Below are 121,896 nucleotides of genomic sequence, written 5' to 3' on the forward strand. Positions count from 1 at the left end.
CAGAAGACTGAATGAAACATCTAGAACAACTGGTGTATGTTAATTTTTCCAGTGTTTTATTTCTCTCTCTCAAAGTGGAGTTTAAGCAACTCGAAGGCAGAGATTGTGTTATCCATCTTATCGGCATCTTCCTTTTTAAGGAGACTTTCCCATGATGCTTCTACTTACATCTTAGTGGATAGAACATATTTACATTTCTGGGAAGCCAAGAAATTAAGTCTTTTAGCTGAATGGTATTGCTTTGCAAAAAATTGAAGTTCTTTTACTCATGAAAAAGGGATAAAGATATTTGAAAGTGGTTAGCAGTGTCTTCTACATGACCCTGAAGAGAAAATTAAGGGCACTACAGTTGGCAGTCACTGAATTCCATGCTATAGTAAATAACATGTATTATGGAATGTCAGAGCTAGAAGTGGTCATAAAGGCTTCCAGTCCGGCTCACTCATTTTTAAAGTAGGGCATTTGAGTCCAGAGTAGCAAAGGGACTTATTCAGGGTCACAGGTTCAAGTCTTTCTAATTTGCTCTTAAAAAAAAAAATATATATATATATATATATATATATATATAAAATTGATTTTTTACGGAGAAGAAGGGAGAGGGATAGAGAGTTAGAAACATCGATGAGAGAAAAACATCAATCAGCTGCCTCCTGCACACTCCCTACTGGGTATGTGCCCATAACCAAGGTACATGCCCTTGACCAGAATCGAACCTGGGACCCTTGAGTCCACAGGCTGATGCTCTATCCACTGAGCCAAACTGGTTAGGGCCTAATTCGCTCTTGAACCCATTGTCTCCACCAACTCATATTAATGTCCATATCCCAGCCTTCAACCCTCATTGATTCTTCCCTGCCAATGCGATGCACCCAGGCTTTCTCCCCTTACCTCCACCCTCTGAAACTGGCACCATTTCTCCCCTTTCCCAATCAAGTCTTCCACTAATGTCTTTCTTAGTCCCTCCAGCCCAAAGATGGCTCATAATTTTCATCTTAGAGAGCAACTGGTAGTGTTTGGTAGAGGTGTCTAGAGATGATCACCCATGGATAATTTTGAGGGCTCAGTGGGAAAGATTATTGGGATCAATTAATGATATCACTGTGGTTGTTGCTCAAGAAATGGAGACTCTTGGGGCAAGAATTTGTTGTCTGAGCCCTGGTTTCCTTTCTTTCAGAGGTGAGGAAAAAGCCTTCTTGGGTCTTTTAAAAAATATTTGTTTTATTGATTTCAGAGAAGAAGGGAGAGGGAGAGAGAGAGAGAAACATCAGTGATGAGAGAGTCATTGATCAGCTGCCTCCTGCACAACACACGATGGGGATGAGCCCACAACTCGGGCATGTGCCCTGACCAAGAATCCAACAGTGACCTCCTGGTTCATAGGTCAATGCTCAACCACTGAGCCACGCCCACTGAGCTTTGGACTTTTTCATAATGCATCTGACACTCACATGTGACAACCCTGTTCCCACATGCTGGGTGAACCTCCTACCACACTGCAGCCACCTGGGAGTGGAGTGGGCAGTGGTGTGACTTCTCACATATCAGAAACTCAAGGCCATCCATCACCCCATGCTCAAAATGCAACCAGGGCTGGCTGATCTGATAGTCTTGCATAAGAAAGATAACTCTTATCATCACTTCCCAAACCGAGCTTGCAAATATAGACAGGATTAGGTTGGGATCAGTGCCCTGGAGTTGCCAAGGCAGTGAGATTCTAGTGACAGCCCTGTCACAGGCCAGGCGCTAAATATATCTTCATCACAGTGACAAGGACAGTGTCAGGGAGCACATTGGCCACATGATTCTTCTCAGGCACAAGGGGAGAAACCCCAACCACTCTGCTCTTAGAGTGTATTCCTGAACCAGGCTCAGGCCCAGACCGAAAATAGATTCCCTGTGTCCTGGCCACCAGCACTATTTGTGATCTCCAGACAGGACTCCATGCATCATGTACTAACAAGCACGAAGGACTCCTGGGCATATCTTGAGAAAATTCTTTGTGTCAGGGAGGGTGTACCTTCTACCAGCCTCCGGGGCTGTGGGAAAAGGAGGAAGCTCTGGGCTGGAGGTGCTGGAGGTGCTGGAGGGCAAGGGCTGAGAATGCTCCCTCTACATCTGCAAATCCACAGAAGGTGCCAATCTGATTCACTCCTAAGCAAGTCCATGGCTGAAGACTTGTACTTGGTCAGATGTGCTTATTCCTTCCCTAATACTTCATTTCTTCAAACACCATACACCTGTCAGCCAGCTCAGTCAAAAATTTAATTACACAAGTATTACATTAATACATTTTTTATTGTAAAAACCTTCGAACAATACAGAAGTAGGTTGAGAAAAAAAATGAAAATTCCCTTTTTCCCTGTTTCTCTCCAATTTAACCTTTGTCCCCAGAAGTAACTGTGGCCAACAGTTTGATATGTATCTTTCATACTTTTTCTGTGCACATACCACACAGAACAGCACAATACTATACCTGCAACACACGTATAGTATAGTATAGTATAGTATAGTATAGTATAGTATAGTATAATAGTACACTTAGCAGGTCCTCAAATAATGTCATTTCATTATAACATTGATGAGAAAAATAATTGACTCCTGCCAGGTCTGCGAGGAGTTTGTACATTCTCCCCATCTCTGCATGGGTTTTCTTGGAGGATCCTGGTTTCCTCCCACATTCCAGGGATGTGCCTTGAGGGGAATCAGCGTATCTACATCATCCCAGTCTGAGTGAGTGTGGTGTGTGTGAGTGGCCCTGTGATGGAAGGGTATCCTGTTCCAGTTGGGTCCCACCTGGAGCCTTGAGCTGCCTGGATAGGCTCCTCCCACTGGGACCCTGGACTGGAATAAACAGATTGGAAAATAATGATCTCGTTTTTATTAATGTCTCTTAAATGCATGCATAGCTCACATTCATTTCAATTTTTAACATTAGAAATGTTTTGGGTCTTTATTTAGAAGTTTAGTGATGTGTTTTGTGAAACAGAAATATGCCATAGGAACTTAAGTCTTGTTTATAAAATTAGCCTATGATAAAATTGGTTTCATTGTATATCATTTCTCTTAAAGTCACAGTTTCCAAGAACCTACCAACAACATTGTGAGGACTTACATAGTATATTATAAGAGTATTGTATAGTGTAAGAGGTTATAAGTAGTCACTCTAAGTTGCCTGGGTTCAAATAGCTTTACCTCTTTGGGAAAATTACTTTGTTTCTCAGTGCCTTGCTTTCTGAGTGCCTGTCAAATAAGGATAATATTGGTCTCTAGTTTACAGGGTTATTGTGAGGATTCAATGTTGGCATTTTTAAAACAGTAACTAACACAGAATAATAGCTTGAGCCTTATTATTACCTATGCAAATAAGAGGTCATATTAGTTATGCATTATTCCATCACAAATTATACCAAAACTTAGTGGCTTACAATAGCCAACACTTATTATCTCATAGCTCCTGTAAATCAAGAGTGCAGGAGCACCTAGTTGGGTGGTTATAACTCAGGGTCTCTTGTATGTGTGGATGTTGGCAGGGGCTACAATCATCTGAAGGCTTGACAGGATGTGTGGAACCTTCTTCCCAGATGGCTCACCCATATGGCTGTTGACAGGAGGCTTCAGTTTCTTATCACATGGATATCTCCATAGGCTGCTTAAGTGTCCTTGTGACATGGGAGCTAACTTCCCCCAGAGTGAGTAATCTAAGAGAGAGTGAGTGAGGAGGAAGCCACAGTACCTTTTATGACTTGGTCTCTGAAGTCGAAACCACAACTTCTGCTTCATTCTGTTCATTAGAAGTGAGTCACTGAATCTAGCCCACACTCCAGGGCAGAGGGGTGAAGGGATTGCGTCACAGAGTTGACATGTCTTACAAGCACCACAGAGTTTATCCTACACATGGTATTATGCTCTGTGTGTTGTCTTGCAATCTGCTTTTTTTCATTTAACAAACACCTTGGAGATCTCTCCATATCAGCACATATAGAATTGCATCACTCTCTCTACCTGTCAAATGGCAGTTTATTGTAAAGATACACCATCATTCCTTTAACCATTATGACTATATTTTTCTTTCTTTGCAGAGAGCACAGGCCTAAGGAAGGAAAAGGTCATTTCTTAGAAATCCACAGTCCAAAGAAAAGCTTCTAAGTACTAAAGAACAAGGAATTGGGAATGGTGACAGGGAGCAAAGAGACCTCTAGATTCCTGGTGACCAGACAGGTTATAAGCCCAGGACACATGGGGGCAGCTGTTTACATAAGAATACTCACATACAACATTGCCAACTACTGATTCTAGAGCAGCTCTTGCTGCCTCTGGTCCTGGGCCTGTGTTCCCCCTGAGAGAGGTGTACCTGGGATCCCAAGGTACATCTTCAGCCTCATGCATGGCTGGGTGTTTACAGCGTTAGACATTTAACTCCTCACGCTGGTTTGAATCTTACTCATCGTGACAGTTTGTGTCAGCTACCTGCTTTCCTTCCTCTCTCCCCACAAAGCGTGATTTGTTTAGCTCTTCTGATTCCCTGGTTTTGTTTAGAATGGCAATGGAGCTGCTTCCAAAAGATAAGGCTTCTAATTAATCTATACAGCTTACTTATCAAGACTAATAATATAATTTGTTCATTAATACTGGCTTCAAGGCCCTCGCTTAGCTACACCCACCAATCCAAAGCTATTATGTCATAAACTCTGCCCAGTCCTCACCAGTTTCCCACCTTAACATCACCTAGCCCAGTGGTTGGCAAACTCATTAATCAACAGAGCCAAATATCAACAGTACAACGATTGAAATTTCTTTTGAGAGCCAAATTTTTTAAACTTAAACTATATAGGTAGGTACATTGTTATTAACTTAATTAGGGTACTCCTAAGGCTTAGGAAGAGCCACACTCAAGGGGCCCAAGAGCTGCATGTGGCTCGTGAGCCGTAGTTTGCCGACCACTGGCCTAGCCTCAGAGGTTGAATCATGATTAGTCAGTCATTCACTGTAATTCCATTCACCAGATACTTACTTTTCCAGTGTCCCTTACAGCAAGGGCTGGTTCATATAGCCATTCTGGCCAATGCAATCTAACCAGAAGCCAACTGAGGGACTTTTTGGAAAGCCTTTATATTCTGAATAAAATATTCAGACATTGCTGGCACCACTCTCCCCTCTCTTTTTATCTTAAACATAGATATAATGTTAGAGCTGTGGCCACCATTGCCATCTTGAGACATGTGGTAGATTTGGATTGGAAAGAGGGAAACACACAAGGACCATGCTGAAGATTTGGATTGGAAAGAGGGAAACACACAAGGACTTTGATGACACAACCGAGCTGTTACACCAGCTATAGGCCGTTTACCCACAGACTAGTTATTACGGAGAAAAATGACTCTGCTTTTTAAAAAGTAAGGGCAGAGGGTGGGGTGGGAACTAGGTGGAGGGGAGCTATGGGGGGAAAAAAGGGGAACAACTGTAATAATCTGAACAATAAAGATTTATTAAAAAAAAGAAAAGAAAAGAAAAAATAAATAGAAAGTTCCTGCTCGCTGGGTTTTCTGTTACTTGCAGCTGAGAGCATTCCTGGTGCATTTCCCACCCCTCCCTAAGCTCGTTTGGTGCAGGGCTCTGTCCAATATGCTTCCTATTGAGTCAGTAGTGTCAAGAACCGTGCCTGGAACATGGAAGACACTTGATGAATGAATAACCTGAATTCATAAGTATCTTTTTAGATACTTAGAGCTTCTCTATAAGAGCTTTATTTAGCCTTTGGGGGATACCTCTCACTTGATCCTTAGACAATCCCCACATTTCTGGCTCAGCAGAGATGGAGTTCTCTGGACAGATAAATGCAGAAATATCTCTGCTATATAATGGCCTTCAACTCACAGTTTCATCACTGGAAAAAAGAAGATATCAAATTCTTAGGTCCATGCTGAAAGGAGCCAGGCCAAGAGACGTTGTGAGAGTTTGAGACATTTTATTACATTCTCTCACAGCGGGCTGAGACCTGTGTGTTGGTGTCTGCCCCGAGGGAGTGGTTGGGTTCTCTTACCAGTATATATGGTAGAAGTATACAATATAGGGTCAGGATGTGGGTGCACAAGTTGGTCAAGGGAGGTAAGGGAGGAGAGGGCACAGGTCAGTCAGGCAAAGAGGAATTCTTCTTATCTTGCTTCTGCAGGTGCTTGCCATCTGCCCCAAGCTATGGGAAAGGCTTATAAAAATACATGTTTCAGAAAACATGTCCAAGCAGGAGAGATTAGAGGTCATTCATCCTAACATTCTTCCCTCTTCATTTTAACAATATTAATCCTAATAACAGACTCATAACTGGGGAGCATGGGCAAAGGCCCATCTTCTATAGTGACTTCCGTGCTATTAAGGGGCATCGACCCTGACTGAGAGTCCAAGAGTCCGAATGAGAGTCACCCAGGGGGCAGGGTTTGTAGTGGACAGTCCTGAAGGCTAGCGCTGTGGCAGGAGGGTAGCTATGCTGTAAGGAGTGGAGGACAATGACATCAATGTTTAGTTATCACATAATTTATCTATAATAATTCTTGTTTCTTGATCTTGAGGTGCTCAATGGGCTCACCAGAGTAGGTCTCAGGTTGAGGTTCCCGTGGGGACTTATAAGAAATAGGTTTAATTCAAGGTAAACAAGTAATCAGGTATTTAATAAGGTCATACAGTATTTAATAAGGTCATCCCTATAAAATAGAAAGAACAACACAAAAGTTAAACCAATATAGCAAATTATAAACCAGTTAAGAAGATTTCTAAATGCAAAGATTTTGCTGAAAGCAAGCAAGCAATGACAATTTGATACATTGTCTGTAGTTTAGAACATCTCTGGTAATGTTATCAGGTGTTGAGGTCCATAGTATATATAACAAAACTCTCAAGGCAGTTAATTGTACTAGAGTTTAATACCTATAACTGGGCATTGGGATTTTTATTGGAACAGAATTTCTCTCCCTAAAATCATCCTCATTTTCATCAAAGAGACTACATTAGGTTTTCACTCGACCTGATTGTTTGTATAAACACAATAAGAATAGCAATTGGTTATATAGGCTCTTTTAGATTTACTTTGCTGGAATTTAACTTATAAGGAATATTCAGATTGAACTTCAGTCAGCCCTTCAGGGCACAGGAGCCAAGCCACACAGTTGCCATCTGGCTTTGTCTGTAACAGTCTGGGTGGATTCCTCAGGTTCTTGAGGTCCCCAAGATGTCTTGTGGTTCTTTCTGCTGTCTCTCAGGACATCAACCTTTGTTTCTCACCTGGAAAGGTTGCTGTGAACCAAGTGAACAAGTAAGGTACTAGCCATTTCTCCAAGGTAGTCTTGCTGGCTTTAAAGTTAATCTTTTATTCCTTAAGGCTTTCAGTGACATCCAGAATCCTGGCATGTCTCTCAGATATGACATTCCAGTCAAAGTCTTGGTTAATAAAACCATAATGGGAACCTGGTTTTATAAAGATAATAGATTCTTATTGGATTTATGCAAATAAACACATTGCCATGGGAACTATAATACTCACTCATTGAGAGCTGTCAACTTCTGGAGGGATATGGTAGGGAGAAACATATAAATGTTTTCATATTTCTTTTTTTTTAATATATTTTTATTGATTAAGATATTACATATGTGTCCTTGTCCCCACGTTACCCTCTACCCCCCACGCCCCCCACCCCCGCTCATGCCCTCACCCCCCCGTTGTCCATGTCCATTGGTTAGGCCTATATGCTTGCATATAAGTCCTTTGGTTGATCTTTCCCCCTTACCCCCACCCTCCCCTACCTTCCCTCCAAGTCCCGACAGTCCAATCAATGCCTCTCCGTCTCTGGATCAGTCCTTGTTCATCAGCTTATGTTGTTCATTATATTCCACAAATGAGTGAGATCCTGTGGTATTTATCCGCTCTCAAGTTCCATCCATGCTGTGGCAAATGGTAAGAGTTCCTTTTTCTTCTTCCTCTTCTTAAAGAATACCTTTCAGCATTTCATATAATGCTGGTTTGGTGGTGATGAACTCCTTTAGCTTTTTCTTATCCGTGAAGCTCTTTATCTGACCTTCTATTCTGAATGATAGCTTTGCTGGATAAAGTAATCTTGGTTGCAGGTTCTTGCTATTCATCACTTTGAATATTTCTTGCCACTCTCTTCTGGCCTGCATGGTTTCTGTTGAGAAATCAGCTGACAGTCGTATGGGTACTCCCTTGTAGGTAACTGACTGTCTTTCTCTTGCTGCTTTTAAGATTCTCTCTTTCTCTTTTGCTCTTGGCATTTTAATTATGATGTGTCTTGGTGTGGTCCTCCTTGGATTCCTTTTGTTTGGGGTTCTCTGCGCTTCCTGGACTTGTAAGTCCATTTCTTTCACCAGGTAGGGGAAGTTTTCTGTCATTATTTCTTCAAAAAGGTTTTCAATATCTTGCCCTCTCTCTCCTTCTGGTACCCCTATAATTCTGATGTTGGTACACTTGAAGTTGTCCCAGAGGTTCCTTACACTATCTTCATATTTTTGGAATCTCTTTTCTTTTTTCTTTTTCGGTTGGGTATTTTTTGTTTCTTTGTATTTCAAATCTTTGACTTGATTCTTGGGATCCTCTTTTCTGCTGCTGGATCTCTGTAAATTATTCTTTATTTCAGTCAGTGTATGCTTAATTTCTAGTTGGTCCTTTTTCATGTCCTCCATGGTCTCCCTATACTTATTGAGGGATTCATTAAATTTATCGGCGGTTTCCATAAAATTCTTGAAAAACCTTATAACCGTGGCCTTAAACTCTATATCCAATCGTTTGCTTTCCTCCATTTCTGCCATTTGTGACCTGTTTCTTTGTCTCCGCATTTTGGTTGCTTCCCTGTGTTGATAGAGTGGCTTTGTGTGCTAGGTGTCCTGAAGGGCCCAGTAGCTCAGCCTCCCCAGTTACCTGAGGTGGACACTTGGTGCACCCCCTCGTGGGCTTTGTGCACAGTCTTGTTGTAGCTATGCCTTGGTTGTTGTAGGATCACTGGGAGGAATTGACCTCCAGGGCAATTGGCAGCGAGAATCAGCTGCCCTGATGATGCTCAGCTGTGTAGCAATGCAAGCCGCTGTGGGGCCTGGGCCTTGTCTTGAAAGCTCTGAGTCTATCTGGCCCGGCTGCGGTTAGGTAATTACAGGTTGCAAATGGCCGGGGCATTCATATGCAAAAGCCTCTGCCGCAGCCTGGGTGGGGCGGGATCTCAAGGAATCAAAGGGCTGAGAAAGCAGCTATGGCGGAGCCTCAGCCCTGCCCTAAGGAGTCGCGAGTCCCAGTGTACCGGCAACGGCTGCAAGCACCTCTGAGGGAAAGCTGCTCTCAAGCTCGCCCGCTGCCAGACAGTCCAGTATTTCCCCGTATGAGCCCTGGGTCCCCAGAGACTTCCCGGAACCGGATTTCAGAGCCGTCGGGAGCTTGTGTCTCCCTCCGGATTCAAAAAGACAGCCGTGTCCTCAGGTGCCAGACCCTTTCCGCGCGCGCGCGAGCCCCCGTACCTCTGCACGCCACCTCCGCAGCTCCTCCCGCTCGCAGTGTGCTTTTCTCTCCTTCTAGTTGTAGAATTTACACTCAGCCAGCCCTCCTGTAGCTCTGGATGATGTCCACCTTGTGTTTTTGATGCATTTATCGATTGTTGTGGGAAGCAGAAATTTCCCGGTGTTTATCTATGCCGCCATCTTAGTTTCTCCCCTTCATATTTCTTATGAAGATATATTTACCAAATTGTTCTAGGGAAATAAATAAGCTTCCTTATATCTAGAATAAATGACAATCTTAAAATGGCATGTTTAAAGACTTGACCATAAAACAGCTGACAAAGAACCTTGCTTTTCTGTAAGATATAACATTCCAAGATAACAATTTATTGGCAAATAATAATTATGAAATGACATAAAGTTTATATTCTTAGATTCACTGTCGAGTTTTAATATATAAAGAACAAACAATATGCAAGATTTTAAAATGTTGCACATAGCTTGTTGGAAGTATGCATGGAGCACTGGAAATAATTCATAAATGCCCCAATGTGTGGATCACAAACATCTGGAGTCCTACTGCCAGATGCCTCCCATAGGGAACTATTATTCTAGGCTTGTCCATTGTCACTGACAGGATACCTGTCACTCCTGAGAATTTCCTGTTTAAACTTGGCTCTGAATTTTTGTAAGCTCCTTCCTAGAGCAGACTGAAATTTCCAGAACATTTATTTTAATATTAATATCTATAATAATAAAAGCATAATATGCTAATTAGACTGGACAGCCAAACAACCTTCCGGACGTCATTCCGGATGAAGCCCCAGTGGCGGGGGCTGAGGCAGAGGCGGTTAGGGGCAATCAGGCAGGCAGGCAGAGTGGTTAGGGGCGATGAGGCAGGCAGGCAGGTGAGCAGTTAGGAGCCAGCGGTCCCAGATTGCGAGAAGGATGTCTGACTGGCAGTTTGACATCCCCCCGAGGGGTCCCGGATTGTGAGAGGGTGCAGGCTGGGCTGAGGGCCTCCCCCCAAGCACGAATTTCATGCACCAGGCCTCTAGTACTGTTATAAGCCTTTTCCCATAGTTTCGGGCAGACGGCTGGTGCCTGCAGAAGCAAGATAAGAACTCCTCTCTGCTTGACTGACCTGTACACTCTCCTCCCTTGACTGACTTGTGCCCTCCTCTCTGCTTGACCGACTCATGCACCCACATCCTGACCCTATATTGCATACTTCTACCATATGTAAGAGAACCTAACTACCCCCTCAGGGCTAACACCGACACACTGGTCTCAGCCCGCTGTGAGAAAATGTAATAAAGTTTCTTAAACTCTCACAATGTCTCTTGGCCTGGTTCCTTTTGGGGAAGACTTAACAGATCATTCTATAAAAGCTGAAAAAATAAAATTTCTTTTCATTCTTTTGAACCAAACAGTCTTAGCTAGCGTCAGAGTGGACTAGTCTTATATCAAATTCTTCTCATCAGCAAATAGTGTGCTAGCAGGGGAGAGAAAAGGAAAAGCCTCCCACTTGGTGATAGCCAAATCAGGGAATGTTGCCTGATACATTATCCAGGCAGAAGAATAATATCTCCTGGAAAGTGAAGTGGTTCTTCAGTGGAGACAAAATATTTTGAGAGTCTCATTAACTATTGACGTAGAAAGCCATTGAATATTTTAGAAAGCATTCTGTGTTTGTTGAGTGTAATTGGACTGTTGTAGATCATTCAGGCCATGTATGGGTGCAAATACAGGACTGAATTAGCCCATAATCATCAGGTTTTTGATAAATATAGCTGGGACTAGCAGCATCTTAATTTTCTAGTGTAGTATAGTAGAAGGAAGGGTTTTTGGAGTTCACAAACTTAGTTGGGATTTAGCTTTTAGCCCTTACTAACTATGTGACTCTGGGCCAGGACTCTATGTTTCTCTGAGTCCTGTGTTCCTCTTTCATAACACTGCCCATCTCATAGGGTTGCTATGAAGATTTAAAATAAAGCCATGCAGGTAAAATACCTGGCACATGTTATTATTACCACTATTACCTCTACTACTACTACTGCTGCCATCACTGCTATTACCACCATCACTACTACCTCTATTATCACCTCCACCACCATTAACAACCACCACTACCACCACCACAACCATTAACCACCATCACCACTAAGCACCACCACCAACACCATCCTATATAATCCTATATAATAAAAGCCTAATATACTAAGTGTCTGACCATTCGACCAGTCGCTGTGATGTGCACTGACCACCAGGGGGCAGACGCTCTGACCGGTAGGTTAGCTTGCTGCTGGGGTCCTGCCAATTGGGACTGGGCGAGATGGGCCACTCACAACCTGGAGCCCTCCCGCGGTCCCTCCCTGGCCCTGATCATGCACCGGTGGGGTCCCTCGGCCTGGCCTGCACCCTCTCGCAATCCGGGACCCCTTGGGGGATGTTGGAGAGCTGGTTTTGGCCCAATCCCCGCAGGCCAGGCTGAGGGACCCCACTGGTGCATGAATCCGTGCACTGGGCCTCTAGTTATTTATAATAAAAAGAACAAAGCAGGCTTCCCTTTACTGTTATTTCTCTTCTATTCCAGATGGAGGTATTTAAAATGAAGAAAACACATCTACCTGCCATTGAACTGGGAGGGAAGACTCATAGAATCAAATTTCTTTTCACTCTTGAAAACAAATAACCTTCCTTTGGGTTTTAGAAGGACCATCTGGCAGGTCAATTGGTCTCGCTGCTCTTGGCCCAAGGAGATAGGAGAAATGCTGTCTGCAGGCTGTCCCCCTACCTCCCACACCCTGGCTTCAGAGTAATGCTTTGGATGTGATGGCCTTGTAGGAGGCATGCCCCCTCCTCCTGCTGCCTTTCAGTTTGCAGGGCTGTGCGAGTCTGTTTCTGTTCTTCAGTAAGAATTTATGATTTCCTTCCTAGTTTCCCCTCTCCTCTGAGTCCCTGAATGCAAGAGAGAGCTCTCCTCTCCCCCTGCATATGCTGCATATTGTCTAACGTCTGTTCATATGGTGGGTGTGAGGGCAGCAATGTGGCCAATGTGGGACCCTGCTCTTTGGGTCCCCTCTCCCCAGTCAGAGGGGGCTTTCTCCACTAATGAGTTCAATGATGGTAAAAACAGTACTTCGAATTTGTAAGGAATGCTGTGCCTTTCTTTCTTAAAAATACTTTTTCCTTATTAAAATTGCAATGTACCTGCACTATAGAAAATAGAGAGAAGCAAACTGAGGAATATAATGAGGAACATAAAACTACCCATAATCAGAGTGCACCAGTATTCACATGAGACCAACTCAACAGGCCAAGGGAAGGCCTGTGCTGTGATATCCATCTTTTTCCAATGCATATTTATACACTTTATTTTTAAACAGAACATAATCATACTTTGTACTATAGTCTTCAGTATATTTTCATTCGTCAGTGAAAAATCAGCAACAGCTATCCACTTCTTTCAATACTTAACACCTTCAGCATTGTTTGTTTCCATGGCTCATGGAATTCTGTTACGGGATGCCACCATTAACTGTTTATTATTACTGGTGTATTATTTAGTCAGTTCCCTGTGGTTGAACATCTAGGTTGTTTACAATTTTTCACTATTACTAACAGTGCTATGGTGACAAATAGCCTCCTACTCATCCATGATTTTCCCCCAGGGTCTACGCCGAGTGGATGATGTGATGGGAGGGTAAGCATATCTTAAAGGTTTTAAACTTTCATATTGCCAAATGGCCTTCCCCAGGAGGCTCTGCCAATTTGCTGTGTGTGTGTGTGTGTGTGTGTGTGTGTGTGTCAGCACGTCAGACTTTTCAAGGTGCTTTCTCAGCAGATCCTCATGATGGCCCTGTATGCAGGCAGGGCTGATATGATCATTCATATTTTGGAAGCTGAGAGAGCTCAACTGCAGAGAGGTACCCAAGGTACCCTCAGGCAACCTAGTAAAGTGAGTTGCCATAGAGAGACTGGCATTGATAAAACAAATACTGAGGGACAGTTAACAAAACAAAATGACTATGATAGCAGTTCGGGAGCTCCTGTTTATGTCTTAATTAGATCTTGGGGACAATTTCCTGTGAAATGTTTGGCAATAAAACCATGTCTTCAGCATCTGGGAGAGAGCTCACTTTCCTGTTTCCTGTCCTCAGAGCAGGCACTTGGGGAGTTGGGAGTTCAGATCATCAAAGATTCCAGACTGGTTAAGTGACTTGGCCAAGGTCACCAGGTGAATTAGTGGCCAAATCAGAACAGGAAGCCGGTCTCCCGACTCCTGGACCAGTGCCCTCTGTCTGACATGCTTTTCTGAAACAGCTGAGTTCTCACCACTGACCAAGTCACTTAAACTTTCACAGTTTTCTAGAGTAATGACCCAGGGATCTAGTTAAAATGTAGGTTCTGATCCAGTAGGTCTGGGGAGGGGCCTGGAGTTGTGCATTTCTAGCAAGTTCCCATGTGATGTCTATGGATCCAGACCACTCTTTGAGTAAATAACAAGCAGCTAAAGAATGGCTCAGATAAAGACAAAGCAAATGGTCTAGAAAGACGGGGCTTATGGGCAAATGGTACAACATTTTAAATGCCAGTGACTGGAAAGGGTGTTTCTGATTGTTATGAAAGTCTTAAAATAAAGGTCTTGTCCCTCTTCCACCAGAAACACCCTGACATGAGACCAACTCAACAGGCCAAGGAAAGGCCTGGGCTGTGTTGGCAAGTGATGTTCCAGACACACCCATCAACAGCACAATCAGCCCCTTTATGGAGCGGAAGCAGCACAGCGAGGCAGCCAGAATAAAAGCCATTTTGTTTAACATTCCAGAGGCATCCCCAGTGTCTCCCAGAGTTCTCATTAATTACCTGGAGAATTACCAAGGGGTTTTCAGAGGGGACAGGAGCCTCCCTGCACGTCAATTCGCAACCCTCGTGATGCTGGGGTGATGAAAAGCTGTGCTTGATGAGAACAGACGTGGAAAAGGAACCCAGGCATAGAAACAAAAGGCCTTTGGCTTGTGAGATTTCTAAATCACAGGCAGGGCTTGACCTCTCACACCTAGAGGCAAAAATGTCAGCATTGCTGGCAGCTTTGGGGACAGAGCTTTAGGATTGCAATGCGGTTTTCAGGACATGAGAAGCAGGTGAGAAAGGCTGTTTGATGTAGGAGGAGTGAAGGGGCGAGGGCCAGGCTGGGCCAAGCATAGTCCGGGGTAGAGGGATTGTATGCTGGCTGCTGCTTTAGATTTGGGACCAGGAAGTGCTGGCATGGAAGCTAGGATAACAACCACAGGAAAGGATCTTTGAGGTTGCATAATCCTGGCATTTTCAAGTCATGTTCCCTAGAGCTCTGAAGATTCTATGTGAAGGTTTTTTGGGGGATTGTTGTTTGCTGTATGGTATAAGGGGATGTACCATCACTTTGTATAGTTTTTACACATTGGGACTCTGAATATGAAATATTTCCACAAAGAGTTGTACGCTTAAAAATTGTTCTTTTCCAACTTCATCATTTCACAGCTCAGAAAAGAAAGGTGACTTTTTTGAGACTTACAGCCTAGTCATGACATAACACTGTGGTGTTCACTGACCCTCACTCCCTAAGTTGTGGTGGCACTGTGGTACTTAGTGTAGGTCAACAGGACTCGAAACACCAAGCTGGAGTCTTTTCCCCTCAGAGTGGCTTATTTATTTTGCTCCATTTCTTTAGTTCTAACCTCACCAAAACCCAAACTAGAGCCAGATTTACAATATTCCATTTACACCATGGGCTGGAAAGTGGACTGGCCTGAGGCATGGTAGACAAGGTTGTCTGTGTGATGTGGTACATGTGAGCTTCAGCCAGCCCCCAATAACTTCCCATCTAACTGGAATTCCCACCATGGATTAAGGTCAGCAGTTTTCAAATGAACTCAGGTGCCAGTGCACCTGTGGAACACCATGAATTATTGACTTACTTAATTCCATCATACAAATAAGAAGCAAATTTGCCAGCAGAAAAGCTAGCTGTATTACAGGCACACAGTATAACATTGTGATCACACACACTGCATTCTTTGTTAAGACTAGTCACACATATTCTGGTTCTTCCAGGCACACAATGAACGTGCTTCTCCATTGCCTATGATAGGCGTGGCCGTATAACATGCGTTAGCCAAAGAAATGGTAGTAGAAACTTTTAAAGTCAGCGTATGATTCTCCTCCTCACCTTCCCTGTGCTGCAGTCTTTGTGGAAGTCCACCTTGAGATGGAGCCTCTGTTTGCCAGAGTCCTAGGGTTGCTATTGAGACAGGATAGTAAGAAGCTAGGGAGATTCCTTGGTAAGTGGAATAAGAGAAACTGAGACAAAATAATTAAACAAAGCCAAATAATTTGAGCAATTTACAGCCAGCTAATGAGTCACAAGATATTTATCTTCCCTAACCAAGGACACAAGCAAATGATTTACACATTTGAGACTGTCCTGGGATAGAATGGCCTTGGTTCCGGTGCCTCTTTGATGACATTCCTTGAAAATAAAACTAAGGGAGAGGATTACGTGGTACATAGAGCTTCCTTTTCTCCTGACCTCTCTGTACACACATTTTGATGAGTCAACAGACTGAAGGACACACCTGGAAAGCCAATGAATATTCTGTTAAGACCCTCCCCTGAGATCTCCCCTAGGGTTCCCACCAGCCAAAGAAAGATAAAAAGCCTCAAGACAAAGGACCCACTGTGAGCTGTCACTAGAGCATACCCATGCCTTGTATCTCCACTCTTTTTCTCCTAAACTAAGGATTCCCACGAGACTTGCAACCAGGGGAGCAGCGGGCAGCATCAGCACATCCTGAGCTTAACCCGGAACCTGTCTTTAAGGACCCCTTTACTTTGACTTTCCAGTGAGCTAACAGCAGCCCCATGTTGGCTCAGTTCTTATACTGTGACTTCTATTTCTCGATGAGCCAAAGCAGTCCTGCCTAGGCTCTCTCCTGTTGCCTCTTAAGCCCTTCCTTTGTTTCATTGTCCCCAGCGTTAATAAACATAATCTCAAAATCACCTAGACTCGTATTGTGAAATCTTTTGTGCACGGAGTCAAGAACCCACATGCTACCGACAGGTCCAAGGCAAATTTGCTCATGGCATAGACCCCATCTGGTGATACTATGGTAAGTAGAGCTCTTCTCCTATCTACAGCAAATGTAGTGTGAACCAAAAAATACATGTTTGTTTAAGCCATTAATATTTTGGAGTTTTGTTATAGCAAAACCTAGCCTATCCTGACGGATACCAACATTTATCAAATGTAAACCAATAACCTGTTAAACAGACCATTGCTGATTCTGTCATAACCTTTCTGTTAATTCAATACCTGCAACTTTGGAGGTCTAGTACCAAATAGCCGCCCGATTGGATAATTTATATTTGAAGGATTTAGAACTATACAGGAAAAAATGATACTAAATGGACAATGATTGTAGATGAACTGACAAAAACTTACGAATTATCTTACATTCATTAAAATATACCATAAAGACAACACAAATGACAAAATAGTGATATACTTAATGATCAAATACGATAATCAATGGTATTTAATATGTGTTAAATTACTATTAGTGATGTCTGAACCATTAATTTCCATTTATCATCCTTACTTAAGAGGATCTCTCCAGGATCATTCTTAACATCCTAAGGGTTTCCCCCCCCCGAGTCTGGTCCTCTCTTTCAGACTCCATGCCTTTTTGATTTAATGACACAAAGTGGCTGACATCCATCTCCCTCAATTCTGCCATGATAACAGAAAACTAAAATAATTTGGATTTTTCAGATTGAAATTATTTTGTACAATCGACATTTAGTTTTCTTCTTAGATTCTCTTGTAGGTATACTCCTAAGTTCTGCTCATACTATTGTCATACCAGCTTTTATGTGTCTTTCAGGTAACTTGATGCCAATTTTGGTTCCAATTTTACATAGCGGTGTGGCTCCAAATACTGCTATGTAAATCTTAATTCCTAATTTGTGAAAGAGAGAGGTTCTGATTAACCCCAACTTGAATCAAGTGTTTACTCTTGATCCAATCAGTTGTAGTTGGGAGAGGATCATGTGGTACATAGGGCTTCCTTTTCCTAGCCCTATGAGTGAGGAGGATGGAATCCCTAAGAGCAGCAGTTCTCAACCTGTGGGTCGCGACCCCTTTGGCAGTCGAACGACCCTTTCACAGGGTCACCTAAGACCATCCTGCATATCAGATATTTACATTATGATTCATAACAGTAGCAACATTACAGTTATGAAGTAGCAATGAAAATAATTTTATGGTTGGGTCACAACATTAGGAACTGTATTTAAAGGGCCAGAAGGTTGAGAACCACTGCCTAAGAGGAAGATGAAGGATGCTAAGGGCCTCTTGAGCACAGAGAAACTTGTACACTTAGCAGAAAATCCTTGTGGTTACCAAAAAAACTTACAGAAGAAAATTGCATATTCTACATTTCTGTGGAAGAGGTTATTGTTTCATTTCCTATCTGTTTCTTTGGCTGATTGCTAGCATTCACTAGTGGAAAGCAGCAGTGGAGGCCAAAAAATATAAGAAAAATTTCCTGGAGAACTTAAAATTAAGCAAAATTTTATCCACCAATTACTTTTTGTATATATTAGAAAAAGTTTTTCTGAAAAATTTTATTTTAGTGGCCTAACACTTTGGGTTTGGCTTATAGAATACTAGAGGCCCAGTGCATGAAATTCATGCACTGGGGGGCGGGGGGATCCCTCAGCCTGGCCTGCGCCCTCTCACAGTCCTGGACCCCTCAGGGGATGTCTGCCTGCCGGGTTGGGCCCACTCCCCTTGGGGATCAGGACTAAGCTGGAAGTCAGACATCCTTCTTGCAGTCTGGGACCCCTTGCTCCTTACTGGCTGCCTGCTCACTGCTTCTTACTGCTCGGTTCACTGCTCCTTCATGCTGCTCTGGAGGCAGGAGAGGCTTCCACCACTGCTGCTGTGCTCTCCAGCTGTGAGCCCGGCTTCTGGCTGAGCAGCGCTCCCCCTGTGGGAGTGCACTGACCACCAGGGGCAGCTCCTGCGTTGAGCATCTGCCTCCTGGTGGTCAGTGCGCATCATAGAAACTGGTCATTCTGCCCTAATGGTTACTTAGACTTTTATTATATAGATTATAGAGGCTCTGAGTTATAAAAGAAAGAGCATTATTTTCATAAATTACAAGTGGTCATGAGTGTAGGGATAAAGCAAAGGTTCTGATCTTTGTGGCCCATTAGAATCATTAGGGGAACTTAAAACAATGTAATATCCTCACACACTCACCAGATTGATGACACAATGAAATTGGTAATACCAAGTGTAGGTGAAGATTTGGAAATATCTGAAACTCTTAAAATTCTGATTGGGGGTAAAAATTGATATGATCACTTTAGATAATTGTTTCACAGTAGCTATTAAAACTGAACATAGGCCTACCCAATGACACAGCAGTTCCATTCCTAAGCACACACTTAAAAAATGAATACATGGTGGGGGGGGGGGGGAGGAGACATATGTAATACTTTAAGCAATAAAACAAAATTTAAAAAAAATAAAATAAAAATAAAAGCAAAAAAAGAAAGAAAAAAAAGAAATAAAAACAACAACAACAACAAAATGAATACATATATTCATCAAAAGATATGTTATAGAATGTACACTACAAAATCCCCAACTGGAAACTACCCAAATGTAATGTGTTGATGTAATGATCATAAATTGTAGTATACTCACACCATAAAATACTGTACTGCAATGAGAATGAACAGTATGGATGAATCTTATAAGCATAATTCTGAGCAAAAGGAATCAGGTGTACAAGAGGACATTCTGTATATTTCATTTACATAAAGTCATCTATGTATTGGAAATCATAATAGCAATTATCTTTGGTGGGAGTTTTGGGTGCTAGGGATCTTCTGTTTGTTGGTCTAGGTCCGTCGTTGGCAAACATTTGCTCATGAGCCACATGCGGCTCTTTGGCCCCTTGTGTGTGGCTCTTCCACAAAATACCACGTGCGGGCGCGCATGTACAGTGCGATTGAAACTTCGTGGCCCATGCGCAGAAGTCGGTTTTCGGCCTGGGCGAGTCTATTTTGAAGAAGTACTGTTGATATTTGGCTCTGTTGACTAATGAGTTTGCCGACCACTGGTCTAAGTTCATGGGTGTTTGTGAAAATTTATTAACATGTGCATTTTTGATTTATTGACTTTTCTGTGTATATGTTATACTTTGATAAAAATATTTTAAAAAGTTAGTGATGCCTGCACCTAAATCCAGACAAATGAAATCTGACTCTGGGGATGGAGCCCGAGTACAGTACTTTACAAAGCCCTCCCAGAGACCTTCACTTACAGACCAGGGTATGAACTCCTGGTCAGTGGAATGAACCATAGTCTGAGAATTGGGACACCTGGATTTAGAGTCTGGCCTTGGACAAATCACTGTCCTGCTCTGGGCCTGTTACCAGCCCTATGATCCTAAGGCATTAGCATGGCTTGGCTAATCCAACAGATAAGCTGACGTAATAGGCTCTGAGGGGGATATGAGGAAAAACACATTTGATGTGGAGGCAGGCATGTGCCAGGATTGAGATCCAGCTGATTAATGGCCCAACACACTAGTGTGTCCAAGGATGGGTGGTGTCAGAATGAGGGGTCTGCAGAGGACATGGGAACCTACCTTAGTCTTCTTGGTCTCTGTCATAATTTTACCTGGAGGTGGAACTAAGGGGCAATTAATTTCACTTTTTCAGTTTGACCTTATCATCCCTTTGGAATAGGCTAAGAATAGATCAGGAAATAAAGTTTCAAAAAATATTATGCAAAATCCAAATTTGTACCCTAATAACAAAATGAATGGTGTCCTAGGAATATAAAATATTTATTTTTTAGTGAACAATATTTCATTTCTTGAGGAACTCTCAGTACCATAGAACAACTTATATAACCTCACTATCTAATTTTTTAAATGGCAAATTGAAGCCCAAAGAGGAGAAGTGGTTTGTCCTAAGTCACACATTAATTAATGACAGGGAGGGCCAGACAAAATCCTAGACTTGGTGATTCTTTTATTCATTCAACAAACATCTGCTGAGCATCTACATGTGCCAAGTACTGTGCCAGGCTTGGGAGACCCAATGGTGAACAAGCCACAGTGAGTGTGGGGTTATTGGACATTCATTTGGGCTTTGTCACTGGAGTCTAAGCTGGTGTCCTGCTGTCTGTCATTTTCATCTCTGATTATTCCATGGGCAGAGTCTGACTCTCCATAGTCATTTTTGGGATGGCATCTATGGCGCTTGGCCCAGCGGGACTCTGAAGAGGGTCTCCCCTCTGAAGATGTTTTGGGAGTAGTTCAAGAACAGCTTGGCTGCAGGAGGTGTTAATGTGTGGGAGTAGCACCACTTCAGTTTGCCTATCACTAAAGGGTGTTACGAAAGCTGGGAGGGAACCAATGCCAAGAAAAGTCTGAGTCTTGGAGCACTGGGCATTAGCTAACCTTCATGGGAGTGCTCATATGGACATGAGCAAGTGGCGTGAGCGGGGCCCACAGGAGACTTGTGACCCATTACTCTAGTTGGGTCGGTGATAGTGGCTGAGGACAGGAACCCTCTCTGTTGCCTTATATATAGAAATTAAATCCCTGCGTGGCAGTTTAAGTCTATCCTAAATATCTCTATAGTTTTTGAAGTGGAAGATGAGGACTAGCTGATGGCCAAGGTAGGCCTTTCGCATAGAGGAAGTGTCTCTTCCTTGGCATCAGCCTACTTTCATGGTCTTTCCTGCTATCCTCATACTGCTACTCATTCCAGGGTCTCACCTCTCTGAGGCACCCTTTGCGACAAGGCCCCTTTTCCTCAGGCTCCTCCCTCTTCCTACCAGATTGTAACTCACCAGTCACCTGCTTTATTGCTGTAGGACATTGTTGGGCATATCTTTCTCATTTCTGGAAAACCTTAACCACATTGTTAGGTTGAAGTACAAATATGGTCACATCTCAATTTCTTTTTTTTTTCCAGTTAGTTGCTCTAGCTCCTCTGCTCTCAGCAGCAGAAAGTTGGATAGCCTGCGTTTGAAGCTTCTCTTCTTCACAATTAGCCAAAAATCACAAGTGGCTATCAATCCCATTTCCAAATCTAGGCAGACGGAGAACTGGAATGCTCTATTACTCTAATGGAGTCAATGTTTTGGTTATAGCATTTTATCCCTCACTGACCATGGACATTGGTCCAACAGTGCAGAGAGCTCTTAGTGATCACAGCTGGGCAGCACTCTTGGACCCAGGTTCATAGTTCTCAGTTCTCTTATATGCTCAATGGATGATCAGGGTGGCTGGAGACCCAAGGGACCCTGTGTCCAATGTCCTCACCCTGTGACACACCAACTGCCTTAACTTTGTATGAAACTCAGGACACCAGTCCAGGGCCCCCTTTACCTTGTGTCAAGTTCATCCAGGGCTTTTGGTGTTCTTTCCCCCTAGAAGGGTGGTAGTCAGGGCTACTCAATTCTAACCTTCCTCTCTGGGAAGAGGGGTGTGGTCCTGGTTCCTTCCCTTCCAGAAGGGCTTCTTTGGAAATTGCTTGTCATCCTTTCCTGGCCCCACTGCCTCAGGACTCTGCATACAAAGGGCAGCCTTGGCTAGTCTCCAGGAAAAATTGCCTGTTCTTTTTCTCTGGATTAAAGGTCACGCAAGTATATTCTCATTAATAGAAAAATCTGCTCTCAGGTAAATTGCTGTCTCCCCCTCTGGACACAGAAGAGGCTGGTATCACATAATTCTACCTCCAAGCATCCCTTTATAAATATGCATGAACTCCAGCAGTGACTAGGGCCAGCCGTGAGTCACAGTGTCATACTCTGGGCCATTTCCCTCCTAGTCAGACAACCTGCTGTTTCTTTCTTTTTTAAATTTGTAGTGAGACAGGAAGGGAGAGGGAGGGAGGGAAGAAGAGAGAGAGAGAGAGAGAGAGAGAGAGAGAGAGAGAGAGAGAGAGAGAGAGAAGCATTGAATTGTTGTTTCACTTATTTACATTGTTTTATTCTTGTATGTGCCCCGACTGGTGATCGAACCTGCAACCTTGACATAGCGGGACAACATTCTACCAACTGAGCTTTCCTTCTAGGGCAACTTGCCTCTCTCTCTTTCTTTCTTTCTTTCTTTCTTTCTTTCTTTCTTTCTTTCTTTCTTTCTTTCTTTCTTTCTTTCTTTCTCTCTCTCTCTCTCTCTCTCTCTCTCTCTCTCTCTCTTCTTCTTCTTCTTCTCCTCTCTCTCTCTCTCTCTCTCTCTCTCTCTCTCTCTCTTTCAATTTCTTTCTTTCTTTCTTTGTAAAATATATTTTTTAAGTGGTATCCACCACTTAGAGGAGAGCCAGGCTGCAGCCAGGACCCTGCCAAAGTGTACAGCATGATTACTTTCTCCCTGCCAACTGGCCCCTATGGGAGAACTCGTGGTTCCTCCTCCCGCAGACAAACAATTCTTATCTTAGCTCTTGGTCAGTTCCTGGATGGTAAGGTTACCTGGGATACCCTCAAATGGGAGGCTCCCACTTTCACTGTTGGTCACTTCCAGCCCCAAAGGAACTGAGACCGTTTCCTTCTCTTGCCTGTGAGCTAAGACCAAGGATGTGACTTCTTGTTCCTCTTTCTCTCTTAAACTTGCTTTGTGGTGAGTCATCTCTGAAGCATATGACCTTTCCAGAGCTGAATTTGACTCCCCTGTGAGGAATTTCGGGGCCTATGTGATGTGTGAGCAGGTAATTTACAGGTGCGCTCCAATGTCTCCGAGTCCAGCTCGGCCCACCTGTATGCATTCTGTTTATCACCCAGCCTGGCCAGCTCATCTGCTCAGTGTCAGCTCTTGGAGAAACTGGTCCTTTCTGGCTGGACATCGAGTACAAGTCTTTCACAGCCAAAACGTGCTATTGGTGCCTTCGCCTGGATTCTACACTCACTCAGAAACCTGTACTGTTTCCTCCGCCTGGCTCCCCGAGCCTGGGGAGAGTTTTCTCAATGTCCAGCATCTCACTCAACTACAACCCCCTGTCTTTTTTTTAGGCAGCTACCAACATACTCCCAGGCATTTCTTTTTCTTTTACTTCCCCTTCACTCGAAGAGAAATTTATATTTACAAAACAACTCCATGTATAATAGGTTTGTTGTTAGCTGCAACTAACAATAAAAGAGGGAAAGTCCGACATGATTGAAACTGTCTACTACTCATCAAGCCATATGGCAGTTGCTATATACTAAACATTTGTGAAACTGAATTCGTTGTTTGATGAATGCACCAGGTTACATCCTTTTCAGAAATCCAACCCAATCCTGAGTGTGTATGCCTCAGCTAAGATGCTTTTAGCCTTATCACTTACAAATATTTCTATAGGATAGTAGGAGATCCTTTTTCACAGTCCTTCAAATGGAGTAGGTATTGATAGGCTGGGAGGCAGAAAGAGGTACTGTACTATTAATGACCACGGCAGGCAGAAGCTGGGCTGCAATTTGATCGTAGCTGCAACCTGATCTATCACCCACCAGATTGACCGCAATAGAGTGAGTGGCCTTCTGGCATTACAGCTGTGGTCACAGGGCTTTGGTAACTGTTACACTGACCAACATAGGCCAATATAAGATCCAATTGATAGGAAGTTTCTGGGTGCAGAAGCTGAGGCCCATTTAATTTTGCATCCCCAGTGCCTGGACCTGGTACTGGTATTGTTGGTGCACAATAGATATGTGTTCAATAAGCAAATGAATCAAGAGATGGACTATATATAAGCACAATAGGAGTTTTAGAAGAGAGACTTTATTTTAGATTTTTCAGGGCCTTTGAAGGATAAGACAGGATGTGGCTATGTAATATGCTACCAGGTAGGGAACAAGCTAAAAACCAACTTAGAGTGGGAAGCAGCCAGCACGCCTCTGAGAAGATGAACACAGCTGCTCACCTTGGTTCAGGAAGAGTCACCCAAATGGTGTCTCTTAATAAGTACATACAGCAGACACCTATTGGCTTGGGAGAAAGGTGTAATAGGGACTTGTTTTCTTTTGTGGCTTAATGGCAACTGCTTCTCCTCTTGGTTTGCAGCACTCTGAAGAAGGTTGAGTCAATTTGCATACAAGGCCCAGGATTCTTCTGGGTGGGAAAGGACAGGAGCACCACCTCCTTTTGCAGAGCTTGGAACTGAAGGGAATCTGCTGGGGGTGCCCTGGGGTGGCCAGGACCTTCAACTCACTGGCAGAGAATCACTCTTATGTCTCTAGAGAAGGGCTTACCATAGGGAAAGGGGAGTCTGGCTTTGTGACTTGGGCTCAATACAGTCATAGTAATGGGTTTAGAAACCATTAGAACCAAGTTCTGAGGACAGGGACAGGGACAGGGCTTGGCAGGTAGGTGTGATTACAGGAGCTATGACCTGGACCTAGGACAGAGATGTATCCCTAGGGCAGATAAGTACTCTGAATGGTTTAGACTGATCCTTCAACTGCAGGAAACAAGAAGCAAAGGCACTTTGTCAGGTGGGAGGTACCAAAGGAATAAAGGTATAGGGATGGAAATAAGTCTGCCATGTGGTTTGTTGGGTGGTAGGAAGTCTTGTCCTCACAAATGAGAAGGTTGAATTTGCCAGCCGTCAGGTACCAACCTGTGTGGGTAAATAAAATTAAATTGTGAATGGGTTGCCACAGTATCAGGCAGGAGTGTGTATATTATTCCTAGGAGGTTGTGCTTTTAGAGACTGTAGGACCAAGAAGTCATTCTGATGGTGCCCTAAGGGGCAGAAACCTGGATGTAGGAAGCCCGGCCTGGAGGCTTTGGTTCAGGGAAAGGTTATGTGATGCCTTGAGGGAAGGGATTGTGTCTTCTTCATCACAGATGCCCAACAGAGTGTTTGGCACATAGGTTTTCAAAAAAAAGTTTGTTGGAATGCTGTCACGTGGTGGGAAACAATCTGTAGGTGTCTGCAGAGCTCCTGATTTCAGAAGTCGGGAGACCCAGATTCCAAATTCTGGCACTTTCTGTCTATATGATGTTGTGAAACTCACTCCACCTTTTTGGAATTTCAATTTCCTGAAGTGTGAAGATCATTCAGCCACTCATTCACAAAGCAGTTGTTGAACACTAGTCAAGTACCATATATTGTGCTAAGTCTCAATTAGGAATTTCAGAGACCTCCTGTCTTTGAAGAAATCATGATTTCTTTGGGGAGACAAATGTATAAGGAAGTAACTCATTACTGTGTGGAGTGCACTTTCATTGAGGGATACACAAACATGTGGTGGGTTTCCAGAGTAATCGCTAAGTGTTCATTGAGCAATTATAGTGCACCAGGCATTGTTCAAAGCCTGTGCAAGTACTGGCTTATTCAATCCTCATAAAAACCCTCTGAGGATATACAATCCCCATTTTCCAGAAAGAAAAAGAGGTTAAATCATGTGCCCAAGTTTCCACAGCTAGTAAGTGGCAGAGCCAGGCCCCAGTGTGATTGCTCTTAACCAGACTGAGGGTGGATTGTGGAGAAGGAAGTTGATGTTCATTGAAGGATTCATAGGGATGTGATGCTTGAACCACACTTGAAAAGTAAGTAGGTATTTGATAGGTGAGAAAGGGCAACCAGCTGAGGGAATAGCACATGCAAAAGAACAAGAGTCTGAAAGAGCAGTTTATTTGCTAGAAGAGGAGAAAAATACATGAGGCTAGAAAATAGTATGGAACCAACCATAATGGACTTTGAGTGCTACTAGTATATGAGAGAACCTGAACTCTATCTGGGAAAGCTTTTCAACGTTTTACAAAGTGAATGGAGGAGCCAAAGTTCTGAGGGACATTAATAGGTGTGTATTAGGTAGGATTCTCCAGAGAAACAGTACCAATAGAGAATAATTGCATCTATCAATTATCTATCTATCTATCTATCTATCTATCTATCTATCTATCTATCTAAGAATTTATCATAAGGAACTGGAGGCTGAGAGACCCAGCATCTATAGTCAGCAAACTGGAGACCCAGGAGAGCTGATGGGGGTCTGCTGCTGCTCTAAGAGAGATCCCCTACTCGACTGGTCCATTTCCTCTCTTTCCTCCCATCACTATAGCAGCCTCCAAATATGTTTGCCTGGCCTGTGCATGGTCCATGTTCCCAGGCTAAAGATTTTACCCCTGGATGTCTGAGTAGGAGCTGGGAAGATTCAAGAGCAGTCCAACTCCAAAGGCCTAAAAACCAGGAGAGATAATGATGTACTATCCAGTCTGGAAGCCAACAGGCATGAGACCCCAAAAGAGTTCAAGTTTCAGTTCAAGTCCAAAGGCCAGAAAAAAGCAATGGTCCAGCTCATGCAGAAGTTCACTCTTACTCAGCCTTTTTGTTCTATTCAGGTCTTCAGTGGATTGGATGAATTCACCATATTGGAAAGGGTGATCTCCTTTACTCAGTCTACCAATTCAAATATTAATCTCACCCAGAAACATTCTCACAGACACACCCAGAATAAAGTTTGACCAAATGTCAGGGCACCCATGGGCCAGTCAAGCTGGCACATGATATTAGCCATCGCAAGGTGTTAGGTATAAAAGGAGGTCTGTGGTTGTAGTGGACACTGTTGGCTGCCTACCCTTCCTCTTCTGCTTTCCTAAGAGAGATCCCGTTTTGTTCAGAAATGTACTCCTGCTCCATGCAGCCACCTGCTTCAGGGGAGCTTGAGGAGGATTGATCAGAGGGAAATGCCATTCTTTTTGCCAATGGTTGATTCAGGAGTGGACATGTGACCCGGATCTGGGCATTGAGGCCTGAATAAATACCAGAATCCTTGTGGGAAATTTCTCCTTATTTCTCCTCTGCCAGGTATCAGGCCTGAATGTGGGCTTGGCACTACCAGCTCATGATCTACCTAAAGAGGAGCTGACACTGAGGTTGCCAGAGTAGGAGAGCCTGAGGAAAAGTCTTCAAAGCCTGCCCTACTTACTGAACATCTGTTTTGTGTACTATCACCATCCTTATTGTTTATCCCAGTTTTGAGCCAGAGTTCCTGTTGCTTGAAGCTATATTCTACCTGATATAATCATAAATATGATTGAGGGCTTGGCATGAATAAAATTAATGAAATTTTGAAAGAGAGAGAGAGAAAGGGAGGGAGGGGAGAGGGAGAGAGAGAGAGAGAGAGAGAAACATTGATTTGTTGTTCCACTTATACATTCATTGGTTGATTCTTGTATGCTCCCTGGCCCGGGATTGGAACCCCAACCTTGGAGTATCAGGATGATGCTCTAACCGACTGAGCTACCCAGCCAGGGCCAATGAAATTTTCTTTATTCTCGGACTTCTCTGTGCAACAGCATTTATTCTGTGGGTGTGCATTGCAAATATCCAAGAGTAGGATATGACATGTAGCATTTCCCAAACATACGTCACCATGTGAACCTTCGTAGAGAAGAACCCCAAGGGACTGATGTTCCACAGAAATGCTACTGCAGGCAGTGGGGAGACTGTGAGACTTTAAAGCAGGGAAACGGTAGCATTATGTGCTCAGTAAACGCCACCCTTTGCTTCCCCAGCCACACCAAGAATTATGTCTCCTGTGATTATAAAATTTAAGGAAACTCAGAAATTGCTCTCCAGAAAAAGGTTACAAGTCCTGACCTACTCTACTGATTTCTTAGTCTCCTTTCAGTTCTCAAATTCTGTGGGGCTTGTATGATTTGGTACATTCATCTCTGAGCACTGAACAACATTTCCCTTCCTTTTTTAGTCACTCTTCAACATCTGTGAATGAAGTTGAAGTTGGGGATATATATACCTCACATGTGCTCAAACAGTCTTATTCTAGAGGGAATTATTTAAAATAACCAACTGAGTGGATCCCTGCTCAGAGGGTTTCTGATGAACTTTTCAGTTTTACTCAGGCTCTGACCAAATTTTTCATTTCTCTCCTCCTCCTCCTCCTCCTCCTCCTCCTCCTCCTCCTCCTCCTCCTCCTCTTCCTCTTCCTCTTCCTCTTCCTCCTCTTGGGAAATGGCTTCAGGCCACAAAGGACAGTGATAGAATGTTTTCTCCACAGTTAATGACAGGGTAGACAAATGGCATCAAATAGAAGAATCTATTCCTTCCCAGATGGGAAAAATCGCTTCTGTGGTTTTTCTTGATCTGTGAAAGTCATCACGGTTTTCAAACTGAAATCACTTTGCCTCTAAAAAGCAAAGGGGAAAAGCAAGAGCATGTGGCAGATCTTTGCATTAAGTGACTGCGCCCCCTGAAGAGACGAAGAACTGTGCAACCTCGGGCAGGCCAGCTATCCTGTTTCCTCCTCCACACCTGTGGGTGCTGACCATGACCTTGCAGGAATGGCAGGAGGTCGATGTGAACTAAGGGACACACTGAACAGCAGAGCTCCTGGGAGATGGGGTGACGCATTCTTTGTTGCTGTTTTCTGCCCTCACATCGCATTGTGGGTGAGAACAACCTGGGCTCCAGGACACGAGGGTGTCTGTGGTAAGTGGTGACATCATTAATTGGGGGCTATGGAGACAAACATTTCTTTGTCACATCTCTCCTTTGTTAGAAGAAAGGCCCCATCCCTACCCTAAGTCCAAAGCTCAAAGACCTCCCCTGGGAATTCCTCTTTAATCCTCAGAGGATCCTGCTGTTCAGCTTGGTTCTATGTTGCTCCGGTTTGCCCAACTCAGAGGAAATCCCTTGATTCTCTAACTGTTGACCGAGGCCAAATCAATATGGAAGCTGCTTTAAAAAGTCCAGTTTGGGCCAGGAAGGCCAGACAAGTGGACTTTCATTGCAGGGCAATGATTGCCTGTTGCTTCTGACCGGGTAATTATAGGTCACAGGACAAAGAGAAATACTGACCATCAATCAACAAAGAGAAATTAAAAATTAACATGCTCCTGTTTGCTCAACTGTAATCTTTGAATCAATCAATACCCGGAGGCTGTGCCAGTAACCTGATTTGCAGGCGGCCATAGGTTCTGCTCCCAGCCCAGCCCAAATAAACAGTTAAGGCTGAGACTGGTTGGGCAAGACTGGGATTAAATACTTCAAGGAGATGGATACTCACAAAGCACTTAGATGTGTCTAGTAGGGGTCTGGCATTGGTGGTGCTGGGTGTGGTGGGTTTATAGAGGACCCAGAGCCCCCGTCTTTCTGGGTCGCATTTATTTCAGTTGTCCATTCCAAGGAAAGCCAAGGGTACCCAGCAATACCCTTTCCTTTTTCTTTCTCTTTTTTGCCCCTTTCTCTCTTCCTAACCCACTATGGCCGCCAGTCAGAGGGAGGAGTGTGGGCAGGAGGCAGAAAGGGAGTAGGTCAGCGTGGGTGGAAATTCAGGTGCACCTGTCTGAATCTGGGCATGATCGTTCCCATGTTCTCTTCATTTTGGGTGTTGAAAATACCTGTGATGGGGGCAAGGGTAGAAAATTTATAGTTTAGTATTTTAAATATATCTATGAGCACAGTTCCTAGTACATAGTGCACAATTAATAACTACTTGGTGAATGAAGGAAAGAATGAATGGACGATGGCCACTGAAAACTGGGAATCAGAAACAGGAATATTAATTTATAAGGGAGAGAGAGAGAGAGAGAGAGAGAGAGAGAGAGAGAGAGAGAGAGAGAGAGTTGGAAACTTTCCACATACTAAGTATAATCATTCATGTATGGAATTTTTTTAAACAACAAGAATGCATCACATTTGCAATTAGAATAAATTAGTAAGACAAGGAATATTTACTGTGCACTCAGCATATCTCAGGACTGATCTGGACCCTGGGGATATGGAGATGAGTAATAGTAGAAACTGCACTTAAGGGCCAAGTTCAATAAGGGGAGAACAGACAAGCACTCACTCAGCAAGGTAGAAAGTGCTCAGAGTCTGCTGAAAATTACCTTTTTTAAAAAAGGTAAGATGAAAAAGCACATAGCGTCACCAGGTGTAATTACTGTACAGCGTGGTTCCCAAGCACAGTGAGAGCACTTCCTGCCTGTGAGGGAAGGGGAGGAGGTGGCAAGGCTTTGCCCTGGCCTAGGAAACCCTTGTCTGGTTCTGGCCTTCAAGACGGCTCTCTGTCAGCCTATCTGGCTAGACCCAGCCATTCCCCTGGCTTCACCAGCTCCCTCCCAGTGACCCTCAAACTTGAGGGGCCAAAGAACCAGGAGAGGATAGATGTGAGAGGGAGCTCCCAGCACAGAGGGAGACGCAAGACTCAGTGTTTGTGCTGGAAGGGCGGTAAAGACATCAGTCAGTGCTCTCCCCTGGTTTTATGGAAGATGAAACCGACGCCCAGAGAGGGCAAAGGCTTGCTGGAGGTCACACAGTGAATCGGTGTCCCGGCTAGGGCTTGAATCCAGGTTTTTCATCCTTACGCTTGGGGGCCTGCTGCTGCGCTAAGAGAGATCCCCTACTGGACTGGTCCATTTCCTCTCTTTCCTCCCATCACTACAGCAGCCTCCAAATATGTTTGCCTGGCCCTGTGTGTGGTCCATGTTCCCAGGCTAAAGATTTTACCCCTGGATGTCTGAGTAGGAGCTGGGAAGATTCAAGAGCAGCCTGTTCAGATGCTCAGCCTTCAACCACCTCTGACAGTTAAGCCAGTGAGGTCTGGAAGGTGGTTGTGAGGGGGAAGTCACACAGCAGTAACCTCATGTTTGGCAGGCTGGGGCCAGTGCCAGCATGAATCACCTTGGGGCGGGGTGTGTGTGTGTGTGTGTGTGTGTGTGTGTGTGTGCGCAGCCATTGAAAAGAGTTAGATATGCACTGAGATGAAGGAATGTCCAAAATATGGTGTTAAATAAGATGTAAATTGCTGAAAACACAAGTTTAGTAATGATCCTATTTTTAGATTTAAAATTCCTTGATGAATGTTTATGTTTGAGAAAGATACAGAGAAAGATAGAAAAGAATATGCCCTATCTACTAACTTCTGACACTGAGGGATCGAGATTATTACGTTAAATCATTAGCACCGTAATAGTTGCCTACGTCAGAAAGCCCGTTACCTAATTACAAAAAACGTGCACAAAGCAGAAAAGAAGAAAGTGCGTGTCAGCATGTGTGACTAGGTTAATGTGTGTACACAGGTACATATGTGTCTGCGTGTTTATGTGGTGGTGTGCATGTGTATGTATTGCAGAGGAAGTCTCAAGGGAGAACAGTACTTAGGGTGTGAATTCCAGACACTGGTCACATCCTCCATCCCTTGCCCTTGGGGAAGAGCCCTCAAGGATGTGCACCTTGATCCAAAGTTTTGACATAAGCATCACTTGTTTATGGGTGATGGGACTGTTTCAGGGCTCTGAGCTTAACCAAATGGCTTTGGATAAATTACAAATGGGAGAGGCTGGCGTAGAAGCTGCCACCTTGCAGCCAAGACCACTGGTGTTTAGAGGCTTCTCTGGGAAATTCCACATCCGCTTGCACAGCATTTGTGGGCACCTCCAGTGTGCAGAGCGCTGTGTGCAGTGGTTTTTTTCTGGGAGGACAGCTGCACAAAGGAGAGGGCTTAGAAATCTCAGCCTATGTAGGTCAAATGCCTTCCACGGCAGAACGTTTCCCTCTCTCTTCCCTCTCCCTTTTCCCCCCCTCCCTGCTTCCCTCCCTCCTTCCTCTGTTGCTCTCACTCTTTTTGAGATCCAGGATTTCACAGGCACCAGATGTATTAATGGAGTTGACTGTGGCTCAATGAAGTGGTTACCGCTGGTTTCCCTGTTGACCCGGAGTTTTAAATTCCCATCTAGAATTGCAAGTGCCCATTCCTACCAACTGGGAACAATGTTTTCTAATGTTGGGTGAGTCACTGTGTGTGTATGCCATGTGTGCGTGCCCACTTGCAGGCACACATGCAAGGAGAGGCGGCCCTGCCCCCTTGAGGAGACACACCAAGGCTGACAGAGGGCTGTGCTGGCTGTATGGCCACAGAGCTCAGAGCCATGGGATCAACGGCTCAGTATCTGCCTTGGCAACCAGCACAGGCCTTCCAGACAGCGGGCCCTCCATAAATACTCACTGGATGACCAAGAAACAAAAAATATTTATGAGATCAAAACCACTTGGTCCTTTTGAATAGAAGCCAGCTGTCCTAGTGAGCTGATGTCCTGCCTGTCCTAAATGCCACTGTGTTCCCTCTCCTCCCAAGCTGTTGGCAGCAGCTTGGGGAGTTTTGAGAGGAACAGGGGCTCCCTGTGTCACTGGACCCTCTCCTTTGGAAAGGTTTCTATGGATGTGGCCATGGGAGCCAGGCTGGTGGGAGCAGGGGGCAGAGGGGTTCAGGCATCTTCCTGATACCTCCTGGGCTCCGAGAGAGGGTGGGTCTGTCCTCCAGGAATTGGGGGCACAGTGGGAGGGGACTGTGGCTGCTTTTCCCCTAAAAGCTAGAAAGTTAGAAGAGGAGGAGGGCAAGAGGAGAGGGTGGGGAAAGAGGAGGGAGAGAGCAGGGGGATGCTTGGGAAGGAGGAGAGGGGGAAGGGGAAGCAGACATTTCCTCAGAGAGATTTCCAAAAAGGAGAGAAGGACCTTGCCAAGCCGTTTCCTAACCACCCCGGGTTGTAAATGTGAATGTTCATGCAGATGGGGAGCAGCTGTGTGTGTCCTCAGCCTGCACAAGGGGAAATTCTGGTGTCCTGACTGGGAAGCCCTAGAGCCAGGTCTCTTGGTCTGTGTCTCCTCTCTGTGCCTAAACCTGCAGCTCTGCCCTTTCTGCCTTTATTTGAGCTTCTCCAGTCTGCCCATCTTGTTCTGGGCTCAGGGGGTGTCCTGGTGATGCTTCTTCGTTCTGGCCGACTCTCTCCCCAACAGGCTCCAAAACCCAGGCCTCTGTTCTGGGCTCAGGGGGTGTCCCGGTGATGCTCCTTGTCCCCAGTTCTCCCTGTGGACCTCAGCCACACCACTGCCCACGAGCCTGCATCAGCGACCTGTGTGCTGGCAGGGCCCATCAGATCAAACTGCTCCCTCCACTCTCCATCTGTTTTTAATAGCCTCCCTCTCGACCTCATCCTACTTATCGGCCAGGTTTCCTGCTCCTCTCCAGTTGGCCTCCCTGGCGGGCCCTGAATGTACTGACTTCATCTCTGCCTCTGTGCCTTGCTTGGATGCACATTTCCCGTCCCTTCTGTATGAGTCTAAAGCCAACTAATCGCCCAGCTGGAGTGGCTCAGTGGTTGAGTGTGGACCTATGAACCAGGAGGTCATGGTTCAATTCCCGGTCAGGGCGCACGCTCGGGTTGCAGACTCAATCCCCAGTGTGGGGCGTGCAGGAGGCAGCCAATCAATGATTCTCTCTCATCATTGATGCTTCTATCTCTCTCTCCCTATCCCTTCCTCTCTGAAATCAATAAAAATATATTAAAAATAAATAAATAAAGCCAATTCATCTCTCAAGACCTAGTTCAAGTCCTTTCCCAGGAAGTCTCCTCGGTCATTTCAGCCACTCTGGCCACCCCATTCCCCGATTCCCCTGCATACACTATTCAGAGAACCCACGGTTTTGCTTCCAATTGTTTTTGTCCCCAGCTATATGCAGGCTCTGTGAGGGCATGGACCATGCCTTTTACTCTCTTCTATCTCTGTCCCAAACCGAGACTAGGATTATTAATGGATTGAAATGGGGGGGAACTATAGCTAAAGAGATTTGGAAGAGGCAGAAGTTCTTGAATAGTCCAGAATTTTCCTCCAAAGTCTTAATGAGGCAAATGTCATTCTCCGTGGCTCTGTGCACCTTTGGTCATGCTGGGTTTTGCCAACACTGTGGCAAACACTTGGATGTTCAGTTCTATGGAGTCATTTTTCATTTTCTCCTTCTCACAAGGACATAGCCCCTGTGGTTATTTAGAGTTAAAAATCATCAGAGGGAAAACTGATTGGGAGTCATGTCTCCTGATTATTCTGTAATGTGAGGAATTCATTACTGAACTGCCAGCCAACTTCAGGGACCAGAAGCTCTAGGCCTCTTAAGACCATCCATTGAAACTCCAATACTTGTAAGTGTGGGACCATTCACCGTTATTCAGAATGCAAACCTGCCTACGATGGGTAATATGCTGGTCATCATGTCACTGGCATTTAGAATTTTCTCCTATACTTCCTTTCGATGATGTTGTGGGCTTTCTTTCCATAGAATAAAAGTTCCAGGAAGGTGGATTTGAATGAGATTATCAGTAAGGCTCCTTACAATTTAGATTTCTGTTCCAATTGTGACATACATTTTTATTACCTTTGTAATGAGTCAGGAATCGCTGGTTGCAAGTGACAAAATGTTGCAAGTGCTGGTTGCAGGATGTCTTTCGGTGTCCATTTGATTTCAGAAAGTATATCAAACACAGCAATAGTTCAAACAATAGCAACAACAATACTAGAATATCACAGAATAGAATAGAATATCCAGAGAGAAAGAGAATGATGAAGCAATTTTGGCAAAATGTTAGTTTAGGTGAAGGGCATACTAAGTTCATCATGCTATTCTTATTACTTTTTCATATGTTTGAATTGTTTTGAAAACTTAAATTAAAAATTAACCAAAAAAAAGGTGCTAACTGCAGACCTTTCTCTCTCAATGTCCATATAGCAATCTCATGAAAGATTGGTTAGCCTGGGTCACATACTCATTTCATTGAGATGAAGTCAGACACTGTGACTGACAGCCTCAACAGGGGAGGAATTTATGACACAGGGAGGAATTTATGACACGGGGAGGAATTTCCCAAGAATCCAAAGGGAAGAGCATGTGAGAGTATGCTGGACATGCAAAAATGAAAACCAGCACGTCCATCACAACCCTCCCTTAGTCTTCTCTCTTCTTATAACTCCCAGTCTCCCAGATCCTCCTTCTGTTGGTCTCAATGTCCACATGCTGCCTGGCCCCATCTTCACAGGCCATGCTTCCTTCCAAAATAGCTCTAGACAGAGGCATATTCTTCCCAACACACAGCTCCACACTTGAGACTTTTTGGGGTTCCTCTCTTCTCTCATTATACCCATCTGGGTGCCATTCCTCTTGGTCCTACTCTCTCTTAGTTTGTTGATGAAGAAATCTGTGTCTATGTGCAAGTGTTGCTAAGTGTTATCTGTATGCTCTTACCCTCAGCTTAGAGTCACTGTTTTGTTTTTTTTTATTAACTGGGCCTTCATCCAGGCAAGAGTAGCTAATGGCAGGAGTTTCGAGCACAGAAGAAGTCCAGGGAGGTTTTGGGTGGGTAGGCCTCTGGCTTCTTTTGCGTCCCACTGTGTCGGTGGCTTTTTCCTTTATCTCAGGCCAGGGTTTCTGTCAGGGGTTGACTACTGTCCTTCTCAGTTGGAGGAAGCCAAGATAGCCAAAAGGAACAAGGCCAACATCACTTCATTTCCCAACAGGGAATCTTGATAATTGGTTTGTTCCCAAGCAATAAAGCAGAGTTAGCAAAGAGGTTGCTGGAACTTAATCACTGCAGTCTTGGCATGGATACCTCTTCATTCAGCCTTCTTGAGAATAAGGCAGGATTTAGGGAACCCATCTGCTGAGACTGAACTAGTAAGAAGCAAAGAAAAGAATTCACTCATTCATTGTTCATGTAATTATTCACTCACTCATTTATTTGTGAAAGGCTGAAGAGCATAGTGGTTAACGTAGGCCCACATGAACATTCTTGAAGGTTGTGCTGTGTTCTGCACAACTCCAGGGGGTGCTATTCACAAGGACCATATGTGGAAGCCCTAGGTTACGGGCACTTGTGCTGGGATTGCATTGCCTGGTTTCAAATCTGTTTCCCTGATCCAGCTATGTGACCTTGAACTAGATTCTTCATTTTCTTTGATTTAGGGACTTCATAAGTAAAATAAGGATACTTGCTACCTGCCTCATAGGGTTGTTGTGACGATTAAATGACTGAATCCATCTCCAGTACTCTGAACAATTCAAATAGCATCACAGTGATCTGTTCCTAAAGGGTTGGTAGAATACTATTGGGAAGCCATCTGGATCTGGGGCTTTTCTGTGTATGTTCTTTCCCCTAGACATTTTATAGTTTATTTTTTAAAAAATGTTGAGAGAGAGAGAGAGAGAGAGAGAGAGAGAGAGAGAGAGAGAAGAGGAGAGGAGAGGAGAGGAGAGGAGAGGAGAGGAGAGGAGAGGAGAGGAGAGGAGAGGAGAGGAGAGGAGAGGAGAGGAGAGGAGAGGAGAGGAGAGGGAGAAAGAAACATTAATCAGCTGCCTCCTGCACACCCCCCACTAGGGATCGAGCCTTCAATCTGGGCATGTGCCCTGACCAGGAATCGAACTGGTGACCTTTTGATGAATGCTCAACCAGCTGAGCCACACCAGCCAGGCTTCCCCTGGACATTTTACTACACTTGATCTTAGCCAAAAGGCCGAGAAGTGATCCCCTGGACATTTTAAAGGCAAATCCCAGGTGTAACATTATTTCACACATAAATACCTCAGTATATCACTGTAACAGAAAAGATTTAAAACCAAAAAACAAAATCAGTGCACCCATATACAATGCCATTATCACATAAATATAATTAATTCCTACACTTAATTATACAATCTCCAAAATGTGTGTTTCAGGATGGTTTTCCATTCACCCTGATGCGGGGTGTTTTTAGTGCTGCTTCCATCTGAGGGCATCCTGGTGTAAGCCTTGCTTTTGCTCCTGTACTTGGCAGAGACAGTGGAGCAGCGAACACACCAGACCCCAGTTTGCACATGGCTACAGGCATGGTGATTCGATAGCATCCGGGCATTTCACACCCATGACATAGGAACTGGCGCTCTGTACAAGGCACTTCTTCCTGTCTCCTCCTCTTCTCTTCTCTTCTCTTCTCTTCTCTTCTCTTCTCTTCTCTTCTCTTCTCTTCTCTTCTCTTCTCTTCTCTTCTCTTCTCTTCTCTTCTCTCAGGAGGGACAAGGGATGAAGGAGGTCCTTTATGAGAGGCACGTTCTCATAGGGAGCTCACCACTGCTGGAAAGCTCAATTACTTTTCATAGTTGGTTTTCAAATCAGAATCCCAAGGCTGCAAGTAGAGTTCTTACTTAACATTCTACCTGACTTGTGCTATCTGACTACGAATGCCTCAAACCCCCTTTCCATAGCCTGCAGAAAATCCCGGGGTTCTGTGCCTTTCTCATGGTCACCTCTCGTTCCAGTTTTTGCTTTTGTAAAGTCTCACCATCCTCTTCTTAAGGCCACTTGCTTTTCTCCTTCGAGTGCCCACCCACACATGGATCACGGCTCATCTCCCTTCTTTTCCTCCAAATGCTGCTTGCACATAGCTCTCAGGGGATTCAGAGGGAATTGGAAGCTGGGGTGGTGTGGGTGGAGAACTCATTAAACTGTAGCAACACAGTACAGAACCCAGATCCTTAAATGCCCTTCTACCATCCCTGTCACCTGAGACTTCTCACTGGTCTTTGCTTCTCCCCAGAATCCTAGCCCTTTGCCATCTTGCTGGGCTCCCCTCTACTCCCAATGCATCAATGTCTGCCCATTCCTGTGCGTCCTCACCCCTTCCTTTGAGGTTGCTCATGAAGACCTCAACTTCTTGCACTGTTAGGCCAGGAACCTGGTGCCCTTGGTCTAACTCCTCCACCTCTGGACCACTTCTTACTACAATGAAAAGGGCCATCAAAAAAGTCAGAGTTTCTGGCTTCCCAACTCCTATTTCTACATCCTCTGTAGCCTCTGGCACTGCACTAGTCCAGGCCAGCAAAATTGTTCACCTGGTCTATGACAGTTGCCTTTTACCTGGCCTGACATCACTCTTGGCCCACACCAACTCATACTTTATACTAAAGCCAGCGTGATCTTTCCAAGACACTAGGGTGTGCTCACACCACTGCCCATTGTGCTTCAGACGACATCCCAATACTCAACATGCTCACAGGCTCGGCCTGAATCCAGCCTTATCCACCCCACCCTTATCTCATGCTGCTCCCCGTTTGCTTTCTCCATCCAGGGGTTTTCCTTAAGTGCCTTCAATTCTCTAGTGGCCAGACCTTGGTCATGCTTTTTCCTCCACCAGCTCTGTCTGCCTACCTCCTACTCCTTCTTCTAGTGTCTGCTTAGACAGAACTTCCCTGGCCCCTGCTTGCACCCTGCACCTTCCTCTCTCTTTGTAATACCTGTTATTCTTAACAATTATTTGTCTGCTGTCCCTGCTAGAGTGCAGGCTAGGTAAAGGCAGACACGATGACTGCCTTGTTACTCCATCTCAACTCCCGATGCAGTGTCTCACACAGATACTCAGTGAATAATTATAAGTTCAATTGAACCTTTCAGAGGATGCTGGTGGTGCCATGGACACTGGTGATAATGAAAAAATCCCAGTAACTCAGAAGTGAAATTATCACTCATTTAAGAAAATCAACAATGTTGCACTCCGCTCACCTGCAGGTGCCAGAAGTCTGACATTTCAAAGAGGAAAAAAAGGAGAAAAAAATGCATCCAAAGCTGCCCAGTTGGTGCTTACAGAAACACTGCTCTGTGATGTTTCTTTCGAGAGAGAGTATTTTTAAGCTACATTTCCAGAATTATACAGTTGCGTGCGTAATGCCTCATCCTGCTGATGAAGTGATTTCTACAGAGAACTGGCTGCCTTCCAAGAGGAAGGAAGGGCTCCTGAGATGCCTCTGAAAAAGATGAAAGAATTTCTAAAATAGCAGCTTAATGTTGTACCACATATGGGATTTTCGAATTCGCAGCTGGTTGGATAACCATTTCCGGCTTTAAGCCTTTTGACTTACTGTCTCCATGGCTTCGAGCATCTAGAGTTTTATTTATCTCCTAGTTACCAAGGGGTTTCTCTGCTTTTACCTGCCCCCAGTCTCTCCCTCCTGTTGAGTACTAGTATTTCCAGTTGTGTGATACTAGTATTTGACTAAGTGTCCACATGGAATAGAAACCCCGTGGAGGTAGTACCATATCTGTGCTTTGTCCCTTTGATCTTGCAAATAACTGGATCTTAATCCATATCATTGAAGAAATGAGTCCCCAATCAAAAAGTTGAAGCCAATCAAAAAAGTATACAGGAGGGAGTCATGTATTGATATTAAATATAATATTGGTTCCAACCTAACCCCTCAATTTAAATATGCTCATTCATGCTCATATCACACACCCTCCCTATTCCAGTTACTATTGCTGCATAACAAACTACCCCAAAACTTAGTGTCTCAAAACAATAAGCATTTTTATTATGCTCACAGCTTCTTTGGGTCAGGATTTTAGACAGTGCACAAAGAAATGGCTTGTCTCTGCTCCATGACATCTGGGACCTCAGCTGTGAAGATTCAAAGACTGAGGTAACTAGACAGGTAGGGGCTATAATAATCTGCAGGTGCCTTTACTTGCCTTTACTCACATGACTGGACCTTGGCTGCTATGACTTAAAGACCAGGAATGCTGACCAGAGTGCTTACATGGTCTCTCCGTGTAGCTTGGGCTTCCCCACAGCATGGCAGCCTCAGGATAGTTGGACTCTTTACATGGCCTTGAGTATGCCAGTAAGCAAGGCAGAGATGACATTACTCTTTATGACTCAGCTCCAGGAGTTAACTCAGTGTTACTTCTTGCCATACTCTATGGGTCGAAGCGGTCACAGGCCACTGCGATTCAAGGGGAAGAGGAATTGACTCTGCTTTCTGATGGAAATGTGGCAAGTTTGCTTTGTAAGAGAGAGAATGTGTAGGGATGAGATATTTTTGCAGCCATCTTTAAAGAATACAATCTGGCCGAAACCGGTTTGGCTCAGTGGATAGAGCGTCGGCCTGCAGACTGAGAGGTCCCAGGTTCGATTCCGGTCAAGGGCATGTACCTGGGTTGCAGGCATATCCCCAGTGGGAGATGTGCAGGAGGCAGCTGATCGATGATTCTCTCTCATCGATGTTTCTAACTCTCTATCTCTCTCCCTTCCTCTCTGTAAAAAATCAATAAAATATATTTAAAAAAAAAAAAAAGAATACAATCTGGCTCACTCCCTCAAGCTTTACCTGCTATTAGGTGGGTAACTAAGTTCCAGGCATCGGGTAATGGAGGTAGGACCTGCAGGCAATGTAATCTCATACTAGTACTCATATGAAACTTTCTTGAGTTTTTTTTTTTATTTTTATTTTGCTTGTTTTCAAGAAGTCCCTGTTTGTATCTTAATCAAGATTGATATTTGGAGTAAGAAATGATTTCTTTTTTAGATGCAAGTAGATAGGCAAGATGGCACCAACACCACCTGTGTTATTTATCAAGATATTAATACATTTTTTTTTTTGAGGGGGGAAGGATTTAAGTTTTAGAAAAACTTAAAAAAATAATCTTCTTAGAAATTAATGTACATTGTTATAATCAAGACTGACAAGTTCTGCAATAAAGAAACCTTTCCAATTTTATTTAATCTGGGCACCTATTAGGTGGTCAGCAAAATGTTAGAATGCTGTTTCCAGCTCTCCATGGACCATCTTATGACCCTGGGTAAGTTGTTTCCTTTCTTCAGGCCTCATCTTCTCCCATTTGTAAAATGAGAAAGTTGAATTAGATGATATAGAAGGTCTGGTGTTTCCCAGGGGTGGCTATTAGTTTCCCCAAGCCACCCCCCACATTAACCCACAGCAGGGTGTTTCTATGAATGCCAGTTTTCAAGAGACTCCCCTCTCCATGTTGCTGACCCCTAAAACAATGACAATTTAGAAACACTAGAGCAGCTGCTGAAGGTCTATTTACTCTCCACCAGCTGGGACATCCTTGCCCCATCGGTCTCATGGGATTGTTGTGGGGATCCAGTGTGGCAGTGTGTGGCATACGCTGGACAGACATTATTTACTACTGTGTTATCATAACAGCTCAGAGGCAAGATCAAAGTCCAACCTGACTGGTGTTTAGAGTGACTAAATTGAAGAGTGGGCTGACTATATTGATGATACTACTGATTACTTGAAGTTGAACTTGTAAACATCTATCAGGAAGAAAGTTTCAGACAAACAGGTTGGAATCATGGGATAGAGGAGCCAACAGGCAGGTTGTTGACATTAGTTGAGCTTGTGCAACATTGGCAGAATGGTCTCTTTATAAAAGGACTCATCAGAGCCCATGGGTGTGTCTGTTCTCTCTGTGGCCTCCAAGAGACCCTCACTTCATGTCCACCCAGGAGGCCATTTGGGATTTGGGCCAGTGAGTAACATGTACCAGTTGGGCAAGGCTGCACGAACCCGTAAGCTGTGACAATAGCTGACATTTATTAAGTGCTTATTAAATACCAGGTCCTGAACTAAGCTAGTTCCATTTAGTCCTCCCAACAGGCCTCTGAGTTGGGTCTTATTATCATTCCTATTTTATTATTTTTATAATACATTTTTATTGATTTCAGAGAGGAAGAGAGAGGGAGAGATAGAAATGATCAGTTATGAGAGAGTATCATTGATTGGCTACCTCCTGCATGCTGGGATCGAACCCAAAACCCGGGCATGTGCCCTTGACCGGAATCGAACCCAGGACCCTTCAGTCCGCAGGCCGACACTCTATCCACTGAACCAAACCGGCTAGGGCTATCATTCCCATTTTATACATGAGGAAACTGAAGTTAGGAAGGCCACCTACTTTGTCAGGATTCAAACTCAGTTCTTCTGATTCCATAGAGCCCATGTCCTAAACTCTACTGTAGGCCTTGGCCTCAGAGAGTTTACACTGTTTCCTCCTCTGTGGAAATAATGCCTAGTGTGCATCCGCAAGGAAGCAAGTTCCAAGTACACAATCTTCAGTAAGTCTTCAATAACCCTGTGAGGTGGGTATTATCCCTACATGACTGGAGAGACTGGGCTCAGGGTGTTAACAGGTACTGTGTTAAAGTCACACAGTAGGAAGTGGAAGATTTACCTAGTCTGCCTGACCCAAGAGTCCTTGCTCATCATCTTTTTACCCTCTGACCCTTCCTTCGCTGTCCCAGGTCTACTCATTTTGGAATGATGGCTCCCTTCTCGGGATTCCACGGCTCTTTGATGCTTCTCTCCTACAGCACCCTGTGCCATACACTCTATGGGACTAGTGCATATAGATTCCATCTCTCTCCCAGGTGGAGAGCTTTGTTAGGGTGGGGCTGGATCTTTGTTCATCTCTGTGATTTCCAAGTTGGCAGAGAAGGCAGCCCAGATCTGGACTATAGACAAACTTGCGTGTACAGTCCTTGGGCAGAGTTTTGGGGGCTGAAGTTAGCAGGAAGGATCCTGAGATCTTTCAGGCAGAGGGTGGTGAACTGGGACAGAGATCCCATGAGGAGACGGCAGAGGAGTGGAGATCCTCGTGCTTTGGGTGTTAACTGCCTGGGCAAGGGCTTAGGGAGGAGTGGGGAGGTCAGCGAGGGGGGTAAAGAGAAATAAGAAGCTCTGATAGCTGATGCCAACCAATGATCAAGTCTCAAATGCTTAATAGCAGCGGTTCTCAACCTGTGGGTCGCGACCCCTTTGGGGGGTCTAACGACCCTTTCACAGGGGTTGCCTAAGACCAAAGGAAAACACATATATAATCACATATTGTTTTTGTGATTAATCACTATGCTTTAATTATGTTCAGTTTGTAACAATGAACTTGGGGGTCACCACAACATGAGGGACTGTATTAAAGGGTCGCGGCATTAGGAAGGTTGAGAACCACTGCTTTATAGGCATCACTCCCAAGTTCTTGTTTGTACTGCCTTTTCAGAGACACCAGAAAGACCATCGTGCTGCCATCGTCGTCCCCCCCGCCCCCACACACACACCTCCACCTCTCCAGCCTCACCCCTCTGAGCTCAGAGGGTTTCCTCGGTGCCGTGCAGTAGCTTGGTTAGAGGCATCAGGCACAGTGAGCAGAGGCGGAAGGAGGACCTCCATCCCTATCACGTGCCTCAGCGCTGGGCCACCCGGCTCTGAGGAGCCCGGAGTGTCTCACCCCTTCCCAAACTGTCTAGGCCCCGTCATGACGCAACCCCAGGCCTTCCTGCAAGTTGACATGACTGTCGGGGCTCCAAGAAACTTTGAAAAGAGGAGTGGCTTGGTAAAGGCCGAGCTGCCCAGGGAGCCCGTGCCGGGCCCTGCCTGGGTGTGCCAGCGTGGAGCACGTCCCCCTTCCCCCGGCTACTCTTGCAGCTGCTCCCTGAGGGGTTGGTTGGATGGGTGACTGTTTTTCTTTAGGGTTTTGGAGGCCCTGAGGTTCTCTGACGGGACAGGGGGGCAATGCCAAACAAGGCAGCCTCTCTCAGCTGGTTTCTGTACGTGGCTGCAAGGCTCTTCCGCTCCGCGCCCGTGCAGTTCCGGTCTCCAAAATGAGAGAGGAAACCTCCCAATCTTCGTTCCCTCTGCTGACGAGCCCATGTGCGCGCGCACGCATGCACGCACGCTTACGCGCACGAGACGCACACGCTTACGCACGTGCGCACGCAAACGAGACCACGTAGAGTGTCCACGCAGTTTAGTGCACCTGCACCGCGACGTATTCAAAGTTCAGACGGTGGTAGGGGATGAAGAGGTGAGCGCACGACCTCCCCTGCTTTCCTCTCCTGGTCCTCTTGTCCCGTCTTCGTCCTTCTCACGTCCGCGCCCTCTCCTGCCCTTGCCTCGGACCCTGGCGCCTGGCTTATTTTAGCTCCTTCTAGAGCTCCGGCCCCTACACGGGCGGGCGGAATCTTCCAGCCCTGGGAGGGGGCGGGAGGTCCAGGGGTGGAGGAGGGAGGGAACACTGCCGACGTGGTTGGGGCCCCGGGACCGCCTGCCTTTTCTTGCTTTCTGGCACACCCTGGGTAGGGAAACTGAAAATCGGAGGCGCAAAAGCGGCTCCTCTTCCGAAAGGACTCCCAGAGCGCTTGGAGGCCCTAAGACCATTCATCTCCTTTGCGATCTTGCGTACAAAGCCCGGATGGTGTGACTCTGATCCCTCCTAGGTGGTCTCTGAGGTCTGACCCAGCTTGGAAGGTTTCAGGTTCTGTGGGCTCGGGCCTCCCTTGCAGCCAGGCTCTGATAATTGGCCACAGTAAGGGAGGGAAGAGAGAAGCAAGCCTTTGAACAAATCAAGCGTTAGTGGTGCAGAAATCACCTCACTGTAGTGCCCAGGCCTTTGAACAGAGGAATTCAGAAAGAACGAAATGCCTGCATTTGGAAGATAGGGCTTCCTGTTGTCTCACATCCACCCTACACTCCAAACAGGATTCTCGGTGGTGGACCACTTATCACACACAGGCTTATACCCAGTGGTGTGTGTGTGTGTGCGTGTTTGCCATGAAGGCTGCCTTTCTGCCTGGACTCCTGCTCCTTGGTGAGCCCTGGGGCACATGCTGCTGTATCCTGTGACCTCCTTTCCTGACCCTCTGCGTGGACCTCAGGCTTTTCTGCATTGAGACTCTTCCAGCTCTCCCGAAGCTCGGTGGGTGATGTAAACACTCCCAATAATTTTTGGAAGCTGTTCCCATTTGTCTGCACAGACCCCAGAATGGTTGTGCATTGGCCAGAACCATTTTGGGGTCTGTGAGTCATACCACATTTAGTTCATTCTGGAGCAGTGGTTCTCAACCTTGGCTGCACATTAGAATCACCTGGGGATCTTTTTAAAATCCTGATTTCTGGGCCTCATCCTTCGGAAATTCTGTTTCTTTGTTATGGGGGCGGGGCCACAACATTAGTAACAAAGAAACAGAATTTCCGGAGGATGAGGCCCAGAAATCAGGATTTTAAAAAGATCCCCAGGTGATTCTAATGTGCAGCCAAGGTTGAGAACCACTGCTCTAGAGAATGGCCTGGTTGTAAAACCACACATAAAGAGCCAAAGGCTATTTAAGAAATTGTCAAGGCTGCAGTGTTAATGCAGGTGGTGCTGCTTTGCAGCAGCTGCCCAGACCTCACCCCTAAAACCTTTGATCTGTTTGTGACATGCCTATCTCAGGGCTAATTGTTTGGGTGACATGCTCGCAGTCACTCCCCATGGTCACTACTGTCCCAGGTCAAGGCCAAGTGGGGCATGAGTGGAGCCATTACTGCATACCTGGGCCCTGCCAGCTCTCTGGAGCCCAGTTTGGAGCCCCAGGAAAGATCATGTTCAGTAGTTGGCCAGGGGCAATCAAGGGGCAAGAACATGGCTCAGGAGTCCAACAGACCTGGCTTGAATCCCAGTGCTTCTGCTTACGAGCTGGTGACCTAGTTCTGGGCACAACGAGGGGCTTGCTTTCAGTGACCTCAGGGTCCCTCCCCTGGACAAAGCTCTAGGATTCTGCCCTGGAAAGTGGGAACTGGCCTATTTTGCTTGAGTGTACTATTTTTCCAAAGAAAATAAACCCTGGTTACTTATTACCTGACCTACATTTCCTGTGATTGCAATGGTAGGGGGCAGATCTAAGTTTTCTAAGGAGGAATTTGAAAGGAGGGAATAGATAGCACTCAGAGGTAAGGCCTAAGACTCACATTGATTGGGCAGAATCCTGAGGTTTTGGTTGATGCTATTCTCCAGAAAAAGCTGTATTTTAGAAGAGCCTTTTAGTCTTTAACATAAATAAGCAGTCCTATTTTTTCATTGTTATAAATATGTTTATATATTATGTTATATAATATTTTGCATAAAATGTTTAATATATAAAAGCAAAATATGATATACATAAAATAATTGTATAATATAATGTGTAACATATAATAAAAGTATAACTAAACATTACAGAAATTATTATTTAGAAACTGAAAATCTCTAGATTTCTATTGCTGCCTCCTGCCTGCTGCCCACAGCCCCCAGGATAACAATGTTATTAGTTTGGTTTATATTCTTGTGGATATTTCCTATGTGGCAACAAACATCTATTATTTTATGGAAATGGGATCACATTAAACATGCTGCTCTGAAGGTTGCTTTTCATGTACAAGTCCATCTATTTCATTCCTTTCAACAAGAAGAGATCTTATTGCTTTGGGGGGACTAGAAAAGGGAAGAAACCATGAAGTCTATAAAGCTTGTTTTCTTTTATTTTCAATATTATTTCTGCTCTATTCAGGAAGACAATATCTGAAATTATTTTTCAAATACTTCAGATATAGCTAAATTAAAGAACCACAGGAATGATAGTTGGATTGTTATAGGAAATTAGTGAATAAATGGAAAAGGCTCACTTTGCCATCTTGACCATTCCTTATTATTACGGCCATGTTGTCTGCCATTGGACTGTTTGAACTAATGGAAAACTGTCTGTGGTAGACAGAATAGTGGCCTCCAGAGATGTCCATGTCTTATCCCAAGAACCTGTGAATATGCAACCTTACGCGGTGAGTGGGATGTTGCAGGTGTGATTAAGCTAAGGACTTGGAATGGCAGATTCTCCTGGATTATCTGATCTCCAGAACTGTATGATAATAACTTTGTGTTGTTTAAGCCTCTAAATTTGTGGTGATTTGTTACAGCAGTAATAACTACACCACCTTCATTCATGTGTCTTTGCATGCTGAAATGTTTTGGTCTCCTTTGGATCCAAACACAATTACTGTCTAAGATCATGAAACATCTGTGGTTCCAGATGTCCAGGAACTAACCCAGTACTCAGTACAACATGACCCTTGGGTAAGCTAGAGTCAGCTTGCAGAAGTCATTATAGGTTATAAAAATAAAAAATAAAAATAACAGAGGGAGCCCATTGGTCTCCAGGAGGAAGTGCATGGATCCTGGAGGTCCACAGACCCAAGGTTTAAAAGGCCAACAGAGAGATAGGTGGACTTGCTGTCGCCCCATTGAATGGTTGCATCCTGGAGGCTCTGTGAGGTCATTTGATTAGGCTAGGGCATTATCAGGCCTGAGATGGTTCTGTGATGGATCCTCTGTTCCCTAAAGGGAATACCAAGCTTTGGGCATCACTGAGAAGTGATAGGATGAGGAGGTGGCCCAGACTTCCCCATCCAGCCAAGTTTGCACCCTTCCTGACCTTCACCCATCTTTGCAGGCAGTCTGCCAGGTTCCCTGTTCAGGGAGGTGGGATGGTACCCAGTCCTGGTTCTCTGTGGTTCCAAATGCTCAGGAGCTACCTGGCTGATCAGGACTTGTGTTTGGTTTGAAATTTCCCAATGCTTTCATGTGCGGGGTAAAAGAGGAGGGCCTGGTGGCTGTGTCCTTTGCTGTGGCAGGCACAGAGAGCTTCCCAACTTTTTTTTTTGACCACTGGAACCTCAGAAGTGCCAGTCAAAAGAGAAAAGCAGGTCACTTGGTACAAGGTGGGGGATTCTTTTCTACGTCTCCAGGTTTCTGTCTTGGACCCAGAAAGTGACTGTAGGTCCTCAGCACCTCAGAGGTCAAGGCTGATGGGCCCAGGCATAAACAAGGGCAGTTGCTAAGTGGGGACACAGGAAGTACCTTTGTTTTAAGGCCATTTCATCTCCCCCTTTTCCTCGGGGCACTGATGAGCTGGACTGTTCACGCTCTCAAAGAAGTCCAATTCAGAAATGAAAGCTGCTGATGGGAGCCACATTGACCACGCACCTCCAATCCAGGCACTTGATGGACATTATTGCCGGGGATAGGTTCCTGTGTCTGTCAGGCCACCCCCCTCAGGTTCTAGCAGATGGAGTAAACACACGTGGCTAAACGGAGGTCACACTATCTGCTATGTCCTTTAACGCCCATGTGCAGGCTCCTTTGTAAAATCAGTTTGTCAAACATGTTGACAACATGCCTGACTGCTAGCTGTCACCACACTGCTTCCCTCTCTTCTTAGGCCCAGAGATGGACTTTATTTTTCAAATTCTCTTGCAGTTAGGTGTGGTCAGGTATGGTAGACATGCAGGTGTGCCTCCAGACCCTCATTCAAGGAAGGTCTTGCTGCCCAGGTGCAGGAAGTACAGTCAGTAGACCGTCTCTGGCAGTCAGCTCCTTCAGGGTAGTCCTCAGCTGCAGAAAGCCACCTCGCCCAATGTCACACCCTCCCAAGGTATGACTGCCTTCCGCCTGACTGCCTGAAGCAGGACAGGGACGCCTGGCCATTTTGGTCCAGTAGAGGAAGACTCTGACAGGCACCATTTGCTCCAGAGCTCCCCAACTGGGTTGGCCATTGCTTTGTCAGGACTGAGTTACAGCTTGAGTTCTCCCTTTGCCCAACTCTGTTTCCTCCCCCTTCCTTATACAGATAATGATTCCTAATAAATTTCCTGCACCTCCCAAACTTCATGTCTACACCTGCTTCCTGAGAATCCAATCTGTGACCTTCTGGGTTCTCTGCAGTGCAGTGTGAGCAGGAGCAGTGTGTGCTGTTTTCAGCCCTGGTCCTTGAAAACCTGGGTAATTCATCATGCTTTCTCCTTCAGCCTGCTGGATACAGACATCAGTGAAGCCCCAGAGGATGGTGGAACCACAGATGGAAGGAGCCTGTGCATCATGACGCCAAGAGCTGCCCTGCTGACCTGAACATGTGCCTGGAACTGTTAAGTGAGTTAGAAATGAACTATTACATAAAGCCACTGAGTTTGGGGAATCTATTTGTAACTTCAACTTAGTCTTCCCTGACTTACCTCCTCTTCGCACTTACCTCTCAGAGACAATGGAGGAGCTAGAGAATGGTGGGTCTCTGGGAGGTGGCCATTGACCAGAGGAAACTGAAGATCACGTGCCCACTGTGCTTAGGCTCAAGCAGGCCAGAAATTCCGGGAGAACTAGAGAGAAGAGCAAGGCCAGGGGTAGCTTTTCTGTACATAGATCCTGTGAAATGTGGCCCAGTGCTACCAGACTCTCATCAATCAAAGAGCAGCTGTCCTCCCTTGGGGGCGGCAGTCAGAGAGCAAGTTCTCATCTTGACACTCCCTGAGGGGAGAGGTGAAATCAAAAGCCTTTTTTCATGGTTCAGGGTTGGTATATAGGAAGAGGAGCAAGATTCCTCCATCAGTGGAATCATTCCATTGTTTCAATAACTCATAGCCATCTAGTTAGGTGGGTAGACAGGTAAGACACTGAAGTCTTGACAGCCAGCAGGCGAACATGTTTGTGTGAGTCAGGGCAATAGGCTGCTAAAGATGAAACTATTTATTCATGCAGGTCTCTGGTCCACTCCACTGATTTGATGAGTGTTTCACCTGCCCAGTCAAATCAACAAGTCAGATAGGATTTTATCTGAGTTTACTGACCCTGTACTGTGCTAGTTGCTAGGTGGGGACACAGGGAAATACCTGTTCTCAAGCTGTTGATATACACACATTGAGCCATACACAGGTTTGAAGATACTAAGTCAGGGGTGGGCAAACTTTTTGACTCGAGGGCCACAATTGGTTCTTAAACTGGACCGGAGGGCCGGAACAAAAGCATGGATGGAGTGTTTGTGTGAACTAATATAAATTCAAAGTAAACATCATTACATAAAAGGGTACAGTCTTTTTTTTTTTTTAGTTTTATTCATTTCAAACGGGCAGGATCCGGCCCGCGGGCCGTAGTTTGCCCATGGCTGTACTAAGTGCTACCTGAGAAAAGAAGGTGGGTGGATGGGTGTGAAGAAGAGGAAAATGTGCCTTCCAGCTGGCTTTTTTGTTTCGGGGCGGTGTGTTTGTGATGGTTCGGGACAAAGTTTGGTTGCAGAGAATAATTCTGTACCAGAGAGGTTGTGGAGAGCAGAGGACCTGAGCTGGATTGGGATAGAGCTGAAGGAGGGGTTGGTTGAAGAGGAGCAGGAAGAGCACCTTAGGAGCATTAGGCTGAGCAGGGATGGGACTGGGCAGGGTGTGTCAGGAGACCTTTTGGAAGTTGGTGTTGGGGAATATGCAAAATAAAAGTGGAACAAATGCTAGGCTTTGGACTTGAAGGTGGTCAGATAAACAATAGATATATCTTAAGACAACTTGATAGAAGGCACAGGATAAGAACATCCTATATAATATCCTATATAATAAAAGGGTAATATGCAAGTCAATAGAACGGTGGAATGACCGGTTGCTATGACACACACTGACCACCAGGGGACAGATGCTCAACGCAGGAGCTACCCCCTGGTGGTTAGTGCGCTCCCATAGGGGGAGTGCCACTCAGCCAGAAGCAGATTCACGTCTGGTGAGCGCAGCGGCGGTGGCGGGAACCTTTTTGCCTCCACGGCAGTGCTAAGGATGTCCAAATGCTGGCTTAGGCTCGCTCTTCCTGGGGAGTGAGCCTAGCCATCAGTTGGACATCCCCTGAGGGCTCCCGGGCTGCCCGAGGGCACAGGCTGGGCTGAGGGGGGACCCCACCCCCCCAGTGCACAAATTTCGTGCACGGGGCCTCTAGTAATTTTATAAAGATTATCTGCAGGGACCTTAGGAAAAATGGGGGAAAAGTAAGTCTACAGTTAGGGAGGCTGGTTAGCTATGAAGGGTTGAGCATCTAAACCAAAGAGGAGGCTATAAGAATGGAGTAGAAGGAAGGGTCAAATCTGAGAAGCAACATAAAGATGAAGCTTTTGCTAACATGACATTGAAGAGAAGAAAAAGTAAAAATAAGATTCATGTTTACAAGCCAAGCAAATCAGGAGAGTAAGATTAACAATGACAGAAACAGACAAGTAAGGAAGGCATATTGAGTCTTATAAGGAAAGGTGGCCTATATACAAGTGGTAACACAGCACAAGATTGTGCTTCTTGAGAAACCCTACTGAAATAATTCTGGTTTCATTGTAATTCGTTTGTGTGCACATAGGAAAAGTTAAGTCAGGTTGCAGACAAATCTGGCAGCTTAACTCAGTGGTGACTAATGCTCCTATTCTGTGCATACCCATGCATTCAGAGTTGTAATATCTAAATGGCATGAAAACATTGAGTTGTATAATTGTCATGGAAATCCTGGGGATATTTTCTTGCTGTGGTACACATTTTAGTGCTTCATAACATAGGTATTCAGCATTATAACTGCTTCTTACATCTGTAAAGAATAAGCAAGTGATGTATGGAGCTGAAGATCAGCCCCCAGTTTATAATATAATAGGAACTCAGCCCAGCTAGCGTTGCTCAGCATTGACCTATGAACCAGGAGGTTGAGCATCGACCTATTAACCAGGAGGTCATGACTCAATTTCTGGTCAGGGCAGTGTGGGGTGTGCAGGAAGCAGCCAATCAATGATTCTCTCTCACTGATGTTTCTCTCTCTCTCTCCCTCCCTCTCCTTTCTGAAATCAATAAAAATATATTTTAAAATATATAATAGGAACTCAATAAACAAATGTTAAATTAACAAATTAGTGAACACTGGTGCAAATAATCTACAGAGAACAATGTGCTCAAAAGTTTTATACATTGGATTAGAGGTCCGATGCATGAAATGCGTGCAAGGGGCACAGCCCTCGCAGCCTTGGCCGGCCCTTACAGCCTTGGCTTCATCTGGAAGGTCGTCCCGAAGGTTGTTTGGCTGTTCGGTCTAATTAGCATATTAGCTCTTTATTATATAGGTTTGAGGGAAAGAATCAAGGGCATGCTTGTACAGGCTGTGCTGAAATGGAAGAGGCCGTTCACTATTAACTTTTATAAATTTTAGACAACATATCTCTACAAAAATCTTAAAATGTAAATGGCCAAGATCAAAAGGAAGGGAAGTCATCATATAAGGGAAATGAGGAAGAAATAAAAAACCAAAAGTAGTAAGCAGGATTAGGTGGTTTATGAGGGTGATGAACCCTCTAACGGATTTTAATGCCCACATGAGTTCAACAGCCATACCTTAGGCCTAATTCAAGGTGAGGAGCCAAAACTGATCCCACTGCTTAAAGCAAGAGTTTAAAAGGATTGTTATGTCTATGAAAGGGGGATAGAAAAACCCTACTCATAAGCCCTAACCTGTGCCACTATATTTGAGGGGTCACAAAGTTACAGAAATAGAAAAGGGACCCTAATCCAAGACGTGAACATCAAAATTGGTGTGGGAAACCATAAGGCCTTGGTTGAGAACAACATGAAACTCTGGTAAGGCATTTCTACTATTCAGGACACAAAATTAAAAAAGGAAAAATACAAAATTACAAATACTTAAGAAAACAAATCACTATGAGAGGCAGTAGATGAAGGTATAAAGAATTAGTATGTCAAGAACTGAAGAGAGTAGAACAATCCAAGAGTATCAAACAAGCAGGCTGGAAATATTAAAGAAGAAAACGATAGGAAAGAATAGTATGAAAAAAGAGCAGGTGGACTTGAAAAGGAACCAAAAGAATTTCTAGACATGAAAAATACAGCCACTGAAAAACAAAGCAAAACAAAACAACCACTCTGTGTTAATCAACAGATTAGGCATAGAGATGGAATGGTTGATGAGGTGGTCCAACATATGTTTAACAGGAGATTAGGGAGAACAGGGAAAAGCAATATTCAAAGAAAAAAATGGCTGAAGAATTGTCTAGAATTAAGAGATACAAATACAAGAACCATAATGAATCCTCAGTGGGATGATTCAACAAACTGGTATATTCATTTAATAGGATTCTATTCTGCCATTAAAATGGGGAAATTATATCTAACTGTATAATCAGGGATAAATCTAGAAAAGATAATATTGAGTATAAAAAGTTTGTAGAGTATGATATTAGATATACAACTATAATGATACTGTGTGGTGTTTACAGAGACATTGGTAATCACACCAAATGCAGTTTAATGGGGAAAAGAGAGAAAATATATTGGGACTGAGAAGCACAGAGAAAGGGGCTTCTACTCCATCTGTCATATTTTATTTTTAAAAAATCTTGCAAAATGTTAACATTTGTTAGCTCTGAAAGTGGGACTATGGTTTTATTGTTACTCTGAAAATTTTCTCTACATTTGAAATGTTTCATTAAAAATAAACTCATTTATTTTTGAATTTTAAAATTACATCTTGTTACACAATCTGTAAAATAGTATTAAAAACCCTTGCATAGTGACACATCTATAAGGATAAATTCTAAAGCACTGTTTAGAGCAGGGGTGGGCAAACTTTTTGACTCGAGGGCCACAATGGGTTCTTAAACTGGACCGGAGGGCCGGAACAAAAGCATGGATGAAGTGTTTGTGTGAACTAATAAATTCAAAGTAAACATCATTACATAAAAGGGTATGGTCTTTTTTTTTCAATAGTTTTATTCATTTCAAACGGGCCGGATCCAGCCCGTGGGCCGTAGTTTGCCCACGGCTGGTTTAGAGTCAGAAATATTCTAACAATTTTAATGCCTCAAAAGCACTTTGGTTGTTATCTGTAGTTGCACCCAATATCTGATAGTCAAAACCCCCAGAAGGCCCCAGAAGCAGTGGTTGTGAGATGGTATCACATTAGCACCATGATTCCTCATGTATCACATTTTATTACTTACTTTACACCAAGCATTGTGTAAGGGCTTTTCACATGCTCATTTAACCCTCCTAACCCTTTAAATGAAATAGGTAGGTTTATTCCATTTTACACATTATTTTCATTTGATAATTGAGGCACAGGGAGATTAAGTAGTAACTTGCCCAAGGAAACAGTAGACCCAAGCCCAGGCAGTCTGGCTCCAAAGCTCAATTCTTTTATTTTTAAATATATTTTTATTGAATTCAGAGAGGGAGAGGGAGATAGAAAAATCAATGATGAGAGAGAATCATTAATTGGCTGTCTCTTACACGTCCCCTACTGAGAATGGAACCCACAACCCGGGCATGTGCCCTTGACTGGAATTGAACCTGGGACCCTTCAGTCTGCAGGCTGATGCTCTATCCACTGAGCCAAACCAGCTAAGGCCAAAGCTCAATTCTTAACCACTACATTGGACTACAAGCCTGTGTGGCCATTTGGGTAAATTGATCTTGCACTTTCCCTTGTGGAAACCCACCCTAGTCTTCCATACAGCTACCTATCTTTTTCCACTAATGACATTCTCTCCTGCATTCTCACGCTCTCCTCTCTTTTTTCTTAAGCATAGGAAATGTGGGCAAGTAAAAAAAGGGGGGGGGGAAACATTTTTGGGGAGAAATACTTAAGCTCTGAAGTTGCTACTAGAATGTCATACTTAGTTAATTTCTGGGGGTAGTTAATTTCTGGGTTGCCTCCATGGCATTATTTATTTGGTGGAATATCAGTGTGACCATCCAGACACAGGATATACATTGTTTCAGAATAAAAATAATGTTAAAGAATTGTTTATATTTGGGGTCAATGACAACACACATTTTGAAGCTATCTATATTAGCAGTTTTCCTAAGTAGCAGTTTAAGAGACAGTATAATGAAGAGAATAATTTGCATTTATTAGATATTTTAAACTTATGGTTTTAATTAATTGCCTAATATTTAAAAAATAAACTGAAATTTGATTGGTTGTATAACTTTAATATTTGAAAATTTTTATTCAGAAGTTAACTTCATACAGTACAGATTTGTACAAAAAACAGGAACCGTTAAAAACTTCTGATCATAGAGACAAAAATATGACTAAGCAAAGATTACAAAAGGACAGGACATTTTGTAAATATTGTAATGCTTTAAGTTACTGTGGCAGATACAAAAATCAAGAATTCATTAACAGAGTGTATAAAAAAAGCAACTATATGAATTTTTAGCTGTTTAAATTAATGAAATATAACAGTAGTGGTATTTTTTTTAAAAAAATGAGGTATTATTACACTGTAAACCAAAAACAGCATAAATAAATAAAGGCAATGTGCAATTAAGTGATACATGGTTATGCATTTTAACTAGACAACAGACAACAAAAATTTTCCAGTTATTTATGGACTTTGTCATTTAAAAGTCTGGCTTGCTTGTGTACTTCTTATTTAAAAGTGACATAACTATCAATAAACAAGCACATCACTAAACATGCAGACCAAGCCAGTACAATTTTCCATCACTACCAAATAAAAACTTTGTTTACATTTTATTTAAAACACTTAAGTCTGGTTTCTTATACATGATTCTTTTGTGCTTATTAGTAAGTAGTAACCTACATTAAACATCTTACTTTCTAGTTCAAGCAGCTTACGAAAGAAGCAGTTTTATTTGCATATGGATTAAAAACACAACAAACAAAATGAAACCAACATGCCTTTAACTCTCTTAGGCTTTCCAAGATTTTTAAGAAAATCCTTTAAATAGTATATCCAAATGAAAAAGCAGAGTCACGTCTGTTTCAAAGAGAATGGTAAACCAAGTAGCAACTCCTTTTCCTTAAAGATTCATGGGTTGGCTTCAAAACTGCAGGAAAACAAGCTGATTAGTTCCTCCACCCTAAAAGAATTCTGCTGGTTGGGTGCAGGAAGCATAGCAGTAAGAGAATAATGTAGCTCAGAAAAAATTGTGGGAAGAACTAGATGCTGGTACTAAATGCTGGCTTCATTATTATTGCAAATATATCTTCAGAGTTTTCTGAAATAAAACTAACAAAGAATAATAGAGAAGTCTTGATTAGGAAATATTTGTAGCATGCTAATAAAACTGCTTCATTTGCTGTAAATTAAGAAAACCATTTACTGTCTGACTTAAAATACAGTTTCTTTTTACATGCTACTTTATTAGAAACTCCAAAAAGGGTACTTTTGAATTTCCTATATTCAGAATCCAGTGAAAAACAAAACATTTGGGTCAAAATGTTGAACTTGATTTTTTACACCAAGTACATAATTTTAACACAAATGTTATTATTGTATTCACTTTTGTCAAATATTTTATCCTAAGGTTTTCTAAAAATTAGTTTTGCAGTACAACTGGTGATCAAAAAATATTAGAAATAAGCCTTGTACATCAATCAAAGTATATATAAAACAGTTATTTTCTTTTGTGCTTATAATTGACTTAATTTATCAATGATTAGTTATCTGATTTCTGTTCTAATATCCCAACCCTTAAGAAGAAATGATCATTATACAAATATTACATTATATTTAAAGTAGTGCCAGTGTGCATGCAGACTAACAATACTTAAAAGAATATAACCTGAATCCAATTAATCTGAAAATAGTTACACTCTTGTACAATCATCTTTATTGATTTGTAAAAGCTGTATACACATCTAAAACCCTGAATTTACTTTGTAAAAATAAATCTTTAGCAATAAATGGCACTATCAAAATCCCATTGTTCTCAGGCTATTATGGAATTATTTACATGCTTTTCAGCAACAGTTGAATCTTATTAGGATGAAAGCCAGTATATCAAAAAACCCTGTAGATTGCATTTGCAGTTATACTGTTGTTTACCTCTATATGAAAATATGGCTACATGCCTTACATGAATGATAATGCAGCTGTCTGTGTTGCTACTGTGTCCTGCAGCATACAATCTGCCACTAGGTTCCACTGCGCCCTCCCATTGGTGCTTTCTTTACGGCACGTTGCTCCCCAGTGGAACACTTGCGACAAACTACGTTATGGAGAGTGATAAAGTGCTATAAAAAAGAATGACTGAACCCACCTGTCTCTGCCATCTGCTCTTTTCCCCACTCAATCAAGGTCTGTGTTTTTAGAGAATCATGCCTCCACTAACATACTCATATTTGATTTTTTTAAAAAAATCAGTATTTTAAAGTTGGTGATCTTTGTCAAGGTGTTTTGAGATGAAAACATAAAAAGGTTAAAGGCACAATAAGAGGGAAGTGAATGCTACATATAAAATATGTTTCAAGTCTTCTAGGTTACTCAAGTCCAAAACCTTCTGAATTAGAAATTCCAATGATCAATTTCTGTTTCAGGTCCTTTTTGCTCTTGTAGGGAGGAAGGCAAAGTTGATTGAAGCAGGTGTGAGCCACAGGCAACCTAGGGAAAGAAAAATTTTTTAAAGATACTAAAACACACACAGAATGACTGCTGAGCACCTTTCATAATACCATTCATATCTCTTTTACTTTCCCAAGAGATGACTCGTTCTTTCCTTTAGTGAACAAAGACTTATGAAGGACCCACTATGAGTTAGGCACCCTTCCAGAAATGGGGCTAGGTTTACAGACAAGATAGTCTGTGTCTCTGCTCTCATCAGACTTTCATTCTGGAGGCATTATTTTTGGATTCAGACGAATCTGAATTTGAATACTGTCTCCCTCACTTACTAGCTGTTCATTTGTTCAAATGGCTTCATGTTTCCAAATCTCAGTTTCCTCATCACCATGATTTGGTAAACTATCCATCTAGGTTGTTTAAAAGATTAAAAGAGCTATCTATTAAAACACCTAGCAGAATAGTAGATAGTATGACTATTACTATTATTTCAATCTTGATTGTAACAAGAAACAACATTTTTGAGACACTTGCTACCCACACTTTTATTGCTGCTGTCCTCAATGCACATGCAATATTCATCCTCTGACTCCTTGTGATCAGCTCCCCCAGCCTCTATCTGATGACATTGTCATCTTTCTTCAAGATTTCTACAGATTTCTTAGACTCTTTCCTTCAGTCTCTATGAACTCCACACCATCAGAATATTTGTCAGTGATAGCAGTGGGAAAGGACAAAATCCAGTTCAAGAATGAAAAGAACTGACAGAATTCAGGAAACATATGGGGCAGCAGGAAAAATGATTATAATCAAAGTACTGTCTACGCAAATCAGCTTTAGAAATTGCTAGTATAAGGTTAGGAAAATAAGTAGATCAACATTAATTCATCAACATTATTAGAAAATAAAGCCATCATTATTGTCATCACTTTCATATGCAAAGAGCATTAGACTAAAAAAAAAAAAAAAGAGGATTAGTACTAGAGGTACTTCTAGTACTAGAGGATCTCTAGTACTGATAATAATAGCCAAACCCCCACCTTAGTATTTTTAATAAAAAACACCTTTAAATAAAAATGAGGATTAGGCAGTATACTACTAAAAGCAAGCTAGTTCTAAAAGAGACCACAAAGCAGCAGATTTAGCAAAGCAAAAAGTTAATGGAAAGGGGTTATTAACAGTTAGTATTGGTATGTCTGAAAATTAGAGGACCTGAAGCCACAGTCTCTCGCATTTAAAGGCCATGTTTACTCCCAAGATTTTTCTATGAAAGAATCCTCTAATTATAAACATATTAGTAGCAAAACTTATAGATTAAAAATAAAATTTTAATCTGGAAATTTTACCAATTAGTAGAAGTTTCGTTCTTTGAGATTTTAAAATTCAAATCAGCCATTCCTCCTACAGGTACTCTGTCACTTCCTGTAGTAAAATGTAGCAACTTCTTTTGAAGATCAAGAGGAAATCCAAGCACAACATCCCAAAAGTATCTGGAGAACACCAAAGTAAATTTATATGAATGTCTTGAGGATCAGAAGAAAGCAGCAATTTTGCAACCAATATGCCGCAAGAATTTTTAAAATATGCAATACTTATTCAGCTAGGGCATGAACTCTTTTCCCTTAGACTGTCAAATAAAAAAATGACAACAGCCAACACAATAGCTATCCAGTATGAATGAGTCAAAATTATACCTATTTTTTTGTCAGATCAGCAAAAAATATATTTTATGGTGTGCTGCAGAATTTTAGTAACTAGAAAAGGTTGAAAATTTCTGGAATAAAGTAACATAAAAGTAAGCTCTAAGGAAATAAAACTTCCCTAAGCATACATAGTACTCTTGCTGTGAAATTAAGGAACGACAAGCTTCTATATATGAATTAGGTTTTTGACTAACTTTATTATAAATATACATTTTTATAAAATTATAAAAGTGGCCCAACAGTGGATAGGACAACAGCCAATTTTCTCCCACATAATTTTTCTTATTTTTTCCAACACATTTGCTATTAAAATCCTAGATGTGTAGCATCCCTGAAATTCTAGAACCAAAGTCATTTTTTGAAAAGTAAAATTTCTATACTTTTGTAGAAACTTATTTATATCACTCTCTGCTTAGAAATTAAATAAGGCGGTGTGGAACTCCACAATAGTTCAGCTGACTGACTTGATCCTGAAGATTGTCAGTTAAACAAATAAACGAAACCACTTTGTCTTTCATCCCCTCTTCTGTGACCTCGCTATCAGAAGTATGAAGTGCTCACCTTATAGTCGAGTCAGTTTTCGCGTAGCCGTCATACTGAGTACTTCTTTGCAGAGCATGCATGTCCAGTTCAGGGCTTCCACACACCAGGATCTCAACCTCTTCTGGGCGAAGCAGCTGCCAATAATTATTTACCAAAAATGATAATAAAACATAATTTAAAAAAGTGAAATTGGAACTATTTTCACTGAATCAAACTACAAAAATTGTGACTTCTCTTGCAGTAAATCAAATCATTAAAAAAAAATCTCCATTTATATTTTTCCTACTGAGGTAAGATATTTTTGCTTTTAAAAGTTTCATAAATCTTGTCAAACTACTAGGGCTCTCTCTCTCCCTTTTGCAAACATTAATTGCAGTTTGCCCGAAAAACAAGCAGATGACTAAACATGAATTCAAATTACAGTTCTTTCCCCGAACCCAGCTTGAAACTGTCTCAGCCTCTACTGATCTGCCTGCCTCCTTCCAATACCTCCATATCCCTTCCAGTAATGCACAGGATGTGTGCACTCTAGAGTTTAGGTACTTGGTTACATAAAGTCTGCTTGTGTTACTCACTGGTTTTCTTTACCTACATATGTTGTCTTCCACTTAAAGAGATTAAAACTGGAAAAGAAAAACCATGCTATGCCATTTAATTCCTTTTCCCCTCCCTCCACCCCCACAATTACCAGTGTGTCACAGACAAAACTCAGTGCTCCATTTTCAAAGGTCCTTTCAACAACACACACGTGTCAAAGGTTACTCTGAAACTAGCTCTCTCCAATGAAAAGCAATTCAAATGAAAGACCTAACTCCAAACTCTCATAATAAACCTGCGGGGAAATAAAAGTGGCGTGACAGAGTTTGCCCTGGGTAGCTGGGGTGAAGAGCACCAGTTCTTTAGAAAACTGTGCTTTTATCTTATATTTTCAACATGGAGTTCTAGAAAGAGGCTGCCCCATGTTCACATGCCTCAGATAAGGCAAACCAGTCAGAGTCCATCATGACCCTGGAGACAAACTACTTTTTCTGGGTAAAAGGCAACTCAGAGTTGTCAAGGGATTCTGGAAGCAGCAGGAAGCAGTTCTAAATATGTTCTTTAGTCAATAAGAGGTGGCTTTTGCCCCTGAGCTTATGTGTTAACTGTTTTCTGTGCTTTGCCCCTCAGTATTTAGACCTTGAGCCCACAGGATTTCTTCACCCACTTGGGGGATTTCTTAAAGCCCTAAAGGACACAGCATAAGACATAGCACAGGGGAGAAAAGCGGAGCGGACTGGTCTGTTTCTCTTCAGAGTTAAGGCTGAAATGGGAGAAGTATTTTTTTTCTAGCTCTACCTTTAAAAAGTAGAAAACGTTTTCTATTTTAAAAGCTTATCTACTAAAATACTTAAGGAATTATTTGTCAGTTATTATCACATTATAAAACCTAACTGAAAGCATAATTTAAAGATTTAAACTCACCATAAGGGCATTTGAAGCACACACACTATGAAATCCATAATAAAATGCAGCAAACTGCTTATAGATGGATTTGTTGAGAAGAAAGTCAATATAAAGCTGTACATATTCTGAAAAGCAATTTTCCATCTGTTACATAGTAAAAGTAAAAGGTAAACACGAATGCATTTGAATTAAGAAATGGTGTCTAACTTACCTTTCCTATTTTGATTGGTAACTGGAATTTTTTCACCACCTGGCTTTAAATTATAGGACTTAATTATTCCAAATTCTTCCTGAAAAACCTGATGGGAGATTCCAGCACAAGATATTTATTGATATGGTTGATATGATAACAGGCTTTAGTGAACAGCTTTGTAAATTTTAAAAAGCAGTTTTTCTCCATCTTAGTACAAGTCACATGCATTGCAAGGTAAAAAAGTAGGTCTTTAACTTAACCCTCTCTGTTGAATGTTAAACACTTTACTGATATTCACAAAACACCTGTGGCCATTTAGGTGTTTTGGAGCTATGTGGATTACTTTAATTTCCATTTCCCAATTATTGGTAGGCTCCCGAGTGGAAATGAGTTTTGGTGAATTTCTTTAAGCACTTTCTTCACTGTTCGTTCACCTGTGTCTTCGTTGTCTACTTCATCAGGTTAAGATCCTCTGTGATAGGGGATATTATTGGTATGTCTTGACTAATCCTGTTCATCTTTTCTAATAATGGGTGTTTCATAACAAATGGAATTTTTCATATATGAAATAGATGATTAACAGAAAGCTATTTGTACCTGGAATGTTGAGTAGAAATCTTCCTCAACATTGCCTTCATATGACAGGAGTTCACTTAATCCATGGGCCAGCTCCTATAAAAAGAAATCTATTATCTGTGGTTTTAAACCAAATGATTTTTCCTAAAAGCAGATGTACAACTCACCTACATGTGAGATAGAGCAGACAAACTTTCAGATTTTGAAATAAAGATAATATTTGAGATGTATTTTCCAGAGCACAAAATATTTGTTAATGATTTCTACCATCTACCTTTTCAATGGAAAAGGTCATATAGGAGGTAACTATCCAGTTCATACTGTTCTTATGCAGCAAGCTAAGAGCATAGTTCTCATCATGATTCACTGCTATCTGCAACTTACTATTTATAAGTTTGCAGTATTTCTCATTTTCAACTTACATTCTTAAAAATAATGCTGATGTTTCAGGATACATCTTTAAAACACAAAAACACAGCGTTCATGCATGTAAGTGGGGTCTATATTTCAGTTACAATGCCTTTCTTTTATCCAAGAAGTTGAGAACACTGGAAAAAACATTTTCCTGAATTAGGTTACAACTCATGCTACCAAGGAGCAAAGATTTAAACAAACGTAAAAAGTAACCAAATATTTTTAAAAAATTAGGTTTTATGAAAAAAGTTTTACTTTATTTTAAATTATTAAGAGATTACATAAATAATAAGTTTTCCATCCATTAAAAACAGAAAATTTTATAGAAAATATAGATAGGCATAGATTGCAATTATTAATAAAAATTAAGGGTGCTGAAAATTATAATTGGGATATTTGTGATTTTTAAAAATATATATTTTATTGATTTTTTTTACAGAGAGGAAGGGAGAGGGCTAGAGAGTTAGAACCATCGATGGGAGAGAAACATTGATCAGCTGCCTCCTGCACACCTCCTATTGGGGATGTGCCTGCAACCAAGGTTCATGCCCTTGACCGGAATCAAACCTGGGACCCTTCAATCCGCAGGCTGACACTCTGTCCTCTGAGCCAAACAAGTTAGGGCGAGTTTATGATTTCTATTAAGAACTCCAGGGACAATCAGGTGAACCCAAGGGAAGGGACTTATCATCTTTCAAAGATTAAATTTTTAATGACAAAATACAATGTCAGTAGGTCATGAAGTTATATACTCAGATCTGTTACATTCAGGACTGTAGACCTTTTTACCCCAGACTTTGCATTTTCAAACCCTAATTTTTGTTGAGAACTGTCCATCAACACTGTCAGTCTTAGACCCTTACCTGTAATATGCTAGCTCTAAAATATGTATTACCCATTCAGTTAAACTTTCAAAACGATTTTTGTAAACGTATAATTAAAGTTGTGTGAAGTTACAGAATAGTGCTTTTGCACAGTTTGAATATCCTGGTCTTATTTAATACAGCATATTTGAGAGTGACTTAGCAAAAGCAAAAGAGATAGTACACATAGTAATTCTAGGTTATGCTGCCTCTCCTGTTTTCAACATAAACCCTCCAGTGTAATTTTCACAAGATTTTTGGGAAGATTTCTTATTGTTTCTGGACAATTCTGTTGCTCCAAGTCATGGCTCACCTCTCAGAGAAGCAGTGGAGTATTCATTAACATGGTCATGGAAAATTATCGCATTTATTAACACCATATTGACGTCTCCATTGAGGAATATTTTGATTACTTTCTCTACTTTTTGTCCTACAGTCACAGATGTTTTCTTTATATTAAGAAGCATATCTACTATGTGTTTCTCTTCAATTTCCTGTTCCCTCTTCTTGAAAACAGTGTACAAATACATATGATAAAGAATTGAATAAAAAAGCAGTTAAAAATTTTAGGGTACATTTTTACCATCTATGAAATGGAAATTAGGTGCCAATTTTAATAGGTGCTTTTTAAAATTAATAAATGAATAATCCATTTATAAAACATCTTTTAAAATTACCCACATTCCACCATCCTAACACAGCAGCAGTTTTCCTGTTTGCTTTCAATCTTTATTGATGCATGTACAGAAACAGTTTTTTCAATAGTTGATCTCATAGCCACCATCCGGATTCATTATTAAAGAGCTAATAAAAGAATATAGGCTCAGGGAAATCTTCAGCTCCATAATATAAAACAACTTATTGGCATAGTCATTCATAAAATACCCATTTTTTCAAAAAAAAAAAAAAAAGAGCTGGGTCTAACTCTAAATGAATCAAATTAAAATAGCTCTAATCATAGAATTGGGCAATTTAGTGACAAAAATCACTAATAAAATTAGGAAATTTATCAGTAAAAAAATTGGCAAAAACTATGTGGGGCAAAAAAATAAAAATCACAAAAAACTAAAATGAGACGGTAACTCAGAGATTAGTCTATTCCCATTGTTTTATGGGAAAGAAAATTAAGTGACTCATCCAGGGTCACAGCTAAGTACAGTATGTTGCAGAGAAGACTACAGAAGGCAGATCTCTTCATCAGAGCCTGCTCTATTTTGCAAGCAGTAAAAAATATAAGGGATTGTCAGGAGGATGTGCATACTATCCATTTTTCTACTAAATTTTCACCTTAGATTAAACTTGATCAGAAATCTAAATTTTGACTGAGGAATATTATGAGACAGTCCCATGAAATTCATGTTGTGTTGTTTTAAGAGATGCTGTTGCGTACACTGTTAACGATACTGCACAGTATCATCTTAATAAGGATCCATAGAAGTAATCAATTACTAAGTGCTTTCTTATCTCCTGTAATCCCCAAATACATGAGTTTTACTGTATCATTCACATAAGGAAACTAGAGCTCAGAAACTTTAAACAACTTAGCTAAGTTCACAGAGCTAATAAGTGGCAGAGCTTGGACTCAAATCTTGGCATCTCTGACTTCAAAGCCTGTTTATGGTATAAGAGCTGAAGAGTGCTGCAAAGTGAATGTGTCTCCACAAGAAAGGAGAAATCCAGATAAAAAAGGAGATGGGTTACAAAGTAGAGAGAAACCATATTTAAAAATAAGAATAGCATTAGGAGGAGAAAGACTGTGCAGGTAGAGGATGCTAGGATTAAGGGATATGATGCTAGTAGCTTTATACTTACAGGCATAATTTGACTTAAGTCATCAGTGGTGACACTGCAGATGCCCACTGGTGTATTTTGATCACTAGGAACGATGGGAGGGCTCAATAATTTCTTGTAACAGCAGGGGGGGAAACGAATATCCAGTGTAATGCTGTTATAAACAGCTAGTCCCATAAGCTATGCATACTAAATGTTAAGTATTAACATAAAATCCATGACAGCAAGTGAGTTTTAAATTATGCATCAATCTATTTCTTGTATACTTCTTTCAGATTTAATACTTTTTAATGAATCCCACATACTTCCTTTCCTTTCATTTCCCCACATAATTCTTTGATTATCAAGTCGTGTAAAAAGGAGGGATTTAGTTGATAGTATTTAATGATTTCTTTAGAAAAGTTTATTTAAGATCACAACAGATAACAGTTTCACACATATCCAAAAATTAATATATAAGAAATACTTTCTAAATTTAAACAAAGATGGTGATTTTATAAGTAGCAGCAATTTATTTAATAGAACTCACTGAACACACTACTAATTTTGGTAACCATTTTATCTATTTTAAAATTAAATACAGACTAAAGAGAGCTGAGCTGAATAAACATATGGGTACACACACAGAGACATACATACACACTGTTGATAAGCTAACAGGACAATTACTCTCCTATGGTAATATCTGAAAGGCCTTTAATACTTGGAGTTTACTCAAAGGGTTAAAGTTAAAAAGCTACAGATGTTATATCTATATAAACTTTGTCCAATTATATTTTAAAAATATTTTTATTGATTTCATAGAGGAAGGAAGAGGAAAAGAGAGAGAGAAACATCAATGATGAGAATCATTGATCGGCTGCCTCCTGCACAATCCCCACTGGGGATCAAGCCCGCAACCAGGGCATATACCTTGACCAGGAATCAAACCGTGACTTCCTGGTTCATAGGTCAATGCTCAACCACTGAGCCTCTGGACCAACTGTATTTAATTTATCAGTTATATGGCAGAATGTAACATCCATTTTCTGAAAGAGGGGTTTCAGAACAAATTTCATATTTCAACTATCAAATAAAGATTATTATATCAAGTTATTAAGGAAGTCATTCATTTTGTAGGCTCAAAAGGAAATCTTATATGGGCTGGACAAATTACTGCAAACAATTTTAAAAAATTGGAAGACAGCCTGTATTTCAATTTGCTAAGGCAGGATGAGGTTAATAATTTAAGGAATGGATATGCTATTTTATTTGTAACCATAGTAACAGAGACTGAGCAGTGTATGCAAGGGACCGATATTGAAAAGAAGTTGTAATATATGTCTTTAATTATGATATAGCAATAATGGCAAAAACCACAATACTACTGTAGTTACATTTTTGAGTATTCACTCTAGTGACAAGTTCTATGCACTTTTCATTTTAAAAAGTTCTTTTAATTATATTTAACAGATGAGGAAGTAGCCTTACAGGATTTGCTGCAGGAAACTTCCATTCGCACTAAATCAATGTGCTCTGGTGGAAGCAGGAATGGGGATGAGGCGTCATGTGCTACAGAGTTTGAAAACCCTACACTGTACTACACTGTTCCTACTCTTAGTTCCAATGCCCCTTGTGGTATAAGCAACCATACTTTTAAAAATTGTTATGTCTCATCATGCAATCTTCAAAAATTTTTATTATTATAGGTTTCGCCTGTAAACACCAAAGCCATAACATATTTAAAAATGAAGTATTAGACCCGTGCTCCCACCTCCCAGCCGCTTCCCTCTCCTCTCGGTCCCCTCCACCAAAAAAAATAAATAAATAAAATAAATAAAAATGAAGTATTAGAACTAACTACATTTTCTCAGTCATTATGCCTGTTCTCAATTTTTAGCTCTCCTCACCTTCAGTAGATCTCTCCACCGCTTACATGATCACAATCCACTATTGTCTCACATTTTTCCTATATGTTTTCATGCTTTTGAGGCATCAGTCTTATTTTCTAAAGATTATCTTTGTGTGAGATAAATACACATTAACAATGAGATGTGGTGGCTATAATAATTTTAGGTTTATGGCAGGTCCTTGAATAACATTGCTTCATTCAGTATTGTTTCATTGTAATGCTGACCAGATGCTGCAGGAACTTAACTCTTATTTATATCAATTAGCTTATGGTAAAATAGGTTTCGTTATATGTCATTTCACTTAAAGTTGTAGAACCTATTGACAATGTTAAGTGAGAACTTACTGTAATTGTTTAACTCGAAATATGCGACATAAGTAAATATGCTTAATATGCTCCTTTGGGTAATGACTGAATAGAAACTAATATCTATTGTAAAGAAAACAATTAGTGCCTGGCTGGTGTGGCTCAGTGGTAGAGCATTGACCCATGCACCAAGAGGTCACTGGTTCGTTTCCTGCTCAGGGCACAGGCTTGGGTTGTAGTTCAATCCCCAATGGAAGGCGTGCAGGAGGCAGCCAATCGATGTTTCCATCTCTCTCTCTCCCTTTCCCTTCCTCCATCTCTAAAAAAATCAATTTATAAAAAAACATTAAAAAAGAAAACAGTAAGCAAATTAATGATTTTATGTATAACATTATTATAAAAATGTGATAGCTCAGTAAGATCTAATACTGCAGTACAAATATTAGAAAGTCAAAATATCACTCAAATGTAAGCTGTGATGAGAATGTAAAGTGTGACAAACATATATCAGGAAATCCAAATAGCTCATAGTGTAATGAGAAGCATCAATGACTCAGGTTTTCAGTGAAGTTGAAACATTAACAAATGATTACTGTAAACAATACAATAGAAACAAAAGTCTAAGAATTGTTAAGTGTTCTATATTGTGGAACTTGGCACCTTGGACCTTTAGACATGACAGTATACACAAAACTGCATATTGAGTTTACCATTTCAATGTGTATCTTTGTTTCTAGAACCTTTTTTCCATCTAGTTTCTCAATTTCCATATACATCTCTCAGGATTTATTCCAACAAATGCAACAAAGATATTCAAAGCTCTCCATAAGATAGCTCTTTTTAAAAAAATATATTTTTATTGATTTAAGAGAGGAAGATAGCTCTTTCTTAACTCTCCTCCTGAAGGTGTCTTGTATAACTCCCAATGTGCCCTCTGCTTCAGTCAACTGGACCTACACACTGTGCTGTAACACAGCTTTTTGTTCTAGGCATTCTTCCACTGTATGTCTTTAAAATATATATATTGATTTTAGAAAGGAAGGGAGAAGGAGAGAGAGAGAAACATCAGTGATGAGAGAGAATCATTAATTGGCTGCTTCTTGCCCGCCCCCCACTGGGGACAAAGCCCACAACCTGGGCATATGCCCTGACTGGGAATCCAACCGTGACCTCTTGATTATAGGCTGACGGGTGTCTTATTCTTTTACAGACCTGTGTGAATCAGAATGGCTCCGTCTTTAAATGTCTACCTTCTGTGGGAGGACTATATTGAATCGTTTTCTCCTCAGAACTCCTTAGCCATTAATGTCAAGTGGTCATTTGACTCTGAGAAACTGACTATCTTGCATGGTGGTCATCTGCCCATTTAAATGGTGAACTTGTTAAAGGAGGATAGTATTTTTCCTCTTTCAACCTAGGTATCTCCAGTGCTTGCTCATTTATTTACTCTTCCATCCTTTCACAATTATACTTCTTAGATTAAAAAAGCTAATGTGAAAGGTATCTTGTCCAGTCTCCACTCAATACAAGGTGCCTTCTGTAGTACACCTGATAGGGGTCAGAGGATGGTACAGGGGTTTATGTAATTTTAACAATACTTAAAGTAATGCCATATACTTTAAATATCCCCAATATTTTCAATTTTTATTAATACTTTAGGATTTGAGGGGCAGATTAAAGACCCAGATTTAATTTCCACAATTTTGATTTAGTAAATTGAGTGAAATAAATGATTTTTCTGTTAGTTTTTTCACTTTGTACTTAGAACAAAAACAACTAATCATGCATAGAAGATACTTTGATTTTTAAAAGTCTTAATTTTCTGCTAAATTAGATAATATATGAAATATAAAATATTTTTATTTGGAGATAAGGTTTTCAGGAAAATATAAAAATTCAGTCATTCCTTTCAATTAAATCTGCTGATGTGTAGCTGTGATATTACAAATAATAAAGATTATTGAAAATCTATTAGTAAATTTGACAAGCATGCTTAATTTGAGTAAAATGCTTGAAAACAGTTTTTTAATATTCAGATAAAATTTAAAAAAATCTCTAGTCTCCTAGCACCTCCTAGTGGAAAGTTTAAAGGATACAATTCCAACCAATCGGAATTCAGAATAGTTATCACACTTAAAGCTGCTAAACCAATGGCAGTGTGAATCTTTGTGATATGTAAACATGCCTGAAAAAAAGAAACATGATTTCATTAGTGTGATTGATTTAAAAATCAAAGTGGTAAAAATATATATGACATTTCATCTGTTAGAAGCAAACCAGTTCAGTAATAGTTCTGTTACAAACAATCTCTCATGTTAAAATATATCAAATCTATGTACAGAGAGCATGCAGGAGCATTTTACTGTTCATTGGTATTCTGAAACATGGGGTAAAAAGACAGAAAATCAGTTGATTTTCTTTATAAAAATTCTAGTTTTATAAGTTATTGGTTATGATCAAAATTAATTTTGAGGATTATGTAGAGATTTCAGTTTATCCATGTCATCTCTAATTCCCATTACCAGAAAGATCAGATATATATAATACATACAAAATAAAGAAAAATAAACACTGAAAACTCTACTCTGAAAAAAAAACAATAAAAATAATGATTAGGTAGGTGTTTTCTCTAAGTAAAATAAACCCAAATTTAAATTTCAAATGATTATATCTGTCTTAAAAATTAATGAATTCTTATTCATTAAAATGGCTCATTATTTAATGAGAGAGGCTTTAAATATGAGTTTAGAAGAGCAAACTAGTTTTTTAAAATTTCAAATGTTCTTTATTTCAATGACAAATTAAATTCCCATGCATTTGGCTTATTTGGAAAGGAAGTGGATGCTCCCTTGCAAATATATACTTTCAAGTCTATACATTTTGTGTAGGATTCCCCAATAAAATAACATTTTGATAATCAACTTGGTCAATTTTTAAAATTTAAATAATAGTCCTTAAAAAATTATTCAAGATTTATGGTTGACAAAAAATCTGTAAAACCATAGGGTAGATTAAAAATAAGAGGGCCTAATCGAATCTAATAATTACAAAGAAATACTATTCATAAAAATTAAATACTCACCATAATCTGGATGAAAAATTTGGCGAATTAGAAGAAGGAACCATTCTTTAGTCAAGCCACCCATATCCAAACCAGCTTCCCCTACAAATGTAACTTTCAACTTCTTTTTCAAGTCTGCTCTTTTCCGGGTTAACTATTTGAAGAAAGTATATAGTAGAGGAGAACAAATGGCAGAAAAAGGAAATTAACTTTTTAAAATCTGGAAAATGTGTTAGGTAGTCAGTATCTTATTTACAGTGTCCAAAATACTCTCCCATCCACCCCCTCATCCACTAATCTACTCATCCATCCATCCATCCATCCATCCATCCATCCATCCATCCATCCATCCAATGAATCTGTCAGACACTGTGAACTAGGTATTACTAAGTTTGATGTATAGATTAAGAAACAGAATTAGAGGAGGTCAGGTACCTTGACTGTATCCCAGGTTCATATTGTCTCCAAGATTCTAATTTAACAGATTACAATATAAAATAATTCATTTCCTTTTCTCTAACTTGCCTTCAGTACTAAACTTTTAAAAATTACATAACTAAAACAGCCTTGAACTTATAATAGCCCCATGCAGATCTGACTAAGAATTGTACATGCATGAAGCTCTATAATACATAGTACATAAAATCAAAGTAGACTTGACCCTTAATTGACCAAATATACCTTGTAGATTAGACCCCTAATTTTATTAGATGAGTAATTTGAGGCTTGGCAAAGTTAAAATGACTTGTTACACACCCAACTAGTAATAAAGGTGGGTCTACAATCTAGGTTACATAGTCATACAGTTCTATATAAAATTCCTTTCTGGGGAATTAACAACAAACTATAAATAAATATATAAAAATGGGCTTAATTGTGAATACAGAACTGACTTTAACTATGGTATCAAAATATAAGGAAGCACACTTATTAGCATAAAGAAATAAGGCAGTTTATTAAAATTTTAGAATTATAGAATGTACTTAAAGCTTTAATCAATGGATATCATTTTTGAATAAATGATCTATACCTCATCAAGGGAATCGCTAACCAGATGTGTCCTCCTTACTTTCATATTTAGAAATAACATATTCATATCAGGTCTTTGTCTTCGAGATACTTTATCCACCAGACTTTGCTAGTTGAAAAAGAAAGCAAACATTTTCACTTTTACTTAAATTGTAATTTCACTTAAAACATTTAAACTTCAGTAAAAATCACGATATTATTCTCTATGCCATATCCCATATAAATTTCATAAACTCAGTTATACAAATTTTGATTTATGAAAATGCTCTATTATTTTGCTTTGAAACAATGGTAACCAAAGGGGATCCAAAATGGAGGACCAAAAATAATTCACCTTCTATAGTAAAGTGTTCTGTGTTTTAGTTTCCACATGTCTCATCTCTTAAATAGCAAGGTTTTCTGTTTAATAAGTACATAGCATGGTGTGGGAACATTTGAAACATATACTTAGATGATAAACTTGGCTTAAGGTTTTTTAGATATTGTATTACTCTCAAAGCATAATTAGTCTACTTTTAGAAAGTAGTTTGGTCAGTATTTATCAGAAACATTAACAATGTTCATATTCTTTGTCCCAATAATTCTACTTCTAGGAATTCTAAAAACAGAAAATATTTCATACAGTGAGATGGTCATAGCATTACTATAAAAGCAAAACTTTAGAAATATACTACATTTGTATCTAATAGAATATAATACAGCTATCAAAAATGATGGTCATAAAAACTATGTAAATGGAAAATGTTTAAGGAAGGCACAACTGAAAAAAATCAGGGAACAAAATTGTGGATACAACTCTTGCTCTTAAAAGATAATATACATAAAAAATATCAAAAGAACATTTATCAAAATGTTAAAAGTTATGTCTGGGTGATGAAAACATGGGTGATTAAAAATACCTATTTTTTGTTTTTTTTCAAAATATAAACAATGAGTATGTAAAAAAAATAAAGAAAATATAAGGACTATATAAATATCCTCTAATATAAAGTCTACATATTTGCATACTTAATTTATCTAAATCTTTTTCAGATTACCTCATCTTTGGTAGCAAACTAAATGAATTATTATACAGATTAAAGATTGTCATTTCAGACATTTTAAATACTGGCATATGCAGCAATTTGCTTTAGTACATAAAATTTTGATATCCCAAATCTCTATTATTAATCCTACTGTCATGATTTGGTAGTTACTATAATAAAACATTCTAATTCAGACCCTTCTTCATTTCTCTAATTTCTATTTCTAAAGGTTTTCAATAGTTTTTCTCTTCTCTGGGTCCCACCTTTCATGCTCAAACTACCCTTTCCTACCTTCTGTTCCCAGTCTATACCTCCTGGGAAGCCATCATACTGGAAATGTCCCCCCACACTTATACTAGGATGGTAATTGAGCATGACCAGGCTCAGTGACTATTCCTCCCATCAGGAATTCATCTGTATAATAAAAGCTTAAATGACCATTACAGTGGAACAATCAGACCGGTCGCTATGATGCACACTGATCCCCAGGGAGCAGACACTCAATGTAGAAGCTGCCCCCTGGTGGTCAGTGCACTCCCACAGGGGGAGCACTGCTTAGCCAGAAGCCAGGCTCACAGCGGTGGCGGGAACCTCGCCTGCTTCTGCAGCAGCGCTAAGGAACAGCGAGCCAAGCGGTAAGGAGCAGCAAGCAGGCAGGCGGTAAGGAGCGAGGGGTCCCAGACTTTGAGAGGGCACAGGCCGTGCTGAGGGACCCCCCTCCAGTGCATGAATTTCATGAACCGGGCCTCTAGTATTTAATAAAAAGTGCTTCAAATGAAAGAAGTAACAGTAGTGACATTTTAGATATAGTCCAAGGGGGTAGTTATTTTTAGGTTGGGAATCTCTTTTACAACTTTAGATTATACCATGTAAGTAAACTCTTGTTTACAGTAACTACCTGTAAGGCTGTCCTCACGTCAAAATATTCACATCATTAATTCCAAATGGTATGGCAGTTTACAAGTTAAAAATGTTGGGAAACACCTATAAGAACTGACAATGCCACTTGACTCTTCCGTCTCTATAACTTGTGTCCATGCCGTGTGGAAGACAGCCTGGGACAATCTACAGCCGCCACTCTCCTTGCATTGGGAAGGAAAGTTCCACTGAACAAGTTATTTGTTATCTTAAAATGGGGAGTGACAGCAGAAAACTGCTCAGGGGAACTTATATAAACTTCTAGCTCTTTAGATTTTTTTCTTACAAATATAAAAAAAATAGCCCAATGTAAAAACAAAATACTAAAAAGTTGCATGAAATTGCTTAAATGCAACTAATAAAAAATGTCAAAATGACTAGTTACGTAGACTAATCTTTGAGCCAGTATCTACCCAAGATTAAGAATTCTGGTGCTAAATAAACCTATTGAAATTTTTCGGGGGAAGGGAGTAGGGTGGCTATGGAACTCCCTTGCACATAGTTAATAACATTTCTTCTAATATCCCCATACTTGGTGTAAGCTGACTTTGAGATGTTACCAGTCCCTCAAATCTTTTGTCCAGCTCTGTGATAGGAAAAAAGTACTCACCTTCTGGGAACTGAATTACTGAAGAATAAACAATTCTTATTTTGTATGCAATTTTGAAGTAATGTGATTTATGCTTTTGCATTCTTTTTGTATTCTCAGACAAGAAACCACTATTTTTTTACTCTATGTGTCTCTTTTTATTTTAAAAAGACTGCAACCAACCTTTCCTCTAATTTTTAAAGTTGTAAGTAATCATGTCCCAAAGTCAGATACTCAAAATATATGAGCATGTAAGTGTCTAGTCTAAAGCTCTAATAAAAAAAGCTCACTTAATCTGATGCCTACTCACTAAAGTATATAACTTGACTGTGCTGTGCTGAAACACAAGTGGTAGGGAGTGATGAGGACGGGACAGAGATAAACTCTGTCCTGCTCCGTAACTCGACTAAAGCCAACTTGACAGCTCCCCCAGTTTCTATGGGCCTCTGTGCATTTGGTTTCCTAAGAAACCATACAACATATTTTACCTTCTTTGGACATATTTCTCAGTTTTCTAAGATGACACTTGATTACATCTTCAATTTTATGGTTGTTTCTATTTGATTTTCATAAAACCAAGAAAACGTTTTAGAGGTTTGCTCATACGGACACTCCTTGCCCTCACTGTAATTTTCACCAGAGCTCTCTGCTCGTTACTGAAGCTTGAATATGGTATCTACAAAATAATGTCCAACAAGTTCCCAGTACTTTGGATTTATGAGACACATTTAATCTTCCTGCTATATTTATAACATAATCAGAAGTTGGTGAAGGGTATCTTTTTCCTGTATCATAAACAGGTTTAAACACTTTTTGGGGAAATATAATGTGAATTTTACTTTCAACATTTCCTAATTATGCTAGAACAATTCATAAGACATTTGATGTATTAAGTTATTTACTATATTGATTATAGTCAGCACAAATATGCTTACGTAGCTGGCTTACCCTTGCGATGCTTATCATCTGCTGCTCTGAGTCTCTCTGAATAATGATTTTTTTTGCAGCTATAGAAATAACGAATGGGTACTGACAGAAGGAAAACCTGCCCAACAAGTGGAAACAGAAAAAGCAAAATTGTGTATTTTTTAGCAAAATTATACTAAGGGAAGGAATGTAAGGTACCCCTTCTAACAATATAACATTACTTTTGAATTATGTCTTATCATTTACAAAATGATCTCAAGTACATAATTTCTCTTAATCCCCACAGCCCTGTGAAGTGTGTGTCATTACCAGGGGTGCAGTACCTTTGTTTTCTGGAGGAAGCTACATCTAGTGAGATATGTGCTAACTACTAACATTGTTATATAGTAATTCCAGTTTATGTACAGTCACCTGTACATCATTACCTGTGAAAAATATGGCCAACACCAGAACCAAGAGGCAGAGTGTTGATGGAGGAGGATTAGGACAGAAAGTTCAAGTACAGAAAGTAATATAAAAATCCATTATTAAATGGATATTTCTGAAATGAGAGCTTCAGAAATGAGGAAATCTTGTAATAACTATAGTAATAACAAGCAGAGTAATAAATTTAAGACCAATAAAAGTATGCTACTGTTAGTACTGCACTTAATGATACAGTAATATGAAATGATGTGTGTTTGTAAAGGTACAACATTATGATCAAAGGTAATGAAAACAACTTTTTTTCCTGGGTCAGAGCTCATTCTATGCTATGTAAAAGAGCCACAGACAAAGAGAGAAAGGCATTTGGAGAGAACTAGCATGGCAGTACTGACACTTCAGGAGTTAGACTCCATCAGAAGTGGCTGCGATGCATCCATCAGTTTTCATTGGAATCCATTCGAGTGCAGTCAGGCAAGGCACCCGTGACCACCAGGTGCCATGAAGGCACTATGGGGACACAGGAGGTAGCACTAGTGTGAACTGAAAATGAAATAGCTTTCCCCTGGGTCGGAATTGTTAAAAACAGTAAGAGTTGTTCAGTATTAATGTGTAATGATTTTTGAATCACTAAGTGCTACCTAAAAATTAAGAAATGAGTGTCCCTAGTCCTGGCACTTAGAAGAATGACACTATGTGTATGAGATACTAGATAAACAGCTGAGGCTGCTCATGGCCAGCGGTGACTTGCCCTAGGGCTCCAGGTCCCACTCTAGGTCCAGGCTGGCTTCCCAAGGGCTGGAGGGACCATAGGATAAAAGTCTAATTCATTCTTGGTACAATGCTGTGGTACGGTGGTTAGAGGTGCTCTATATTAAAAGTTGTCACTAAAATACACACAGTAACTCTTGGAGTTGTTTTGTGGTTTTGTCTACAATGTTGTAATTATATTAAAGTGGGAGAAAAAAAGCTTCTTTGTAAAATAAACTTTCCCAAGAAAGTATTCATCACACTGACAGAGGTCCCCAGAAATGGAATTCTTATTCAGTTCCAAGTGTTCATATATGGACTGAAATATGTCCTGAGAGACATTTTATGTTTTAGGCCAATTCTTGTAGAAAGGGTCCCTGGAAGCTTAATCCAGTTTATAAACTAGTCTGCGGTTTGGGGTTACTTACATCCATCCCATATCTCTTAGTCAGTCTCCATGAACTCTCCAGGACATCTCCTGGTCTGGGAATAAACTGTTTGGGATCGTCTTGCTGGTTTAATTCAAATAGTAAGTGTGGATATAGGGGCAGTGTACTAAAGAATTTGGTCAAGTGTTTTGAAAATCTATTATACCATTGTAATAAATCATTTGTGGTAAAGACCTTTCTCCAACATCCATTTTTTAAATACTGTATGTAAAGGTCAACCATTTTTTCCTACAGAGTAAGGAAGAAAAGGAGTGAATGTATGAGTGTACGTGCACATGTGTGTGATCACTGTGTTAGATCTGGCACTGGGACACTATGGCCCATGGGACAAAGATGGCCTATCGCCTGTGCTTGTGAATAAAGTGTTGTAGGACACAGACACCCCCATTCATTTACATATTGTCTAAGGCTGTCTTTTTGTGCTGCAACAGACCAGAGGTTGTATAGCCCAAAGAGCAAAAAATATCTACCATCTAGTACTAGTACTTTACAGAAAAACATTTTTAATCCCTGTCCTAGACAATAGCATATAGAATAAGAAGCTACAAGAAATTGCATATTAAGATAGTACTTTTCCCTTCTTAAAAAGATGTTATTAATCAAACCAAAAACAAATTAACATGCATGTGAATTCAAAATGTAACAGAAAAAGAAAATGCTTTCACAAATACAGTATTTCAAGGCTGAATAATTAAACTACATTTGTAAGTTTATATCTAAAGGTATGGGGAGATTTAAATTTATTTACACAAACTTAAAACCCAGTCATTATTTTGAATAGTATTTCATTTAGGTGAGTAGCCAAATGAGCTTCTGACTGTACCTGTGGGAGTTTCCAAAGCTCTGCCAGGTGTGGTATTCCTCCATGAGATCAATGTGATCCAGTGTAGAATTATAGAAATCGGTATAAGGAATAAGGGGAGGGTGGACCAAATTGTTTGCAGTATCTGTAAAGATAAATTATAACATAATGATCTTTTGTAACATGCACACGGTTTACTCTAATAATAATAACATTTTAATGTCTACCAAGTAGTCTTTACCTATTCCTATTTTAAGCAATTGTAGCTTCCAATGGAAAAAGTAGTTTTATAATTGTGATCAAAATGGAGCCAATAATTTGTTTTTTCAAAAGAACTTGTGGTGGGGATTGTATTAGTATAGTAAAAGGAACGCCCAGATGGCCATCTGCTCTTTCTGTTTGCCGGGAGCCGGTCCATCCTTGCTTCAAAGGACCTGGCATATATGGCATACTGTTCTTAAAATGTTTGCTCACCTTCTTGGCACTATGTGTTTTAACCAAGGTCTCCTCTCTGAGAAAGGTTGTTTCCCCAGGTAGGGATTTTCCCCTGAAGTTAGGGAGGGAATAAAACCCTCAACTAAGTGCCAGGCGGGTAATTAATCACTTTAACTAGGAACAATCATGCTTAAGCTACATAATCTTTACTCCCTGGAATGGAGATAAGAAACGCCCTAACCTTTGTAATAGAGATTGATAGGATTGAATCAACTGGTATAAATACAGATGTAACAAGACAGAACTGAGAAGACAGAACCAAGAGACACAGAACCTAGACACAGAACCCACACAGAACACAGGGACAGAAGAACTTCGCTGGAGAGAACATGGCAAAAGATCCTGGATAGAAACTGGCCACAGAACCTAGAGACAGAACCTGGCTGAAGAACCTAGAGAGAGAACCTGGCTACAGAACCTGGATAGAACATGGCAAGAGAACCTGACTAGAACCTGGTGACTGAACCTGGCTGGAGAACCTGGAGAACCTGGCTGAAGAACCTAGCAAGAGAACATGGACACAGAATCTGGCTGGAGATCCTAACCAGAACTTCGCTGGAGATCCTGACCAGAACTTGGCTAGAGATCCTGGCTAAGCTGCTGATCAACTGAATGCTGTCTCCGTGTCATTCCTTCTTCGCTGACTCCGTCCACACCTTTGGGGACCCCTGGACCTGCTGGGGTTGGACCCCAGCATCTGGCGCCCGAACAGGAACCCCTAGGTAAACCCCACTCTCGGGATGGATAGGACTCCACCGTAGGAAGAGGGTGGATAGTCTTCGCCGACTCCATCCACACCTTTGGGAACCCCTGGAACAGGATTCCCCTAGGTAAGCCCCCCGCTCCCATTGAGAACCCCACACTCGGGACGGATAGGACTCCACCAGGGTGCTACAGACCCCCCTATAGAGGATAAGTAGGGTAAGAAGGTGGATAGTACAGAACTTAGATTGAGAAGATGTGCCATACTGAGTCCAAAGAAAGAAGACTCTGTATTGATCTTTAGATTAAGAAGATGTGCCATACTGAGTCTAAAGAAATGAGACTCTGTATTGATCTTTTAACACATATGCTTGCTAGCAGAGGAATTAAGGTTACTCCCAGTCAGATGGAACATTTTATACAAGAAATACGTCCATGCTTTTCTGAGGAAGGAAAGGTGCCAGAAAGGTAAATGTAGAGGCATGGGAGAAGGTAGGCCCAAGGAGCCTTATCCTTAACCCCACTGCAGCCTTTCCACCCCGGGAAAGTGCAGGATTGGCAAGTTCTCCCTGGGGTGATAGATCAGGACTCAGGTAATAGTGGAAAGCGCCAATCCTACTCTTAAAATGGATACAAGAGAGCATTTGGGGTTTTTCTTTTTAATGCCTGCTTTTAAAAAATAAAAAAGGGGGAATTTGCTGGGAGCCGGTCCATCCTTGCTGTTTCAAAGGACCTGGCATATATGGCATACTGTTCTTAAAATGTTTGCTCACCTTCTTGGCACTATGTGTTTTAACCAAGGTCTCCTCTCTGAGAAAGATTGTTTCCTCAGGTAGGGATTTTCCCCTGAAGTTAGGGAGGGAATAAAACCCTCAACTAAGTGCCAGGCGGGTAATTAATCACTTTAACTACGAACAATCATGCTTAAGCTACATAATCTTTACTCCCTGGAATGGAGATAAGAAACGCCCTAACCTTTGTAATAGAGATTGATAGGATTGAATCAACTGGTATAAATACAGATGTAACAAGACAGAACTGAGAAGACAGAACCAAGAGACACAGAACCTAGACACAGAACCCACACAGAACACAGGGACAGAAGAACTTCGCTGGAGAGAACATGGCAAAAGATCCTGGATAGAAACTGGCCACAGAACCTAGAGACAGAACCTGGCTGAAGAACCTAGAGAGAGAACCTGGCTACAGAACCTGGATAGAACATGGCAAGAGAACCTGACTAGAACCTGGTGACTGAACCTGGCTGGAGAACCTGGAGAACCTGGCTGAAGAACCTAGCGAGAGAACATGGACACAGAATCTGGCTGGAGATCCTAACCAGAACTTCGCTGGAGATCCTGACCAGAACTTGGCTAGAGATCCTGGCTAAGCTGCTGATCAACTGAATGCTGTCTCCGTGTCATTCCTTCTTCGCTGACTCCGTCCACACCTTTGGGGACCCCTGGACCTGCTGGGGTTGGACCCCAGCATCTGTTCGCGCCATAAGTGTGTTCTCTCCTTAGCATCCCTCAGGAATTCATAGAAGTTCTTGTGTTCTTAGGAGTCACTACTTAGCAGATTATTTGCAGTTAGCCATAACACAGAATACTGCCCAATAAAAAGCATAAAGCTCTCTCATGCTTGTTAATTAACTGTGAACTCCATTATCAGAACAGAAAGTGAATTTCAACTCTCTCTTCAAATAAATGCTTTAAAATGTAAGAATGCCTCCATGGTACTTTGAGACCCTTATGGAAATGTCTCTAATATTTAACAAAAGAAAAGTAAAGATGATAGAAGAACAAAACCTACTAAGTAAAGCCAGCACTTTAGATGCTGATGGGATCCACCAGGAACATTTTGTTAGGGGTGGAAATTCTTCAGGCTTTGCAGGAAACAGTCGTAAAGAAATAAACTGCAGCAATCTCTCTACCAACTGTTTGAACCTCTTCTGGGATAATCTGGTAAAGATTTTGAAATAATTCCAATCAAAATTCACATTGTCTATTTTGGCAATATATTCATTAGATAGTAAAGTGCATTCTATATGCATAAACTTTTAGAATATTCCCCCAAATTCTATTTTTAAATTGCCAAACATTTGAAAAGATGGAAGATCTTACCTGGAATATTACTTCTTAATTGAATAAGAAATAAACATTAATATTACTATAAAGTTAGTATTAAACATTTCATGTTATGCCAAAAACTAAGATGTGTAAAGGCTTTCAACAGTCAATTCTATTATTTGCAGACTCTGTATGTGCAAATTCACCTACTTGCTAAAATTAATTGTAACCCCCAAATTGATAATGTGGCTCTTTCATTGTCACTTGTAGATGTGCAAACAGTGGCAAAAAATTTTAGTTGCTCAATGTGCACATTCCCAGCTGAAGCTGAAAAAGGAACGCTCTGTCTTGTTCTAGCTGTCATGCTGTAAGCAAGCGGCCTTTATGCAGTCTGCATAGTGTCATGTTTTTCACATTTTGTGCTTTTTTTTTTTTAATATATTTTATTGATTTTTTACAGAGAGGAAGAGAGAGAGATAGAGAGTTAGAAACATCGATGAGAGAGAAACATCGATCAGCTGCCTCCTGCACATCCCCCACTGGGGAAGTGCCCACAACCCAGGTACATGCCCCTGACCGGAATCGAACCCGGGACCTTTCAGTCTGCAGGCCGACACTCTATCCACTGAGCCAAACCGGTTTTGGCACATTTTGTGCTTTTTGTTAGTGATTTTGCTGTTTTAAAATGGCCCCCAAAAGTAGTGTTAAAGTTTTGTCCAGTCTTCTAAGTACAAGAAGGATGTTGTATGCCATACAGAGGATACACTTGTGTTAGATAACATTTGTTCAGACATGAATCATAGTGCTGTTGACTGTAAATTCAGTGTTAATGAAACAACAATTTATATTAAATAAGATGTCTTTAAATAGAAGTATAGGTAAAGCAAGGTTATGTAGTCATCAGCTGATGAAAATGTTGACCTTAAAGCTCGCAAGAGCCTAACCCTTTAGGGGCAATAGTTTAGTATTCACTAATTCACTATTCACAGTACATTTATAAAACATTAGAGGCCTGGTGCACCAGTGGCATCCCTTGGCCTGGCCTGCGGGATCAGGCCAAAACCAGTTCTCTGACATCCCCTGAGAAGTCCCGGATTGAGAGAGGGCACAGGCCAGGCCAAGGGACGCCACCGATGCACGATTGGGGCCGGGGAGGAACATGGGAGGTTGGCTAGCCAGGGAGGGACCATGGGAGGGCTCCAGGGCGAGTCTGGCCTGTCTCGCTCATTCCTGGACCCCAGCAGCAAGATAACCTACCAGTTGGAGTGTCTGCCCCCTGGTGGTCAGTGCACGTCATAGCGAGTGGTTGAGTGACCTTAGCATATCATTAGCATCTTATGCTTTGACTAGGGGCCCGGGGCACGAAATTTGTGCACTGGGTGTGGGGGGTGGGGGAGTGTCCCTCAGCCCAGCCTGCCCCCTCTCACATACTGGGAGCCCTCAGGCGTTGACCCCCATCACCCTCCAATCGCAGGATCGGCCCCTCTGACAGAGGCGTCAGGCCTGTGCAGGGGACCCTCATTTCCCCCCATCACTGGTTCTGCCCCCAGCCCAGGCCTGATGCCTCTGGCTCCAGACCCCCTCCGATTGCTGGCTCTGCAAGGGGACCATCATATCCCCCCAATCCCTGGCTCCGCCCCCCACCCAGGCCTGATGCCTCGGCCAGAGGAGTTGACCCTCATCACCCTCCGATCACCAATCACCGGATTGGCCAGAGGCGTAGACCCCCATCACCCTCCGATCGCCTGATCGGCCCCTTGCCCAGGCCTGATGCCTCTGCCAGAGGTGTCAGGCTTGGACAGGGGACCCCCATCTCCCCCTGATCACTGGCTCTGGCCCCCGCCCAGGCCTGAGGCCTCTGGCCCAGGAATCATGCCTGGGCAGGGGACCCCCATCTCCCTCTGATCGCTTGCTCCACCCCCCGCCCAAGCCTGACGCCTCTGACCCAGGCTTCAGGCCTGGGCAAGGGGACCATCATATCCCCCCAATCCCTGGCTCCGCCCCCCACCCAGGCCTGATGCCTCGGCCAGAGGAGTTGACCCTCATCACCCTCCGATCACCAATCACAGGATCGGCCCCTTGACCAGGCCTGAGGCCTCCAGCAGAGGTGTCAGGCCTGGGCAGGGGACCCCCAGCTCCCCACGGTTGCAGGCTCCGCCCCTGCCCAGGCCTAACGCCTCTGGCCTTGGCATCCGGCCCGGGCAGTGGGGACCCGCAGTGGCAGCGGGGGTCGCCGCAATCACCTCTGGCTGAGGCGTCCGGCCCGGGCAGCGGGAACCCACAGCTGCAGCGGCCCTGCGATTGTGGGCTTCGCTTTAGGCCCAGGCAAGGGACCCCTAGCTCCTGGGACTACCAGCTTCGACTGTGCCCAGCTCCCATCGCTGGCTCCACCCCTACTTCTTGCTATCACTGGCCAGGGCGGAAAAGGCACCTGATTCTCCGATCATGGCTTTGCCCTGCCCCCCAGCTCTTAGCTCCCCCCTGGGTTTCCGATCACTGTCAGTGGCAGGGGGCTTCTTCCTGCTTTCCCTTTCGCCTCCCTGCATTGTACCTACATATGCAAATTAGCCACCATCTTGTTGGCAGTTAACTGCCAATCTTAGTTGGCAGTTAATTTGCATATAGCCCTAATTAGCCAATGAAAAGGGTAGCGTCGTACGCCAATTACCATTTTTCTCTTTTATTAGTGTAGATTGGTTGAACAGCTGACCGGACGACCTAATATGGACACTTAGCATATGAGGCTTTTATTATATAGGATACTACTGTGAATAATGAGCATCAACTGTATTTTAAAATTAATTTTGAAAATATTTTGCCTCTTTGTTATCAATCATGAAGAAAAATAATTATTGATGTGAGTATAGTTCTATGAAAAAAGTATGATACCTTTATAAATTGATATTGATGGCTAATCTACATTTTATAAAGATGCTTTTGGGGAAGGAAAAGCACCATGTAAATAATGCTGAAATTTATATTGATACAGAGATAGGAAATAAAAAGACACAAATTAAAATACTAATGTCTGAGCAAATCCAGGCACCATCTATGAGATGTTTGAAAAACCAGTGATAGAAATGCACTGCATAAAAGCAAGAGCAGTGGACAGAAATCTCAACCACAGCTTGCACAAGCAAAATGGTTACTGACATTAGAAACAGATTTTTAATTATCCTTTATGTAGTACTAAAATATATGCATATAATTGCCTTTTGAGGCACTGTGAAGTATAAGTATCATTTCTAAAGACCTGCAAACATTTAATATTTTTAACTCATAGCAAACTTAAAACTCTAAGATTATGAAGGTTCTTAATATCATAGAAGGACTTACTTTTTAACCCAGTGGACTAAGAAATGATGGTCAGCTTCAACTAAGGCAGCTATCTGTCTTAGCAAGTGAGCATAGATGACATACGTAGATGTGTTATTAAACTGAGGATTCTGAGAAAGATATTAAAAGTAATTGTGTTAAAATATTGTTAACATGTAAAAAGAAAGACACTAAGCTTAATGAGCTAAGTGGTAAATTCAGAAGACGAGATTTGAAGTTATGAAATACTAGGTGAAATCCTTTAAAACAATAATTTATTTGTTTATTTAATTAGCAGAGACTTGGTACAGTTCTGCTGTGGTACAGTGGAAAGAGCACGGGCTTTGGAATTGGGACAGATCTGGGTCTGCGTGAGCAGAGCTTATTGCTAATATATAGTCCTCAAAAACTTGAGCTTCATGTTGTTTTCTAGCATTCACTATCTCTCTCTCTATATTTCCTCCCCTAGTTTTGCCTTTCTCCTCCTCCTCCCTATTTTCCTTCCTTACATCTCTCAACTACTTCTTGTTTGTTCCTCCCCACACACACTTTTCTTTTTTCCTGTCTTCCCGCTTCTCTGTCTTTACCCTGCATATTTCCTTTTATTGAACACAGTAATGAACTAAACACTATCCTATTTAGTATGTATTTTTTTTTACCTTCAAATAAGGTAATAACATATTTGCACCTTTTGCAAATTGTAAAGAATGACACAGATGCAGTGTGCTAGCTATGGTATTAATATAATTCTTTCATAAAAATAGTAAAAACTAAAAATTGCTTTTCATTTGTCTGGACCTAATTTTTTCTATCTGTGAATCTGTAGCTCTCAAGAAGAAAAAGTTCATCATCTTTGCGTTTTTTAAAAAATCTATTTTATTGTTTTTTACAGAGAGGAAGGGAGAGGAATAGGGAGTTAGAAATATCAATGAGAGAGAAACATCGATCAGCTGCCTCCTGCACACTCCCCACTGGGGATGTGCCCGCAACCAAGGTACATGCCCTTGACCAGAATCGCACCCGGGACCCTTGAGTCCGCAGGCTGATGCTCTATCCACTGAGCCAAACTGGTTAGGGCCATCTCCTTTGTTTTGCAAATATAAACCACTTTGATTTTTCTATTCGTATTCTAGCTTAAGCATTTATTGAAAATACAGAGAAATTGGAAACTTACTACTTAGAAAATAAAAGAAAGTTTTGAAGCCATTCTAGTTATAAGAAAGGAGATTAATTGGAGGGGGAAGATGTTCTTCCTTTCTGTTTGTGCCCAAATACCACAGCAGGAAGGCAAGAATTAAAAATTTAATCCCAGAGATAAATTAGCTTCCCATTGTTTGTTTGTTGTAGCTTTAATTCTCTAGTTACAAGTAACTACAATCCAAAAGTATCAGTAATGTTGCTCAAAAGAATACTTAATATTTGATATAATTTCACCTACATACATGCATAGACTGAGGTCTAAATTAGATAACTAAATTCTTGCTTTCTTACCTGTAAAAGTATAAAATATGCTCTAAGATCATCTTTTGTTCGTGGACTGAAAAAGAAGTATAATTGATTAGAGATTACAGTATATAATAAAAAATGATCCATTGAATTGAGTTGATAAAAGCCCAAAACTAGACTTACTATGTATTATTATTAAGACAGTAACATATCTCTAATATGCTGAGAATATAGGTTCCTGTGTGCCTACTCTAGGCTGATTCTGAAGATAACTAAAAATGGAGTTAACTAGGCTATTTTATGAGGTAAATATTATGATTAACTCTGAAAACAGTTAAGAGTCTGGAAAATAATTAACAATTTTAGAATACTTATGTTTTTGTTTTAATAAAGGATAACTGAGATCTCAAAAATATCTATGCATTGAAAAAAGAAATAGGTTTGTGAGTACAGGTCTATTACTGAAATGAAAGTTGTAGAAGTGTCTGCAAGTCAAATCACACTTTGAATACATCTAGTCTATTTCTAATGAAAAGAATCTTATTTTGAATACCTCTGAAAAGTCACTAAATTTTAATCTGTGCCATGTTAATCTGGATTTCCACATGATCAAATTTGACCAAGTTTTTGTTATTCCCCAAGCTGATGAGTGTTACTTGTCCTCTGAAGATCTATTAAATACACTCACAGACACTCGGAAGTAAGTAACTTCTTGCATTACAAATGGTTCCTCTATGTGATAACTAGATGCAATTAATGATCCTTGATTGGATCCTGGACTGAAAAATAAAACCCAGATATTAAAGAACACTTTTGAGCCAACTAGGGAAATTTAAATGTGGACTGTATTTTAGAGAGTATTAAATGAATATTAAATGTATTATGGTCACAGAGAAAAATGTGATTAGGAAATACATGCTGAAGTAATTAGGGGCAAAGTATCATGATGCCTTCCATTTACTAAAAACAGATTCCATGCAGAGGGAGAAAAAGCAAAAGCAAATGTGGCAAAAAGTGAACAACTCGTGAATTCAGGTGATGGTGAATGAGTTTTCATTATCTTTAACTTTTCTGTAATTTGAAATTTTTCAAAATTCAGTGTTGGGGGGAAAATGGTTCACCTCCAACTATCTTCTTGAATTCCCTTTAAGAAAATAAAATGATGAAATAATAATTTACCTTTCTGTTACAGTTATAAATTAAGTATGAAAATATAAATTTTGCCCAAAATATACTAGATGACCTTTACAAAATATAAAGCCACATAATCTGAAATATAACTATGTATTACATGTATTAAAGTTAGAAATAAATATGTATATGCTTATATATATAACATTTTTAAATTAGTAATATTTCTTTGTAGAATTATCTCAATGAAATAATGATTTATATTATTTAGGTTTAAACCAAATTGAAACCATTTCTGTCTATAATATTCTACATAATTTTCAGACTATTTTCTCAATGGGACTAATGTTTTGTTTTAGAAATTATATTTGAAAATATTTTAAAACACTCAAGGCAATTCATAAATATTAAAATTCCTGGTGATAGGAGAGTCCTACTTTTTTCCATTTTATAGCTGCACCATTATGATTTCCAACTCTCTGGCCTATGCACTAGTATTGCAGTACAGTATACAGTTCAGGCTATAGAAATTGTGGTTAAGATCAAAGGCTCTTTGCCAAACCGCATGGGTTCTACTCCTGATTCACACACTTACTGGGTTCACTTGGGCAATTTACTCTGTAAATTTTCTCAACTGTAAAATGAAAATAATCATATTACCTGTCTCATAGAATTGTAGTAAAATTTCAATGAGAAACACATGTAAAATTGTTAGGAAGATGCTTATAGCCCATAATAGTCAATAAACTAGATTCTGTTGTTGTTACAATAAATTCAAAATAAAACAAGACTTTTAGGTACTGCACACACATTCCTCTGAAACATGAGTCCTGTCACATTGTCATTTTAATCTGTATTGGACACACTTTTCAAGGGCAGAGAGGGGAAACTTTGAGGGTTTGCTTACTAGAGGGGACTGAGATTCCAGCAGTTTCAGACCACTGGACTTCCTCATTCTCCTACGAATGCTCTTTACATTCTAATTTTCTCTTCATTTTTAATGAAGCATTTTGTGTTCAACCAGAAATATAAAATTCAAGGAAAATGCAAATATATTACTAGAATGATAAATTAGGAAAATCACATGAAATTATATGTTATGATTTCAATTATTTTAAAAGATGACTAGACAAAAATAGCAAAATGTAAACATTTGTACTTTTTTTACACTACTCTAGCTTTAAAATTTTTTTCTATAATAACCAGGCATCTCTTTGAAAATTTATTAAATTTTGAACAATGTTATTAAAATATATAAAGGTACGTTTGACATTATATTTAAGAATTCTAGTTTGGTAATATTTTTAGACTGGGCTTAATATAAACATGTAAATTATAATTTTATGGTACTCATATGACTTTATAGAAGCTATTAATTGAAATTATAGTGCTGTTTAAACAATATCAATTTAAATAATATGTACTTTTGAAAGTATATTTTTATATTCTACATATTCTCAGTTCAAAACATTATCAGTTGCATTGCCCATCATTCCTTAAATAATGATTCAATATTTAGTCCTAAGAAAAAACATTTCAGCAGTCAAACTTACATTTCCTTATATTAGAAATAAAAAATTTTGCTTTGGCTACCAGAAAGTCCAAGGCTAAATTTAAGCCCATATTATTTCATCCTAGGTTACATGTAACTATCCATCCCGTGTCTGTATAGCACTCATGTCTGTACACAACAAATTTTATATATGATGTTAAAGGATTCAGAGATCTTCTGAAGCCCACCCATAGACCATCCTGAGAAGTCACAAATCTCAAGTTTAAAAAATTTGTTGTTAATGGTTTATAACTTATTTCTATCTTTGTTTTTATTACAACTAAAATTGACTCGGTAAAATACATACATATGTAACATAAGGTGTATGAGATGTGTAAACTAACCATCTATACTGACTAGCTAGATATTAATTACAATTACCCTTTCCATTCTCGTAACAGGCTGTTAATGATTCCCTTTAATACTGTCTTCTGAATGTCTTGAGGCTGTAGGCAAAAGAAAATCAGAAGATAATTAGGATTAGCTACTAAAGTGACTTTAAAGATTGTTTATCCATTCACCTATTAAAGGATATCTGGGTTGCTTCCAATTTTTGGCAATTTTGAATAAGGTTGCAATAAAATTTGTGTGCAGGTTTTTGGGTGGACATAAGTTTCGAATCATTTGGGTAGACAACTAGGGTATGACTTCTGGGTCATATTGTAAACTTGTTTAGCTGTGTAAGAAAATGGAAATATAACTTACTGAAATTTGTGGGATACAGCAAAAGTTGTAAATGAATATATTAGACAAAAAGATGTAAAATAAACAATTTAAGCTTTCAATCTTGGGAAATTAAAACAGGAAATCAAGTCCAAGTAATCAGAAGAAAATACATAATAAAGGTTAGAAGAGAAATCAATATAAATGAAAACAGGGAACTAATAGAGAAAAAGCAATAAAACCAAATGTTAGTTTTTGGAAAAGATTAATAAAGTTGATGAACCTTTAGCAAGACTAACCAAGAAAGGAAGATTAAAGACAGTAATTACTAATACCAGAACTGAAAGCAGGATCATCACTACTGATACCTGAACACTGAAAGGATATCAGAGAACTATTATGAACAACTCTGCCCACAAATTAAAAACCTAGATAAAATAGACCAAGTCTTTGGGAGATACAATCTCCCAAAGTCACACATCGATAATTTGAATGGACTTATATTTATTAAAGAAACTGAATCAATGACTAATAACTTTCCAAAACAAAAAACACCAGGCCCAGAAGATTTTACTGGTGAGTTCTACTGAAAATTTAAGAAAGAAAGGATACCAATTCTTTACAATTTCTTCCAAAAAACAGAAGAGAGAATATTTCCTAACTTATTCTATGACATCAGCATTGTCCTAATACCAACCTAAAGATATTACAAGAAAAAAATTACAGATCAATATCTCTTCTGAACACAGATGTAAAAATCCTCAACAAAGTATTAGCAAATCAAATCCAACAATGTATACAAAGAATTATACACCATAACCAAGTGGGATTTATTCCAGGTATGCAAGGCTGGCTCATCATTTGAAAATCAGTTAATGTAACTCATCACATCAATAGGTTGAAGAAGAAAATATATGATCATATCAGTAGCTATGAAAGCATTTGATAAAATTTAACACCAATTCATGATAAAGAAAACTTCAGCAAACTAGGAATGGAGGGAAATTTCCTCAATTTGGTAAAGAACATCTACAAAAATCCTTGAGTCAACAATTTTAATGGTGAAAAACTGATAGGTTCATCTTGTATTTTCCCTGTCTCAGTCCTGGAATTAGCCATTTCTCCAGGGAGCTCTGGTTCCTTTCTGTGAGGAATGGTATTTAGAAACCATGCATGCTAAAGTGCTCATTGCTACTGGGTGTTATTGCTTCTAGGCCCTTTCAGAGAACAGGGTTAGGAAATACACACACTCACACACACACACACACACACGTATCCATATCCATCTATTAAAATCCCTGAGTTCATTATGATGTCTTAATGCCAAAAACTAAGAAAAACTAAAGATTTGTTTACATATTTAAAAAAATCTTTAGACTGAAGATACATAAAATACTGTGTATAAAAATTACTTGGCTTAGGCTTTTTTTAAGGTTTGGTTATAATATTCGAAGTATAGCTAGGTGGGTTTTTTTTCTGTTTGTATTACATTTTAAAGGATTTCCCCTCATGTTGTATATTTTTAATTTTTTAGTGTCTATAAAATATTAATATCATTCCAAGTCAGAAAAAGTTAGAGAAGTGTCCCAGGAGTGGAAATTTTGGGTCACAATTTATGCATAAGCAAAATGTGTTAGCAATAATGCCCAGCAGTTTTCCAAAGTGGTTGTTTATACTTACCCAATCAGGCTATGAAAGTTCTAAGTGCTCCACAATATTGCCTATTCTTGGCAAGGTTCTTAAATTTTTTTTCTACTAATTTTGAATGGAGATATAATCTTATCTTCATTTCTCTAATGACAAATGTTATTAACTACCCTTTCATATATTTAATTGTGAAGTACAGAGATTAGCAATAAGCAAGAATGTCTGCTATAACTTATTTTATTCAAAATTATATAATAAGGCAACTACAACTATGCATGCATACATAGGTACAAGGGTTGGAAAGAGATAAGACACTCATTTTTCACAAACAACATGATTGTCTATATAGAAAATCCAAATAAATCTGATGTACTGTGAGAATTAATGAATAAATTTAGCAAGGTAAATAAAGATAAATATATGAAGGTATTTCTATACTAGTAACAATTAGAAAATGAAATTACATAGGATAAAAAAATCAAGTACCTAGAAATAAATGTAATAAGACATGTCAGACCTTTACTCAGAAAACTGAAGCATTACCAAGAGAAATTAAAGAAGATTTAAGTAATTGGAGGGATATACCATGTTCATGGATTGAAAGGATGTCAATTCCTCACATACTGATCTATAGCAGTAGGGTTCTCAAAATGTGATCCCTGGATCAGGAGCATCAACATATCCTGGGAACTTGTTAGAAACACAGATTCTTGGACTCTATCCCGGACATTCCGAATCTGAAACTGCATTTTAAGAAGCCCTTCCTGTGACTCTGATAGATGATAAAATTTGAGAACCACTCATCTGCAGATTCAATGCCAATACAATCAAATAACTGACCTCCTTTTGCTTAAGTGAAACATAATTTTACGTTAGTAGGACTCCCTAAACAAGGACTGGACGTAAATATATTTTCTGCTTAATTCTCATTTAGTTATAAAAATAAAAACAATCTTAACTTTCTGAGAATTCCAACTACATTTACTATAAAATTACATCACAGTGATTTTTACAATATTTGTGTAGTTGCTTTTGAAATACAGAAGAGACAAAGAATTATACTATTTACATGTGTTCATAAACAATACTTACAGTATTAAGTAAGGCATCATATACAGCATTCACAAATTTAGCATTAATCCCAGAGTCTTCAATGGTATTAAATGAGGTGGTGGCATCTTTCTGCAAACCCAGTTAAAGAATTAGGTGTATATAAAATTTTAAGACTGTTCTTACTCATATTTGAATCATAACTGTTCCTTCATAATTTCTAATATTTTCTAGTATGATGATAAAAAAGAACTTTCAGGGCAAAATTGCTAAAATGAAAAATGAATATAGAAGAATTATTTTAATAACTTAAAACTGAAAGAATGGGGACAAATATTAACATTTAATACAAATAAAATCTAAGATATCACGCAATATTTGTGATATAAGTAATTTCAGAAATTAATACATATATGTTTTTCTAAACAGTTGCTTAAGTCAATTATTGGGTAGAAAAAAGAGGTAAACTTATCATCGATGTTTTTTTAATTTAAAATGAAAAATGTGTTTTATGTATTATTACCTTAAATGCAGCATTTAGTTCTGGGAAAGAATCAAATGTTGTTAGATAAAAATCATGTACTGCTTTCCAATCTCCTGACGACTTAGCTTTTTCTACATCTTCCCTAAAATGAAAACATATACTAACCATAATAGAAGGAAATATTATTCAGATAAAATAGCATTACTTTACACATAAATGTCACCAAACATGCAACTTGATATACTGAAGCTGAATACAGAAACGCTCCAATTAATGTAAATATGATTTATGGATCTACAATTCTTAATTAGATTGATATATTAATCCAGCTTCAGCTTTCCCTTTTACTTGCTTTTGAAAAGCTCATTCTTGACATGCTTATTACAAGTAACACTCTTTCTTCACTTCAAAGCTAAATGTCTTGAGAGACTTTGTTTATATTCTATCTCTACGTTCTCATTATCCCTTTGCTCCTTCATATATCCAGTGGAATTTTTTAGTAGTGACATAGCTTTATAGTTCATGTGTTACATAGCATTTAAAATCTTATTTTTTAAAAAGGAAACATTCTATTATTTTTATTACTACCTTTGTCTCCTGCTTTGCCTGTTTTGACTCATATTCTCTTATTTAGTGCTTCTTTTGCTGCAACATCATCTCCCCTTACTGTTTACTTAGACATTTGTTTTCATCTTCCACTTGAGACTTCTAGTCTTTTGTGACTGCACTCTTGGCTAATACCTTATCATGATCCACAAGATCAATTGCTCACACAAAACTATTAAATTATATAAAGTACTGACATGCGGGTAACTATATGTCTACATATAATAGTGAACTCCAACTTACTGAAAGTCTTTCATAGTTTTGGGCTGGATAGGAAGGGTAGATTCTGCAGGAACTGCAGCCTTTATTTCAGATGATGATGCATCTGTAGAGATACGCTGTTTCTGTCTGACATCAAGGGAAATTGGTGGTAGGTCTCTCACTGTGAAGCATAAAAAAGCTTTCAGAGTAATTAATCATAAAATTTTCCAAATTATAAAATGCCAGGCTAACTCAACATGAACAGAAGACAAATGAACTATTTTGTGTTGCATTCACCTTGGGGTCATGTGACAGAAAGTCCTACCATAGGGAAGGGCACTTACAGGAGGGTCTAACGCCCCTACCCCAACTTCACCCATAACAGATATTAGGCTGTATCTTACATTAAAAGTTATCTACAGATGTAAAACACTTTCTTTCCCCTGCTCTTTCCCCAAAAGTTGTCTTTCAGGGAATATTTCAGTGAGATTCAATGTTTTAAATGTTTATTAGCTCTTTGAATATGTCCAAATCATTTATTTGCATTCTCAGCAATTCTTTGTTGGAGTTTTAGCATTTTCTTAAGAATTTGCATGAAATTTTTATCTTATTCTGTTTGCAAATAGTTCATTGTTTGTTCTTTTTGTTGTACTTTATAACCTTTTAACTATGTAATAAAATGAATATACAAGAATCTCATAAAGCAAACATATGGCTTAATGAATAGTATTTATTATAAAACAAACACCTTTGAAACCACTAACCAGTCAAGGGATAGTGTTACAAGCCCCTCCTTGCTCCAACTACCCATATGTTGAGTAGATTCTGCCTATTTTTATGTTAATTTCTCAGATTCCTTTTTATCTTTTTTTCATTAATTTTTAAACATTTCCACTTTTTTTCTTATAATTCCTTTTACGGCATGATTTGTTATGTTTGTTTACTTTTGTGTTTCTCCTAGTTTTAAAAATATTTTTAATTCTTTTCTTTATTGCCACCTTTCTCAATGTTTATAATTCCATGTTCTTTCAAATGTCGTATTTTCTTAATGAATTTCAGCTCATCTTGAAATAGGGTTTATTTCTTTTTGTGGATATGTGTTTCTGATGGGCTCTCATTGTTCAAGTGGCTGTTATTCTGTTTCTTATTCTTTTTTAGTACAATAACATTTTGTAATAAAAAAATTATAGAATTTTTCCCTGGCTGGTGTGGCTTAAGTTGGTTGGGCATCATCCCTTGTACCAGGAGGTAGCCATTTCGATTCCCAAAGGCGCATTTCTGGGTTGTGGGCTTGATCCCTGGTAGGGGGCATGCAGGAGGCAGCTGATCAATGTTTCTTTCTCCCTCTCCTTTCTTCTCTCTCTAAGAAACCAATGAACTATTCTTTAAAACAAATTCTGGAATTTGATTTTGCTCATTTTCTGTTGCCAATATATATTTTTTTAAACGTGTTTATTGATTTCAGAGAGAGGGAGAGGGGGTAGAAACATCAATGGTGGAGAGAATCATTGACCTGCTGCCTCCTGCATGCCCCCTACTGGGGATCGAGACTGCAACCCAGGTATGAGACCTGACACGGAATCAAACCATGACCTCCTAGTTCATGGGTTGACGCTCAACCACTGAGCTATACCAGCTGGGCTGCCAATATTATTTGAAATTAGTTTCCCAAACTTTTAGGAGGAGGTGTAGCCCCTTTGTTTTGTTTTTATGTGGAACTCAAATATATGGTAGCTTGCTTTCTGGGATTTCCAGGCTCTGTTTCCCTCCTCCACTTTGATTTAGGTATCTTCATTCCTTAATCCCTATTGTTCCAGTGCTGCTCAAATCAATCAAATTTAATCTCAGGATAGGGCCTGGGTCTGGAAGGGGCTCTAGTTAGTCAGTTTTGAGAATTCATAGGGGTGACATGCTCCCTTCAGATTTAGCATGAGCTCTCTGCATTCATTTGCTCTTGGCAGTACCTCCCAATTTCAGCCTTTGTTCTCACTGGCCTCCTGAGCTCTCCAATGGATACCTGTTGCTTATTTTGCAGCTTTCCTTTTCTCAGGTCCATCAAACAGCCCAGATGCTTCCTTCGCTTACACCTGCCCGGAAACTAGCCCAGGAGATCTATCTTATGGTTTTGGTGATTTGCCCTGCTTGTCCTTTTAGACCAGGGGGTCCTCAAACTGCAGCCCGCGGGCCACATGCAAATACAAATATTGTATTTGTTCCCGTTTTGTTTTTTTTACTTCAAAATAAGATATGTGCAGTGTGCATAGGAATTTGTTCATAGTTTTTTTTAAAACTATAGTCCGGCCCTCCAGCGGTCTGAGGGACAGTGAACTGGCCCTGTTTAAAAAGTTTGAGAACCCCTGTTTTAGACCATTTATATGTAACTAGAGGCCTGATGCACGAAATTTGTGCAAGAGTAGGCCTTCCTTCCCCCAGCTGCTGGCACTGGCTTCCCTCTGGCACCAGGACCTGGGCTTCCCTCCAGCTGCCAGCAGGCACCTGGGGCCCAGGCTTCCCTCGCTGCCCCGGCTTCGTTCAGAAGGATGTCCGGTCTAATTAGCATATTATGCTTTTATTATTATAGATTATTGATATGTTAGGGCTTAAGTCTATCATTTTATTTTTTGTTTTTTCTTATTTTCCTGCCTTCTTGTGGGTTACGCAAACACTTTTCAGAATTCCATTTTGATTTATCTGCAGTATTTCTGAAAAGCTGCTCCAGATATCCAGATATTATATACACACTAGAGGCCCGGTGCACAGATTCGTGCACAGGTGGGGTCCCTCGGCCTGGCCTGTGGGGATCGGGCTGAAACCGGCTCTCTGAGATCCCCTGAGGGGTCCCAGGTTGCGAGAGGGTGGTTCGCAGGTGACACATCCCGGACTCGGGCTCCCTCCTCTCTAGTTCCGGGTGCGTCACCCGAGAACCACAGCTGCCAAGTCACCACAGCTCGGCAGCTCCTGCACTGAGCGTCTGCCCCCTGGTGGTCAATGTGCATCATAGCTACTAGTTGGAGCATCTGCCCCTGGTGATCATTGCACGTCATAGCTACCTGTTGGATGGTCGAATGATCAGCCAGTCGCTTAGGCTTTTTTTTTTTTTTAATTTATTGATTTTTTACAGAGAGGAAGGGAGAGGGATAGAGAGTTAGAAACATCGATGAGAGAGGAACATCGATCAGCTGCCTCCCGCACACTCCCCACTGGGGATGTGCCCGCAACCAAGGTACATGCCCTTGACCGGAATCGAACCTGGGACCCTTCAGTCCACAGGCCGACGCTCTATCCACTGAGCCAAACCGGTTAGGGCAAGGCTTTTATATATATATATAGATAACTTATCAGTCTACTGATGTCATCATTTTACTAGTTGAAATCATACCTCCTTTTACATACCTCCTTTACAGTGTTATGTTTGTTTCCACTGTTAACCATAACTGAGAAAACACAAAAGGAAAAGGAAAGTCTGTTGTATTTACCTATTTTTTGCTTATCTTGTTCTTCTTTCTTGATGTTTCAAGGTTCCTACTTTTGTTTCCTTTTTGCTTAGAGAACCTCTTAATGCATTGTTTTAGGATAGGTCTACTGGTAACAGATTCTTAGTTTTCTTTCATTTGAGAATATATTGATTTCCTCTCCAGCCTGAAAAATATTTTCGCCAGGTGTAGGATTCTTCTGGGTTTGTAGTTCTTTCAGCCACTTCCTTCTGGCCTCCATGGTTACTGTGAGAAATCTGCTGTTATCTGAATGGTTTTCCCCTATCTAGGTAAGGTGTCATGTTTCTCTGGCTGCTTTTCAGCATTTTTTTTTTTGTCTTTAGTTTTCAGAGATTTAATTATATGTCCTAATGTGGATTTCTTTGGGTTTATCCTGTGCACAGTTTGCTCAGCTTCTTGAATCTCTAGGTTTATGTCTCTTGGACAAATGTAGGAAGCCTTCAGTCATGTCTTTGAGTACTTTTCAGCCTACGCTCTTTTTTCTCTCCTTCCAAGACTCCAATGACAAAGATGTAACATCTTTTGTTATAGTCCCACAGGTCTCTTGAGCAATTCATTTTTTTCTTTCCAGTCTATTTTCTCTCTGTTGTTTAGACTGGGTAATTTCCATTGCTCTATATTCCAGCTCATTAACTCCTGTCCTTTCATTGTGCTGTTGAGCCCACCCTCTAAACATTTTACATTGGTTATTATGTTTTCTCAAGTATTAATATTTCCAAGCCAATAGAATAGATTAGTATCTTATAGACTCTAAATTCTACAATAAGGAAATGTACATATCTAGAATTTAACTCTCCTCTAATATAATCAGGATATATTTTCAAGTAAGCAAACATAGCCGTATCACTTATCACAGCGCTAACACAGCTCTGCAGTCTTCCTGCCTCTCTTATCCACTCTCGCCAACAAGCACCTGTCCCTGGGGTCTGCCACTGACTTCAACAGACTACGATACATTTCATTAGTGTTAAGGTCTATAGTAAAGTAAACTTCATATTAGAAGGTAGTACAGAGATGTCAGTTTCTTATACTCAACAGTAATGGTTTGTAAACTTACTGTATATCAGAATCACCTGGAGAGCCTGTTAAACCACAGTTTACTAGGTCCTCCCCCAAAGTGTGTGACTGAGGAGATGATACATAGTCTCCTCTCTTCAACACTAACCAGTCTTGTTACTATTACCTTTTGAGGCTCCTCTACAGTTTGTCTTCCTCTTCACCAGATAGCATCCTTTCCTGTCCCTTCCCATACTCACCTTTCCCAACCTGGCTGTAAACACCCACTATTAGATACAAACAGACTCTGATTTCAAAAATAAATTACCTTATTCACTTACAGAGCATATATACACATTTCTATACCCACTCATTTTTATTAAGCCCATGCTGAGATGAAAGAGTGCAATTTAATTAGGAAGAGAACTGGATTTTGGCAAAGCCAAGAGTGGCGAGATTCTTACGTAGGAGAACTAGTAATGCCGAGGCCAAGAGAATTACAGGATGAGGTCTGAACCAGAGGCCCAGATCGGATTTATTTTTAGTTCCAAAGGTAATGTGGACTGAAGAGTAATGTGAAATGTTAGCGTACTATGTTAATGGAAGGAACTTGAGTCAGAAATAAAAGCAGAATCCTTGCTCACATTAGTGAATGAGAGCCAAACTACAGGATGTGACATTCAGCTATTAAGAAAGGAGGTATAAAAGCTTGCAGCTGCTCTCATGTTCCCGAATATCAAGGCATTGTTTCCAGAGACAGGCTTTCAGCTTGTTCTCCCAGATGGTTATTAAAGTCTAATTCAAAAGAGAAAATCAATAACTGTGGTGATGAGATTAATTAAATCTCAAACTGATATTATAAATAGAACAGGCAAATTTGTTCTATCAGATGCAGCTTTTTCTGCAGTGCAGAATACTGTAATACACTGAAAAAGGCCAAAATATATTTATCAGTGAAAACCTGTCATTTAGGTTTCATTCAACCAATACTTGGGAACGCTCTGTGCTAAAAGGATAAGCAGTAATCATTTCCCCTTTCTTTTAATAGTGTTGCCAATTTTAGTTGGTTGCTTAGAAACATTAAGTAAAACACTTGAAGCCAGTGCAAGAAGAGTCAAAGTTATGGTGGAGGCTGGCAGTATATTTTTAAAAATGTAAAGATCATAATACAACTCTGTAGAAGGGTGCGAGATTATCAGGCACATTTTGCCAGCTCAGTGTTTTCAAGGTGCTATAATGGGCTGTCTCTCATTGAAAACTAGTAACATGTAGCTTTCCGTAACTGTAGCCACCAAAACGTTTGAAATTGGCCCCATGATTAGAAGATGGAAGATTGTTCCTGGCCAGCCAGCCAGATGGCAACAGCAGCTTCCGAGGGAAACAGGAGTTTCTGTGTAGGTTGGGTGTTCGGTAGGAGGGACCTGGGCCTCCCGGTTCCTTATTCCCCTGCTGCTGGAGGGCAAAGGCTGATATAAAAGGTTTGCTGCTGGTGACACACTGTTGCAAAGTGCTATACCCTGAGTTTCTTCTAAAATAATTCGTAATTAACAATAACAATGGAAAAAGCACCAGTAGGGACGAGGTCCTACTGATAGACAGTTACTAACTTTCATAACATTCACAAGCCATTGACACTCCTTAGGCCTCAGTTTTGACATTTTGAAAGAGATGGCCTAAATCAGTTGTTCCCAAAGTTCTGGAGACCTTCAAGGGCCACCTCAGGGAAGTGGGGCTGCATTGGATGTGTTCACTCAGAGCAGCTCAGCCCCATTACACTCCCTTTCCCCACAACACAGCTGCTCACATTTAATAAATTCCATAAGGCGTGGAACTGAACACTTTCAAATGCTGTTCTTCATGTATCCTTACACCTTATGAGGTAGCTAGCTCCTCACTATCCTATTTTACAGATGGGAAAACCAGCACAGAGAGGTTACATAACTTTTCCAGGATCATACACAGCTGGTAAGTTACAGCAGAGCCAGGATTCAAACCCACCCTGTTAAGTTACAAAGCCCATGTTATTCCCACTATCAAGTAATGTGAAACCTTCCACCATGCCTAAAAACAAGTAGCAAAACTGAACCCTATGTTTACATGGAAGTAGACGCTAGTGAATTATGAAATGTCAACAAAACTCAACAGGGAGCAAAAAAAAAATCAGTATGTTGAAAAATTAATCCTTTAAATCAGTGATGGCAAACCTATGACACCCGTGTCAGAGGTGACACGCAAACTCATTTTTTTGGTTGATTTTTCTTGGTTAAATGGCATTTAAATATATAAAATAAATATCAAAAATGTCTTTGTTTTACTATGGTTGCAAATATCAAAAAATTTCTATATGTGACACGGCACCAGAGTTAAGTTAGGGTTTTTCAAAATGCTGACACGCCGAGCTCAAAAGGTTCGCCATCATTGCTCTAAATCATAAAACTTAGGTATAGAAGGGTATTTTATAACTTAGTGCCCCATTTCCTCTTTCTATAAATGAAGGTCATGAGAACTAAGTTTGTCACGGGTCACAGTGCCAATTACTAGGAGTAGGTAGCTCAATACAGTGGGGCCTTGACTTACGAGTGTCCCGACTAATGAGTTTTTTGAGATACCAGCTGTCTCTCCGCCGATTTTCTGCATTGAGTTGACAGAATAATTTGAGTTAACAAGCTCCTTAATGAGCTCGGTATCGGAACGAATTAAACTCGTAAGTCAAGGCCCCACTGTACCTTGGTTTGGCTTTTGACTACTTAGTAGTGGCAGGGAGCTGAAACCGGGAGAGACCAGAGTGGATTACTCATCACAGCTGGTGTTTCTATCACTCTATAGGAGGACTTTTCTGAACATTTGGAAAGAAAGAAAATTGAGGTGGGAGAGAGAAAGGAAGGAAGAGGGGGAAAAGACTCTGACTCACAGGATGTTAGCCATCAGAGCCAAATAAAGAGGTACATTCACTGGTTTGGGGAGATGTAATTTTTACTAAGCTAAATGATGTGTGTGTAAAACCACAACAAAAGCATAGGTGAAATGTTCTTGTATGGGTCTAGTTATAAAAATATCCAAGGTCCTCTTCATAGAAGGTTATCTCTACTGGAATAGATGCCTTACTCTGGCATAACTTAGAGAATTTATTATAGCCTTGAGATGGGTTTGACATTCCAACAGGACAAACTGACCAGAAACCCAGAAAAAGTGCCCCCCATATACTTCCTCACTGAGTAAGTCATTTACAGCACCGAGTAAAGACTCCGTGTACCAGGGGATCTGGATCCTGGAGATACACAGGTGAATTCAACACTCAAGTAGATGTAAATGCATTTACTCTCGGACCCAACAATCCGACTTCTAGAAATATCCTATAGATACACCTATATATGAACAAAATAACATGTATAGAGTCATTCATTGTGGCATTGTTTACAATAGCAAAAGAATGAACACAACTAATTTCTTTTAATAGGATATTGTTAAACAAGTTTTAGTATGTCCAGTACAATGCAATATGGTTGTAAAAAAGAATAAGGAAGCTCCTTATGTCCTGATATGGAAAGATATCCAGCATACAAAACTAAAAAAAACAAGGTGCTGGACAATGTGTATGTAATTATTGTTTCATTAAGAAAAGGTGGAAAACGAGAGTGTATATTTACATGTTTTCATTTTTATAAAAAACACAGGAAAGAATACAAAAGACAGCAGGGAAGAGGATGAAAGTGAGACATCTGAAACACCTATTTTTATGATTTTGATTTTTGAAACACATAAATGTGTTACCTATTCAAAATATTAACTTTAATATAAAAAAATAAAAGGATGACCCTTTCCCTCTCCAAAAGAAAAGCTTAGGGCACTTACAAACCAGTAAAGAGATAGACACGTAAATAACTAAATGCAGCAAGCTATTCTGAGTTCTTGATAGAAACACCTCTCCCAGGGCCTGAGTTAAGCAAAGCCACATGCAAGGTACTCACTCTGACCTAGAGAAGGATCTACGAGATTTAGTCCAAAATCCATTCATTCTCCAGGGAAACCTGGAGATGGGGTCATGTGAGGTCTTGGACAGGAATCTGAAAGCAACTACTGTATTGTAAGTCCCTTGCTCTCACCAGACGGCAAGTCCTGTGCAGGGTTTCTTCTAACAGCTTGTTTCCCCATCTGCCTCTCAAGTTGGCTCTTGGAGAAGCTGTGAAACGCTGTGGTACTTCACCTGCGAATAGGTCGCAGGCCCTCATACCCAGATCCGATCACTATTTGAGCCAAAGGCCACTCTGTCCTCCCTTGGCTTTCAGCGTGGCAAACGTCACGAGATGCCTTTCTCCAGAGTGTGTGAACTGTACTTTATGTCGCGCAGGGCTCTTCTAGAGTAAACTCGAGAGATAGACTGAGTGGGGAGAGGAGCAGGGCCCCTGACATGAATGTCAGAGTTCGTGTCTATTCTTTACTGAATGACCCAGGAGTGCAAAGATATTTTTAAAGGTTTAGGGAGAAATGGATTCATTTCTTTTAAAGATGTTCTGTGCTGTTTAAAGAAGTTTTAAATAAGTCTGAAAGGGGCATAATCACTTTAGAAAGGAGGATACAAAAGAGTAAGAGAGAAGTTAGTGCTACCCCTTCCCCCATTACTTCTCATGTACACTGTTTCTCTAAAGATGTATCATCCCGGCAGCTGTTATAGTAGGTAAAACTCCCACACTTGCTGATCTTGAAAAGGACAGCCAACTCCACAGGCATACCACGTCATGTAGTCTACAGGAGGAAAGGCATCCCTCAGCTGCTAGGCAAGCCCACGCTGGGCTTTTGCAGCTTCTCTCATCCCACTTGAAGATCAGACGGGGCGACAAGCTGTTGGAAAATACCAGGCACAGGTCTTGCTATCAGAGAAGAGGGAAGAAAGCTGTACTAACTGCCAGGAATGATGCATGGTTGAGAGAACGTTATTGGCAAGTAAGAGAGGCTTCCCAAAAGATCAAGGAATTACAAACATGTTTACTTTTGGAAGATTTAGTCTAATTCCCCTTCCGTAAAAGAATTCTTTCTGCAGTAGTCCTGACATACTAACTCCATGCCACACCGGAATTCAGGTGGCATCGGACAGAACAGCTAGGAGAAATCAGCACTAGGAGCTCCAAGAAGGCAAAGGAAGTCTGCTAAGAGGTCTATTCCTCTAGTCTGGCATGTACAAATACTCCAGTTTCAGTTAGGACTGCGTCGAGACTCCGCAAGACTGGTGCAGATGAGAGGGGAGAAGGAAGCCCACATGTGGTGGGAGCTCAAGTAAGTGGACATATTCAGAGTCAATACTTCCACCCAAGGAGGCGGCAGGCAGCGTGTGGGCATACAAGTTAGCAAGTTGGGTTCAGAGACCAAGATAATAGTACAGACAGAACAGATGATAGGAATCAGTGTGGAATCAGGGGCCAAGAAATCTGAATCAACAGTCCACACAAAGGAGGCTATGGGATAATGTAAATACTACCCTGAAAGAGTGTAGCATAGATTCAGTACCAACTTGAAGTGTTAACAAAAAACCTGTGCAGAAGTAACCGATACCACATGCAGTTTATGGACACAGTCAATTTACTGGAAACTATGTCCTTAAACATTTCTAGGTTTGTTTTGTTCTGTTCGGGTGTGAGGGACATTTAAACTTTTGCAGATTTGTTTTGTCTTGCTACAGAGCAAGGGGTACTTAAAATTATGCAAGTGATGTACATTTTCTGTGAGAAAACTATATAGAGTTGTACATAGAAATAGAACATACTAAAAATATGCACCCAATCCCACTTTTTCTGAGGAAGCCACTAATGGAATGGTTTCTGTTACCTCTTTATACAGTATGCTCAAAAAAGTAAAAAAGATTTGCCTAGGCTTGAAAAAATTGGAGTCATATTTCACCTGTTAGTATATAACTTGCATTTTTCATTTTACAATGAACTGAAGGCATTTTTCCTTGATACTTTATATACATACCACATTTTTCTTGATAGAAGCATAGTGTTTACAATATGGATTACCATAATTTAGTTAGCCCATTCATTTAGATTGCTTTAAATATAACTATTATAAATAATGTACATTCTTTCCATGTTACACTATGTTACACTATTTCCTTAAAATAAATTCCTAGAAATGAAATTACTGGGTCAGTGAGTATATGAACATTTAAAAAGTTGAGTATAGGTCAATATTTGCCCTCCAGAAAGTTGTTTTTTATCAATTTTCAAGCGCTACACTCATAAAAGTGCCAATTTTCATGCTCTTCAGACAGTAATACAGATATAAATCCTTTCATTCTCTGCAAATGAGTTGGGAACTGTGAATCCTTGTTTTAATTTGTACTTCTTTAAATATTGGTGAGACTAAGCATTGTTGCACATGTGTATGAATTGTCCATATTTCCTGCTTTGATTAGTCTGTCCCTACCCTTTGCCTCTTTTCTAATGGAATGCTCATTTTACAGATATATTCATGATCTTTATGAGTCAAGGATATGTTTTTTACTGACTGAGATGCTTGAACTTAATGACTTTAAAACATATATGTATTTTTACTGATTTCAGAAAGGAAGAGGGGAAAAGTGATAGAAATATCAGTGATGAGAGAGAATCCTTGATCAGCTGCCTCCTGCACGCCCCTTATTGGGGATCCAGCTCGAATCCCAGGCATGTGCCCTGACTGGGAATTGAACTGTGACCTCGTGAGTCATAGGTAGATGCTTAACCACTGATCCACAATGGCTGCGCTAACTTTATGACTTTTTAAATTCCTATAGAAGTTTTAAATTTTCTTATGTTTTCAAACTTACCAACTTTTTATGGCTGTTGGCATTGTTTTATGGCCACTGGCATTGTTGTCATTCCAAGAATTTTATTATAAAAACAATTTCCTGTGTTCTAGTATATATACTGTAGATATATATATATACACACACACACACATATATATATATATATATATACTAGAGGCCCGGTGCACAAAAATTTGTGCACTCGGGGGGGGGGGGGGGGAGAGGAGGTCCCTCAGCCCGGCCTGTGCCCTCTCACAGTCTGGGACCCCTCAGGAGATAACGCCCTGCTGGCTTAGGCCTGCTCCCGGGTGGCAGAGGGCAGGCCCAATCCCTAGGTGCAACCCCTGGTCGGGCTCAGAGCAGGGCCGATTGGGGAGTTGGGGTGCCGCCCCCTGTCATGCACAGAGCAGGGCGGATCGGGAGGTTGCGATGCCACCCTCAGTCACGCTCAGGGTAGGGCCGATTGGGGGGTTGGGGCACCGTCCCCTGTCACACTCAAGGCAGGGTCAATAGGGAGGTTGTGGTGCCACCCCCTATCATGCACAGAGCAGGGCCAATCAGGGGGTTGGGGCACTGCCCCCTGTCACACACAGAGTAGGGCCCATCAGGGGGGTTGGGGCTCCGTACCCTGTCACACACAGAGTAGGGCCCATCAGGGGGTTGAGGAGCTCCACCCTGTCACTCACAGAGTAGGGTCGATAGGGGAGTTGGGGCACCGCCCCCTGTCACACACAGAGCAGGGCTGATCAGGGGGTTGGCGCGCCACCACTGTCACACTCAGGGCAGGGCCAATGGGGAGGTTATGGTTCTACCCCGTCACACACAGAGCAGGGCCCATGGGGGGAGGGGGGGAGGTTGGGGCGCCACACCCTGTCACACACAGAGCCGCAGGGCGATCAGGGGGTTGGGGAGCTCCCCCCTATCAGGCACAGAGCAGGGCTGATCAGGGGGTTTGGTCGCTGCCCCGTCATGCTGCTCCAGTGGCCAGGAGGCCTCTCAGCTCCGCTGATCCTGGTGCTGGGTGGCATATTACCCTTTTACTATATAGGATAGAGGCCTGGTGCACGGGTGGGGGCCGGCTGGTTTGCCCTGAAGGGTGTCCTGGATCAGGGTGGGGGTCCCCACTGGAGTGCCTGGCCAGCCTGGATGAGAGGATGATGGCTGTTTGCAGCTGGTCACACCCCCTTCAGGGTGGGGGTCCCCACTGGGGTGCCTGGCCAGTCTGGGTGAGGGGCTGAGGGCCGTTTTCAGGCTGGCGGGTGACTGAAGCTCCTAACCTGTCCTTTTTTTCTGGGCCAGCTTTAGCTCTGAGGCTTGGCTCCAGCTCTGATGCCTCTGCTGCTGAAAGCAGGTATCTGGTTTGTTTGGGTTCTATAATTGTAACACTGTTGTGGTCCTGCTCACTCCAGCTCTAAGATTCCGGCTGGCTGAAAGCAGGGATCTGCGTTTGTTCTATCATTGTAACAATGTTGCGGTCCTACTGGCTGAAGCCGGGCTGGCTGAAAGCAGGTTTCTGCGGTTTTGTTTAGCTTCTATATTTGTAACAATGTTTCTTAAACTGCAAGCTCAGAGGCCGGCAAGGCAGGCGGGGAACCTGGCTTCCTCCGTCACTGAAGCAAGCAAGCCTCCTGTTCGCTTCAAGCTGCCTGGCTGCCTGCCGCCATCTTGGTTGGCAGTTAATTTGCATATCTTGCTGATTAGCCAATGGGAAGGGTAGCGGAGGTACGGCTAATTACCATGTTTCTCTATTATTAGATAGGATGTGTGTGTGTGTGTGTGTGTGTGTGTGTGTGTGTGTATTTTTTTAATCTAAAGTTACTGTTTTCAACAGCTTAGCCCATTGGCCTAATTCCATTTTTAAAATAATTTAATACCATTTGTATTCAACATTTTTTACTGATCTATTTCCATCTGGTTGGCTCTCTTGGTGATTGTGTTATCAGTAGCAAAGCTCTATAATATATGGTTCGACGATGGTTGAGCTCACCCCTCATTTTTTCTTGCATCCTCCCAGATATTTATTCTGATAGATCAAATTGATCATCATTTTCCTAAGTCCCCCACCCCCCTAAAAAAAAACTGTTGAAAATTTACTAAACATAGAGAGCACATTGGGTGTACCTGACATTGCTATAATATTTATGTTAAATTTTTCCTTTCACACCACCTTTTAGTCTTTTGGTAAAGTTTTATAGTTTTTCTCATTTAGGTTCTGCTCACTTTCTTTTAGGCTTATTTCTAAGTATTCAATATGATTTCTGTCAAGTCTTCTAATTGATTACTGCTCAAATAAAGGAAATCTATTGTTTCTATATATTTGCATTGTGTCTGGCTCCCTAACCAAACTTCCTTGTTATTCATAAGCTTTGTATTTCACTCTCTTACTCTATATAACAACCACTCAAAAATAATGATTTTGCTCCTTTCTGTAAATATTTACACACTTTATATATTTTTCTCATTGTATTAACTAACTAGACCTATCAGAACAATGCTGGGTAATGAAAAACTATTCTTTCAATAGTTTAAACACATACTGTCAGCCAGGATATTCAGATTATGTATACTATGAATAATTATAAAATTTGTTTATTTTACCGTTCTTGATGTTAGGGAAAGCAGGGTGTGTGGGTGAACTTCTGTTTTCAGTGGCTTCTTGCTTCTGGCTGACAGTTGAAACAGAACTGCTGAAAGTCGAAATTTGGCCTTTGGATCCTCTGTCCAAACCCTAAAAACCAAAAAGGTAACATTGCAGCAAAATTCCTACTAGCTATATTTATTACAGAAATCATAAACATTTATAATAGAGATTTTAATCTGATGATATTGGATAGATAGACAAAACATGTATATAACATTGACTTACCTTTTCTGGGACTAAATTGTTTTAGGTATAAAATGAAAATAGTCATATCATCTAACTGCTTATAAATTAATAACGTTTGGAAATGGGGATAATAATAGTACGTTCCTTACTGGGTTATTGTGAAGTTAAACTGAGATAATGCACACAAAATAATTAGCACAGCTCCTTATACAAAGTACACACTCCATTCATGTTAACTGCTATTTTAACTGTGTATTTAGGTAACACAGTTTTTCTGACCTCCACAAATATTTTCAATAGTTAACATGCATATGATACTTCACAGGTAAATTCATTGAAGGTTTTCTTGTCCTTTGATGCAATTTTAAAAGTTCAGGTAAAAAGATAAACTTGGTAAATAACATTATTTACATAATCTTGGTAAATTGAAGCAATATGCTCAAGTTCACAGAACTAGTATGTTGATTAAGAAAATAAAACCAAAATAAACTATACATTTGAAAAAGGAAATCTTTCCTTGATATAAATATTAGAATATTTAAGTAAGGATTTTTAACTACTGGGCCAAGTTGCTCATTTGTATGTTTTGTTCTATCGGAACATCTTAAATAATAGTGGAAACAAATGCCAAATTTGATACACTGTAGACTTCATTTATACATGCTCATTAACAAAAATAACACATTTGGAAAAATGAAGTCAATGAATGGCCCCTCAGTAATCCCTTTGTTAACTTAGCTATAAATATCTACAATAACTTAATATATTAAGGATGTTTTTTCATTGATAACTGTCACAGATGTTACCTAAGACTGAGCAGTAATAGGATTTAGAAATCAGTGTAGTTAGAATATAGAATATGAAACAGAGAATGGCCCAGTGATATAAGACTGGAAAGGTAGGCAGAGACTTTATCCTGAAACCTTCAGGCTGTGGAATACAGCTTTACCTTGGAAGGGGACAGAGAAAAATCAGTGAGAACTTAGAAGCAGGGCATGCCATGATCATATCCATACCTTAGAAAAATCACTCTGGCAGCAGTGTAGGGAATAGACTGAAGAGGAGTTAATACAAGAAGCTAGACCAGACCTATTGGAAGAAATGAAGGCTGAACTGAGACCATAGTAACAGGGAATGAAGAACAACAGCAGCCTGGACCAAAGCTGGCAAAATGGTAACAGCTAGTTCAGGTCTGAATTTAAAGTGTAACGAAAATCAGAGAACCATCCATAAATTTTTTTTAAAAAAGGAATAAACAAAGTAAGATGCTTTATTTCAGATTTCAGAAGACTAGACATATTTTGACATCTCACCATAAAGAAGGCATATAATTTAAGAATATGTAAAAACTTGGGAGAAAATTCTAGACTAGTTTATATAAATACTAGAGGCCTGGTGCACGAGATTCGTGCATTGGCGGGGGAGGGGGCTCCCTCAGCCCAACCTGCGCTCTCTCGCAGTCCAGGACCCGTCGGGACATTCCTCTCGCAGTTTGGGGCTCTTGCAGTCTGGGACTCCTCAAACCTTACCACCCGCCTGCAGCAGAGGCGGGAGAAGCTCCCGCCACTGCCGCTGTGCTCGCCAGCCATGAGCCCGGCTTCTTGTTGAGCAGCACTCCCCCTGTGGGAGTGCAGTGACCACCAGGGGCAACTCCTGCATTGAGCGTCTGCCCCCTGGTGGTCAGTGTGCATCACAGTGACTGGTCGTTCTGCCATTCAGTCAATTTGCATGTTAGGCTTTTATTATATAGGATGATTTATAAATGACTAGAAAAGGAACTAATGCTCATTAGGCAAAAGCATGCTTCTCACACCAAAATAATGATATATTTCTAATTGATAGGGTCATCATTATTCTGCTGTTATGTAGCAACTGTTATGCAAAACTAATACAAGGTCAGAACCGTGGGAAATATTGAGATGTATAATCTGAGCTGACAAAGATTAAGAATGAATGGCCAAAGAGATAAGATATCTAAGAAGGTATGGTATTAAAAACTAGGAAAGGATAAAGTTTCAAGTAAAAAGTGGTCAGTAGTATCACATGATGAAAAGTGGTTAGGTCTCAAGAATGAGCAACTATGAAATCATGGGGACAGTGGAGACAACAGATTCAGGGGGATGGGTGGCAGAAACTACTATGAAATGGATGGACAAAAAATGAGTGGGAACTTAGAAGATGAAAGCAATGAGCAGGGTTGCTCTGTACAGAAGCTTTATGGAAGGGGAGATAGGCCAGTGGCTGGAAGGTACAAAGGTTTGAGGGAAGAGACACAGCTGCCAAATCCAATGTTTGCTTCTACGGTCCTCATAGCATCACTGCTGTTCTTTTAGCAAGAATGGCCATGGATTGAAGCAGATAGGCACTCAACTGAAAGGCATCATCTGTAGGCTACACAGTAGGTAGCCTGGGATAAAGGACATTGATACTTCCTGGGATGTCAATTAGAAGAGTTTTTTCCAAATTTTAGATGGAGGAACATGGAAATAAGTGATCAACCAAGAGTGAGAACAGCAGAGGCACAGAGAACAGACAGTTTTTGTTCTGTTTGCTTTATGGTCCCAATCCACATCATCATTTCATTAAATCTCATTTTTCCCAAAAGGAGGCATAAATGGCCTGATTTCCTGTTCCTTGTAATAAAAAAAAAACTTAAACAACATGAAACAAAATCCTTGGCCCAATTAGTCTCTTGTTTGTAAGGTGACCGTGCTCTTGATACTTTATCCTTGAGATGACATGAAATTAATTATGCACAGTTTCTTAGGTGGACAGTGCACTACTATAGATGAACAAGAGCAAACCCTCACAATGGCAGTTGCTCCATACTAGCTTGCACAAGAGAAATCTTAGACATAGCCCAAGACTTTTCGTGAGGAAAAGCCGGGCAGTATGTTGTGCGACGGTAAACCGATTAGCTAAAAATTAGAGTCAAATCAAGAAGTTATTTGGTATTAATGTTACATCAAACCTCAGACTAAATTAAACATTAGAGAACATTACAAGTCTTCTAAGAATTGCATCTCCCACAGTTATTACATCTGGTTTCCTGGGAGTTTGGAAGTGTTATCTGAGTCCCTCAGAAGGAGAGCACTGCAGATGAAGGCCTGGAATGTGGGCAGTCTACAAATACGGGCTGGATGTGCTGAAGAACAGAGAGTAGCAGGATACCCAACCAGCTTTTATAGGTTGAAGATAAGTACAAACAAGGAACACAGTGGGGGAAACACTCTAAGAATTCATTGAGGAAAAAAACGCAAAATATTTAAACCTGGCATAACAAATGACTCTCTAAGCAAGGGCTGACCAACAGTTTAATAAACAGCAGAAAAATTTCATGTTCATATATCACAAGTACCTAACATAGACCTGACTGGTCCTTCTGACTATACTAGTATAATCACACAGCTTATAGGTAAGATTATAATATAATTTCAAAAAATTTAAATAAACAAATACTTATAGAGTACCAGTTATGCCCCTGCTAACACATAATTAAATATTGTCAACCTTATTTAACATTTTATTTTGATACACTAGTTCCTACTTTCAACCTTTACTGAGGAACAGATTATGTCTGAGTTAAATTTTATATTTTTCTATCAGATCCCAATAAGGTTATTCATGGTTTTCCACAATAGCTTTTGTATTGAACACCGAGCTCTATTATATTCAATATTTTAGTATAATTTACTTTGTTCATCTTCTATCCCCAAAAGCTGCCTTAGAAGATAAAACATTTCTGTCCAAGCCACACTGGCCAGGGCTCTGTTCACATTCTCTAACAATTTGATACAGGAATAATTGCTGATTCTGTTCCCTAATGAAACTTTTAAAAGTCATAATATCTCATTATATTAGAGTCTCCGAATTAAAATATTTTAAATTGAATTTCTATGTCTATAAAATTCATTAATTATAACATTTTAAACTACTAGCTTTACAAACAAGCTGGAAATGCTTGCATTTTAAATTATATCAAGTGAAAATTAGTGTTGCAGTTTAGCTATCTATTTAGACAGGTCAGGCTGGAGGTTTTATTTACTGAAGAGACAGCATGTAACAAATGCATAGGGAGATGGACTGCACTGGCTCAGCTCTCTGCATGCCAAATGTCAAAAAGGATTGAGTCACCAGGACATGTTCAATTTCAGAAGAATTTTTAACACCTGGTTGAATAGAAGACAGCTGGATTCTTACATCTGCTTCTGCATTCAGTTTTGCAATATCACAAGTCATGTAGCCTCTAGAAAACTACCCTGTCAACTCTTGAGAGAATGAGCAGGAATAAGACAAATAACCTCTCTGTATCTTTGTAAAAGTAGTTTGACCTCAAGGACTTATAAAAGGACTAGAGGCCCAGCGCACAAAATTCATGCACTCCAGGGGTGGGGGGGTTCCTCAGCCCAGCCTGTACCTTCTCTCAGTCCAGGAGCCCAGAGGATGTCCAACTGATGGTGTAGGCGCACTCCCCAGGGGAAGCGGGCTGAAGCCAGCAGTCGGACATTCTTAGTGCTGCTGTGGAGGCGGGAGAGGCTCCCACCACCGCCGCTGCGCTTGCCAGCCTTGAGCCCAGCTTCTGGCTGAGCAGCACTCCTCCTGTGGGATCAGGCTGAAACCAGCTCTCTGACATCCCCTGAGGGGTCCCGGATTGTGAGAGGGCACAGGCCAGACCGAGGGACCCCACTGGTGCCTGATTGGGGCCGGGGGAGAGACATGGGATATTGGCCAGCCGGGGAGGGACTACGGGAGGGCTCCAGGGCATGTCTGGCCCATCTAGCTCAGTCCTCCTCAGCTGGACCCCAGCAGCAAGCTAAACTACTGGTTGGAGCGTCTGCCCCCTGGTGGTCAGTGCACATCATAGCAACTGGTCGACCAATCGACTGTCTGCCCCCTGGTGGTCAGTGTGCATCATAGCGAGTGGTTGAGCAGCCTTAGCATATCATTAGCACATTACACTTTGATTGGTTGAACGGCCAACCAGTTGACCACACACTTAGCATATTAGGCTTTTATTATATAGGATGTGGAGGGTCACACTTTCAGGACTGCCACAATAGGGAAAAAGGGTAATTAGGACTAAGAATGAATCTAAGAAATCTTGGGAAGAAGATGTAATTTATATCTGCACTGTGTAATGTAGCCATTTGCCATTAGTGTTGACTGTTGAGCACTTGAAATGTGCTAGTGCAAAGTGAGATAACTAGTAAGTGTAAAATACACAGTGTTCAAGGACTTAGTATAAAAAGAGGTAAAATACCTTACTATGCATCTATAATGATTAAGTGTTGAAATGGTAAATTTCTGGATATGTTGGATTAAAAATACATTATTAAAATCATTTTACCTCTTCATTGTTATTCCTTTGAATGTGGCTATTAGAAAATTTTTTTCATTAAATTTTTTTGTTTTGTTTTTCTTAAATTGATTTTTAGGATGGGAGAGAGAGAAACATTGATGTGAAAAACATTGATTGGTTGACTCCTAGGTACATGCCCTAACCAGGAATCAAACCCATGACCCCTTTGGTGCATGGGGCCATGCTCCAAACACTGAGCCACATCGGCCAGAGCTGGCTATTAGAAAATTCTAAAATACACTTGTGATTTACATTATTCTAATTGGACAGAGCTGAACTAGATAGATTTTCCTAAATTAGATCCAACCCAACATATACCTTTAGGAAAAAATGACAGAATTAATATTCTGATTCACAATTTCCTGCATTATTTTGGAAGAAGGGATTTGCTGGAAAGGTAACAAATTTAAATATGGTATAAAATACTCTAAAGACAAAGAATAAAGGATGTCTGAATGAAAAAGAACTGAGTTTCCTGCTTTGGTAATTTCTGATGTGTACGTAGAGACAATGGCAATCTGAACACTTTGGCCACACCTCAGTGAAATTTAGTTTTCAAATCCAAAGATGAATATTTTAGCAATAAGTTACTTGCTTCCATCCCAATGAGTTCAGGGACTATCTGTGATGCACAGAAAAACTACTTTACAAAAGAGTAGGCCCTGGCCCAGGAGCTCAGTTGGGTAGAGCATCATCTCGATATACCAAGGTTGAAGATTCAATTCCTGGTCAGGCACATACAAGAATCAAAAAATGAATTCATAAATAAGTGGAACAACAAATTCCTCTCTCCTCTCTCTCTCTCTCTCTCTCTCTCTCTCTCTCTCTCTCTCTCTCTCTCTCTCTCTCTCTCTTCCCCCCTCTCTCTCAAAACATTTTTTTTTTTAAAAAAGAGTGAGTGGCTTCCTGAGATACTGAGCAAAGGTTATTGTGTTAAAAGATTGGTGAAAAATATTTTTATGTTTTAGGTTAAAATAAAAAGCACATAAGAAACTGTTTTACCAGCTTTTTAAATAAACTAACCTAAACTACCAGTTGGGGCCACATCAGATGAGAAGCCTCCACTGTATTTAGAGTCTATAAAGGAGACTATTTTTAGGCCCTGTTACTGGGTCAAGTTGTTTTGTTTTTCTTTCTTGTATGTGTTTTCACAGTTGGGATGCTGAGGCTTATTCTACATCCTTCTAGTGAGATGTGAAAAGTTAGCTACTTTCAAGGTGAGAACTTCCCTCCCAATTTAAATAACACCAGCCCAAGAGGAGTTGCTTTCTTTAGGTGAAAGAAACCACATCTTTCACAGGAGACTAGGCTGAGATAAGGATGTGGATTCTGAAACAAAATTCTAACACCAAAAACATCACAATACAATCAATCTTATAGATAACTGAAAATTAACCTGACTTAATATAAAAGAAATGTTGATCCTGAAACTCAGAAATTTCAAGACTTATCAGGAAGGCAAGGTGGCATAGGAGGTTTTATTCACTTAATTTATAACATAGGAAAAGAAGAAACTGCATCAATAGATTACCATATGCGGTAAAATACTTTTAAAACATGCAATTTGATGCAGTCACCATTCCTCACCAATTTCTTGTTCTTTAATAGAAAAATGTGGATCAAAACCAAGTTAATTTGAAATACAGCTTTCTTTAGTGACTAGGCTCAAACTTCAGATGGACTGCAATTCAATTGAATTAGTAAAATGTGATTTTTATTTTTAAGAGGCACTCACCCCCCCCCCCCCAATGTTTATTGACTGCTTACAAAATGTCACCAAGTTACAAATATTAACTTAGGAACAACTAGTTATTCATATGAAGCTTAGGAATCTAACATTTCTGCAATGCAAGAAAGGACCTGTCACCCAAAGACTAAACTATAATACTAGAAAAAAAATGGGAGAAAAAGCAGAGAAATATATATGATTATCAGGTAAACTGGGAAGGGAGGTTTTCCACAGGATAGGGTAGCAAGGAATGATATATTTTTATCTATACTAATAAAAGAGAAATGTGCAAATTGACCATACCTTTGTGACGCCCACCAGCCAATCAGGAGTGTGTATGCAAATTAACCCAACAAAGATGGTGGGTTAATTTGCATACATAGGCGCTGAGGAGACGATGCATATGTTCCATACCACCCCAGCCACTCTGTGCCTCTGGGCAGTGTAGGAAGGCAGAAAGGCGGCTCCGGCCAGAGCGAAGGTGGTGCCAGCAGCCAGGGGAAGGAAGGCCCATTCTTGCACGAATCTTCGTGCATTGGGCCTCTAGTAATATATAACATATTTTTATATGATATATTTTGTAATATATTACATACATATCATATATAATATATTCTTATAATATCTGTGGCTTACTAAATTGCTTAAAACACCTTCGCCCCTATAACTTTCAGTCTTTGTCATCTCACCTGTTGTTTAGAACATAATGGACAAAAGGCACAAGATTTTCCGTATATGAGATGTTTCAGACACCTAGATGGGCATGGTTTATGTAAGTTCACACATACATATGTTTATTTGTAGTGATGTTGGCTGGATTGCCTTTTTATATAAACATTTTTCTCTAACAGAACTCATCTGGAAACTCTAGCATCTTTTCTCTTTATTAAGCTTCCTTCTCTTTCATTCCTGTTATCTAGCTAGGTTCCACATCATAAAGATTCTTCCATCCCTCACACTTGATCACATGGCTCCCACCCTAGTGGATGTACCCATCAATTCAGGAATTAACTACAAAGCTCCTCCCTTCACACTCTTCCTCCTCCCCCCTCCAGTCTAAGTACCTCCACCCATTACCACTGGTTTCATTATGTTGTTCCTTTATTTAAGAAACTCCAGCCGAAACCGGTTTGGCTCAGTGGATAGAGCGTCGGCCTGTGGACTGGAGGGTCCCGGGTTTGGTTCCGGTCAAGGGCATGTGCCTTGGTTGCGGGCATATCCCCAGTGGGAGATGTGCAGGAGGCAGCTGATCAATGTTTCTCTCTCATCGATCTTTCTGGCTCTCTATCTCTCTCCCTTCCTCTCTTTAAAAAATCAATAAAATATATTAAAAAAAAAAAAAAAAAAAAAACTCCAATGGCTTCCCACTAACCACAGGAAAAAAATGTCCAAATTTCTCTGCCTGGTGATCTGGCTCCAGCCCCCATGCAATCCTACCCACTTCCCACACAGTCCCAGCATGCTTCCATTGGGCTTGCTTTATTACTCCCTAGTTCTCCCCTTTAAGCCTTGTTCATGTTGTTTTCCCCACAGGATTGCTGTTCCCCACTTTCTTTTGCCCATCCAAGTCCTATCACCCTTCGACGGCCAGCAGCTTAAATGATTACCTTTACATCAGGGCCTTTCTGCACAGCTCTGCACACAGTGATCGCTCTCTGATTTCCTCTAGTGCAAACTGTTTCTATGGCTTTCACACGCTGCTTTGCTTTGTGATGTCATATGTTGGCCCTGCCTACCCAGAAGTTGGAACCTTTTTTGAAAAACAGAACAAAACAAAAACAAAAAGTCCCTTATCTTTGTGTTTTCTGTAACATCTACCCAGAAGCTAAACAATAGATGGTAACTGGTAGTTACATTTTGGCACAGTGGCTCCACAGCCCATTTATGTACCTCCAACACAACATATACAGACTTCTCATTCTTATTACCGACTTCCCATCCAATCCTCTGCACACCCTTATTTTTTCCCTCAAACTCTTCCCCTCACTGTCCACATACTTGACACATCTCCTGGTCTTCACTGTGGGCAAGTTCCCTTTAAAATCCCAAACTGGTTTCCTCCTTTGCCCTTCACCTCCCTGACCTAAGTAAAATCAGGCTCTTTCTTAAACCCGACACTTCATTCTTTGCCTCCCTATCATGTGTAAAACCTCCCTTCCCTGTTTACCTGATGTAAATGTTGAAGTAGACAAACTCATCCTCACTGTCACTGTTATTTCTGCTCTTCCTCTGACCATTTTCTCCTTTCCCATCCACCAATTTTTTTAACTTCTGTGTTACATCAGCAACTAGTTTATAATATTTGGCTCCACTCTAAGCTGTCAGCCTCAGTAGATTCACTATTTACATCATCAAACCTTCATCCCCATGACTATTTCAAATTCCATATTCTCCACTCAGTGGACTGGCATCATTGCTCCACAGCTGCAAGGCCAACCCCAACACTGACAGTCCTGTGAGGGCTCTAATTTGAGCCTCTTGGGCATCTCTAACTCAAACTGATTTAACTGCTGGTTCTCAGCATTCCCCCACCACACCTGATTTCTGCTGTGCCTCCATACCTTTCACTAGTCGACTTCAAATGCTGCTCCCTAAACCATGTAGACTTCGGGCAGTCTGGTTAAAATACAGATTTCATAGAGCTTCTAATTCAGTACATGAAGCGTCAATTTTCCATCTTAGCAACCAACACCTGAAATTTTTTAAAAATGCCTGAGTCCCATGCCTAGAAATTGATATAATTGGCCTACATTTGGGTCTGGACAAATATGGCTTTAAAAGTTCCCCTAGGTCAGTGGTCAGCAAACTCATTAGTCAACAGAGCCAAATATCAATAGTACAACGATTGAAATTTCTTTTGAGAGCCAAATTTTTTAAACTTAAATTATATAGGTAGGTACATTGTTATTAACTTAATTAGGGTACTCCTAAGGCTTAGGAAGAGCCACACTCAAGGGGCCAAAGAGCCACATGTGGCTCGCGAGCCTCAGTTTGCCGACCACAGCCCTAGGTTATTCTGTGTATCAAAGGTTGAAAACAAGGTACTCTAGCGTGAGATCTGTAAATTAGGACTTTAACATGCACCAAGGTAACTCTGTGGTCTGTCAGTTTTAAGACCTTTGTGCTAGGTATTTCCTGGCTAGAATGGACTTCCTTCACACTTTGGTGATCTTAGGATCAATCACTTTAGGTCTCCACTTTCCAACATCGTCAGTCCCACCCCTGCACCTGTCTTTAAACGTCCAGGATATAGTCCTAACTCTTTAGGCTTAATTAGGATCATTACAGCCTGGCCTTCTAATTATTTTAGGGCACTATCACTCTAAGTTATTTCTAAACTTTCATTAAAACATGACATAATTTTTGGAAAAAAAGCTAGTACTGCAGGGCTACATTACTTAAGTCATAAACACAATCTACATAGACAGAGCTGTTAACCTGGGGTAAAAAGGAAGAATCACTAAAATGGCTCAAAGAACCTGGGCGGTGTGGCTCAGTGGCTGAGTTTTGACCTACAAACCAGGAGGTCATGGTTCAATTCCCGGTCAGGGCACATGCCTAGGTTGTGGGCTTGCTCTCCAGTAGGGGGTGTACAGGAGGCAGTGGATCAGTTATTCTCTCTCATCATTGATGTTTCTATTTCTCTGAAATCAATAAAAATATATTTTAGCCCTAGCTGGTTTGGCTCAGTGGATAAAGTGTCAGCCTGCGGACTGAAGGGTCCCGGGTTTGATTTCAGTCAAGGGTACATGCCTGGGTTGCAGGCTCAATCCCCAGTAGTGGTGTGCAGGAGGCAGCTGATCAATGATTCTCTCTCATCATTGATGTTTCTAACTCTCTCTACCTCTCCCTTTCTCTCTGAAATCAATAAAAATATATATATTTCTAAAAGTTTAAATATATATATATATATATTTAAAAATAAAATGACAAAGAAAAATGTTATTGATGGCAATCAGGTTCCTAAGCAAACTCCTAGAAGCTCTGTTTAATCCATGTGAAGGCTGAAAAACAAACCAGACACTAGCTGCCTTTCCTTGCCCCCACACCAAGGCCTTCCTCACCTGCTGGTGAACTCTGTCACCATCCCAGCTATCCTGGCTCCCTTGCCCTGGAGGACCAAGCACATATTTTCTTGACTTAGGCTTTTCACTGCTGTAACTCAGAACTCCAGCTCTAGAAATCTCTCTTCGACAAATACACACATACAAATACACACATACAAACACACACACCTCCTCCTCCTCCTCCTCCCCCCCCCTCCTCTTCCTCCTCCTCCTCCTCCTCCTCATCATCATCAAGTTCCTCATCTTCCCCTTGCTCTTCTAACTCTTGCTGCAAAACCTGAGAATAAGTCATTTTCCCTCCTGTGATGATTCAAAACATCAGTGCTAATGGCAAACCTGTCAATTCAAAGACCCATAAATTCTGAATGCCATTTAAAAAAAAAAAAAAAAAAAAAAAGGAAAGGAAAAAATGCTACCATCCCTGAAAAACCTTGTAAGGTACCAGAAATTGCCTTCAGAATCTCTAGTTTTTCTACTTATCCTCATTCTCTCCTAATTTAGCCTATGTTTTTTCAGAGCTTAAGTCAAAATTTAAAAAAACTTGAACTCTTCTTTTGTTTGACTAGTAGTACAAGTCCATAATCTGTTGTTCACACTTCCAAAATCCTATAAGCTCTTGAAACTAAAAGATTTTTGTAACTCATTTGGTGACAAAACAGACCTTTGTTGAGCTCTTTGACAATCCAACCTGATCTGAACTGATACTAAGCTAATTATACTCTTCATTTAGCATGGACACACACATATTTCACTGAAGAGCTCTTAATATGCTTGATTATGGTGAATATTGGGTGTTATGGTGGATATTATATATGTACTACATTACCTTTCTAGAATCTGAAAACTCTGAATTCCAAAGCCCCAAGGGTTTCAGATAACAGCCTGTAGACCTGTGTCCACACTGCATCAATTCCTCCAAGTTTTTATTCCAAACCTTCAAGTTTTCAGTTATACTAAGATAAGTGAATATTTTTGGAAGGGCGATCACTTGAGGACCTACATCCATTCAGATACCTGTTTCTGAAAGCACACGCATGCATTATTTTAATCAATTTAGAACAGCTACTGTGAAAACACAAGCTAGTTGCAAGTTATTAACTCCCTAGATCCGCCCTGGAAGCTGGGGTACCAACAGAAGGAACTGGTTTTGCCAGCAGATGGGTGACATATTCCTTCAAAGCATTTCCCCAAGTAATTTCTAACCATAACTCCAATTTACCAATCAACTGGACCCACATTTTAAATTTGACATTTATTACTGTCCACTTTGCTGCACTGCTTTCATGTAAAGAGTTCGTCCTAACAATTTCCAGTTATCATGGCCCTTAGATATTTTTGAAACACCTACCAAATCAAAACATTATTCCCACTACTTTAAAGAAGAATGAGTTATTTTAGTTAAGTTTTTAGTCACGTAAGAGGGAGGTTTTAAGGAACGAATTGCACGGAGGAATAGAAAACATGTCATGCTCTCCAAACTTTTCCTATTTGTCACTGGCAGCCGCATGACAAGTGATGATCTTTAAATGGACTGAAGCAAACTCTCAAAGTGTTTTAAATATGATTTCAAATAAAAATCTTAAAAATCAGAGATTTTTTTGTGTGTGTGAACTCCCAGGTAACCAGAGTCATAGCCACCAGTAAAAACAGGAGCGGGATGTGCCATTACATCATCTGGCAAAATGTAGTTGAAGCCTGAGAGCGCTCATCAAATAAACAGAAGGAAAATCCAGCTGGGAAATCATCCCTGTCAAGTCTATGCAACTTGAGTTTAAATAAACAGGTTAAAAGGCCTCCCCACTTCCCCTCACAGGTCTGTACCACATGAAGAAGAAAACCATCACCGAGGCATCTGCCTCCCACCACCCCGACAGCAACGCGAAGGTCTCACTGATGTGGAAACTCGCCGCGGAGCCCCTTCAATCGGAAGGAGGAAGGAAGGAAAAGCGAAGGAAAAGGGCTAATCTCCGCTTCTCAAAGGTAGGCAGGCAGACAGCTCAGTGGAAAACCCACTCCCGCCCGCCTGGCACCTTATCCTCATCTGACAGATAACGCCGACTCCGAGGTGCTGGTCCTTAGAGAAAATGCTCCCTCCCACCCAGAAAATAACCGAAAACGGCCCGCGGACCCGGGCACCCATTTCCCGAGGGTGGAAGGTGCGCTGGCCAAGAGATCGCGGCGGTCCACGGGGCACAGCTCTCACTCGGCCCCGGGAAGGGGGCCTGGGCGCATCTACCCGGGGATTCCGGGGGATCCCCGAGGAGACACGGCCTCTGGGTGCCCCTGGTCCTCCCTCCCCATGCCCGCCGTCGGGTGCCCCGCGGCCGCCGCCAGGCACCTACCGCAGTCGCGCTGGCGCCCGCGGACACGATGGGAGGCAGCTTCTCGCGCTCCGGCTCCTTGTCCTTCCCTTTCCTCTCATCCACCGCCGGCGGCGCGGCGGGCGAGGGCACCGGATCCGCCTCGCTCATGTCGGCCAGGGCGGCGGGAGCGCGAGGCGGCGGCGGTGGCCGGGCTGCGTCTGGGCTGGCGCTCCTGCCGCCGCGACCGCAAGAGGGCTCTGGGCCCCGCTTCCCCCCCGCAGCCGCCGCGCCGCCCCCGCCGCGCGCCCGCCCCGCGCGCACCCGGATGCCCCGCCCGCCGCCACCCCCGCGCGCGCCCGGGCCGCCGCCGCTCCCGCCTCTCCAACCCCGCGGCCGCCCCCGCCGCTCCCGGCTTGGCACTCGTGGGTCTGGGGCGCGGGCCGCGCCATCCCCGCCCGCCCCCTCTTACCCGAGGCCCCGGGGCGGAGGTGCGCCGCCGACGCCGGGACGCCACGTTTGCGGTGTGTCGGGGACACGGCGTGGGGGGTCCGTACCGGAGGGTCTCACTCAGATGGCGATGGATGGAGAGCTCCCAAGGGCGCCTGTCGGGCGGGGACCGCCAGGCTGGGGACGCCCAGACCCGCAGGATGTGGGCTGGGGGCCTTTCCCTCCCCTGCGCCCACCGGGTTGTCCCGGGCCGCTGCTGATCCCTGCCATCCCTGCCGCCCCCTCCTCTCCCCAAGAGAGGCCTGCGTCCCCAGCCTGCACATTGCTCTCCATGTGGCCGATCCTTTCTAGATGTCCTGAGGACCCCCATTTACAAAGGAAAAGCCTGGGGAAGCGGGGAGTGAGACGTCGAAGGCTCCACCTTCGCCAGCGCAGGGCTGGGCGGCCAGGCCACACTTTCCATTCCGGTTCTTCCCGAACCTCTTTCACTGCCAAGTCCGCCTCTCCCTTCCCGCTCCCACGCGCCTGCATCTTGCTCTCTCCCTGCATCCCTTTGCTGCCTCCTATCCCTCTGTCCCTTCGTGTTCCTTTCCTTTTATAAGTTACGGATGGACAGACCCAAACTCTGCTGCGTAATCCTTAAAATGTCAGATCATTAATATGGGCAAGAACTTTAAAACTGAAGAGAAAAGCTTTCAGTCATGAAATTAAAACAACCCCTTATCCCCCCCCCCCCCCCCACCACCACCAAGCCACCAAGATAATTTCCTTTCTTATCGCCCCCTCCGTTTCCTTTTCTCACTGGGGAGGGGGAGAGGGGAGCTGGGGAGGAGACACCTGCTGATCGGAAGGAAAGGAGAGTGAGAAAGCGCTGTATCCCCTATTGAAAATAGGGAATTCCTGGACATTCAGGTCTTCAGATTTTTAGAGTGTGGCTTTCTTATTTGATTGGAGGTTGAATTTTCAGATCAAGGATACCCAGATGCAAATATAGGAACCCAAAATACCTCTGAAACAAGCCGAAGGATGGGGTGATGTTTATCTATTGTTTCACATATTTCCTTTATTAGCATAACTCAGTACTAGTTACAGTGCATCATAAGATGAAGTTGCATGTTTTTCAAACCCAGAATTTGTAACAAGCAGGTCTGAGGCAAAAATGTAATGAATACAATAAAATTAATATTCAGTATTACCTTATAAAAATAATAAATTCTAACTTTCATTTAGAAAAAGGCTTTCTAGTTTTAATATAGTTGCAGTCATCACCTATTTAAATGTTAATTAGCGCCCTAACCGGTTTGGCTTAGTGGATAGAGTGTCCACCTGCGAACTGAAGGGTCCCAGGTTCCATTCCTGTCAAGAGCATGTACCTTGGTTGCGGGCACATCCCCAGTAGGGGCTGTGCAGGAGGCAGCTGATTGATGTTTCTAACTCTCTATCCCTCTCCCTTCCTCTCTGTAAAAAGTCAATAAAATATATTAAATAAAAAATAAAATAAATGTTAATTAGCAAAAGGTATGGAGTAAGTGCCATATAGTCAACAAAAAGTATTTCATTGATAATTAGGCTTGGAGGGAAAATATGTATAAATACATTACTTTGAAGCATTCTCCTTAAAATATATATTTTTAATTATTTCCCAGGATTTTCCTTCCTTATTAAGCCTCTGAAATACTCATCCTATACAAAGAAACCTACACTTATTTCATACTTTTAGCAAGTCAGTAT

At 41.1% G+C, this 121,896-nt stretch overlaps 1 protein-coding gene across 2 annotated transcripts; it reads right to left on the reverse strand.

The window, feature by feature from the left end:
• Nucleotides 1–54,715: 54,715 nt before the first annotated feature.
• Nucleotides 54,716–119,990, reverse strand: HECTD2 (HECT domain E3 ubiquitin protein ligase 2). 2 transcript variants are annotated; one of them, XM_036336628.1, is made up of 21 exons: nucleotides 119,758–119,990; nucleotides 106,032–106,161; nucleotides 92,202–92,340; nucleotides 91,392–91,494; nucleotides 90,911–91,000; nucleotides 87,890–87,954; nucleotides 84,871–84,916; nucleotides 83,401–83,510; nucleotides 79,808–79,956; nucleotides 76,820–76,943; nucleotides 74,396–74,492; nucleotides 70,917–71,024; nucleotides 69,908–70,040; nucleotides 68,922–69,010; nucleotides 64,650–64,808; nucleotides 61,582–61,656; nucleotides 61,003–61,090; nucleotides 60,810–60,916; nucleotides 59,367–59,482; nucleotides 58,449–58,592; nucleotides 54,716–57,144 (listed from the first exon to the last, which is right to left on the reverse strand). In XM_036336628.1, exons 1-21 carry the CDS (start codon nucleotides 119,884–119,886, stop codon nucleotides 57,024–57,026), a joined length of 2,322 nt encoding a protein of 773 aa, XP_036192521.1. In that variant the 5' UTR covers nucleotides 119,887–119,990; the 3' UTR covers nucleotides 54,716–57,023. The 2 variants fall into 2 exon arrangements, with proteins under 2 accessions (XP_036192521.1, XP_036192520.1); XM_036336627.1 differs by having other exon boundaries at nucleotides 91,392–91,512.
• Between the last annotated feature and the right edge of the window lie 1,906 nt (nucleotides 119,991–121,896).

This window comes from Myotis myotis, unplaced genomic scaffold (genome assembly GCF_014108235.1).
Source record: "Myotis myotis isolate mMyoMyo1 unplaced genomic scaffold, mMyoMyo1.p scaffold_m19_p_15, whole genome shotgun sequence".
NCBI classification, from domain to species: domain Eukaryota; kingdom Metazoa; phylum Chordata; class Mammalia; order Chiroptera; family Vespertilionidae; genus Myotis; species Myotis myotis.

Bases quoted from the DNA above. Each gene is read 5' to 3' on its own strand.
- HECTD2 (XM_036336627.1), bottom strand. From the start codon at position 119,886: ATGAGCGAGGCGGATCCGGTGCCCTCGCCCGCCGCGCCGCCGGCGGTG. The intron at 79,957-83,400 runs GTAAGTCCTTCT...AATCTTTACCAG, and splicing joins TTAGTCCACTGGGTTAAAAA to ATTATCCCAGAAGAGGTTCA. The intron at 59,483-60,809 runs GTGAGTTTAAAT...AATTATTGGCAG, and splicing joins GTGCTTCAAATGCCCTTATG to CTGCTTCGCCCAGAAGAGGT.